Source organism: Neovison vison, chromosome 9, assembly GCF_020171115.1.
Source record: "Neovison vison isolate M4711 chromosome 9, ASM_NN_V1, whole genome shotgun sequence".
Lineage (NCBI taxonomy): Eukaryota > Metazoa > Chordata > Mammalia > Carnivora > Mustelidae > Neogale > Neogale vison.
In genome coordinates, this window is record NC_058099.1 from 31,843,420 (window position 1) to 31,986,889 (window position 143,470).

Genomic DNA, 143,470 nt, shown 5'->3' on the forward strand with positions numbered 1-143,470 from the left:
TTACCGCCCTCCTTACCTTGTCATAAAACCGTAAAGTAATGCCAGCTTCCTGGCTCTTGTGATTTCGGGCTGAGGGTTAGCAGGCGTGAGCCATCTTCTCTCTGACCCTGGAGAGCAGTCCCAAGACCACACACCATGGCTCTGTACCAGTCTTGCTCTCAGAGGCCTGGATGGTAAGCAGTCCCAGCCTCTCTCTTTGGGACCCGGCCTCCACTGGGAAGACACCTAGGCTTCTGCCTCGTTCCCGTGTCTAGGCTGAGCTGGGCAGACCCAGCACGCAGGCGTGGAAGCCAGGCTCTGAGAAGCATCTCCCCCAAGTCAAGAGCAATGGGCAGGACACATTTTTAGGAGAGACTTCAAAGAGCCTGAGCATTGGATGAGCTCCACTCAGGTAGGCCCAGACCATGCTAGCATCACCAACTCTGGCCCCCAGAGTACAGGTCTTGACTCCTCCTTCAGGCCCCAGAAGGTAACTCAAACTCTTTCCTCATTTCTGGTAAGACAGTGGAGACAATAGGTACTTTCCAAAGAATTCAACCATGAGACTTAAGGAAATGAAAGCAGAAAATGCTATACACCACCAAGCTTATAGAATCTCTGTGTTTCAGTTTCTGGAAGGTTCTGCTCCTCACCCTACTTGAGAGGTCCATTTACAGATGATTTCATGTTATTTGAGATGGGCTCCTTCCTTCCAATCCCAACAAAAAGCCAGCGTGAGGGGAAAGGGGTCAGGCTTTTTGGATGCACAGCTTTCTGTCTCCCAGCCCTCAGGAGCCGGGTTGTACAGGGAAGGGCAGGGGCCCTGGAAGGACAGGACTAAAGCAAGAGGTCTTTCCATGCAACTGTTCCTCTTTCCTCTCTCAAACACAGATAGGTCACCTCCTTCCAGCTCAGCCCTTGTTTTCCTTCTAGGAGCTCACACGTAAGTAAGGGAGAAGGCTGCATACAATTAACGTATTGTTAATTATAGTAATTAACTGAATACAATTAACTAACTTCAATATCTCCAGACCACCTCCCAGATCCTGCACTGTGTTTGAGCAAAGACACAACAGTCTGACTTTCCAAAGCACACACACAAAGTCATTTGCATTTTTATTGAAAGTGAAATTTGTCATGGTGCCAGAAAGATTACAGTTAAGCGACCAAATGTTGCCGATGCCACCCCATCCTCTTCCTCCCTCCGGACAGGCCCTGTGCCCATGCTGACATCTACCCAGTTAGCCTTCTCCCTCCGCTTCTTCCACTACCCAGATCTCTGTCGCGAAAGTCTGATGGGCAAATGGACACCAGGTCTTGGCAGGCTGCCAGAGCAGGCAGGTGGGACAACTGCCGCTGTTTGTGCCCCCGCGGTACAGCGGAACAGGTGCAGCGGTGGTGGCAGTCTTCCCTCTTACCACTTTCTTCTGTCTGTCCCCAAGCACTACTTACTGCTCCCTGGGGTCTGTCCTGGGTCTACTCATCTTGACTCAATTCATACCTCTTCCGGGACAACCTCACTTGCTCCCCAGCCTTCTTCTGGCACGGACATGCGGATGACTTCCCAAATCCCTGTTTCCCCAGGAATTCAGCTGCTGAGTGCCCAGGTTCTTTTAACAGATAAACACCTCCCAGGGGGAACCTGGAGCTTAAGAGGGACCCATGGTCAACTACCACGCTCTCTTTAGGACAGCAAAACCAGGACTTTAGGACTTTAATAAGTAGGTTATCAGTGGTGTAGCTTGGAACTCACCCCATGTCTTGTTTGCTTTTTTTGGTCTCTCCTCCCTCCCTGGCAAGTTCTGGCCCGCATGGGGGAGGGGTGGACAATGAATAGCCTTTTTGTGTTTCAGACCAGAACTGGGCATCTCCAAAGTATTTATATGTCGTTTCCAGGCCCATCAAAGGATTTGGTTGGATTTCCTAAGAGACAGAATCCCTGGATTAATTGGGTCATGTGTCCCCTCACTGTGGCCATAGACTAAGACATATCTTGGTCTAGGCCTAGGACTGCAGCCCACCCATGAACCAATCATGGTGGAAACTGATTGCAATTACAGTAGTTGGTTTGTATCAGTCAATGGATACTCTTAGAGCTCACCCAGACCACAAGGCTATCCCACCGAGAAAGAGAAAGAGAGGCTCAGTGGCACACGAGGAAGCAACCAGTGTCCTCTGCAAACTTCCTCCTGAGCAACAGTTAGCAAACGCTTTTTGTACACGATCCATAGTAAGAAATACACTTAACGCTGTGACCCAGTACCTACCCCCCACCAGACCCCACAGCGCTGTATCAGAACTTGCACAAACCAGTATATACCCTTTGCTTGCTGCTGGGAATGCCTGCTGATACCGTGTAGTCCCGGCTTCTTGACCAGGTACCACTCAACACTATCTCCTTAGTTTTTACAAACCCTGGTCCACATGGACTAGATGGGTTTCACAACTCCTTAGGGGGTCACAGCCCACAGTTTGAAAAATGCTGCCCTTACGATTTGCATGGACCACTTGCATTGTTTAAATGGTTGTTAAAATGGGTCACAAATTTTCCAGGAATGTAACAGGGAAGTGTGTAAGGAAGTGGAAGCTGAATTAATGGAGAGTACAAGGTCATGAAGCATAGAGGGTTGGCACTTGCCACTTGTGACTCAGAAAACTGGCCTTGAGAGCAGAGAGTTTTGAGCTCCAAAGTGGGACTCCTGATTCAAGCAGTAAGCAGCCTGCAGGATGGTCCCCTGGAACAGACCAGATCTGTGGCCACAGTGGGCTTCTCTGGAGGCAGTATGGGTATGCAATACAGCTGGGGGCACCAAGATATTTTGTTCCATGATTTTTGTCACCCGGAACCCAACTCCAACCTCTGACCAGCCTTCTTCAACCCCTTGGTGACTGGATTATAGCAAGTAGACAGGTGCTTTCTGATCACGCTAAGGCCAGGCTAGGCCAAGCCCCTGTGGTACATGGGAGGTGTCTGTGTACAATGCGGAGGCTGTGTGGGTGCAGTGAGGATAAATGGGCCACGTACCCATTTACATAACATTAAATGACATACACAAGTAAAGAAGACATTCTTAAGGTTTCATTAGTATGATAAAATAATTCAAAATAGTAGGTTAGTAGATTGAGAGACAGACAGAGAGAGAGAGAGAGATAGGGAAAGGACAAGAAGGGCCTTCAGCAGGGATGGTAAGACATTTATTTCCTAATCTGAGTGGTAGATACATGGCTGGTTGTTTTATTATTCATTAAATGTTAAAGATACAGTGCACGCACATGTACATACACAAACACACACCTATTGGCCTATATTACAAAAAATATAATAAGCCACAGGCCCTATGCTTGGTGAGCTCACAGACTCAAGCAGAAGACAGACATATCACAACTAATATATTACACAACGACATCACAAGAAATATAAAGAAGGAATTCATTCGAGCTGTTTATAAGACCTTGGGTAAATCATTTTATTTCTTGAAGCCTGGGATTCTTCTGATGCATTTGATACATACATGGATGGGTAGATACATAGACAGAAAGCTAGCTAGATCGATGGATACACACATATACAATAGGTTTATTGTGAGACTCAATTGGTATGTACTGCATGAGAAAATGTCTGACAAACTGTAAAACATGTGAGATAATATTATCACTCTGGGCATCTTTGCAACTGCTTATTTCTTCTGTGAATCTGCTATCCCACACAGTTTTGTGCTCAAGTGGCAGTCTGAAGGAAGCAGGTTGTAAGTGACTGTAAATTATTCTTGATCGCACATATTTTGTGTCTAGCACAATGAGGGACAGAAATAAAGGCGGCACGGGCTACTACTGAATAGCTCGTGATTGCCAAAACGGGGACTTGGAGTTTCAGGGACGCCAGGGGGGACTAGTCTAGGGGGACCAGGACTTTGAACTTGTGGGCTACAGGGGGTTAGTGCAGAGAGGAGAGTACTGTATTTCCCCTTCCCCAGGGGCTCTTTCAGTCCAGCTAGAAGACCCCCCACTGCCATAGTCACACCAAGGCCTTGCAGGTACTGCTCATCCTTCATTCTCAGGCCGAAACATGGACACAAATCCCTTCTCCTAGCTCCTCGAAGCCTGAGAAAGCGCAGGAGCACTCTGGTGCTTGCAGGGTAAGCTCTCTTTCTGGATTCCTGGTCCTGTCCTTGCCCCTCTGCCATAGGAGCCACAGAGCACTGGCCAGACAGCAGCACAACTCAATGGGCTCCTTGCTCAAGGTCCTGATTTCTGGCTCTTTGCCATCTCCATGTGAGGAGAACAAACCTCCTAGGTTTGGAGGTTTGTTCTCAGGAATAAAGTGAGAATTCATGATCAAGACTTAGGAGTCTAGGTTCAAGTCTACTCCAGGCAAGCAGACTCCTGAACTTAGACTTCAAACACTGTCTCTCTTGGGATAGAGTATGTTCCAGAGATGAGGGGAGACCGAAGTCCCAGGTTGGCTTTAGGTAGTTTTTCAGTCCAAGCCCCAGCCAAACAGGTGACACATGTAAACAGGGTAATTTAAGGAGCATTTAATAAAAGGACTGTTTTCAAAGGGATGGTAGGCTATGGGGAAAGTGCGATGGTGAACACAGAAGCCCATGGTGCTCCTTGAGGCACCGGTAACAGCAACTGCTGTCACTAGCCCAGCTTGAACAATGGGTGCAGGAAGGAGGAGCTCTGGGCACATGGAGAGAGAGGCCTGCCCAGGATGCCACTTGACAATGGTGTTCTTTTCTATGGAGGGGTGCAGCCAGACCTTGGAGAGCCCAAAGGCAGGAAACTTGGCAGAGAAATCCCCCGAAATCACACTCCTCCCTCCCTCCCCTCTCTAGCCAGTTGGCCTAACCTACCTGGGAGCCAAAGCACAAGAAAACCCAGTACTGTGTTCCAGATGGATCAGGGTGCAGGGCACAGAGCCAGGTGGGTCTGGATGAGCAAGAGACCCACACGGCCTCATTGTGAAAGGGGGGGTCAGGTTAAGGGGGGCCAATCTGAGCATCATGGCACAACAGTCAGGATGGGGGAACCCAGAAGGTACCAGAGATGACAAAAACACTGTCAAGGAGACGATTCAGGGACACCGCCTTCAGACCACAGGAATTCAGAGATCCAGAAGGCCCCTGGGAGGCCGGGGCATGTCCTTGATGGCTGAATTCAAGTGTCCTGTGTTTAAACAAGTACAGAGGCACATCTTTGCAGAGATATTTTTGGCATGCAAGAATCGAATTCATTTAGCAATTTCCCTTGCAGCAGCAGGTTGAAATTTCCCATCAACTGTCTTCAAGGACATTTAGAAGCAATGCTGTAGGAGACGCTCCATTATTTACTTTATGAAGCAAATAAATGACTTAGCGGCAAATGAGTGACTTAGCGGCAAGATTCAGGTGCAACAGTGCAGAAGACCTGGTGTGAGACTTCACTTTGCCTCAAACTCACAAGGGACCTTTAAATCACTCTCTTCCCCTCTCTGGGCCCCAATTTCCTCTTCTGCTGTGTGACAGGTTGGCTGTGATCTGTAAGATATTTCCTGGCTCTAGCATGTGACTTTCACAGAAACTATATGATCAAGAGCAAGTCCTGACACACTGGTTGTAGCAATGATTTTTTGAGATAGGAAACCAGAAGCTCAGGCAACAAAAGCAAAAACAAACAAGTGGACCTACATTAAACCAAAAAGCTTCTGCAGCAAAGGAAACCATCAACACAAGGAAGGGGCACCCTACAGAAGAGAAGATATTTGCAAACCATATATCTGATAAGGGGCTGCTATCCCAAATATATAAAGAATTCATACAGCTCAACAACAACAAACACACAAAAGAGAACGCTGATTTTGAAAATGAGCTAAGGACTGAAATGGACATTTCCCCCAAAGAAGACAACCACCATGGCCAAAGGTACATGAAAAAGATGCTTGATATCACTCATCATGGGGGAAATGTATCTCAAAACCACAGTGAGATATTACCTCACGCCTGTTAGGATGCCTATTACCAAAATGACAAGAAATTACTAATATTGGAGAGGATGTGGGGAAGAGGGAACTCCTATATGCTATTGGTTGGAATGTAAATTAGTATAGTCATTATGTAATGACTATATGGAGTTTCCTTGGAAAATTAAAACTAAAAAAAAAAAAAAAAAAAAGGAAAATTAAAACTAGAACTACCATATGATCCAGCAACCCCTCTGCTGGGTACGTATCCAAAGGGAATGAAATCAGTACCTTGAAGATCTATTTGTGCTCCCATGTTCCCATGTTCATTGCTGCATTATTCATAATAGCCAGAATATGGAAAAAACCTAAACACACACACACACACATGCTGGAATATTATTCAGCCTTAAAAAGGAGATATGCCATTTCTGACAACATGGATGAAGCCAGAGGATGTTATGTTATGTGGAATAAGCCAGACACAGAAAGAAAAATCCTACACAATCTCACTCGTGTAGAATCAAAAAAAAGTTTAGAAGCAGAGCGTAGAAAGGTGATTACCGGAGGTGGAGAGAGCAAGGAAATGGGGAGATGTTGGGCAGGCGGTACAAAGTTGCACTTATGTGGTATGAATAAGTTCTAGAGATCTAAAGTACAGGGTGGTAACTATAGTTAATAATATCGTATTGTAGGGACACCTGGGTGGGGCTCAGTCGGTTAAGCATCTGCCTTCTGCATGGGTCATCATCCCAGGCTCCTGGGATAGGGTCTCACATCCAGCACTTTGCTCAGTGGGAAGCCTGCTTCTCCCTCTGCCTGCTACTCCCCCTGCTTGTGCTCTCCCTCTCTCTGACAAATAAATAAATGAATAAAATCTTTTTTTAAAAGATTTTATTTTTATTTGACAGACAGAGATCACAAGTAGGCAGAGAGGCAGGCAGAGATGGGGGCGGGGGAAGCAGGCTTCCTGCTGAGCAGAGAGCCAGATGCAGGGCTCCGTCCCAGGACCCTGAGATCATGACTTGAGCCGAAGGCAGAGTCTTAACCCATTGAGCCACCATGAATATGCCCCATGAATAAAATCTTTAATATATATATATTGTATTGCATACTGGTAATTTGCTGAGTAGATCTCAGGTGCTCTCACCACACACTCGCACATAAATATACACAAATGGTAACAAATGGAGCGATGAATATGTTAATTAGCTTAACTGTAGTAATCCTTTTACTATGTATATGTATGTCAAAATGTTGTACACTTTAAATATACACAGTTTTTTTTTTTTTTTAAAGAACCAGTCCTGACATACCAGCACAGCCAACTTGGCAGTCCCTCTGTGATTCCATTTTGTAAGCTACAAAATTGTTTCTTTGAAATCTCTTTAAAATTGCTCCATTTCTCTGATGCAGCAAGACGGCAAAGAGAAAATAATTGCTTTCCAGTGGACTCATGCCCACGAAAACAAACCCAAGTGTACTGCTGCTAAAAAGAATCCAGTCTGCCACACTTCCTATTTATTTGGCTTTGGAGAATTGGACAGAGCAGAACCGAGGAAGGCACGGTATACACCGCACTGAGTCATCCCCTGAAGCGGATCCCACCCCCCTCCCCCGGCCTCCCGCGGGCTGCTGTGCGAGGGCAGGACCTCCTCTCACCGCTAACCCCTCGCTCCTACCGGTCCTTTCCTCTACGGAGGAAACCGCAGAGCTCACTTCCTCACTACCATTCCCGCCCGCAACCTGCACATTTCTGGTGGAAGTGAGCAACGAAAACCACACCAGCCTGAGCGCGCACTCTCTCTCCGGTCCCCGGACTGCATTCAGTCCGATCTCCTGCTGTGTCTGCCTGCCCGGCTCCTTTCCCCGACTTTCTTTGCAGAAAGTGCAGTCTCACCTCCCCTCCCTCAAAAATCTGCTGGGTTCTGGCTGGGCTGCCGGACGCAGGTTCCGGACACCTCCCACCCTCCCCCCACCCCCGCTCCCGTGTGATGACGCAACCGAAGCCTGACCAATCACAGAACCTCGTCCTGCAGCCTGGAGACTGGGGGCGGAGACTGGGGGGACGCTGGCCGGACTGGCCGCTGGGACTCACAGCAGGTTAAGCGCCCAGAGGAAAGAGCAGCGTCCTCACGGCCTCGGCCTCGCTGAGCTAAGGAACAGGTCGGGAGCTTCGGGTGGCCATGCTTCCTGTGCCCTATCCTCGTCAGGATGAAGCCATCCCACAGGGCCCGTGCACACAGAAAAGTCAAGATGAGTGGTGCAGAGAAAGGCGTGGAGAGTCCAGAGTGGAAAAACTTGACAATACAATTTGTTTACTTGGACGCAGTGATCCCAGTCCCAGGGCTCCCCGCCCTCGCCCTGGTACAAGCACCAGGAACTCTCCTTCTCTAGGTAAGTGAGGGCTAGCTGGATTTCTTTCCCACAACCAAAGAAGGGTGACTAATACAGCAACTGATCCGTGCACGAGGAGATTTGTAGGTAATGAGGAAAGAGACCCTAAATGGGGGGACTGGCTCTGGCAAGGTGGTGCAGAGCCTCGGGTATTCCTCTTTGCTGGGGGAGAAGTAGTCCTTCCAGGCCTTGAGCTGTCAGCAGCGGTTCCAAGAAGTCTCCATCAAAAGATGTCAGGATACTAGAATGGGCCGTCTATGCACTACCGAAAAGGATGCTTTCGTCAAATTTGGGCTGTTTAAACGTGGAAGGGATCAGCAGACAGATACAAGAGAAGGTCTTTCTCCTCACGGTGAGATGCCAAGGGTACAGAGAGTCGTGTGATCCTTTCCTTGAAGAATTGCAAAAGCAGAGGTCTGGGGCTGGGAAGGAGAGTATGGGAATAAAGACGAAGCATCTTGTCTTGGAGCAGTATTGAATGTGGCACAGCCCAGGGCCTGAATGGACCTTCCTCCTCTCTTGGCTCTTCAAGACAGCTCAGGCCAGGAAGCTGAGCCCCCAGGAAATGGACACTCCTCCAGGCCTGTGGCCAAGAGAAGACAGCCCTCTGCTAGGAGGTCTGGTTTGCTCAGTGGAATTCTTCCAAGTCCCGCAAGGGGCAGGACCAAGAGGAGGGTAGGGGAATTTGCTCCTCTGCCAGAGAAGTGAGTTTTTCCCACCTCTCTCCAGAAGGATAGGGTGTAGGTAGTTGGCTAATGACAACCAGAACTGCTTCCCCATTCCATTTTTTAAAAATACAATTTTGCAAACGTATAGAGAGAGGGTTCATGCATCATTTAGTCATAGATGGCAAGAGGATGAGTTGGTCTCTTCGGCTTCTTAATTATAATCTGGCCCAGTTGTTGCTTTTTCAGTTACTCAACAACATTTATTGAGCATCTACTAACTGCTGGATCTCTTAGATCCTGGGGATACAACAAGGAAGAAAACAACCAACCAACCATGATTTACGACTTGGGGGAGTCATTCCCGTACCAGGAAGTGGGGACACCATCCAGCCAACTGGCCAGGGCCAAATCCCAGGAATCCTTCTCCGACTATGGACCCCTTCCAGGAGGCTCCTCCCAAACCCAGCCCAAATCTGCCCACTTCTCACTATGTCCTCGGCTTAGCCGGGGCCCAGGACGACATGGTGTCTTGGCTAAATCGCTGTGACAGTTTTCCGAGCATGCCATTTGCCTCCAATGTTGCCTCCGCCATCACCAAGTCCATTCAGCACCCAGAAGTCACCGTGGTCTTTGCAAAACAAAAAATCAGTTCATACACTGTCAAACCTAACAGATCTGCTGAGAGCAAACATCTAGATAGTTGTATCTATGTCAGTAATAAAATGAATGCTACCAGCAGGAGGCGAGTACAAGTTTGTGAGACTCCCTTGGTGTATGTGAAGAGTCAATGCTGGTTTTGTGTTCTTTGACAGTGGGAAATATCATAATGATGCGTTCAGTTGTATAATTTGTTTCTGCCAAAAAATAAATAAAGCTAGTTTGTGTCCCTCTCCTGCTTAAAACCCTGCAGTCGCTTCTCAGAGCAACTACACATAAAATCCAAACACCTTACCTTAGTGGGCAGGAGCCTAGATGATCTGTGGCTTCCTCCCATCCTCCCTCTGCTGGCGCTGTCTTCCCCCTCACTGCCTCCTGCTTCAGCTCTACCAGTTTTTTTCTCCCCCTAATACATACCAACCGAGTTTGAATCTCAAGGCCTTTACTTTACTGTTCCTCTTTCTTGGGACACCCTTCCCCCAGATCTCTGCAAGCCTGTCCCCTTTCCAATGTTCAAAGGTAACAGTATACTCAGTGGGGTTTTTATTGTCCAGGAATTCCAGCTAAAGCCCAGAGGTGAAGACAAAAAGGTTCTAAGCATTCACCATCTCAAGAGAGCTGCCCCTTCCCCTCCATACCCCAGAGTACCAGTTTCCCCTGCTGGGGTTTACTGAAAGGTGTCAGAATGTGCCCATCAGCTGTCCTCCAGGCCTCCTTTCTAATCTTCATGAGATGACTGGGACTGAGAAAAAAAAAAAAGGTGGGCTAAAGCCAGAATCCTCTGCTTTGTGGGGAGAGCAATGTTTGTAACAACCCTCTCCCTAAGCCAAATACCGGGGAGGCACCAAGAAGTCAGCCATGGAGAGGGGGTCCCTGAAAGACCTGCTGTTCCCAAGCTGATTATCATTTTCTAAACTGCCCTTAGACTTTTGTGAAAGGTAGGATGGCTGGCCTTGTTTCCAGCTGGGAATGGGGCAGAAGGGAGGTACTTCTACTGCTGTCTGGCAAGAAAGGAAGAATTTGTGGTGGGGTGAAGTGGACACTAAGAAAGGTGGTTGGGCTTGGGTACCCCAGAGGAGGTCGCAGTTGGGTGTAGACAGTTTAAAAAAAAAAAAAATGGGCGCCTGGGTGGCTCAGTCATTAAGGGCCTTCGGCTCAGGTCCTGATCTCAGGGTCCTGCGATCAAGAGGCTGCCTGCTCAGTGGAAAGCCTGCTTCTCCCTCTCCCAATCCTCCTACTTGTTCTCCTCTCTTGCTGTATCTCCCTCTGTCAAATAAACAAGTAAAAATCCTAAAAAAAAAAAAAAAAAGTCTATCCATTCTTCTGATTCTAACACTGCTATTACATAAATATGGAATATTATATCTATCTTCCTCTCTATGTTTCATCTGATAAGTTTATCTTTTTGTCTGTGTTCTGAGGGGATCGTATTAATTCTTGTGAATTTATCTGACAACTCACTAAGTCAGTTTTCAATAGTGTATATGCCGTAGTTCTATTTGATTTGGGGGCGCATACAATTATTTTATTTCCAAGGATTGTTTCTCGGTGTCCCAGTATTCTACTCCGTGCTTCTTCTGCGCTCTGTCTTTTCACTGAAATAAACACTTGAATTGTTTTAGAAATTACCTCCTACTTTCTGTATAATTCTTCTTCTTTGGCTCTGATCGATCTTCTGGTTCCATGTTGAGACCACTTAATCTCCTCTGATGACTAACAGATGCTTGTCATTCTCCAGTATTTGTAAATAAGAAAGTCTGTATTGAAAAGGAGGGATGGTTCTTCCGAGTGCTGTGAGCAGTCGCACAGGTCAGTGGGAGCTTTCCTAGCTGCCCCCAGAGCACATTTGCCTCCAGCCCCTGCTGGCATGGTCCTGCGGAAATCAGTGGCCGGACAGAGTCCCAGGCAGATGCTACCTTTGTCGTGTTTGTCACATACCCGCTCATGCCACGTTTCTGTCTCCCAAAAAGTTCTCGAGGTTTCTGCCTGGTGGGCGCTGTTCTTGGAATAAAACCCGTGCAGCTTCCCATTAGGTGGAGCCTGATTTTGCAGGTTTTGCGGTGCCCGGCCCAGAGACCTCCAACCTGTCCTTGCAGAGTCTGCCCTAAGGGCTTGCTCTGGCAGCCTGAGCCCACTCTGCCTGGGCACAGCCGCTCAGAAGTACTGGAATTTAATGCACCCCTGCCTTCCAGTGATGGCTGGTGTATCACAAGCACAGCTCCCTTGTCCCTTAGATGGGAAACTCTGTGGGGGTCTATTCATTGAATACAGGCTCCCAGAGTTCCTGAGAGGAGACATGACCTGGTTATCCACCGTGGTGACCGGATGCCCCCTTTAGAGCCTACCTTGCCTTCTCTGTCTCACTTCCCCACTTCCCCGTCGGGTGTGTCCCGGGACCACCTCCCACATAAACTGCTTGCAAATGAATGCTCATCCAAGGGTGACAGAGTGTGGCAGGCTCTTTAGAAAGGTCTCTCTCCTGGTATGGAGGAGAAGCTGGAGGGGGAAGCCGGAGGCCAGGAGATCAGCCTGGAGGTGCGGGCAGCCGTCCCACAGAAGGTAAGAGAGGGGTCAAGACCTCACTGTGTCTCAAAGACCAACACCTACAGCAGAGCAGAGCTGCCCCGAGATACTGGTTAAATATTGTGACATTCAGAGGACTAGAAGTAGCCATTGTGGAAATATCTAGACTTTGTCGACCTTCCTAGCATTTACCTTTACGTTTTTTTTTCTTAAATTGTTGCTGTTGCTGCTGTTATTACTGCTACTTCTAAGGAAGCATTCCATCCACATTTGTTGAATGAATGAGAGGAGGACGAGATAAATGACTCCTTGGCTGCTGGCTGGGTCTGCAGTGCCATTCACTGAGAGAAGGCCCAGGGGAAAAAGAGCAAGTCTCGGGGATGGGGGAGGCAGACAATCTCCTCTACAGACATATCAGATAACAGGGCACTCTGGTACTTTCTGGAACTCAGGGTGCCGGGCAGGCGCAGGCCGGGGACTCATCAGACTATTTCATAGTCGCTGTAGCACGTGCTCCTGTCAATCAGGTGGAATCCAGTCCCAGGGCGGAGCGGAATCTGGGAGCCCCTGCATAGCCAGATGATAGCACTAGTTGTTGGATTACGAGGAGGAGCAGAGGGTGACGGTAGCCAGAAGCTTGGGCCTCTCACCCACTTAGGGGCTTGGGGCAGTGGATCTTCACCCCAGGTATAGTTGTACTAGGGTTTACAGGTAGAGCCCAAGCCCTGGGCCTGATGTCAGGCCAAGAAACCAGGCAGATCAGAAGACATCACCGAGCAAGGCCAGACCCCCAGCTCCTCCTTCCGAAGAAACATCAGGCCAAAGAGAGCGAGCACTTACGGATGCTTACTCAGTATGAGAAAACCCTTTCTAGAGCTTCCAGCAACTTAACAGAGAGTGGTTTTCCATTGCTATCTCTGTTCTATGGGTGAAGAAGCAGCTTCAGGGAAAGGTTGAGTGTTGGGGACGATTTTTCATTACTTGCCGATGATTCCAAGGCTCTTTGGGGGCAGAGCTCAAATTCAAACCCAAACTAAGGCCTGCCTATACTCGACTGCCCTGCAAGGCGAAGTATAAAGTGGGAGACAAAGGGGAAAGTCAGCCAGTGGGGACTATAGAGCTGTGAGGGGCTCAGTGGGGTCTCAGTGTCCTGGGTCACTGAGGACTCAAGGCATAAACAGAAAAGTACTTCTCCAGCTGCTAGGTTAGGCAGAGGTTATACCCATGTCCATGCCCCCACTGGGGAGGTCTCTGTGGACTTGAGGGAGAAGGAGATATACAGGAGGTGTGCAATAGTCGGTGGTATGAGAAGGCGTTTGGTGGGTTTAAAAAGTGGGGAGCATCATTTTGTACTTCCAAATCCAAACCTAGTCCTGGGTGCAAACTCATCATTCAAAGTATTTCCGAATGTTTGAAAGAATAAACAAAAGACCTACTAGATTTTTCTCCAACAAAGACCTTCCTGATCCCGTAACTCATCTTTTTAAAATCTTCCCAACATGCATCCCCAGTTGCAGGATCAAGTTCAAATGCCTCATCCTCGAATTCAAGGCCGGTGTGCTCTCACCCACCTCAACCCCCACCGCATCCCCCACGCTCGGCCCTTCCCTGTGTGTGCTGGAATTTTTATTTGCTAGTTTGTTGTTTTCTCAACTTCCCGAGTCCCCTTTCTCTGGTCATCGTAACCCTCACATTTTGGGTGAAGGAACTGTTCCTTCTGCACGGTTCATCCTGGGTGGAGCTGCTGATCCATTTCAGACACACAACACACGTGGGACGGATCAAGTCCTTTCTGGGAATTAACAGAATCCCAGGAGGGAGAAGAAGTCTCTATCCTCTGAGGCCAGCCTCTGGGGTGGGATGGGGGGCCATGGAAGGCTGGGGATGTCTGTGAACTACGCCTACCACATGAAAAACTCTTGTTCCTCCCTGGAGGGAAGGAAGACCAAATACAGAGAAAAGCAGAAGCAAGACACCAGACAGCCTCCCTCTCTCTCTCTCTCTCTTTCTGTCATTCTGTCTTTCTCTATCTCTCTCTCTCTCACACACACACACACACAGATGCACACACAGAAAAGAGAAAGTGATCACATCATTTGAGTCTATTGTACTCCCCGTCCTTCCTCCTGGTTTCCAGAACCAATACATTCCTTTATGTGTGTTTGCTGTTCTGTGTTTTTGGCTTATGAATTTGGCTTGTGTCTCCCTTACTGACTAGCGTTCATCTGTGCTGGATTGCTGACAGTTCCCTAAAGTCCATGCGGTCTCCTTCTGGCACTCTCCACAGGTTCAGACACTGTAGTACCCGCCATACAAAGTCCAGAGGTGCAGGACACGTGAGAGTGGCTCTTGGGATCCAGCCTCCTGTTTCCTCAGTTTCCCTTCCACACCAGCACGTGGTCATGCTCATGTTGGCAGAAAGTATCACCTGGACCTTCTCCTTCATGCTTTGTCTCCACCACCCCCCATACCTCATTAGTCTCTCGGCTCCTCTGGGCCCTCCAAAGTCTACCTCTTCATGGGGCCCAGCCCCTCGCATAGGTCGACAGCTGCTTCTGTCATTCTGGTTCTGCTTCTAGACGGGGGACCTTGGACGCGGTGGGCTTCAGACCTTGAGAGTCTATAACACAGACTCAGATCCAGTACCCAAAGGCCTCCAGCACTGTAAAGACGAGCTGTCCATGGCATACTTCCTTCCCTTAGTGTACCTCAGAGCATCAGTCCGCTTCTTGGCCTGAGGTCATCCAGGAGTAGAGTGAAGGCTTAGAGACCTTTCAGCCTCTGTGTTTCAACGGTGCGACGAGAACCCCAGGTGCTCAGAGGAGGAGGAATGGCAAGAGGTAGACAGGTTTAGGGGACCAGGGGATGTTGCAGAAGAAGCAGTCTACACTGGCTAACCGCAAATGGTGGTGACAGCTGTCCTGACATGTGGTGGGACACGAACAACAGCCTGGCAGAGGAGCCTATGTGACTCACTGAAGTGACCCATGAGGACACCAGGCTGGTGGCCTTTGGCAAGTGACGTGAAAGCTGCTGTTCAGGGAAGGGTCTTGGATGCCCAGGATTTTGACCTTCATTCTCAGAGACTGAAAGGGCTTGGGTTGCTTTGGGGCCTCTTCCAGGAGGACCAGCTGGTTATACTGAGTCCAGCGCCCAAGCAGGACTGAGAAGCCAGGGCAGGAAACTCACCTCCCTTCCTGGGGTTAGCCCTGAACGCCCATCTTGCCCTGCCCACTTTGTGACCCACGGCCGTGGTGGGCTCTGACTAAAATGGACGGCGTCTTCACGTCGTGACGTCAGGTGCCTCCTGCCCCGCTCCTCTCTCCGTTCCCGTCCATGCCAGGCAGTTCCCAGCCCCCCGTCACTCGGTAGGTGGGACAGTCCTCAACAACCCACTTCTGGGACTTTCCAACCTGCAACTGCCTTTTATTCTGTGACTCATTAGACATTCTTCATCACTCTTTCATTTAGGAAGCCCCTAAGTGGAGGTTCTGAGCTGTGTGCTTTTTTTTTGTCCTCAATTTCCTTCCTACCTCAAGGACTATTTGGGTGGATTTGGTGATTCCGTTTCTCTTGCAGGGTCAAGCCAAGAGCCAGAGCATCACAGACTCAGAGCTGGAGAGAGCAGACAGGCAGCCTCCTGCAGGGGTTCCTTGCAAAGAGCTGACACAGACCATGTCTGAAAGCAGCCCCACCATTCACCAGCTAGGCCACCTGGAACAAGGAACAAGGGACTTCCTGAGCCTCAACTTTTTTTTTTTTTTTTCCCATTTGTAAAGTGGAGCTAAAAATACCCACCCTGCAGGGTTATTAAGAAAGGCAAATGGGCCGGGCGCCTGGGTGGCTCAGTGGGTTAAGCCGCTGCCTTCGGCTCAGGTCATGATCTCAGAGTCCTGGAATCGAGTCCCGCATTGGGCTCTCTGCTCAGCAGGGAGCCTGCTTCCCTCTCTCTCTCTCTGCCTGCCTCTCCATCTACTTGTGATTTCTCTCTGTCAAATAAATAAATAAAATCTTTAAAAAAAAAAAAGAAAGGCAAATGGGCCATATAATAAGGTTGATGTTTAATAACTGGCAGCTGATATTAGGGCTCTTTCATGCCAACCTCCTTGAAAGAACCCAGCAGGCTTGCCCAAGGCCACGTGTTGCTGCAGTCACAGTTCACCGTGTTTCCCGGGCTGGGGTTCTTCTGCCCACCCCACGCTGCCCCCACCAAGGGGGAGACAACAGGCAGGCCCAGAGGAGCATGACGGGAAATCCTCCTGCTCTCTGATCATCTCCCGAGGGCTGTGTGGCAGCGGCAGGGTGACCCAACTCGCCCCAGGGCCTCTTCCAGATCAGTGGTGGAGAATAAAGGAACTGGGGGCAAAGAGTCAAACAGAAGAAAGTGCCTGGAAAAGATGTTTTTATGCTCACTTACATGGAAAAAAAATCGAAGTATACAGCATGAAGATATATGCATCTCAGAAAATTCATCTTCATGAACCTGTCGGTTCAATGGTAGCTGGAATTCTCGAGTGTGGCCCCAAGGAAGTCATACAATCAAGGGGCTGGGGGTGGGGAGGAGGGCCTCCAAGGGAAAGATAGCCATTAGGCGCAATTTCTTTTCTAGTTTCAGATCATTTGGTGCTTAAACTTTTCCAGCAAGTCAGAGTTATATAAACAGATGCCATACTAAAATACAATTGTGTAAAAATATAAAACTCCTAAAGCATGATGGCAATAATAGTTTAGGAAATAAACATTAAAGTCTGGTAATATCAGAAAATACAAATGGGATCCTTTGAGCAGTTCTGTCTCTGTACGAACAGCAAAGGACGGATACGTATTACAGATGCGTGAAGAATAAGACCTTCGGTCGGCACATAACTTAGAAAGGGTAACATGTCTAAACACTGACTTTGTGAGAAAACATGAAGGACATCTTACACTCAGCAACAATGGTTAAAGGAAGAAATTCCTTTCTGAAGAATGCAGGGGGCCTTTGTTTTCAACTCGCTCTTAACCGTGGTGGGACGTGTCCACACCGCACGGGACCTCCTGCAAAATCTAGCACCAATAGATGGATCAGATTTTATTTTTGATCTGAGTCCTTTATGTCTTCAGTTTTGAGTGTATTGAGGTATGTTTTCTTTGGTTGCTGTTGTGATGAATGTGTAATAAAAAATAAACTAATATTTACAACATTTAAACCTTTTAGATTTCAGTGTCAACTCTTCACATAAGAAAAACTGGAAAACCCTTATGCATCATTGGAAGGTCATTACTTCCTGGCATCTGTCATGAAACTGTTTTCGATACACAGAACTATGAGCCTATTAGCACAGCTGTATGTTTTCTGGTCCAGAATCTTCCCCGTGCTCAGTGGGGAGGCCAGTCCCGTGACGGCCATGTCAGCGGTTCGCCACGCTTCACAGTAGTTATCCACAAGACGCACTCCATGGGGGCTGGAGCCGTGCCAGATGACCTTCTGGGGCCTGCAAAGGAATTGTGCCGCATTACTTTTGAGATGTTGCTTCTTTGTGGCGTACCTCATCGAAGAACAAATAGGCCTAAGTCACAAATCAAGTCCAACTCTTGAGCTCTTCATGGTCTGACCCCACATCATAGTCTCTCCCCACCACGGGGAACGTCGCTCCTTCCAACTAGCTAAACACCCTGTATTCTATCCCCACCCAGCTTGGACCTGTCCTCAGACCGTACTCTCTGCTTTTGTGACTCTGAACCTTTGCTCACAAGGTCTCATAGTCTGGAGTGGCTTCTCTTTCATTTTCAGACCAGGGATTCCTTCTGGTCTTTCAAAGTCCCCTAAATGCCTCCTCTTACAGGCAGCCTTCTTGACTGTCAGCCCCATAGAAGGATAAATCTTTCCTCTGTGCTCCCATCATCATACCTGTTACTCCATTTTACAATTACAATGTTCCATCTAGAACTGTAGCTATGTGGTGATTGTCCTCCCCTGTAGACTGTGAGCCTTGTAAAGGTTTATTACTATGCCTTCTGGGTGGGCATCGGGCCTGGCATAGGGTAGACACTGAGGAAAGCTTTGCCAAGCTTGTTCTAATCCCTCTCTCTTTTTTTTAAGCAGGCTCCATGCCTTGTGTAGAGCCCAATGAGGGGCTTAAACTCATGACCCTGAGATCAAGACCTGAACCAAAATCAGGATTCAGATACTCAATCGACTGAGCCACCCTGGCACCCCAACCAAGTTGTCTTAATCTTAATAGCACACACCATTTCCAAAGAATTAGAGCACAGCTCACAGCACAGGGTTAAAGGATCATGAAGAACAGCATTCCTTACCATTTGCTGAGTGTCTACAGTATGCTAAACGTTCTCATACTTATCATTTTATGCTCACAGCAATCCCGTGGCATAGATATGATCATGTTGTCCATTTCACAGTGAGGCCACTGTGGCTCATAATGTGGAGGAAACTTGAAAGGTCCCTTATTAAGGGACTGGTCTCAGGTTTTCCGGCTGCAAGACCAGGGCCCTCTCTATGGCCTTCAGCTGCATGGCTGAGGCTCTGTGTTAGCAACAGCCCAGAGGGGTGGCTGGTAAAAGCATCTCATTGTTAGAATGTCTCCTAAAACTGTCTATCACTCCGTATACTTTGAGGGCTTACCCCCAACTTACCAGGAAGGATCTGTCATCACATCTCGGCCATCAAAGGAGTATATTGGAATATGTGTATTGAACTGACCTCCGTGGCCAGAAAAAATTGTGTCCCAATTGTTGAAAAGTACTTGGCCCTGTAGAGGTAGAAATACTTCATTGGAGTTACTGTGCTATGGGCCTGCTATTGGACTAGCTATTTATTCATTCATTTTTTAAAAAAGATTTTATTTATTCATTTGACAGAGAGAGAGACAGCAAGAGAGGGAACACAGCAGGGAGAGTGGGAGAGGGAGAAGCACACTTCCCACAGAGCAGGGAGTCCGATGCAGGGCTCGATCCCAGGACTCTAGGATCATGACCTGAGCCGAAGGCCGATGCTTCACAAGTGTGCCACCCAGGTGCCCTATTTATTCATTCTTTAAAGCCGAGAGGCCACCCCATGCCAAAGCCATCAGCCCCAGGCCCAGAGTCTGGACTGACTGGGAACTCAGGAAATGTCTGTGGTTTGATTTTACAATCCATCCTTGAACCCTTTTGCTTTTATTGTTTATTTCTTGAGGTAATCTCTCTTATTATAGGCATATAAATGTTCCCCCCCCCCATCAAAACTGTGTTTTAGGTCTTTACTAATTTTTTTTCAAAGATTTTATTTTATTTTATTTTATTTGACACAGAGAGAGAGAGATCACAAGTAGGCAGAGAGGCAGGCAGAGAGAGAGGAAGGGATGCAGGATCCCTGCCAAGCAGAGAGCCCGATGCGGGGCTCAATCCCAGGACACTGAGACCACGATCCGAGCCAAAGGCAGAGGCCCGATCCACTGAGCCACCCAGGTGCCGCACTAATTTTTATTTTTAAAAATTTTTCTACATATATACTGAGCTTCAGAGTTGTGCCAGGGCTTGTGCCAAACTCACTGTATGGAGATGACCCTCTCACTCCTTTTCCTGAAGGAGCCTAGTGCCCTTCAGTTATCTGTATTCCAAGAATACGGGTCATCTGAGTGGGTGTATGTGGCAGAACAGAACCTCAGGGAAAGAGAAGGAAAGGACCAGGTGTGGCGTCTGGAGGTACCAAATTGGAGCACGACGGGTCACAGGGCCTTGGAGGTCTCAGAGTAAGTGAAATACAGCGAGAGGTCAGGGTCCAGGCTGCGTGTGAGCGGTAACAGAGCTGTCCCTTCATGGAATTAAAGGAACCGGCCATTTCCGTGGTGGAACAGGGGTCCTACAAGGCCGTGCCTTGCCAGCAAAAAGGGGCAGAGAAATACCTGCCAGGTTCGGGCAGTTTGGATGTGCCAAGAGGACCAAAGTAGGGGCCAGGACAATTGGGCTCTGCTCTGGGACCAGTGCTCACCAGCTCCTCTCTGGAACTGGGAATCCCAAACTGGGCATCAAGGACCTGACTTCTGGTTTCTAGTGATTTTCAGCAAATTCCTCTCTCCCTTTGTGCCTCAGTTTCCACATATAATGATTTGAGGACAGAATAACTCCTTTTTATTGGAAGTGTCTATTAAGATGATGGGGAGAAAGCACTTTGTACTTGTCTGCTCCGAGAGTCATACGATCTAAGCAGGAAGGACCATGGTAAATGTCAGGAAGCTGAGGCACAGAGAGGTTCAACTGACCCACCCAGGCACACAGCCAGTCAGGGACAGGCAGGGTCTGGAACCAGCACGCCTCTGACGATGTCGGTCTCTGTGAGACCAGTGCCTCCAGCAGCCACTGGGAAGAATACTTATGCTTACCCTGAGGTTCACGATCGGAAGGCTGTATCTCTCTGCTTTCCTCACAACCGTGGAGAGGTCTTGCAGATGGGAGGATAGGAAGGCCCGGTAGGTGGACAACAGCCCCGCAGCCCTGGCCTGCTGGAAGCACTGAAAATCAGCTCGGAAGTCCCCAGAAAACGGCGTGTTCAGGGCAACCAAGTGCAACTGTGAAAAGTAAGTGAGAGCTAAAAGTTAGAAACCAAATCCAACCCGCATACCCATCTCAGGTTGCTGGTAAGACCCTGGATTCCCCAGGATAGAAGGTGCTACAGGTGGTGTCCCTCAGCCTCTGCCTGAGGGAGGCTTTCCAGCCCTGGCCTGACCGTCTTTGGGGCAGGGAGCTCGGAGCCCAAGCAGCAGGCTTCAGCTCTCTGACCCACTCTAGATGGTGACCATGTCCTCTGTGTAGCAGAAAACAAAACAAAAGCCTCCATCAGAAAGGACGAATATCCAACTTTTGTAGCAACATGGACGGGACTGGAAGAGATTATGCTGAGTGAAATCAGTCAAGCAGAGAGAGTCAATTATCATATGGTTTCACTCATTTGTGGAGCATAACCAATAGCATGGAGGACAAGGGGCGTTAGAGAGGAGTAGGGAATTTGGGTAAATTGGAAGGGGAGGTGAACCATGAGAGACTATGGACTCTGAAAAACAGTCTGAGGGGTTTGAAGTGGCGGGGGGGTGGGAGGTTGGGGGTACCAGGTGGTGGGTATTATAGAGGGCACAGCTTGCATGGAGCACTGGGTGTGGTGAAAAAATAATGAATACTGTTTTTCTGAAAATAAATAAATTGGGAAAAAAAATTCAGGAAACTAAAAAACAAAACAAAACAAAACAAAAGCAAGCACTTTAGAGATCTGAACCCAGGGTGCAGGCCATCTGCTGGAGACTCCTGGGTCTGCCCTAGTTCAGCTTCCAAAAGGGATTTAAGCCAGCTTTGGTACTGGATCCCAGAACTCCACCACGCTGGCTGGCCTTGCCCTTTCCTTTACTCCCCGAGTAGGTTGGGGCTGATCATGAGGGTCCAGAGGGAAAGGCACTGAAAGGAGAAAGTCATGACATTTCTGGCTAAGACTGCTGGGTAGACCCTTTTAGAAACTAGGGGTCACACAGTAACTCGAGCCTCACATTCCTGCCACCTTGGGCAGCGGCCAAAATAAAAGTCGTTCCATAGTCTGTTTTCTCCCACACTTCTTCTCCCCAAACCCATGCCTCTCTCCCAGCCTTTGTGCTGTGCCCTCTGGAATACATTCTGTGGCATGTGTCTAGAAGTGGTCCTCTCCCTCTTTGATGTCACCTCGGAGAGGGCTGGCCCACGTCCCCAGAGAAGAAAAATATTTCAAAAGGTCTTAAACCAAAAGACACGAAATGAGCCCTGTGGGGTGAGGCAGGAGGTGGTCAGAGCTTCTCTCCCCATTCCTGAGCTGCCTCTCTGGGCTGAACGTCCCCAGCACCAAGCTTCTACATGGCCCAACACCAAGGGTCGCCATGTTGGCATTCTCCCACTCAGCAAGGGTCTGGCCGCCATGAACCACAACATTCAGACCATTCCACGCAGTCTCCCCTATGCTTCTTGGGACATTCTTCTCTGTTTCGCCACCCCTTTCCTTCCCCATTTTGAAGAGAAGAGACCACGCATGCCACACCTCCCAGTTTCTTCCTGTTTTTCTATCCCTGGTTCTGCCTGCATTGTCAAGCTGGATAGAGGTCCAGGTCAAGCACACCCTTTGCCCCCTACCTGAGACAAGGCTTCCCCTGCAGCCCTCCCAGCACCAGCCTGAGGATGAGGAGGCAGCTGCAGCCCGCTGCTCACTCACCAAGACCACTTTCAGGCCACCAAACTTCCAGCCTCACACACAGGCTCTGTCTTCCTCCTTCCCACTGACCTGAGGACCAGCACCCGAGGGACAAGGCCCTAGGGTTCCACAACCTTCCAACCAGCATACTTCTCGTGGCTACACCCAAGTGCAGTCACCAGAGGATGGCGTCCCCACACCAGGGGACACCTGAAGAAGGGGCACAGGTGCATGCATCCCTCGAATCCCATCCATGTCCACCTTTTTTTTTTTTTTTTACAAAGATACATAAGGAACTATCTGGAATGATGGTTGTTTCCAAATGGCAAGACGGGGGGCTTTTGTGCTCTCATGTCTGTATTTCTCTAAGAGCCAGGACATTTTTAATAATGAACATGCTATCGTTTTTATGAAGACAACACAAGTCCAATAGTCAAATGTTAAAAGGGTGATCTGGGGAGTGGTTGTAGTTTTGGTAAAGTTATTGGGGATTTACTGTTTCCTTCTCCATTCTTTTCATTTATTGCCCAGATTTTCTACAAAACACACATGACTTTAGAATGGATAAAATACTACTTTAAAACATCCTTCAGCTGCTGCCCCAACTTCTCCCCTTCATGGCTGAACTTTTGGAAGGGTGACCTCCCCACGCATCTCTCTTTCCTCATCTCACCTCCTATGTCCTCTCAAGCATTCGGAATCTTGTTGGCATCCCCCCCACGACCCAGATATGCTCATCTCTGGCTTCTAAATTTGGGGGACACTATTTTGTTCTTCGGATAGACCTCTTGGCAGCTTCTGACGCTGCTGGCTTCTACCTTGCTTGGCATTCTTTCCTCCTCTCGGGCTATGGCTTCTATTTGTTCTCATGATTCTTCCATCAGCTCCTTTCTGCTTTTGCTCTATGCTCTCCAGCCCTGCTCAGTGCACACACTCTCTTTTGGGAATCCTACCACCCTCCTCACCCAGGTCACAGCTCGGCAGAAGACTCCCAGGTCCGTAGCACCTCCAGACCAGGCCCCCAATCCGACTCCCTCTGGGAGGCCTCCATTCACATATCCTATGGGTAGCTCAGACTCACTGTGCCCCCGAGGGGGTCCTGACTGGTGAGTGGCAAAACCCCCCAAAAACACGTTTCTGCCTGCGAATCCAGGTCTTGTTCTTTGAAAACGCCCCAGGACCCTCGTTAAAAAGGCATGGCCTTAGGCCATTCAATCTCATTCTCCTGGCTACGCTCGATTTGGCTAGGAGTGGGCAATGAGCCCAAGATGACCCCTGCAGATGACCTCTCCACACAGACCCTGGACCGAGTCAGGTGTACCGGGCTCTCCAGCTGCAAGACCCCCTGGAGCTGGGACCAAGATCAGTGCCACGACAACCCAAAGTGGCGTGCAAGCTTGTGGATGTGACCTATGTGTGCGTGTTGGGATGGGGGTGGAAAGGCGGCAGGAAGAGAGAACCTTGCAGAAGCCGCCCTGTCGCAGCGCAGACAAACAGCAGGGACAGGAGTCCCACAGGAGTCCCAGGAAGCTGTACTTCCTGCTGTTGAGTTTCAGGAGGTTCCTGCAGTGATCTAAACACCTTCACTTAAGCTCATGAAGGAAAAGGGTCAGCGCTGTCATTCTGGCAACACAACGGCCCTCCGGAAGAAAAGCAGCACCCTTGACGATCCAAGCAGAAACCTGGGCGTCGTTCCCGACCGCCCTCATCCCCGCTGCCCCGTATCTGTACCGGGGACCAAATCTGTCACTCCTGTCTTATTTTCTCCCCAATCGTATTTTTCTATGTGTTCACCGCTGTGATCCTGGTTCAAGGAATACAATAGCCACCTGACTGTCCTTGGGCTCCTGGGCCTGTCCCTTCCAAACCATGTGTACACCGTAACCAAGGTAATCTCTGAAATGCCCATCTTAGAGACTCTTTTCTTGTTTGCGACCCTTCAGTAGCTCTTCATTGCCCGCTGGAATAGGTCAAAGCCCTTAGCTTCACTGACAGGCCCTTGCCCTCTGCCAACTAAACTTCTCCCTTCTCTGCCTTAAAACCTGCCTCTTCAGCCAGACGAAATACCTGCTGTTCCACGAATGCCCAGTACCTCCCCCTGCCTCCCGCTGTTCCAAATCCCCTCTGCCACGAGTATGTCCACTCTCTCCCCCCCGCCTGCCTCTCTCCTGCTCTCAACTCTCCTTTAGGTCTTAGTTTAGGGGCTCCCTCTAATAAAGAAGGCAGAATTTTTTGAGGTTCCTTGTTCCTCCAGCACCCAGTGTGTGCCTCGCCTCGATGACTTACCAACTATCGTAACTCCCTGGTTTTTGGGTTGCCCCCCACCCTAGTCTCTATGCATCTTGAGGGGAAGGGGGAGGGCTCCAGGCACAGGGCGGGGGAGTACACATTGGTGGACACGCACCCAGCACCTGCAGGGGGGAAAAAGCATGAACCGTACTTACAACAGGTCTCTCGTAACTGACACTTGAGAGCGGCATCAGCGGAGGCGGATGTGGCTGTCACATAAAAGAGGAAATAAATGGTCCTGAATAAGCATCCAGTCTGATCCTCAGCACACACCAAGGGGCGACTGTGATGCTTTGCATCATCTGTCATTGTCTCCAGGACACTCTTAGGAGTTTCATGCCTCCCCCTCCCTGGGCCCCCCGCTCCCCAACCAGGAAGACAGGATCCTCAGGAAGGGAGGGGATATTCTCCAATCTTTTACAGGGAACACAGAACTGAGGAAGCAGAAGACCGCGTCTTAGAACCAACTTATCCACTTTAACTCAGAGCCTCTGTTTCCCCACAAGGCAGGGTGGGGATGGCAAGATGTGCCTCAGGGGGTTGCTGCAGGGCCAAAAATGGACAATGGAAGTTGCTGATGGTCTTATCAGGCAAAGAAGTCACAGAGTGCAAAAAGTAAAGGGGCTCTTCTAGACCACGTATGCCAACCACGATTTCACAGGGGAATAAACTGAGACCAAAAGGGGTTCGAAACCCCTCATTGCCCAAGAGAATTTAGCTACGACATGGAAATAGCAGGTCTCCACCCTCTGGGTACGGTTGCTGCTCTGCTCTCCTATGAGAGCATTCTGTTGGCATTTGGGAATTTCTGGGCTTCCGCCAGGGACTAAACCCTGCAGAGTTGGCTGGGCAGAGGTTGGAAAGCTTGGTTCTGGACACTGAGGGGGCCTTCGTGGATGCTGATGAGTGACGGCGGGAGAAGGAAGGCAGGGTAACTACTCACATTGCTGGAGAGCGCGGGGGGTGGCGGGCTGTCGGCAGGAATGGGGATCAGTTCTCCTAGCTGAAAGAAAACAATATGTTGAAAATGAAACATCAACCGGAGAGTGTCAGCCTAGTTTCAAAACAGAAAAATGGCATTTCCAGGGGGTAGATTATTATTTTTAGAGGGTATCTGCAGGCAGCTTGTTAAAAGGAAGCTTAAGAATTTACCTGTAATTTCTTCCAACCATCTCGGACCCGAATGAAGAACTCCGTGCTGTCCCTCAGGTAGATGAAGGTCCCTTCAATGACCAGATGTGCTTTCTGCAGCATGTCATCCATGGTGCTAAATGCTGTCACCTGTCAGAAAGTTTTCCATTCCCAACAGTGCTGTTATCGCTAGAGCGGTGGCCGGATTCCCCTCACAGCCAGTGAAAGGCTCTTTGTGCCTTTGAGACATATGTAACTTCATTAATAGCCAAAGGACATTTCTTTATGAGGAAACAAAAACACCAATTAGCTCAGAGCACAAATTGGAACTGTAATGAATAAAGGAAAATAGGAAGATGATATTCTAGGGGCATGAGGACAGTTAAACTATACAGAAGGTTGTCTTTCTTGGGTCTTGGCATCTGCAAAACCATGGGTACATTTTGCCACTTGGATCTGTATGATGGCTTCGTGGCCGTGACGTTAAATGAGTTCAACTCCTGCTAGTCCTTCTTTTTTTTTTTTTTTTTTTTAAGATTTTATTTATTTATTTGACAGACAGAGATCACAAGTAGGCAGAGAGGCAGGCAGAGAGAGAGGGGGAAGCAGGCTCCCTGCTGAGCAGAGAGCCCGATGCGGGGCTCAATCCCAGGACCCTGGGATCATGACCTGAGCTGAAGGCAGAGGCTTTAACCCACTGAGCCACCCAGGTGCCCCAACTCCTGCTAGTCCTTAAAGAGTTTCAAGTTTGCTTTCATTTGGAATAAGAAACGCAAGCCAGTGGGCCATTCCACTTAGGTTTGGAAACTTTTTTGCCCAACTGGGTACAATTAAATAGATTTCAATTACAATAAATTGTAAAATTGTAAAAATTAAATAAAATTAGATTTTATTTTCATAAAAATAAAAAATTAAACAAAAAAGTTGTAATATTAAATACATGAGAGGCAATGGGGGGTCTGTAATTTCTCTGTCTAGAATCGTCTAGGAAAAGATCAGCTGTCCATCTTGGCCACTCTAGGAGCAGCCACAAAAGTTACCAAAACCTGCTGAGAGGCATCATACCTCTGAGAAACATCGGCCAAGAGAGCCTATATTTTTTCATCTTAACTGAGAAAGAGCATAAAAAGTTAGTTTTCACCTACTCTTGAAAATCATGACTTTGGGCATCAAAATGGCTTAGACATGCCCCCAAAGTCACCCATTGTCAACATTCTGTCAGCTGCTGGATGATTTTTTTCCTTTGACAGCTACATTTTCCAGCTAAAATCCAGCCAAGATCTCAGAGCATTCCCAGGACTCTGGGCATCCTTGCGAGGTGTTTGTCCCTCTTCCTGGGCATGGTAATCATCTCTGAGCACTCGCTACACTTTGGGCCCACGGTGTGCAGGGGAACGAATGCACGAGAGATGTCCGGGGGAAGGAGCAAGAAGGTGCAAGGACCAGCAGGGGCCCTGTCGTGAGCCTGCTGATACTCTGATGCTTCTGGTGTTGGATGTAATCGACTTGGTTCTTGTGACTGTTTAGTCAATTAAGGATTAGAAGGGTGGAACCAGAGTCATAAATGATTTTGTATTCTCTTCTCTTTTTACCTGGTAAGTCACCTAAAGACACCAGAAAGAACCTCTTTACATGGAATTATACCAATTCTATGCGGAGACCTAATTCTTACCTAAAAAGTGTGCCAGCCCCTACACCCCATAGCTGAAATGCTAAGGAAACCCAGCCAGAGCAGAAGGAGAAATGTGCAGTGGTAATAATACTGACCAGGTTTCTGGATCCAGGAAGCCCTGGCTGTCCTGGAGGGCCGGGCGGGCCTGGAAGGGCCACAGCTAAGACAAAGCAGAAAAGAGAGGTTACAAAAAGGAACCCTCTCCTCAAAACACCTCAGGTGTCGGTGGGGGTGGTCACCAAGGGGAGCCCTCACAGCCCCATTCAGAGCACTGCGGAGCCCTGAGCCTTCCAAGTGCAGCTGAGGGGCTGTGGGCCCAGCCTGGGACTCCGCCATGCTGACAGGTTTCGGAGAGAGTCGGGATTCTTGATGGTAACCGCACATGAAGCCACACTAGGACTTTCTCAGTTTCGCAAGTGACTGCATCCCTGTTGTTTCTGTTGTTCATATAGGACAGTCTGAGTGGAGTTTCCAAAAATGTCTTGAGGAAACAACAAGCTCCCTGAACCCCTGCCTCCTCACCTGTGAAATGTAAACCAGCCTTTCCTCTTCCCTGGGCTGTAGTGAGAACGGAGAAAAGATCGAAACCAGGGATGTGCTTTACACAAATGACACAGGATCCCCGACAGAGGTTCGCAGTGTTTGAAGAGTCAGAGCCCTCTTCCCTAGAAAAATGCTCGAGCCTGTGCTCTCCTCCTACCTCTCCAAACCCCGCCCCCCACTCCCACCCCCAAATCTGCAAAGCTCTTGGCAGTTCAGGATGTTTTGGCAAGTTCCCAGTAAAATTATCCTATGAGATTGCTCCTGGGCAAGGAAGTCCGCAGTTCTGACACAGGACTTGAAAATCATTACATAGATGCTGAATGTCTGGCGAAGAGAGGGTTGGAGGACCTGGGTTTGGATCTCAGCCAAGTCCTTAGGACGATTTGTGACCTTGAACAAGTCTCCTAGCCTCTCTGAGCCTCAGTGTCTTCATCCATGAAATGAGTTTTATAATAATATCCATTCCCTCTCCCTCCGGGGTCGCTGCGAAGATTAAGTGGGCTAATTGACAGGACATTTTGTACCCGGGGACGGCGTGCCCTAGGTGCGACACAGTCCTTCGTCAGTGGAGCGAGGAGACCTGAGCGGCTGTGAACAACAGATTCCTGCATCCTGTAGTGTCCCTCCTCCTGCCACTGCTGCGCATCCCCCAAGGTTATGTTGGCTCCTCTGGTTTCATCTGCCCAGCAACTTCTTTCTTTGTTGGACGAGGATCCTCACTTCCTCTTTCTCTTGAGATCTTCCCTCCCCACGACCCCGCACCATTTGGATTCAGAAGGCACCGTCCTGTTCTCACGTGATCCCGCCTTCTGGCCACAGGTGACTGGCCCACAGCTGGGCATCGGGGCCAGGCCAGGTTAGTCAGAATTCTTCCCTAGGCCTTCTCCACCCCAGGACCTTTCAGACTAAAACCGAGAAAGAAGGCCAAGATTTCCAGCTGAGCGGTGGAAAGTCTGAGCTGTCAGTAACCATATTTCCCACCGTGCAGGGGATGTGGTCTGTGGTGAAGAAACGTGAAGCTAGCACACAGAGAGAAGCCGAGACAGGAGATGGCCAGAGAATCCCTGCAGGGGTTGAGTCCGCGGTTCTAGGCTATGCCTGAGGTGAAGCTGTAGGCCGGTCCCTCCCACAAAGAAAGATTCACCTCCTTCTTCACATCCAATAAATTTCCCTTCTGCTTAAGCTAGTTTGAGTTAAATTTCCATCACTTGCCGCCAAAACCCTCCAAAAGCCCAATCCCCAAACCACCTCCTGTGTAAGGTTCTCCCTGATGTCCCTGACCCTTCCCTTCCTGGGGGTCCTTTCGTCACACACGGCTCGTGCCGGTACAAACAACAAAAGTGACACACACATGCTCTGACTGCTGCTTTTCCACCATGGGCCCGGGAGGCGGAACACGGGCTTTGGAGCGATGCTGACCTAGGTCTGCTTCCCATCAGTGCCCCTAATTAGCTATGTGACCTTGGAAACATTTGTGGGTCTCACTTTCCTCATCTGTGAAATGGAGATGCTAGTACTTTCCTTGAAGGGCTCTGTGAGAATTCCACGAAATGACGTAGGCGAGGGACGGACGGAGTGCGGGCGCTTGGTGAACGTTCAGTAAAGGGAGATTTTCCTGTACTTCACCTGCTTGTTGTTTGAGGGAGTGAGACCTCTGGGTAGGGAGAGTTTTATAGAGAGTTCGAATCGACACTCGTCCTGGAGTCCCCTGAGGGCCAGGCATTGACAAAGCAGCCAAGAAGTTCCCACCCACCCATGAAAAGGTGTTCCATGTCTCTAGGCTGTAGGGAAAGGCGAACAAAAACCACCGCAAGCTTCCTGTTCATGGCGCTGGGCGCCGTCTGGAATAAAACGGGTAGAAGACTAACAGGGATGAGTGGCAGCGAGCAGACACCGGGGCCGGCCTGCGCTGCTGGAGGGGCTGCAGAAACAGGGTGGCCACTTTGGAAAGCAGGTCAGCAGGTTCTCAAAAGGCGAAACAGAGTGAACACGTGTCTCTGGCACCCGGCAAGGCCAGGCCGAGCAGCACACCCCCGAGAGACTTGAACACGTATGTCCACCCAAGAATGCGTATGCGAATGTTCCCAGCAGCATTATTCCCAACAGCCAAGAAGCAGAAACAACGCAGGTGTCCAGCAGCCGAGGAGTGCAGCAGCAGGAGGTAGCGGGTTCACGCAGCGGACTGGCACTCAGCCCGAGCGAGGAAGGAGGAGCTAGGGCATACTACAGCACGGTTGAGCCCGGAGGGCATCACACGGAGGGGAGGCAGCCAGACACAGAAGGCCATGTGGGGTGTGAGCCCTCAGATAGGACAGGCCCAGAGAGGCCAAGCCAGAGCAATAGCAAGTACACTTTTGCGTGCCCAGGTCTGGGGCAGGGGGTGGGGGGAGGAGGGCAAGAATGACTGCCCATTGGTGCAGGGTGTCTTTTCGGGATGATAAAAACGTTCTGGAATGAGAGGAGATGACAACATGACCTTGTGAATGTATTAAAGACCACTGAACTGTACGCTTTGAATGGGTAAATGTTATGGTGTGTAAATTACATACCAGTTTAAAAAAAGAGAGAAGAAAGAAAGTCCTGTCCAGGAAATAGCTCTCTGTCACTCAGTGTGGCCCGGACTTGCCACTCAGCTGGGGCAGCTGACTCTGAGCACAACAGCAGAGAAGCATGAAAGACCACGATGCACGGTACTAACCTGCTCCAAGGATGGCTGGGGGTCCTGGTGGCCCTGGGGGTCCTGGTGGCCCAGGGGATCCAGGTCTTCCAAAGCCAGGAGGCCCAGGCAGGCCAGGAGCCCCTGGGGGTCCCTGGGGCCCGACGACAGTCTCCCCTTTCTGGCCCTGTCAAGGCAAGAGCACAGTAACAGAAAAGAAAACGCAGCATCAATTCTCTAGAGGCCCCAGCTGTCTCTGTAGGTGGTTAAAAGTCAGTAATTAGCCTCCATGCCAGGCACAGCTCTGGCAGAAGAAGAGCTAGAGAACAGCAGTGCAGTCATCATGCTCCATGTCCATGTCCACGTCCATGTCTATGCACCGTGTTCAACTCCACAGAGCCCTGCAGTCAGAAGGGCCCCAACTTTGCATTTCACAGATCGGGAAACTCAGGCACAGAGAGAGGATGGGGCTTTTTCAGTGTCAAAGTCAATTCTCGAAGAAGAAGTGGACCCCCCGTCTCCTGGCTCTGCGGGGTCCACCCTTGTGGTGAGCTCTGGGACCAGAGTTTGCTTAGGGCTCCTGAGGGTCATGATCTGGTCATTATCTCACTGGAGGCATAACCTGAATTTCTCTCCTGTGAGCTGGAGAAACTTGGCATCCTAAGAAGACCAAGCCTATCTAGGGTTTCCTTCTTTGATGACATTTCAGAAGAATCAAAGAGCCCCTCCTAAAATATCTCCCTCCCCTTCCCTTCCACCTTCATTATCTCATACATTCACGATTCGTAACTCCTTGGGTTGAGTGAATTTTCCACCATTGACGTGAATAAGGAAATGTGGTGAATGACCTGGAAGTTGCCAGAATGCATCCGGCCACAGCCTGCTCCCTTTCCTCCATGGGTCTCGGCCAACCTCCCCATCAGTAAAGAAATACAAGGGAGGGAAGCCAATCCCCAAGTCCTGTCTCCAGCTTGTGGTGCTGTGACAGACCCTTGTCTCTCCAACTGCCTGGTCCTGCAGGGGGGCTTCAGGGAAGCTGGGCTCACTGAGGCAGATGGCGAGGAGAAGTCACTACTCACAACCAAGCCGGGACTTCCTGGCAGGCCTGGAGGCCCCGACACAGAGAAGTCACTGTGAGAGTCTCCTTTTTCTCCTTTGATCCCCTGGTCTCCATTCTCCCCCTGTAAGCCAAGAACATTCAGTAAGAGTAAGAAGAAGCAGTCTATGACCTAAGCCCAAGTACTTGGAAACACGAGCCAAATGTCTGGTAGAGAAAAACTCACCTTCAAGCTGTTTAGAAAGTGTCTCAGGTAAGCCGGATCTACAGGAGGGCCTGAAAAGGAAATGCTGTGTAAAATTCACAAGTATAACCTCAGCAATTCAAAACCAAAAGTTTCCAAGGGGCACCTGGATGGCTCAGTCAGTTGGGCATCTGGTTCTTGATTTTGGCTCAGGTTATGATCTCAGGGCTGTGAGATCGAGCTTCGCACTGGGCTCCATGCTTTCCTTCTCTCTCTATTCCTTCCCCTGCTAGCATGCCCCCCCAAAATAAATAATCTTTAAAATAAATAAATAAAAGTCTCCAAGTTGGCAACCATCATTATTCCCTAGTGGAGGTGACCTCACATTGGTTTAGCTCACAGAGTAGGCACTAGACTTGGGCCCCTAGGCTGGGCCCCACAACCCGGACACTGTGGGATCCTGGGCATGTCCCTGGCCCTCTGTGGGCCTTGTTTTGCACAGGAAGCATGAATGATTGGAACGGTCTCTCCTGCCAATGTTTCATCGCATGTATGTGTGGCCCATGACTGGGTCTCTCTAGAACTCCATGGAGCTTGCGGTCAGTGTGGTAGTAAAATGTGTCTTACTTTCTGGCTCAGTCAGTTGGATTTCCCATGAACAAAGATCCAAGGCAAGATCCAGAACAAGAGTTGGAATACCTGGTGGTCCCTGGGCCCCCTGGTCGCCTTTTTCTCCTTTTGAGCCGGGAAGACCCCAGGATCCTTTTTCTCCTTTAACACCTGTCATCAAACACATATAGGTTCTGTTTTGTTTTTAAAAAAAAACAACAATGGAAAATCACCTTCATTCTATATAAAATATTTCTGAGACAAGTTTTCACACTGAGCCCCTTTAGCAAAGTCCACTCAATAAACAAAGGCCTATTGAAGGTATGAAATCCTTTGCTAAATGATGGGGAGGGCAGAAGTAGATACATGAGACACAATTCCTCACCTTGCAAAGCTCTGTCTGCCTGGGGAGATGGACATATGAAGGATAATGCAAGACAGGACAGAGTGAGTGCTAAACTTAGGGGCTGTAGTGCATGGTGGGGGCCCAGCGGAGGCTGCCGGTAACCCTCTCCTGGACAGCTGCATGCACACACCCTCACAGGCTCAACACCCCGTCAAGCTTCCAGTGCCATCTCCTCTCTGCCTGTGCAATACGGTGGTGCAGGGGAGGAAAGGAATCTCTCAGGGGTGCCCTCAGAGGACACCAAGGGAGCTAAGTATTCCATGTACAAAGCTGGAAGGATCCCAGCTGTGTCCCCCACCACCATCTCTTAGGACTTATGAGAAGCAACCTGTCTCTCCAACTCTTTCTATGGAGAAGAGGCAGGGGAGGGAGCCTTCTGGAACTTCAGCACTGGGGAAGGGAAGCAATCCCCTGTGCCCACTTTGACAGGTCGGGGAGACACCAGATCTCTGCATTCCTAGTTCCCAAGAGGTGTGACAGATCAACAGAGCAGTACCCTTGAGCCTAGAGATGGGGCTGGGGGCTCAGACTTCTCAGCATGGGGGAAGGGGTGTGAGTACCAGAGGCATGATGCCGCCACCCTGGCCGGGGGTCAGCAGGGAGATGCAGTCTCAGGGTGAGGGTGGGAACGCCTCCACCCACCCACGGTGAGATCATACGCAGTGGTGAAGCCCCAGGAAGGGGCTACTGAGCTCCCCACCATGGATGAGGGTGCTCAACACAGGGAGCAGAAGTGACAGCCACAGTAAGTAGCAGGACCCAGGCTTACCAGGGTCCTGTCCAGAAATGTCTGTTCCCTGCCCCCTGCCTCCCAGAGTGGCTCTATGAGGACAGGGAACCCCCAGGGATCCGAAACAGCAAATCTAGGTGCACCCTGCCTCCCCAATGTCCACCTTGCACCAGGGGCAGGGGCAGAGCCTTGAACTGGACCTGAGCATGGAGGGTCAAAGCCGTCTGGCTTTGCAAAAGCAACAGAAAAACCACGGGGCCAGATATCAACAGTGGGACTGCTGCCTGGCAGGCTACGGACAAGAGAGGTCAGTCTTGGGGGAAAAAATGACCTTTACCCATTTAAACAGCAAGTGTTCAGAGATCCCAATCAGAAGGGGGACAAACAGGGATGTGGTGTGGGGACAGGGAAGCAGAGTGACTGCTCCCCTGCTGGCTCCTGTCTCCTGACCTATACCCTCTGTGGGTATCTACTAATGAGACACCCAGAGCCAGAGCCTCTCACGCTCTCCTGCGCACAGACCTCCAGGAGGAGCTTAAAGGGAGCCTCGGACGAGCAGGTCCGCAGTGCAGCTAGAGACGCTGCATTTCTAACGTGCTTTCCGGAAGTGCTGCTGCTGCTGGTCTGAGAACGTGCAGAAGCAAAGGGCTTCTGAGCTCCCATGGCCCTTCCCTGTATTTGTTCCTCGCACACTGCATTATCATGGTTCTTAAAATAGTTCCATCTCATGGAGACTAAGGGCCTGGGTGGCACGAACGACATAGGATTCACCTGCCGCAGCCCATTCCACCAAGATGTACAGAACATGCAGACGTGTGACAAAACCAAAAGAGGTGCCCAGCCCCCCAGCACTGTCCCCACGACCACTGCTTCCACCACACGCAGCTAGATCTTCCCAGCCATGAGTCGTAGGTCCAGCACTGGGAGTGGAGACCACCTTCTGCAGAGCTACAAGAGTCTGGAAAAGTCCCACAGAACCATAAGGCAAAGACGGGACACTGTACCATGAAAGGTGATGAGTTCTGAATTCCCAGGATGTGTGGTGTCAACCTGGAGAGGAAGAGAGTCAAGGTCATAAGACATCCTGTCATGGAGTCAGGCCCTTCTTGGGTTCTCCCAAATGCTCAGCTCCCCAGCAGCCCTCACTGCATAGGCCAAACCAGGCCTTCAACGTGGAGGGGGTGAGGGCAGTGGGCATCATAGGCCTGGGGGACACTCACTGGCCAGACAGCTCTGCAAAGGGAAGGCACAAATCTTCAAGATAACAAATCATGGCTAACTATGAGTGTCCTTAGCCTCCTTTCTTATGATTTAGGACTGATTCATGCCAGAGGTTAAGCATCTGAGTGAGTGATGTTCATGGTCACAAGGCTGGGCCAGCCATGAGCTCTGCTGCGGCATAGGATCAAGGAAGGACGTAACAAACAGGAGCTGATGATGGAAGCGGTAATTAATAAGGGGGGTTAGCATTTGGTTCATGTGCTATTCTAGACTCCACATTTCGAGTCAGGGGCCGGCACCCAAGTTATCCTAGATAATCACTCCTTTGCAGTTCATTCCCAGACTCTTGCATTTTTTATCTATAAAATAGAGCTACCTGCAGCCCTGCTTTTAATACCCAGCTTCACCCTTTGCCAGCTGATACGTAGAATCAAAGTGACCACTCTGGTACCGGGATCCTCCTGCTTTTGGATGGAGGGTCACGAGCTGCTCAGAGGTCACCAAGAGAAGAACAGGGGGTATGGATGGGAACCCCTACAAACAACACTTTGGAGCTAGGGAAGAAGGCTGCCATGCGAAGCTGATACCGTGCGGCTACACCGATAGGGTCCTCCACTCCCAATGTGGGCTGACACTGTGGTGTCAGAAAGGGGCTGAAAGCAGAAGGGGCTTATGGCATGATGGTTGTGGACAGAGAGCAGTTCTCTTCCAAGTGTCCGTTTTGAGAGCTGGTCCAGAAAGGTCCATGGTGTCCAGTGAGACAATGTGAAATCAAAAACTCATCAAAAATGCTCTGAGCTCATCACTGGTTTCTTTTCAGGGACCTCATGACCCCAGGGGCCATGGCTACGGCAAAAGGTTCTAGCATAGGCCGTGGTGACAGCAGTAGCATATTTACAAAGATCTCCAAGTTTGCCGAGTGCTGACCCATGGTTGTTCCATTGACCCCTGTGACCGTGTTAGCGGAGAGGGGCTTTGGGCACAAACTCACGGGGTCCCTAGAGCAAACAGGCTCTCCTTCTGTATGATAAGGAGGCAAGATACAGCCGTCTCTTGGAGGTGTCCCTTCAGGCCATCACCATAACATGACCTGGCTTCCTGTGGTCCTCATGGAGATCTGGGAGCCGGCAGGCCCCTTGGTCATCTTAGTGGGTCTTGTCATCAGCCTTCCAGGCCAGAGTTCCCAGGCCCTGGGCTGACTTGTGTGCCTCAAAGTTTTGACGCAGACAGATGTCCAGGCAAACACACAGCCAGACTGCGTCATTTTAAAGCTTCTGACCCAAGCCTCACCACCACACCCAATAAGCATCAATTATGAACCCACTGCAAGGAATCTTTGTAAACTGACATCTGCAAGCTCCCGAGAAGGGAGGCCACGCCTGTCTAGTTCACCCCTGTGTCTCCAGGGCCCAGCAGAGTACTCGGCTCTGGGCAAGTCCTCAATAAATACTTGTTGAATGAATGAGAAAGTGATCAAACATGGTTCTGTGACTAATGCCTGTGTGTGGGGACAGGCCCTCTCTCCCTGGCCCTCCCCATGGAAACAGGACCCTCCCAAAACAGGGAAGTCCTCAGCGACAGTGCCACTGTCTGAGTCACAGTTTGCTCACTCGCTACAAAGTGGACGGGAGTGCTCGCCTCTCTGGGTTGGGAAGGGACACCCCAACTCAGTTGTAGGTCTTAGCCCACAGCTCCTAATGCAAAGAACAGTGATTGGAATTGCTGTATTTTCCCATCGATACTTTTAAAGGGTTTGTTTTCCTTCTTACTGGGTGGTTCCATGCAGGAAGCTGATGTGGTTAAAGTAACGAGACACTGCTTTCCTGATCGCAATACAAGGAACACTCTGACAATACATGCACCTTTAGAAGACCCAGTATGTTTCATTGCCACCGTCTGTTTTCTAGAAGCTTCCAGCTAGTTACTTCAGGGTGATGGGAGATATCGAAGAGGATGTCCTTGGACTGCAAGGGCTCAAGACAAAGACTGGTCACCTTCTCTAGGTTGCTTTCTATACCCCAGTCTGGCCTGTAAGGCAGTGACTCCACACTACTTACCGGCGTTTTGCAGTGTGGCCGGACTGGTATGGGGAAGACAGCCTGTGCAAAATGAGAACAACAGAAGTGAGGCCATCAGGACCCTTGACTCCAGCTTAGGCCAGTCCGGGGTCATTCCCGCTGAAGGTCTCCCTCCACCACCCGGCTCAACTTACTCCTTTGATGTTAACCACAGCTCCAGGGGGCCCCGGGGGGCCTGGAGGACCAGGTAAGCCAGGCGGGCCCTGAAGGGAGAAGAAAGGTCTTTTCTGAGTTCCGGTTATTGTGTGCAGAGGTGATGTGGGTTATTTCCTCCAGGATTTGGGGACACAACTCGAAAAGAAGAGTCCTCTTTGGTTTTTTTTGTTTTTTTTGTTTTTTTTAAGAAAGGAAGAGTCCTCTTAAAGTTCACTTCTCCCACAGGTAGGCCTGACACTTCTACAGAGCACGACTGCCTCTGGGACTCTCAGGGCATCTTTCTAGCAGCCCATGGCGGGGCGGGGGGGGGGGCAGCGGAACAGACAGTCTCCCTGGTTTACAAATGGAGATAGAGGCCCAGAGAGGGGAAGTGACCTGCTCAAGGCCACACCGTCGGAACTCAGATTCTAACTCCCAGAGCGGGGCTCAGCCAACAACAGAACCCACCACCTCTCCACCAGCACATCCCTGGTATGGAGAGGGGGGGCAGGAGGGGTGGGGAGGGTCCTTCACCAGACTCGGTACCGGGGAGAATGTATGTAAAACTCTTCCTCAATAGCAGAGCTATTTTCAAAGTCAGGTCAGCCCAGCCTTAACACCACACAAAGATTTCTTGAGCGTGGATCGGAAGCAGGACTGCTCAGCAGGAGGGGCGAGGTTCTGACCACAGGCATGAGGAGTCTGGCCTGCTCGGAAGCCACACTCATTATCCTAAGTGAAGGCATGAGTGCCTGCTTTCCCTAGCAGCTGCAGCGGCTTGACGAGCTTGAGCCAGTCCCCACAAGCTTTAGTAAAACTACATTCCTGATTTCCACACATTCAAAGGAGAGACAGTGTGGCGCCAACAAAAGGAGACTTAGCAGAGAGTGTGGGACACAGTAGGTGCTCAATAAACATTGACTTCTTTACTGTAGACCCTGGAGCCTGCTGCCATCCCCAGTGGCTGCCCTCTTAGGAGCTTCCGCCTAAGAAGCTGACCTAGCTTCGATACCAGCTCACGAACACATCCTGAGCCCCTAGAGATGTGTGAAATCCCAAGACTGGGTATGGAGGGAAGACAGATTACTACCCCAGGGTCAGAAGACTGGGGTTGGAGACCAGATTTCCTGGCCACATCTGGATTGCTTTCTCCCATCTCTGTCTTGGGTCTGAACAAGGAAGCTTCTGTTCCACTAAGGTGTTCTCAGGGACAGGGAGCCTCCCGAGGGTGAGCTGGAGGATGGGGAGGGGTTGAAGGATCTTTGAAAGGCAATGGAGGAAGGAGAAAAACACTCCTAAAGATTCTGTCTGCAAGCCCCACTTGCCGGACCTGGCACACTCTCGTCCTCCTTTGGGTACTGGACTCAGGGCTCTATCCCATGGGGGTTGGGGGGGAAGGGCTGGGACAGTGGTCACGTCACTCACCGGCATCATGATCCCTCGGTCCCCTTTGGCGCCCTTGAGGCCATTCAGTCCCGGGCGACCCTGAAACCCACAGGTCATGCCTTAGTTAACCCACTCCCCGGCAGCTAGCCCAGCCCACGCGTCTGCCCCTCATGTCCAGTCGGAGGAACACCGACACCTACAGGTCGTCCGGGAAGGCCAAACTCTCCTTTGTGTCCAGGCGGTCCTTTGGGCCCCTAGAGGCAAAACAATTACCAGATTAGAAAGAACGGAAAGTCAAGAGCCAAGGCGATGGGGGCCACTGGCCTGCCTTCATGAGCAGGGGTGAGGATGAATCACGGAGGGGAGGAAGGAGGACAAGAGCCTTATGAAGTAGCCACCTGCCTGTCCCCTTTCTCCCAGCCTCTCTGCTCTATTCTGGGACCATCTGTTCCACCCCTTACCTCCCCTGGAGCTCCTGTAGGCTCTGCCACGCCCCAGACTCCCAACCCCACCCTTTCAGTTAGAGTTTAGGAAGGAACAAGGGATCAGGAGCACCCAGGGAGCGGGGTGCAGGGGTAGCTTAGAAGCTGGATCTTTACTCTAGGTCTTAGGTCCCAGGACATGTCTCCAACTGGAGTAATGTAATCCTGCCTCATTTCTCATGTCCGTCCAGCCCGAGAACCTGCCCCAGGATTGGGCTTCTGCCTTGCTCCTACTCTCAGGACCAGAGTCTTGGGCTAGCGCCCCGATTCTCCAGAAGGGTCCTTGACCTGTGGACCCTTATTCATTCCAGCGCTGGCTTTCTATGTCTTCATGCTTCTAGAGACACAGCCCTGTTCCAATCTCCTGCAGGAACCCTCATGCCTTCTGGCATCTGGGAGTTCCACAATGCACACGACCTCTTTCCAGAACAGGCTCTACCTCCAGTCTGCCCCTTCCTACTTCTGTAGGTCGGGCTGCCCAGTCTGCCAAGGGAATGCCTAGTTTAAGCTAAGCCCCTTCTTCCTGCTGCCATTAACATACACGTTCACGCCCTGGAAACTGGCAAATAAAGCTGAGCGGAAACACGCTCTGACTATAACGGACCCAGCCCACATTACTCCTCATGAAAGAAAAGCAAGAACAGAAGGAATCACAGGGCGCAGGCCACTTGGTGGTATGTTCTAGTGCAGAGCTTCTCAAATGTCAGTGTGCCCGGCATCACCTCGGATCTTGTCAAAATGCAGACCCAGGAGGTCTGGGGTGAGACCCAAGTCTTCACATCTCTAACAAGCTCCCAGGGGATGCTGATATGCTGATCCATGAGCCACAAGCAACATGGCTTGAGGGAAATTGTACAGGAAGTGTAAGCTGTACAGGTCATGAGGGCCACGGCTGCTCTATAAGGCACCTTTATGCAAATTAGGAGGTGCTTCCTTCCAGTCTGTACTTGGCAAGCTGTGCTCACACCAGACTTCAGTAGGAAGCATCAAAGCAGCCATCCCCAGCAGCCTGCTGGCCACCATTGTTAACTACCACTATTTCCCATGGGACCAGATGATAGTAAGTGGTTAACCAGTGGTGAACACAATACTCCCCCAGTCTGCCTTAACCCACAGTTTCTCCTCTGCAGGGCAATCCATTCTGCCTGATTTAAAGGACCAAAGGGCTCAGAAGGGCCTTTGAAGGATGCACCTTGGAGGTTATGGCCCATTCATTCACTGAAGACATGTGTCTTTGAGTCCCTTCTCCCCAGACCTGAGGTCCAGCTTCAACTGAAGAAATTCTGGGGGCAAATCTCCAGGCCAAAATGCTTCTGAAGAAATGCTTCCTGGAGGCAGTGGGAAAACCCTGAACATGGAGTCTGACAGGCTTGGTCGAGATCCCCAGTGTACCATTTACAAACTGTGTGACAGATGGCAGGCTCCTGACTCTCTTTGACTTCAGTGTCCTGGTCTCTAAAATGAGGATTCTGAGAGTCACCCTTCCGAGTGCTGAGGATGAAATGAGATGGCGTGAAGTGTCGGTGTCTGAGCCACAGTGGGGGGTCCTACACCTGATTTTTCTTGTTCTTTAGTGGAGGGGGTGGAGACTATGACAAGAGAGGCTTGTCGTTCCTTCTGGAGAGAACTGGCAGTTTCCAAAACCATTCAGCAGCCCAACTGGGTTACTGATTCCCAGAGCAAGTAAGGCAGGAAGGGCCCTATCATATCACCTCGTACTAATCCAATACCTTTCCCTTACCGATGGGAAAACAGAAACCCAGAGAGAAGTGGACTTGCTCCAGACCTCATGACAAAGGAGCCATGGATCCACAACTAGAATCCGAAAAGAGAGAGGCTCTCTGGGATTCCTTGGAGGGGCTCCCGGGGCAATGCTGGTGAGCACGGGGTACCTGTGCAGCAACATCCCGGCCTCCCCACCTTCCTGGACATGCAGCTCAACCACACTTCTGAGTGCGCCCTCCGCCCATCCCACCCTAAGCATCTGAGCTCTTTCTGGCCAGTAGAATGTGCTAGAGGTGATGTTCATCACTTTCCATGGCCTCTTTCCTCTCCCTAGTCCCAGCCTGCCAGCTGGAAGATGCCAGTGTGGTCTCGAAGCCACCAGATGGTGGAGTCACAGGATGGAAGCATCCTGGGTCCCCTAGTCACAGCTTGGAGGGAAGGGGAGAGGCCCGCCGAGGAACCACCACCATAGGCTTGGTGGGAGTGAGGAACACGCCTCTGCCGTGTTAAACCGGGGAGACTTCTACTGCCTTACAATTAGCTTACCCTAATCCACATGCATCGGGCAACATCCTTTCTATTTTCACAATGGGGACAACTCAGTCTAACGGGACCCACGTATGATAAACCCTTCAGCCCCCAGACCAGACCCGGCTGAGGGGCGCACCAGCTTACCATTGGTCCTGGGGCTCCGTGCTCTCCAGGTTCACCCTAAAGCAGGAAGACATGAACTTGTCATTCAGAGGGCCACAGTCCATGGCGGGAACCAACCTGGGATGCTGACATAGATGGCTGCCTTCAGGGTCGGGTGACACAATTACCTTTTTCCCCCGCAGCCGTTCCAGCGGAATGTCCCCTGTCAGGATGGCACCTGGCTCTCCCTTCTCACCCTGCAATTCAGAGAACTTTTGATGACATGGGGCTCCTCCTCACTGCCTGAGCCCCACATTCCTGTCACCCTGCCCCACCCCTCCAGCCCCACCGCTTCAACATAACCTGTGTCTGGAGAAAGAACCGCCAGCAGCCTCCTCAGGGTTATTGCCTCCAAACACCACAGGACCAGGCAGGGGTCCTGCAAGCTCCCCCCGCCCAGGGCTCCCTAGTGTTGACAGATCTGCATTGTCATCCCCTACCCTCCTGGGACCAGCCTGACAAGGTCCCTCCCACCTCTTGCTACACAGCACCCCTCTGAGCACCTCTGACTCCCAATTATTTTGTGGCTTTCTTTCCTAACAATCCTTATTCTTGTTAAAACATCTGTAACTGGAAAAGAGACAGGTGAGAACACCAGGAGCCTCTCTCAACAGAGAGAGGCCTCTCAACAGAGGCCTTGGGTGTCCATGTGGAACTTTGTCCCCAATGCCAGGCTCCCGGGCAAACCTGATCGGGCAAAGTTATCTCAGCTGCCGGGAGCTCAGGGGATAGGGAGACTGGTGGCAAATCCCACCCACAAATCCTGTCCTCAGCAGAGCCGTCTCCTTATCCCAGGAGGCTGGTGGGTGCACAGAGAAGGCTGGTGGAGGAACCCTCGATGCCACCCTGAGGCTTTGGCTCCAAGCTTCAGCACTGGCCCCTGGGGGGGGGGCTGGGCTGGACCCCACTAAAGTCTCCCTCCCACGGGGCCACAAGCAGCCAGGACAGTGATGCCAAAGCAAGCAGAGCAGCCTCTTCCCTCTGTCCCCCTAAGCGCCCACCTCATGTTCAGCTCTTACCCCTCCGCCGGTGAGGGAAGGCAGTCCTGAGCACGGCAGCCGCAAGAAGGACAAGCACAAGAGCGTTAGAGGCGGAGCGAGAGAAAGCCTGTTTGCTGTGAGGCCTGGCAGCTGGCTGGGCGCCCTCCCAGTTTTCAAGATGGCAGGAGATTAGGGGCGGCCATGGCATGTAGATCCCTCTAGAAACTGTGTAAGGCAAGAGCCACTCTTGCTTAACCAGGCTTCCTCCCAAGCCAGAGCAGCTGCTTGCCAAAGGCCCAAGGCAGTGAAAAGCATCCCAGACATTGCCCCATGTGGTGCCAAACGTAGACCCCCTTCGTCCAGCACACTGGTCCCCCTCCCCCCAAGACTGTGGTTCAACAGACATCAGAGACTCTGTTGGGGGACCTGGGTCGGGTGTTGGGGGGGGGAAAGAAAGAGAGAAGCTTAATGCTCCCTCCTTTTGGAGAAATAACCACCCTCTGTGACTCTCAAGGCAGGCTCCAGGGCTGCTCCTACTGGCTTTGCACAGACCTTCCTTGCAGCAGTGGACATACTTTCTGTCGGCTAGTTGCACGTCCGTTCCTCCTATCTTACTTCTGTGTCCCTAGTGCCTACTACGGGAAACTGGCTGGCACACCCCAGGGAACAGAAATGCAGCGGATGAGCACACAAATGGATAAATGAATTAATGACCCAGTCCCCAGTCATTTGCAATCTGTGCAGGGATGTCATTCTCCACCTTATCTATAAAAACCAACTGGGGAGTTAATTCTAAGAGGCAAAGGTGGAAAGGTATAAAGGTACACTCTTTGTCCTGGGAGCTCCAAGGACATGCTTTTTATTTCAAAGCTTTTGGACCAAGACTGCCATCCAAATGCAGAATGCCCAGCTTATAATTTCTAAATGTCAGCATTCATTGTACTCATTAATTATATATTTTTTATTCAATAAATGTCTTGACTGCCATCTGTGTACCAGGACCCATGCTAAGCACAGGAACTATAGAGAAGAAACTGGCATGTGGCCTGCCCTTGGGGAGTATACACTCTAATGGGGGGGTGTCCAACAGGGAGTTAGACAAAGCACAGCACCTGTAACAACAACACTCAAGGGCGTGTTGAGTTTTTTCCCAAACCGAGATGAGAATCCATTTCTCCTCCCATGGCCCACCTATACCTTGGAGGACCATGGAGATTAGAAAAGTTAAGAGCTGGGGACTGATGGCTAATAAACAGTTTCTTCCTGGCATGAAAATGTCCAAGAATTGGGTGCACCTGGATGGCTCAGTCTGTTAAGCATCTGCCTTTGGCTCAGGTCATGATCCCAGGGTCATGGGTTTGAGCCCCGAATCAGGCTCCCTGCTCAGCGGAGAGCCTGCTTCTCCCTCTCCCTCTGTGTGCTGCTCTGTCTACTTGTGCTCTCTCTCTCTACCAAATAAATAAATAATATCTTAAAAAGAAAGAAAAAAGAAAAGAAAGAAAATGTCCAAGAATTGGATAGTGGTGACAATCGTTTAAGGGATAGCTTCTGTGGTACATGAATGATATCTCAGGAATTTTACGGAAGTTAACAGTGACTTTCAGCCAGTTGGAAATACTTGGCCAATTCTGGATCGTGATGTCACTAAACACCCGGCTCCCTCTTACCTGTTCTCCTTTCAGTCCTGGAAATCCAGGCACACCGGTGTCCCCTTTTGGTCCTCGAGGGCCCTGGAAGGAATCATCAGAGGCTATTTTATGGTTTGTTAAGATTAAAATGCTTTAGCCAAGTGGAATTATTTTTTTTCAAAAAGTAGAATATGAAGGGTCATTCTTCTGATGGGAAGAAATCACCATGAGCCAGGAAGCCGTGATCTGGCAGGGTCTGGCAGAAAGAAGAGAACACTGAGCGAAGGCTTCCTCTGACAGCCGCCACTGGAACAGCCTCGTCCTGCTGCCTCGGGTGGCCCTGTGGGTTCTTCCAGGCCATCCCGTAGCCAGCCTCCACCCACCATTCACCTTCCGTGACTCCTACTTCTTCTCGGGCTCCCTACCACTTATGGGGCGAGATCCAGGCAGCCCAGTCTAACACCCAAACCCAGCCCAGACAGCCTTGGACCTCACCCCCTTCTCCCTGTCACCCCACCAGGGTGAGCCTTTCCCCTTCTCCTCTGGGCCTCCACCCATGCCTGTCCCCCTGTAGGAAGGCCCGTTCACCCCCTTGAGGAGCCAAGTTCTGCACACCCAGCCAGAGCTGACCTCTTCTCAACTCCAACAGACGCTCAATACCTGTGACGATGACTCACAGCCAGATGTCTGCCCCAAAAAGGCTCACATGCTTTACTGCCATGAAACTTTCCACTAGTCCCTGTCCTCTCCGCTGTTAATGGAGTGAGTTATGCATGAGAACAGTGGCTTTCAAATATTTGTGATTTTTTAGCGATGAAACTCTCTGCCATCCCTTTTCAAACAAGACTTAAATGAAAACCCAATATATAAAATATGTCAAACAGAGCTTCTTTATTGGAGGTCCCCCAGAACCTGCCTTTACTCCCTAAAGTAGCCCTGTAGGCTCCCTCAGGAACGCAGAACTACTCATCTAGAGGAAAACGTATTCTGGAACATGCCACCAGTTTGAAGCCCCCATGCTGGGGCTCAGAGGTGTGGCCTCTTTTCCTAACAAAGAGGTGTCCTCCTCGGCTGCCACTCTCTCCTGTGTCTAAGGGTTACTTCATACGTATTTCCAGTGTCATTTTCGGATATCCTCCTTTTACAAAACGTAAAAAGTTCAGAAAAGTAAAAAAAAGAAACAGAAAAAGAAATTGCTTATCATCCCACCATCAAGAATCAATTTATGTCACAGTTTTGATAAATTCCCTTCATTTTCCCAGAGACAGTGTATAGGCCTGCTGGCAATGGGACGTTCCAAAGCTGTAATGTCTTGGAGAAATCATGTAGTATTCACTCTGGAGCCTTGAGCTTCAGCACAGGTTCCAAGTTCTAGACAGAACTGATCAGTTTCTACACAGAAACGCATATTCACCTTCCACAATGGAAACCCCAATGGGGTTTCCTATGAACTATTGGACTTCCGGTCTATGATTCCACTTCCCCCATCCCCCATCGCTACTACCTTCTCACTTTAGGAAACTGATCTGCTGGAACTGTTTCGACCATATCTATCTATCTACCAACTGAAATGTTTGACTCATCCACTTGCATTCATAGAAAGCCAACCACGGGGTCTGGTTTCCGCTGGTACTGTGGAAGAGAGAGGTAAGACCCAACCTCCACAAGCTGTTCACAGTAAAATTGAGGGAAAAAAAAGACAAGGACACAAATACCTGTTATTCAGGGCAGAAAAGAATCATGGCAGAGCTGAAAATAAAGCCTAAGGGTCTCAGAGGAGGAAAGGATCCCTCCATGTGGGGGCCAACGAGGACAGGTTACATAACAAGGTGGCACCAGAGCTTGGTCATGCAGAACGAGAGTGGCATTCCACGGGGAAGGAACAGAATGAACACAGCCCCAGAGCACAGAGGGAGGAGGGCCACTGTGGTACTTACTGGAAATCCTGGCAGCCCGGGTATGCCCTCCGGACCCTGTGACATAAGAAAAACCAAGTGGATGGGTGAGGAGTAGCATTTCCAGCAGGAGGCCAGCAGGAATGCGGGGCCTCAGGGCCCACCCCTCCCTCTGCTCCCTCCCAGCACCTCCCAAAGGCCCAAGCATGTTCCGTGTGGAGGACCCCATGATCCGTTCCTAGACGAGGATGCCGAGGCCCAGGAGGGGAAGGAACCGTGCAGAGTCACATGGCTAGTTAGTGACAGAGCCAGAGGGAGCCCTACTCCCTCTCCACCGCCAGAGAGGACCCTATATTTGAAGTCGCTGACTCCCGCTCTGGGAGATCACTCAGCATCAACCTCAACATCTGTTCTTGAGAATAAGCCCCTCATTTCTGAGGAGTGGGCCCGGAGAGCATACTGAGGTATTTGCGGGTGGAAGTGGGGGCGTTTGGGTGGCGTTCTTCTCCCTCAGAGAGTCTGGTTCACTACACATTGGTCAGGGCTCTGTCTCCTGACCCGGGCACCCACATACCCATTAAAGTCTGTGAGTGTGACACAATACATAAAGAGAGAGACAACTGGAATGCAACACATTTCTCAATGCCCTGTGCGTACAGGGGGGGTGGGGAAGCATGAGGGTGCTGGCCGGGACTTGAGTCCCATCAGGGAGGGAAGGTCCTCTGAAGAGGACAATCTTGGCCCTTCGTTAGGACTGAAAAGGACCCCTGAGGACCTGGATTTGCTAAGGCGGGGGCGGGGGGGGCACAGGGATTGGCAGGGAAGGTAGATTCTAGAGGTGGGCAGAGGGAGAAGGGGCGGGGTCAGACAAGGCCCAGGGACTCTCAGAACAGAGAGGCCAAATATTTCATCTGAGCCTGTACATTGCTTTAGTAATAACCCACCTAATACTCTAAACCTCTAATAGTTTGGAAAATACCAAGAGCCTCTGTGAGACGACTTTGGCTTGATAGCATGTTTGCTTTAGGGATTGATCACCGGGGTGTTTTGAGTGATTTTCCAGAAATCAAGGGAAGGGAGCCCCAGGGGATGTAGTGCAGAAGAGACAGGAGAAGGCCCTACCAACAGAGGTGACCCGGCAGGAGAGACTGGCTCTAGAAGAAGCCTTGGGGAGAGCAACAAGGGCCCCTGGACATGGATGGTGGGGGTTCCAGGCCAACCTCAGTGGGGACTGCTGGGGGGGGACCCCCAAAGCCAACTGTGTAGGTATGAGCTTCAGTCTCCATGTGGGCTTCCACAGAGGGCAAAGCAGGTCCATGCCCCAGCCTCTCACGAGCTGCCCCAGAGGCTGGTGAGGTCTTATCAGAGAACAGGCTCAGGGGTTCAGCTGACCTCTCTCCCTGGCTGTTGCCAGCAGATGCTGGGAGGGGTGATGGGAATGTATGGCACAGACTGCAGGAAGGAGTTTCCTTCCTCTTAGGTCCTGCTGTGCCTTAGACCAACTCTGTGAACTAGCTTCCCTGAGTGTTCCTGGTCTCTAACAGGGGCTAGAAGAACTGAAGCAAGTCACATTCTCTCCTTGTGTACCACTTTTCCCATGAGCACAAGGTTAGGTCTCTCTAGGCTCTTCCCATTCTGCGAAATGAGATCGTGTTAAGAAAAGCAGGCCAAAGCCATCACACGGATGTCACTGGGTTTGTTACTTCTGATTCTCTGATTTCCATGACACATACCTCCGGTACATGAGATTGGAAGCTTCTACTGCATTGGACAAAACTCCCAGGACAATCAAATTAATGTGATCGCAACTTCTCAGAAATGCAAAGTTCCTTTTCCCTTCTATCCTGATACACTCTAGCTCCACGCTTCAGGAGCTAAAAGGGTTCCAAACCAACCCAACTTCATTTCCGCAGGGGCCTCTGGGTAGGACCCTCACTCTGGTGGCAGCTGTGGATACGCACCGGAGGCCCAGCCAGCTCAGGGACGTCTGAGAGATTCATGAATCCGTGGGTGATGTTGATTAAGGACTGAAAAGAAAAAAAGCAGACAATGAGACAGAGGGTAGCACACATCCCACTGGTGGCAGGCTTTAATGGAGGTCACCCCAGGGTGACAGAACACAGGTAGACACCATAACATCCAAAACTGACTGCCAACACACCCATCCCCTCCCCCACTTCTTATACAACAGCACTGAGCTGCCCTAGCACTTTCTTCTTTCAGTTAACCTTAAACTTGCATAATACGTACATGCCTGCTCTCTTTTAAAATTTTAAACATGTGTCTATATTTTTAAGCTATATATATATACATATGTATATATATATATATATATATCCACAGTAAGCTTGCAGTGTTGGTGGTGTGTGTGTGTGTGTGTGTGTCCATGGGTCTGTTTTACATAAATGGTATCAGGCTACCTGTATGATTTTTCAACTTGCTTTCTCTAACTACTCAGCATGGCCATCTTTCCATGTGGAACTGGCCGTATGGGGTATTTCTAGTTTTAAGATATTGCTAAAAGCTGTCTTAAAGGGCCATACAATTCACACTGTTGCTAGAGCATATGAGATTAACTATTTCACCACGCCCTTACCCATGCTGGATATTTTTAATACCCCTCTCTTCCCCTTTTTAAACTCTAGTCATCCTTTTTTCCAGTTATTTGGGATTTTTCATCTACTGGTATGACGTCATGTGTCTCTAAAGGGCCACAGTTTCTCACCAATGTGAGGCCCTAACATGAAGGGGACCTTGCTCTGGTCCCAACCACATCCCAGCCTTCTCTACAAATTTCCATCTCTCTCCACCCCGTCCACAGCCATCAGCTCCCTGGGCCTTGGATACACATTTATACTCTGAACTGTGGGCCTGCCACCGGAATTCCAGAGGTCCTGTCCTTCACACTTACCTGAAGATCCTCTCAGCTCTTAAGTCTCTCAAAGACACTTCCTCCAGAAAGTCTTCCTGAATTTCTCAAAACCCAAAACATCTTCCGTACTTGTTCCCTCACTTATGTTCCTCTGCCTCTCTGTTACAGCTCTATTACAGCCGTTCTCTTGACTGCAAATGCTGCCAACCAGAGGAGTGTTCTGGAAGCCCCATGTGAGAGAACGAAGGTACTGGGGTAAGAACAGACACAGGGGTATGCTGGCGGCTGGGAACTCTAATGCCAGAAGCCAGCTATGTGCCCTCTGTGTAACCACCAGCACTGAAGGCCCCAAAAGCTGTGGACAACCTTATCTCCCTTCAGCAAAGGCACAAAACAGTCATTCTCCAACCTGGATGATACGTACACTGGACAAGACTTCGATGCGACCTGGTGGCCCCCTGGGTCCAGGGGGTCCCACAATGCTGGCTCCATCCATGCCTCTGTCACCCTGGATACAGCAGTGATAGTGGGGAAAAAAGTCATTGTACACAGATAACGCTCCTAGAACCTGGCTGGGAACCCCCACCCCCATCTCAGATCTGTGACCTCACCTTGGGTCCCTGGTCTCCTTTTTCTCCTTTGGGACCCTGGCGAAACAAACAGACATTCTTTGGTTTTCTTCTCTTCACTTTGCTTCCTCTCCATCTCTCCTCCTGCCTTGCCGTCTCTCCCTAAGCACCCACATGAATTTTGCCCCCAGATAATGGGGGTAAAAGATGATGGGCAAATTCCCCTTCCGGAGTCAGAAAGAATGAACACCCATAGAAGGTCTCCGCCAGCACGGAGCAAGTGTCCTCTTAACCCTGAATCCCAGAGCCTTCTGCATCTGCAGGAGAGGGAAGGGTCTTATTTAATCGCGGAGGGGGCTATGCCACCTGCCCCTGTGAGGCTTCTCTCCTGGACTGGTATGCTCAGCTCTGGGTCCCATCCGACAAGGATCATGAGGTCTTTAACTCATTATCTTTGTCGGATGGGACAAAGATGGGGAGGGGTGGTTCTCTTGAGAGCAGGAATCATTGCAGAGGATGGATAATACCTCCCTGGGGCTAGGGGCAGCCGGAAGGAGCCCCTGTCAGGAGCGCAGGGTTCTGAGATAAGGAAAGTGTGAGTACTGAAGGGAGCAGCAGGTAGGATAAGGAAAGTGTGAGTACTGAAGGGAGCAGCAGGTAGGAGGCAAGAAAGCCGAGATGCTTGATGGTAAGGGACAAAGAGAAGACTTTCAAGTTTTCCCCTATGATGTTTTATACAAAACGCCTGTGCCGCTCCTCAAAGAAACGAGCTATAAAGAGCACTTGGTGTCCCCATTGCATGGCTGGCAAAGGCACAGAGAGGGTGAATTACTGAAAACAGCAGAGCCCGGATGGCAGCCCCCCTAGATGAAGGCTTCCGAACTCAACCTACACTGGGAGCCACTGGTCCGGAGAGTCCAGGTTCATGTAACAGCCTGATGCTTCCAGACCCTTCAGGATCCTGGGAAAGAAAGAGAATGAGTATTTCTTACCCAGTTCCTGAGCACCAACTTGTGTCTGGTGGGGAGCTGGGCCCCGGGGCTGGGCTCAGTGGAGGGTCACCACCGTCTCTGTCATTGGACCAACATCTGTTAGCTGGTTTGCTTCACAGTCCCTAGTGCACATTGTACTTTAGCCACAAAAAGGGGGCAAAGTACCTCAAGCCCAAGTCCCGTTGTACAACCAGGACCTGGGGGTCCTGGTGGTCCAGGAGGCCCTGGGGGTCCCATGACCCCGGGAGAGCCAACTTGTCCATTTTTCCCTGGAGGTCCCGGTAAGCCTCTGTTGCCAGGGTCACCCTGTAAGGAAGACGACAGGTTTATTGTGCAGCCCTGGGTTCACCAGCGAAAGGAGCAACAGACAAGCCTGAGTCCGAAAATCATTCTTTGTACTTAATGAGGCTGATGGGTTCTCTGACAGGCACTGTTTCAAGGTACAGAAACCTCCGTCCTGCTAACTGACATTTCATGTGGTCACACGCTGATGCGCTCTGTGCATCCGGCCCTTTGGGTGGAGGGCGTGAGAGGGGAGCAGACATGGTATCCATTCTGCTTTCCCCAAGCACTTCCTGAGATCCGTTTTCTCTGCTCCCAGACACGCAGACCGTCAGCACTCCAGCCCAATGGAGCAAACCCAGAGAAAGGCCACGAATGAGAAGAAAGTATTTTCCTTTTCTTTTTCTTTTACCTTTTCACCGACTGAGCCGTTAGGTCCCCTTGCGCCCTGGGGGAAAAAACAAAACAAAAGAAGACACACACACACACACACAAAACAAAAAACAAGAGAAAGGGCCAATTAATATACATCTCATTTGGTATAATCAGAAGAAAAAATGCAGAATTAATGACTCTTAAGTAACAGGATATTAAAAGGGGCTGATGTCTCCGAGCCAAGGGCATATTACAGTTGTCAGTTTGCGAGGCAAATTACACTGAAAGCTGGAGAAATCCATTTTTCAACTGTTAGCTCATTACCTACCTCAAGAGTGAAAAGGAGAAGTTAAAGATGAACCGGGGAGAGACTGGAGAGGAATAATTCCCTTGGAGAATTATCTGTATACTGGCTGGTCCCTTTTCCCACCTTCCCACAATGCAAGTAGAGGTATATGTCTCCTACCTGAAGCCAAGAAAGGGGCTTCAAGAACTTGATACGTAGGGGCGCCTGGGTGGCTCAGTGGGTTAAGCCGCTGCCTTCGGCTTAGGTCATGATCTCGGGGTCCTGGGATTGAGTCCCGCATCGGGCTCTCTGCTCGGCAGGGAGCCTGCTTCCCCCTCTCTCTCTGCCTGCCTCTCTGCCTACTTGTGATTTCTGTCTGTCAAATAAATAAATAAAATCTTTAAAAAAAAAAAAAAGAACTTGATATGTATTGCCTAGACTTTTGGAGATTTGTGGAATGATGACGGACTTTCTTCTGGATATATCTAAAGACTAAAAGCTGGCTGGGGTGGCCCCGGAATGGGATTGGCGGGGAGGGTATCACTCTAAAGTGTGTTGCATGTCCATTCCCAATGGGAACCACAGTACAGGTTGAGAGAGGGGGCTTAGATGTGGATTCCATAGATGAGAACCAGCGATGAGCTCTGAGTAGAGGGGAGGACCAATGGGGGGCTGGTGGCCAGGAGCGGTCAACCACAAGAGACACGGCCCTACATCACGGGACTGTGGACAGGGCCCCCCAGTGGGAGAACCTCTCAGGATTCACAAAGGAAGGAGCCAGGAAAAGGTCCTGACATTTGATTGTGATGTACCCGCCTTCTGCGGCTCTGCCATTCTCCCCAGTCCCTCTCTCCCTGGGCTGGATGGCCGTTCATATCAAATCCATAGAAAGGACAGAACAGAGAGTTCCAAAATAATATGCTCAAAAGTCAGATGGCAAATGACACCGAAACTGAAAATAGCAAGGAACGCTAAGGCAAAAACACAGGAAGCTGCAGCCAGAGACTTCAATGGTAGAGAGAAAACACAGGGGAGAAAGGCTCCTGCAGAGCGGAGGCAGTGGAAGCCAGGAGCTGGATGTGGCTCTGATGGGCAGATAAGTTCAAATTCTGGAGCAGGAAGGCTGGCAAGTGGTGCCCGTTCCCCCTCACCTCCTGGTCTCACGCCTACCTGAACAATGAACGTTGTTTACTAGAGTCAGGACATAGGGCCGAGCCTCGAGTGGCTAAGGGAACCCAGGGAGGTCCAGGGGTACCCCAAAACTCATAAGACCAGCTGCAGAGGGGCCCTGCCTGATGGTACACCCCACTGCCCCCATCCTCTCCCCGAAACCTGCAAGTCTCTGAAGTAGATGCTGCCCAGCTCTCCAAAAGAGGCCGAAAACAGACCCAAGAGAGGTTCCAATTTCTGAAAGCAAACAGACAAGCAAGAAACACCACACATCCGGAGGGAAGACAACATAACACTGTGTAAGGGAGGCAGCAGTGCGGACTGAATGCATGCCCGGGGAAGGAGCGGGAAGAACACAAGCCAATCAGGACTCTAAGTGTATACAATCCGTATTCTCAGGGAGAAAAGGGAGGGCTTCCTAGCCACAAGACGTGGGCAAGCTATCATGGCATAAGCACAGATCACTTCGAGATCTTAGAAATAAAAATACATAACCATCGAAAGGAAGTGCTCTATAGGGACTGAATCACAAGAGAGGCAACGGAGGAGAGAACTACAGAATCTGGCTGTAGAAGTTCCCCTGCCTTCCAGCGGGGACATTAGTAGGTGGCGGGACGGGAAGGGGGTGCCGGGAGAAGGAAGCGGTGGTGGCCGGGCTCAGAGGCTTCTCTGCCTACCAACCTGACCACTGAGAAACTACATGGGACTTTTCACCATGGGCAGAAACAGAGAAGAATTATATTCCAGTTCCTCCTCCTAATCTGGAGGCTGCAGTTTCTGTGCCGGCTTTTCTCGGGTGTGACCAGCCAAGCCGTCCTCTGCGGCCTGTCGCCATCTGTCCATGAAGGAAGTGCCGACCTTGTGCACCTTTCCAGTCACAAGTCACATCGCAGTCAATCAGGGAGATTGTGAAAGAGAAATTAAACGAGGCTCCTCTCTCGACTCCTGGACTCTATCCTCCAAAAACCTTATTGTGTTCCCAGCTGAGCGTGTTAAAGAAAATGATGTTTGGAAAGTGAAAAACGGTATTTTTCACGTTACCTTCCCAGCTCTTCAAATTGAGAGTCCATCTTGTAGCAGTTTCAAAGGAAGTTCTGGAAGGTATTTTGGACCTTGATTAACTGGTCTCAGAAACAGATGATTTTATCCAGCTTGTACATGCAAAAAGGTAGTACTTGGACCCATTCCACTGGCTCACAGATTTGGTGGCCACCATTTTGGAACCTGAGCGGATTAGCTTGGGGCACAGAAGAGCTCATCTTGGAATTTACGTGAACACATACAGTGGGAACTGGGAACCCCAATGACAAGAGTCAGCAAAGACTCCCTGCTCCCCAAATGACAGGGTAGAGCTGTCCTTCACTGTTCAGTGGGTTCTGGAGGATCCTGGTATTCCAACCAGCCCAGCTGCGGGGTTGGCTGTGGCAGTGAGGTATGGAGAGACCAGTTCCACAACGGAAATACTGCCAAAGACCGAGGTGCAGGAATGCTACAAAATCACGCTGCAGAATTCACTAGAAACTTCCGCTCATTACCGTAACTAAATTTGCTAAGGACTTTATTTGACTTCAACGTACAAGAACATCAAAGAACCTAATAAATACATTGATTTTTTTTTTCCTGTTGTGGTATCTGAGATGTTACAACTTATTGCCTCATATGTGTCTGTCAGCTGAGCTCTTGGTGTTTGTTACACTGATAACTTCAACTTGTTACAATTAGAACTGACCATGGTCCATTTGGTTCGATGGGGGTCTATGATCCTGATTTTGTACCAAACACGTCTGACGGTCAAAGAAGATATGAAACAGGAAATCGGGCCAGTACTGAAATGTTCAAGTGACCTAAGCTGTTACCAGCCCCAAAACCCATTACTGGACCTTTATTAAGCGTGGTTCACCGTGTAGGTTCTTGAGAGCACCCTGCTCTGCCGTGTGTAAGATTTAGAGAACTGCTCAAATCCCAGGTGGGGTTCAGTAGAGAAAGGGCAGCTGATAATGATTTACTTGCATTTCCCCTCATCTCATGGGCAAGACAGACTCTCCTACATATATGAGGCCCAGCGATGACATTTTGGCAGGTCAGTGGGATCACTCGAAGCCCATTACTGGGAGCTCAACGCCCCTCCGCAGTTCTGGGCACTGATTCAAAACACAAACTCCTTCCTGCCTGGCTGTCCCAGCACCTTTTGACATCGAAGAACACAGTGAATGACTCAGACTGTAAAAGGAGGACAAGAGTGGGGATTGTGAATGCTACACGTGTGCCGAAGATCTGGGTGGTACAGTGTGCCGCGCACAAAGCAGGAAGGAATGTTCCAGAGATCCATCTCTAGCACGTTGCAGAAGCGTCCTTTCCAGAAGCATTCTGTAGCTGGGAAAGCAGGCTACTCTTGTCCTGTTCCTTCATGAGCTAAAGATCTCAGGGTAGCAGCTCCTCTTAATTCGGGGAAAAGAAACTGAGAACGCCTGTCATCGAACTCAACGTAATGTAATCTATTGCGTAAATTCTTTTTTTTTTTCTATTGTATAAATTCTTAATGACCATACACATTTTGATGACAATCCCAATTTGAAAATAATGAATATATAGGATAATATTCTTTTGCCAGCCAAATAATTCCTTGGGGGAAATTTCTTTATTCTTTGGGGGAAACCTGCCCTTTGGACAACTGCCCAGACTGGTCTCCACACATGGCGAGACAGAAGAGAGGCTGTTTTCTGGGCAGCGTGAGGAATGATCCCCTTATATGTGGCCATGTACCACCTGGCAGGAAATGAGGTCCTTGTCACGGGAGGTATGCAAGCTGAGGAACAGATACCGTGGAGGGGAGTCAAGGATCAAGTGATGTGTCACTGGATCCTACACTGAGTGACAACCCAGAGACTGCTCATGTTCTCAGGCACCTTTCTGTTATTTGACATCCCTACTATGCTCCTCGGGTTACTTTTGTCCTTTAAGAGATTTTTTTTTAGGTAAATGTCATCTGCAAAGTTTCTTCCGAGCTTTCTAGATCTAAGTTTCCAAGTCCTTCTCAAGTCTGCTTTCACTTGACCAGAAAGTGTCTTCTACACGTGGTGCGACAAATTCGGATTCATGCAAATTTGGGGGAGAAAACTGTAATTTATCTCCAACAGTGATCCTGGGCGAGCCTGCTCCCTCGAGCAGTTGCAGACGGTACCCGCCCCGTGTCCGTGTGCGGATGTGGCTATGGGTATTTTTAAATACCAGACGAGCATGGGAGGGGTGTGTACGGGTGGGTAGGGGAGAGCTGGAAAGAAGGACAGGGAGGAACGGTGTAGGTCTGTGATGTTTCCTGCAAAATCTAATTTCTTATGAAATAGTTGGTACATGTAAAAACGAGTCCTATAAAGCTTGACAACTAGTTTCTTTCTTCTTTTTCTGAGAAATGAGCTTTCCATGGAAATCGAGTTACTGTTTCAATTAAAATAAACACACTTGAGAGCTGATGGAAACTGGAAACTCATTTCAGCAAAGGTGGCGGTGTCTAGGGAGTTAGCTTTTTCCACAGCTTCATACAGTGGGGTCCGCAGAAGGCCTTGCTCCCCATCCCAGTTGGGAGGGATCCTCCCTCCTCTGATCCCCAGAGAAACTCACGACTGCATCACTGCAAGGAGGTTTACTTTTTTTTTTTAGTGTTCCATCATTCATTATTTGCATATATGCCTCATTTTGATTGTTCTCCTTTGCAGGATATGGCTTATCTCCTCAAAGAGGCTGGAGACCGATAGAAGGGCAGGACCTCCACCCCTGCAGCATCATGTGGGGTTTGCAGACTGAGGACAATACAAGCTTACAGAGAATGAAGAGACTGAAGGGAATGGCCCATTCGCTGGTCAGACACTCACAGAGGCCTGAGCCAGATTCTAAGGACACATAGACAGCGCTAGAGCTGTTTGTTGCAGATAAGCTAACACGGGCTCGGAGGGGTCCCGGGCAGAATCAATGCTGTGCTAAGGGGAAGTGCAAGAGGGACAGCTGCTTTCTGCTCATCAGGAGTTTGAAAGGGTTTCTCAGAGGATGTATCTGAACCGGCCCTTGGAGAACGAGGAAAGGAAAAGTCACCTGAGATGGAGAGAAAGCATGTGCAAAGGGCAGGGGGCCATCCAGGAAGGGCAGGCCCAGAGCACCACAGTAGGGCTGCTGGCTGACCCAGAATCCATGTGCGGGAGCGGCAGGGGATGGAGCTGGGAAGGCAGGTCTGGGCACTGTCAGCCTTTGGTCCTTCAGGCAGCAGCAAGGCTTGATACCTTCTCAGCAGAGAACAGAGGGAGCCTGCCGCTGCAGGAGGAAGGACAGGTGGGGCAGGTGGGTGGAAGCTGGATTGCGGGTGGGAAGAATGTGACACTGGTGAGAAGCCTGAAGCTGCTGTGCGGACGAGGGGAAATGAACCTCAGATCAGGGTGGAGAGAGGCAAGGCAGGTGGATGAAAGATGGGCCAGTCCCCGAAATGGGTGGGGCAGGGCAGGAAAGGGAGATGAAGGAGGACTTAGAGAAGATTCTGCGTTTGCGTCCTCGGGACTGGGGAGAAGGCAGCATCACTCACTGAAGCTGGAAGATGCTGAGCTCAGGTTTGGGCATCAAGAGCCCTGGGATGGAGACATCCAGCAGAGAGAGGATTCAGAGGGGATTAGAAAGGGTCATTCACCTAAGAGGCAAGGACAGGCCTAGAGGTAAGTGAGAGGTAGTGTGGCCTGGTGGCCCCCATACGTTGGGCCCCTCCCACCCTGTCCTTACCTTCTCTCCCTTCATCCCAGGAAGGCCGGAGGCTCCATCAGCTCCAGGCTGTCCCTCGGGGCCCTGGGAACAACAATGACAATCAGGCCACAGCATCTCCGATAAGAATCAAGAATGAACCTTTCCTAGAGAAGGAGGCCATAGCTCGGAGGACTGAGCTGGTGAGGTCAGTGGGTCCAGGAACCTTGTGTCGGTTTAGGGCAGAATACAGGCCTCTGGCCCCAGCATGGTCACTGCTGACCTTGCCCCGAGGACGAGTGTCCTTCATTCTCTGGATGGCACCTTCCTCTCTGGAGGGGATCTGGGGGCAGGGAGGCAGACCAGATGGCCTCTGGTGGCCTTATGCTCCAGGCCCAGCACTCCGATGTCCTAGGATTCCAAGATTCCACCTGAGTTTGCCTCTCCTATAATGACTAAGATAAAGCAGCAAAGGAGGGGGTAGGATGGTGTATTTCTTGGCTTCTGCCTCTTATGAGTCTTAGCAATGACTCAGCTGAGTCCTTTTTTGCTTACAAACATTAGCAAGCTGCTCACTCTCTGTTATGAGCCTTCATGCTGGGGTCTGGGGGCTCTACATGCCTCCCTGGCTAGAGAAAGCCTCATGGCCACTGAGAGGGGGAGAAGACCCAGCAGCTCACCGGGGGTCCAGGTTCACCAGCAGCTCCATCCTCTCCAGGCGATCCAGGGGGTCCCATGAAAACATCAGTTCCTGGTTTTCCTGGAATCCCAGGTGAGCCAGGTGGGCCTGGAGGGCCTGGGGGACCCTAAAAAATCAGAAAGTCTGTTAAGAAACAGCAGGGGAGGGGATAAACATATACCAAGCATTTATGTTCCATCCATTCTTTCCGTTCCTCACACTAACACTACAAGTAGAGAGCGGTGTTTGCACTTAGCTGATGGGGGAAACTGAGGCTCAGTGAGATAATGACTTGGTCTGGGCTCACACACTCACAGCTAATTATTAAAAGAGCTGGGATTTGAACCAGGGTCTTTCTGAGCCCCTCATATCATGTGTTCTCCCCAGTTATACGTGTACAATAAAAGTCCAATCAGTTAGACTTTTCAGAGGTGTTCTAATTTAGTTTTCTGATTACCTGACAGAGCAGTCAAAAACTTCCTGTTGCTAACCCTTATTAAAACTCTTTAGCCTCTTGCTGGGTTGGCTGATCCCACCAGCCTGGAAGAGCAATGTGGCTCCCACTCCATTTACCCAGTGAGTCCAGAACCTTCCTGCTCTACCCTGAGGTGTGGGCAGGGGGTGGGGGAGGCAACTGAGTGGTGGGGAATCAGCACAGGGGGGTCTGAGTGAGGTTGGGGGCCTCAAGACAAAGCCACCAGTTGCAGCTGGGGCAGGGAGGTGCTGCCCAGGAACCAGGAACCAGTGGGGACTCTGCCTTGGGCGGGAGGCTGAGCGGGTAAGACCAAAGAGGAAGGAGTGGCTGAAGAGGTAGGAGGGGCTGCCTCAGGGTAGGGAGGATTTCCAGAAGAGTCTGGAAACCAAAGTGTGAAATACTACCTAGAGAAGAGGCCAGTGGTTCTCTATAGTGGGTACAGGGAATAGGGGCAAAGCCAAGTAAGAGGTGAAGGTCACAGGCATATGCTGTGGGACAGCCCTGGATGCCAGGGAAAGGGGGCAGGGGTGAAGTAGGGGTCCTGAAGAGAAACTAAGGCTCATATTCACTTGAAACAAAACTGATCAGAGTGGAAAATGTCAAACATAGACACATGTGGGGGAGAAATATAATCCTCCCGATGACTGGGAAGGCAACCCCAGACACCAGGCGGTTCCGTCTTCACACTCACCCTCAGCAGCTCCTCACTGCGCACCAGATCGCCAGAGCCGGAGCCAACGTCTGAGCCCCAGCCCAGGCCAGAGCCCTCGGTCTCAGCTCCTACCTGGAGAGAGAAGAAATTCCCACCACTTGGCTTCACCTACCACTCCCTAAGGACAGCCTTGTCGCCAGAAGTCTTTCCTTACTCTGTAGCCCTGTAACTGCAGCTGCCAACCTTCCTTTTGGCCTTTTCTCCTGGTTCCCTTCTACCCCTCCCCTCCTCCCCCACCACATCCTGCTGCACAGCCAACGGGCAGCCCATCCTTGAACATACTGTGCTCGTTCACATCTTCTCAGCCTCCCTTCCTGCCTTCCAAACCCCTACTCATCCTTCAAGGCCTAGTTCTACTGTCACCACTTCCAGGAAGCCCTCCCACCCCAATTCCTCCCCATGGAGGTGGAATTCATCTCTCCCTACTCTGTGTTCCTCACCAACCTCTGCTGAGGTCTCAATTTGGTGGTAGGACCACCCGACTTGAAGCTCAGTTGTGTGAATGTCTGTCAGCCCCTCCAGACTAGGACCCCTACAGGGTTGGCCCATCCTGAGATACCGCTGGATGTCCAGTATCTTGGCACAAGATCTGGTACCAGGAAGGTACTCCGTGCTTACTTGTTGAATGCCATCAAATTCCTCCAAAGAACAAAAGGGAATTTCTAAAAATCCCTTTCTGGAACTTAATTCCTGAGCCCAAGAACCAGGTGAGGCTGAACTCAATCACAGAATGTGCACGGAGCACACGCTCCAAGGCCCCGAGGAGAAGCTGGGCTGGAGGTCCCGGCTGGGTTGAGAAGGGAGCAGTGGTGTGGGAGAAGGAAGGTGGGGACTGCGGGGGCCCGCTGACACCGTCTGAGGGACTGGCTAGACTCGGGGCTTGGAGACTGACTGGATGGGGGTGGGAGGCAGAGGGCCCCTGGAGGAGGCTTCCTGATTTCTGTCTTGGTATCCAGGAAGGTGGGGCACCAATCCCAGAAACAAGGCATCCTGAAGGAGGAACAGGTCTGGGGCATTGTGACAAGTCATTCAGGATGTGGTTGAGAGACGTACAGGCCATTCAGAGCACCGGATATAAACGGGATGTAAAGAGACTCCGCTCCTGAGCTCACTGAGGGTTCTGACAGAGGTCAGGGCCCCACGTGTCACTGGAAGACACCCTGAACCTTAGGCTGGGCCTATTTCTTGGCTTCCCAGCCCCTGCATGTTGTGTGTGCGCTGAGCCTGGGTGGGGGTCTCACCGTGGGTCCGGTCGGCCTGGCAGGTTCGGGATGGCCGGGAAGCCCCTCCCCAGCTTCAGCCTAAAGAGAACAAGATGGTCAGTGGAGTGCTGGCCGCCCCCCACCCCCTCCACACACACACTGTCCCCTCTGCTCCCTGTAGAAACCGCTCATCTTTAAGGGGAGGCTTACACAGGGAGGGAGAAGGCTTTGTTCTTCATAAGCCAGCCCAAGGGACACTCAACCACCCTGGGCCAGGAGCCCTTCATCTCTGCATCACACGCATAGCGTGCATGGGAATGATGGAAGGAAGGAGGCAGTAGGGACCCTCCCCATCCCATCACCTAGGGTCCCCCCGCCCCACACCCCGGTCCAGGTGCTGCCAAAACAAGGTAGCCAGGCCCATGTGTCTCCCTCTGAAGTCCTGGCCACCCTGCTCCCCCCACCAGCCCTGCACCCTGTCCACAGGGTTATAGGCCTGTCTCCCTGGGACGGGGGACTTCTGGAGGGCAGGTGTGGCACCTGAATCTCCTCCAGGCCCCAGTGCCTGGCACATGGCCCTTGGTGGGTACTCAGGAAATGCTTTCAGAGTGACAGGAATACCCACTTGGAAAGGAAAAGGAAACAGAAAATAAGAAAATGCAGCATCCCAGGGGGCATTCAGCTGTCACAAAGGGTGCAGAGAAATGGCTGGTCTGACAAAAAAAAGGGACACAATGGCCTGAGCCACCAGAAGGAATGGAAACACGAACAGTACATTTGCACAGAGCCTGTGTGGTATGACCTGCTCCTGGGAACTCTGCTAGCATCCGAAGTCCACCGAGGAGGCCAGCCTAAAAGGAGGACACCACCCTCCCCAGACCCCAAGCCCTCCCGCCCCTCCATCCCCACCGGCAGCCCCTCCGACCCCAACAGGGCTGGAACACCCTCCATCCGGGGGAGGGTGGAAGGGAGGCAAGAGGACCGGGACCAGCAGGCAGACCAAAAAGATCCCCAGAGGCAGCCAGGTTGCTGCCTCTGGCTAGAGCAGGCTCTGTGGGTGGGACCTCAGCAGGCTGGGGGGCTCCCAGGGGCCCTGGCCCTGGTTACCATGGGCACAGCCCCTCGGTGACAGTTCAACCTCACTGCTGCTTCAGGAACATTCTGTTATCTGTCTGTGGGGACAGACACCAGACAAGGCACTCCCACCAACAGAACCTGATTTCATTCTGACAACATCCTCGAGGGGTAGTCTTCGCCACCCCCATTTTACAGATGGAGAAACTGGAGCACAGAAGTGGCAAAGACCTCTCTGGAAATCCCACAACTCAAGTGGCTGAAGCCCCCAAGCTCCTGGGCTTTCCCAGGAAGACAATCAGGGGCAGAGACGGGAGCCGAGCTGGAGAACACCATAACTGGAAGGACCCTCCCATTACAGATGGTGAAACTGAGTCCTGCAGAGGTTAAGGACACCGATCAATGAGGAGAGGTGGCCAGACCTGAGCCCAACACCTTTTTTTTTGGTTCTCCCAGACTCCCAATTCAGTCTCTTTGGGACTCAGTCCTCTTACTGCTTCTGCTATTTCCTTGATCAGAACTGACTCTATTTACCCCAAATAACATGCTCCAGGCACCTGACCAGAGCCAATGTATTCCCCAGAATGGTCACAGTGCCAGCCTTTTCTGCTTGGGGCCCAACCTGCCCTTTCCTTCCCACATGTCTTCTCTGAGTCAAGATAAGAAGATGTTATTGAGCCCTGGTCCGTGTCCCAAAGACATGATAGAGCAGCTCAGCTCCGATATGGGAGCCCTTTCATCAGCTCATTGTGGCCTGGGGGCTCGGCTCTGCTGTGCCCCTCACACCCAGCAGACACTAGGGTCTTGATAAGTATTCCCCAAATGACTAGTGGAGTGACCTCATTTGGGCCACCTGGACCCTGAGGACAGGCTTCCGGCTCATGTCTGAAGATGGGCGGCTGGGGACAGTGCAAAATACACAGAGACAAAGTCCAGACAGTAAGGCTTTCACCCCTACTCATCTCCTGGGAGCTGTGTGACCCTGAGCAAACTGCCAGCCCTCTCTGGGCCTGTATACATAATTGACTGGATAGAGCCATGCATTAGGTAAGCTCTACCATGTACTGACTCATGTGATTCTCACCACCACCCATGAAATAGGTGCTGAGACCCCGTGTTACATAAACAGAGAGAGAGAGGTGAGAAATGCGTCACAGAGCTATGGCAGAGCCAGCCTTGGATGTCCCTTTCCCCCACTGCCTTGGGTGACTTTGAGACTCACAAGGACCCTAAAGTCGGCGTGGGTGCACTCTTCGCTGCCCCTACTGTGCCTTTAAAGCATTTGCTCATGGACCGAGGTTTCCATTTCCCTTCCCTGCCAATTCCTGGCATGGTGACCTGTCTTAGGGGTGACGTCTCTTCATCAGTCACATGCCAGAGCGAACTACAATCGGTGTGGCTCCCCCTTTCCCCATTGTCCCCCTGCCTGGACTCTCCTTAGAGCTTTTGCAAATTCCCACTGTAAAAGTCATAAACACCCCTGGTGAAAACACCAGAATGTATTAGGAACCTGCCAGGCCTCCCCAGTCCTGCCACTTTGAGGACACAACTGCTAACACTCAGGGAGGGTGTTTCCTTCCCGAATTCGTGCATGAGTTTATTTTTAAATAGTGAAGACCACAGAATGTACTCGCGCTTATAATCAGATTTCATTGTTCATTGTTATGTTGTATTTCTCCCACCATTAAATACTCCTAATAAGTGTAATTTTAATAGCTGCATAATGTTTCGTTATTTGAATATACTTTATTCCATCAACCCCCCTAAGACTGTCTTGTTAAACTGTGCCTGACTTTTTTCTATTATAGGTAATATGGAGATTAGCAAATGTGTCTACAACCAAGCCTTTTTACACAGCAGACTATCTCCTTTAGCATTGATCCCCAAGACAGGAGCCTCTGGGTCAACACTACGTAGCTTCATGTGTTCGCCAAGAGGTTCTCATGAGTAAGTGAGCCCAGGGGCATTGCCAGCAACGGGGCTGGTTTAACTAGACCACCGCAGGGGGGTTAGTCCTGGAGGGCTGTGATGGGTCCCACAGGTCACACGCCGGTAACATGGGTCAAGGCTTTGAAAGTGCAGGTGACCAGGTGTGACTCTGGTCACCAGACTGTCCCTTAAAAATATTCACACCTGAAGAGCAGCTTCCTTCAGATTCACAGCTGCCCATGCTGGGAATCAGCTCTGGGGCTCTAGTTTCAAAGCACGAAGTTACAGCCCTTAGGTGAGGGCAATGCTGGGCATGCGTACAGAGCTTTCCAAACATTCCCAGACCCGCATCCTCTGACTCGGCCTCACAGCTGTCCTCCCGTGAAGAGGAGGGAATGAGGCCTAGGAAAAGAACAGGTTTGCTTGAGGTCACGCAGGTACGGCCCAGAATTACAGACACTCGTGGGAGAAGGGACGTGGAGGTCACCCCCACACACCTCTGAGTCCCTGCTGAGTCTGAGAAGCTTCCCTGAGTCTGGGATGGGACTCACCTGACATCAGGGTCTTGGTGTCTTCAGCCCGCTCTGCCTGTTACAAAGTTCTCATCTGAACTTGGGGATAACTGGGGACATGAACCCAGGTACCCTACCTTTTTACCTCTTGCTTTTTCCTCTGCATTCTGTGGCTTCCTTGTGTGTTCCCCGGTCGCAGGCCCCTCAAATGCCCAAATGTGGAACTTCATGAACCAAAATGAAACCCGCCTCTAAGCAAGCCAGGGGCAGATCCCTCCCAGGATGCCGGCCTTTCTTTTTCCCTCAGTAAGACAGGGCACGCCAAACCTTTGTGCCTCTACACCACTCACCAGAGTGACCCCTCTCTCTGAAGCCACCGTGGGTATGGACAGTGGGGGCCCCTCGGGGGGGCTGCCATCCAGCTCTTCTGCCACAGTCCCGGGCAGGGGTTCCCCTGTTGCGGCTGCTGCTAGGTCCTCCTCTTCACCAGAACCCTGAAAAGCAAAACCAACAAGAGGCATCACCTCACCTGGCCTGTGACGCAGCGTGCGGCAGGCTGCCCGTGAGTCTGGGTGACTGTCATTCCTACAGTGCCTGTCTAACCTCACAACACTTGCTTACCTTCAACTGTCGGTACACGCAACATTCACAGAAGCCTAGACTCAAAATTCCCCTCCCACACGTGCATCTCCTCTTCCCATACCTCCTCTGCCCACCCCACCCCCATCCCTAGCGACCCCTTCCGACTTGGCAGCACTCTGAGAAAATTCTTGGACAAAGCTAGGAAGTAGCAGGGTTGGGAACCTGATTCCCTGACCTGTTCTCGCACGCTCCTTCCAAGCACCCTGCCTCCCTCCAGGGGCGCCGACCCTGATCTGGGCTCTCCCAAAGCTGGGAAGGCCAGTGACTGCTCCTGTCCCAGGATGCTGACCCCTCTCCCTGCCGCGAGCCAGACGGAAAATATCAGGAGACACTTACAGAAGCGACTGCCTGCTCAGGGGCCGCTGTGGGTGTGGGAGGGGCCAGGCCACCAGTGGGGACCCCGTGATTCTCCTCTTCCTCAGAAGTGCTGGGGGTCACTTCCGCCGCAGCTGCTGGTGTTGTGAACATTGCCTCCCTGGTTGCACCCTGAAACAAAGATGGCATGAATAGGCCCCTTCTTCTACCCGCCCTGCTTCAGCAGGTGTATGGCTGCAGGACAGGAAGCCGCCAGGCCACCAGATAGATAACCCACGTGGCCGTAGCTTTGCTCGAGCAAGACCCACCTTGGCCCACAGAGCCCCGGAACTCCAGGCTGGAGTGCACCTCTCAGGTCAGGGCACTCGTCCCCCAGACACCCCCACGGCACCCCGCTGCCCAGTGCTTTGGCTGGTTAAAAGTCCGACGAGCTACCCGGGTGCTCCTGGGATGGTATTTCCTTGACAAAGTGGTATTTGAGCTGAACTTTGAAGGCTAAGCCAGGATTAAGGGCTGGGCAGAGGGAAGAAGAGGTCGAGGCAGAGAGGAGAAGGTCTGGGCATGTTCAAGAAACTGAAGGAAGGTCAATCAGGTGGGAGCCCTGACAGCCGGGGAGACAGTGAACCAAGATGTAGTCACCAAGGCTGGCCGGGCCAGATCCTGAAAAGCCTTGTGGTCAGGGGCGGGGGAGCAGGGTCTGCAGCAACGGTGATGGGAAGCTCCAACCAGAGGGCTATCCCCACAGGAGGAGTTGGGGGAGAGGACAGAGGACATGAGCCCAGGGCCTCAGCTGTTGTCTGGACTGGGGACATGCTGTCTTAGTCCATAGGCTGGCACCAGGGAAGGGAGAAGGAGGCAGGTGCCCAGGAGATTTAGATAGAAAACCAACAAGACTTGATGCTTGACAGGATGTGGGGAGTAAAGAAGACGGAAGAGAATTCTGGATCAGCCATCTAGGAGGCAATGGTCCCAATCATTTGAGGTGGGGACACAACAGTGGACATAGGGAGTCCAGGTTTGAGTCTGAGTCTGAAGAACTGGCAGGACTGCCACTGTAATGACATTTTAGGGACAGACCTGCCACATGTCCTGAGATATTTGCATCCCACCTTCACGAGCTGGGAACACTATCTCCATGCTGCCTAAGAAGAAGGTTGAGGAGACTTGGCCCTGCCCTTGACCCTGATCCCCTCTGCCCTCTGCCAGCCTGTGCTTGTGTCCAGAAATCGGCCATGGCTGTGCCTACCATTACCTGTCCCGCCCACAACTAGGCTCCCCCACCCTGGCACCTGCCCCACCACTGGTGGAGGTGGTGGGTCCCTGAGACTGCCCCCACTCGCTGGCTCTCCATATCCCCCCAACCGGGCTCCCCACCGGCCTGCTGGGGCTTCAGCACATGAAGTCCCCAAGTCAGCTGGACTCTAGCACACGCATACCCAGGCCTTGGCCAGCTCCCCTTCAGAGAAGTGCCCCATTCAGGCTCCTTTAGGTGAGCTGAGCAGAATGAAGATGGGTCCTCAGAGAAGGTCAGGACCCGTCCAGCTGCGAACTCAGCGCTGGGGCACTTCGCACCCCTTACCCATGTAATCCCTTCCCTGGCGTCCTGGATGGGCATGGACAGGGTCACTCCGCCTGCAGGTACGCTGCTGGCCTCCACTTCCCCGGTGGTGCTGCCGGCCTCCCCAGATGCAGTGGCTGCCGAGCCTTCTTCAGCGTCTACACCCTGAGCAGGAAGACATCATGAGGGAGCCAGAGGCAGCAAACCGCCCGGGGCCCGTGAGTGCCTGCCTGCTGGCACTTCCTGGCCCTCAAGGCACCTGCAGCTCCCAGACCTCACCTCATACTAACGCCCTGAACATGGCACCCACACAGAAACCCACACCTTGCACACCACTCGAGGCTTGAGCCCTGGGTCAGCAGGCCACCTACGTGGTTCACTCCATCCCTCGCCGTTACCCTTGGTGCCGCGCACCACCATCCTTGCCTTCTCCCTTCTGCTCCTCCCAGAAGGAGGGCTCTCACCAATGCCCCAGTCGTGGTGCTGGGACAAAACCCAGGGACTCGCAACGCCCAGCCTTCTTCTTGTTAGAGGACTTGGCTGCCCTCACTGACAGCTTGCTCGTCTCCCTCTCCTTCGACACCTCCCGCGTGCCTTACCCTGCCCTCCCCGCAGTCACTAGCCGTCACGCTTGCCTTACAAGCCTTTACTCACCGAGACTCGTGGCGGGATATGACATCACTGACCAAACCCAAAGCAACCCAATACCACCTGCTGCCCGGACCGTGACAGCCTCCGATCCCAGGCCCCAGCCTCCAGGCTTGCTTCTCCTACCCTTTCTCCACTTTCTAAGCCCTACTTTGATGAGGCCACTAGCCCTTCAGTGACTTGCCACTTCTGAACACACTCTAGCTCCAACTTGTGGCTCCCCGGGTCTCAGGGGCCTCTCTGGCCACATTCCCTGCCCCTCTTGCTCACACATGCCCCTTGCATGTTCCTGTTGATGCCTCCAGGCCTCTGCTCCTGCTGGCCTGCCAGCTGCTGGGCTCCTTCCAGGCATCCCCGTGGTCTTGCCTTTGGCATCCTTTCCCTAAGAAGGTTTCCAGGACCCCCAAGTCTGGGTTCTGGGCCCCTTTCAGTGCTTCTCCTATTGTACCTCTTAGAGCTCTGTCCCCAGGAACTGGTCTATGCTATTTGCCTGTGCCCAGCATAACACATCTGTCCACAAACAGCTGCTGACTGACTCAGCAGAGCCCTCAGCCTCCAAATTGGTGTCCACTCACACTGGATCCCACAAGGCCCCCCACTCTAAATTCTGCAGACTGAGAAGGAAGACCAGTGACCGCCCCCACCTGAGATAGCCGCCCTCCCCCAGAAATGGCATAACTCTGAGCTACTCACCAGAGTGACCCCTTCCCCTGTGTCTTCAGTGGACAAGGACAGGGCCGGCCCCTCGGTGGGCACACTGCTGGCCTCTGCTTCCCCAGTGGGGCTGGGGGGCAGCTCGGCCTCCCCGACCGCTGCTGTGGCCGCCAAACCTTCCTCAGTACGCACACTCTGAAACAAAAGCATCGTGAGGGACCATGTCACTGAGCCTGTGGCTCTGACCAGTGTGCCTGTGGAGGGACGGATCAGACGGCTCACACCCCTCTCCATCAGCTTGTATTTCTGTAGCTTCCTTCTCTCACAGCGCTTTTTTATCTGTGACATCACCCCCACACCACGGACAGTCCCAGAATCCCAGAATCCTGGGGACAGGAGAGACTGCAAGGCAAACGTTTCTCCTGTTTGATTCCAAGCATCTGTTTGCACATGCCCAGTGACCGGGAGATCCCTGTCTCCTGAGTCAGCCTGTTCCAACTCCAGACACTTCCGTCTAAACACATCTGTGTCCCTGTGACCTCCCCCAGGTGCCCATCCAGGAGCCATAAAAACAAGTTGAAAGCCTTAGCCCCTGACAGAGATTCAGAGAGATGCAGGCAACAACTCTGACCTCCCCAGGCTTCTCCAGACTGATCCCCCCAAGATTCGTCTCTCCCTGTGACTTAGTTTCCTTGGGAAATGCTACACAGCTGATGCATGAAAGGGATATAGCAGTTTGGCTGTGAGTGGCTTCAAACTATGTTATATCTCGGTTTCCAAAGGTTATTTTTTTTTTCTTTTAAATTTGGAGGGTGCGGGAGTCATTTTATTTTGTTTTGTTTCACAAAAAGTAGCTCTTTTGGATACTAAAACCAAGAAGCTGATCAAAGGTAGATTTCCTTACTGAGGATTTATAAGGGGACAATCATAAGGAGAATATAAAGTGCAGTATTTCCCAAATGTATTTGACCACAGAAACTTTTTCCCTACAACATTAATCCTTGCAGAATTATTGTCTCCCCCTGGCCCTGCAAAAAAAGAGAAGGTGGTATCACAGATTTTAAAATGAGACTCTGCTTCAAATTGAGCTGAAGTCCCAAAGGCCTTAAAGTATAATTAAGAATGATTAATTCATTGTACAATTAAGTACACTTCATATGCCAGAAGGAGGGACCAGACCACTTGGGCAGGATGTACTAAGAGACAAGAAAGGAAATCAGTTCTATCACGGTTAGCTGCCACCTGCCTTCAGGCTATAGAGGAAAAGGTAAAGAATTCCTTTGGAGACAATCATCTGTGTGCGGGGACCTTCTCCTCCCTTCTCCCCACTACAAACCATTTGTGAGCTGGATATGTGGTCCTTGGAAACTGAGAGACAAAGGGGCTGAATTTTGATATTATGGTAGACTAGACTTTGGAAAAAGCTGTGAAAATAGGTTATTATCAGGTGACATCTGGGAGAGCATGAGAAGTATCTGAGTTCCATCCCACAATAACAGAAAGAATGAGCTGAATCTGTGGGATTTTAGCAGAGGTTGTTGTGAAAAGAAGACATTTGCTTTAATTTTGTACTTTACTGTGTCTAACATTTACAAAAAATGTCTTTGCGGGTATAAAAGCCAATTACCCAACAATGGAGTGGACACGCACGTGTGCAATCAATCTGGTTCTGTCTAAAAGGGGCTCCAAAGGAAAAGGCTGTGTGTCTTCACAGATGAGCAGGAGGGAGGTGGTTACCATGGGGAAGACCCAGCACCCATCCTCCAGGGAAGGTATGAGGACCAGCTTGTGCTGCATCTCCTCCCCCTGACCTGGTGTGTGGTCTACTCTCCTCCATACAAGGATGTTCAGCAAAAACCCCCTTGATTCTTTACCATGCCCCGTACAAGTTCCCATCAAGTCTGCAATGAGCAAACAAATTGACTACCGACTTGGCAAATGAAATTTACCACTCACTCACCTCTTCAGTGACATGAATGAAGGCTCCACCCCCTGAACCAACATCTGTAACAGGGGCACCATCCGTAATGGGGGCACCGTCCGTAATGGGGGCACCGTCCATAGTATGAACTCCCTCCAGTGTGTCATTCAGGACCTCACCAGACCCTACAGAAACAGGCATTCTATAATTGATGACTGTATTTTGTAACCTTGGAAAAGAATGAAGCATCGCTTTACCTATTAACTTGAAAAGATGTCTATAATACAGGATTAAGAGGGGAAAAAAACCCAAGTTGCAGAAAAACCGACGTTGAAGGGCAGTATCACATGGTGCTTCCATCAGCTCCAGCACCACCTGCAGGTGAAAACCCGGGGGCCTCAGGTTCCTCATCCATACATTGGGAAGGATAATTCCTATTTTACAAGGGTGCTTAGAAGGTTATGTGCTATAAGGATTCAATAAGTGAACACACACACAAAAAAAGCACTGAGGACTGTCCCTCAATAAAGTTAGCAATTTCGTTAGCTATTCATAAATGTTCACCGTCAGCGTGGTTCTGTGTGTAAAGGGAAAAAAACTATGTGAGTGTATGTGTTTTTTTTTAAAGATTTTATTTTTTATTATTTATGAGAGAGAGAGATAGCGAGGGAGAGCATGAGCAGGGAGTTGGGAGAGGGAAAAGTGGGCTCCCCGCTGTGTAAGGAGCCCGATGGGGGTCTCAATCCCAGGACCCTGGGATCATGACCTGAGCTGAAGGCAGACGCTTAACTGACTGAGCCACCCAGGCGTCCTGTGAGTATCCAGGTTTTATCATCATCATATATATATATATAATTATCATTATATAATTAATATGATTATTAAATAATACATGTGATATATGGAAACATATGGTTGTGCAGATAATCCACACAACGTTGGCTAACCCAAAAGGCTAAACACTGGTTTCCTCCAGAGAACAGGTAACACAACTACTATTTTGAAGGGTTCATACAACTCTGCATTGCTTGAACTGTTACCAGTAGCATGTATTTCTTTGCAATTTAAAAAACAAGTGGAGGGGCTCCTGGGTGGCTCAGTTGGTTAAGTGTCTGCCTTTGGCTCAGGTTATGATCCCAGGGTGCTGGGATCGAGCCCTGCATTGGGCTCCCTGCTCAGCAGGGGGCCTGCTTCTCCCTCTCCCACTCCCCCGATTGTGTTCCCTCTCTCTGTGTGTCTCTGTCACATAAATAAAATCTTTTAAAATTTTTATTGAAAATTTTTAAAAAATTTAAAACAAGTGGGATCCTAAAGCAAAGAAAAATAAATTATACTAATATGAATGTACACCTATCATGGGCTGGGTCCCCTGCTAAGCATATCCCATGCAGTACCCCATTTAATCCTCCCGCTTGCCCACCTGTCCTACCCACAAGGACCTTCCCACCACCTGACATCTGGAGGAGCAAAGCCAGGACAGGGATCCCACGTTTCCAGGCTCCTTCCTATCACCCCAGGGCATGTGTGTGCTGCCCTGATGCACACATGAACACCTTATTATGATTAACCCCATTTTGCTGAGGAGGAACAGGGCCCCACAGAAAGTAAGTGACTAGAAGGGGCCCTGAAGCCAGGTCAGCCTGTCCTCATGTCAAGCCAGGTCCATGCATGCTGTGCGCACACATGTCCCACGGTGAGAACAGTGTGGGCAGAGGAAGGTGCTGAAGGATCCCCCACCACGCCAATCCCGGCAGGCATCACCGCTCTCCCTTGTCCTCCCAGATCTGGCCACCAGGGGGTGCTGTGCAAACAGCCGGCCAGACCCCAAACCTCTTGAGTCTCCACTCCTTGGAGGATGTTAACAGGAGCATGGGGGGAGGGATGCCCTGGGCCAAGATGGTGTCTGGAAAGCTTGGAATGAAACTACTAGGTAGCTTTCCCCAGACGGAGACAGGGCTCAGGGTTCAGGCCCCTTCCTCCTCACCATCTGGGCTGTCAATCCGACAGGAAGAACAGGAACACTTCAGCAAGCTCGTCTGACAGTTAACAGAGTCTGGCTGATCCCAGGGAACGGAAGAGCCAGTGCCTGGATCCCTGTCTCTGTCTGCATTGGCTCCCCCTTCCTCGGCACTCACCCCCGAGTCTAGGAGAGCCTCCAGCCTGGCCCTGTAGCCTCTGCCGGCTCCATGCCCCTCCTCAGAGATCCTAATTCCACCCAGGACAACAGCATTCACAATCCATAAACCACCTGGACATCCCTGGCTGCGCTCAATCCTCTAAACTACCTGGGAGGCAGGGATCGTAAACACTCCCAGGGGGCAGGTAAAGACTCTGAAGCTTGGGGCGCCTGGGTGGCTCAGTCCAATAAGCGTCTGCCTTCCGCTGTCATGATCCCAGGGTCCTGGGATCCAGCCCACACTGGGCTCTCTGTTCAGCGGGGAGCCTGCCTCTCCCTCTCCTCTGCCCCTGAGCTCTCTCACGCTCACTCTCCAAATAAATAAATAAAATCTAAAAAAAAAAAAAAAAAAAATCTGAATTTTGGAAATATTAAGCAATGTGCTCCAGGCCCGAGAGCAAATAGGTGGCTGAGCAGGGCTTCTGTCCAAGCTGTCTGCTGTTCCCAGTCTTCCCCGGCAACACCCTGACTCCGTGACGGTATTAAACGATGATACAAACTTTTTCCTCTTCAGTCCTGGATACCTTCTCTCTCTCAGAGACTTCCCAATTTAGTTGTTAAAATAATGTGCATTTACTGATGGCAGAAGTGAGAAGAAGAATGATACACAGGATTACAGAAGGCTTGTTAAATCAGAAGTAAGGACAGAAAAGCCCGCCAAAATCCTACCACCCAGATAACGACTTGGAACATTTTGTTGTCTATTACTCTCTCTCTCTCTCTCTCTCACACACACACACACGGCTATATATAAATAGATAGAAATAATATACTCAAAGTTAGGGTTGTAGCACACAGAGTTCTGAAATCTGCTTTCCTTATGGCGTATCGCACGAGTCCGTCCCCGGGTCCTTACATTTCCTGCATCATCAATATCAAGGCTGTACACATGCATGAAAGGCAGCTTGCCCACCAATCTTTTCCACGGGCAGAGTGGGTTTCTGTCTGTGTTTTCTGCCCTGCACGGTGGTGCTCTGGTGCAGGCAGTAATCTCAGTCCGAAGCCAATATGCCCCTGATAAAGGGCAGGAAGTGCAGACCCCTTTCAGCCTTGGACACATGTCACGCTGCTGCCTGGGGGTCACAGCAGATCTTGGGTTTTGACCAGTGTCCTCTGCACACATTGGGGGACAAGAGTTAGGGGTGAGAGCCCTGGATGGGGACACAGGGCCTGCCGCTGACCTGTGAGTGCCTGCCTGTCTCTCTCCAGCCACCAGTTTCCACTGTGGACCTCACAGGAATTCAGCGGACCTGATCCTATCCTCTGAGAGTCAGGAGTTTGTGGCCAAAGCTGGGAAGGGTGGGGATTCTGGAGTCAGGCCTGGGCATGAGGTCCGTCCCACCACTCAGTAGCTGTGTGACTGTGGGCTTATCACTTACATTTTCAAGCATCCATTTTTCCACCCATAAAATACTGGCCAGGGCGCCTGGGTGGCTCAGTGGTTAAGCTGTTGCCTTCAGCTCAGGTCATGATCTCAGGGTCCTGAGATCGAGTCCCGCATCGGGCTCTCTGCTCAGCAGGGAGCCTGCTTCCCTCTCTCTCTCTGCCTGCCTCTCCATCTACTTGTGATTTCTCTCTGTCAAATAAATACATAAAATCTTAAAAAATAATAATAATAATAATAATTTGAAAAAAAAAAATACTGGCCAATAATCCCAACCAGGACATGGACCGCCAGGACTGGAGATGAAGTATGTGAGCACTTGGTACAAAGCAGGTATTTAATTAACAGCAAATTACTTCAACCTTTTCTGTTGGAACTCAAGCCCTTCCAGAGTCTGGGGGTTAAAAGCTCAAGTGTCAGGGGCGCTTGGGTGGCTCAGTCAGTTAAGCGTCTGCCTTTGGCTGAGGTCATGATCTCAGGGTCCTGGGATTGAGTCCCGCATCGGGCTCTCTGCTCAGCAGGGAGTCTGCTTCTCCCTCCGCCTCTGTCCCTCCCCTACACTAGCACACAGACACATACACCGTCTCTCTCTCAAATAAATAAATAAACTCTTAAAAGAAAAAAAAGCTCAAGTATCCAAGTTCAAATGCAGGTCTGCCCTTTACAAGCCAAAGAGCCCCAGCTAGGTCACCTAACTTTTCTGAGTTGATTTCCTCATCTTGTCTATAAAATGAGAATGGTTCTAATTCCCTCCTCGAAGGACGGAGGGGAAGGTTCTATGAGAGGCTCTATGGGGCATACGTTGCGCAGGCTGGGCACACAGGCGTCACCTCATGAAAGTGCCGTGGGTGAAGGCGCAGTGGGGACTTGCCTTGCTCCAGGCTGCTGTGCTCAGTGATGCTCAAGTTGGCGGTTTCTGGAGTCCCCTCAGGTACAGGCTCACCAGAAAGTTCAGCATCGTCAGAAGGAGGCGATGGAGTTGGAGGTGTGTTTATGGGTTCAACTTCTGCTTCTTTAGACTGAAGAGAGGAAAAACGAGACCCAAAAGGATTCACTTGGGAGGAAAGCAGGATAAATAGTAGGGATTTTCACTGGAGGAAATAAAACGTCCACAACACGCTGAACAAACCCAGAAAAAATGCCTGGACCTGTCTGTTACATACGTAGGCTATCGCTGAACCTCCCGGGATCTGAGCAAGGTGCATGCTAGGGGTCATGAAATTCTGTTCTGTTTACAGTAAGACTCGGCTCATCTTGGCTGACGTTCAAGCACAAGGACCCTGCATCCCAGGCCAGTGCAGAGGACATGATCAATAGAGATCTCTTAGATGAGGGAATGAACGAGTAAACAGAGGAACCCAGGTGTCCTCAGTAAAAACCATATAAATCCAATGCCAGATGTGTACTGCGCACCTGCGAAATAGAAGAGGGGGGTAAGTTCCTTCCAAGGAAACTTCAGGATCTGGGCAGCTTTTCCAAAAGCAGTCAATGTCTTAATGAATTTTACCAAGTAATTTACCCCACCCCCAAGAGTTGGAACCACAGCATGGCTTCAAGATCTCGGCAGAAATCCTGATAGGGGGTGGGGCACAAAGATCCTTGACCCAGGATCAGGAAGCAGCTCCTAAGCCCAGGGCTTGGGGATGTTCACAGTCTCATCTCTTCCTGAGCTCAAGGAGCTGCGGGTGGTGAATGGAAGGGACCAGCGTTGGCCCTGTGGTCTGAACAGGAAACCACCCAGCCACTGAGATTTTTAGAGCTGATTTGTTATGGCAGCATGACTTGACTATCCTGACTAATAACAAGATTATTTCCTTTATGTCAGAATTTAGTATACAAAAAGTAAGTCTCTGGTCCATTAGAACAAAGGGGATTCTTACGAGCACCATAACCTGGGATTCAATGGTTCAGTTCTTATGATCAAATTTAGGTCCAATCTCTGCACTCTGCTTACTGGCTACGTTTTGTTGGGCAAGTCGTGTAAACTTCCTCTTTGTAAAATGAGACAATGGTGCCTGCTCACAGGGTAGAAAGTATGTGGAGGTGCTCAGGACAGAGCCAGGCCCATAGTATGAACCCACATATGGTAGCTATTATTCACGTCACTGGAATTTCAAATTTTTGAGAAAGAATAACCCCTCACTAATGCTTTTCTTTGGGTGTCGGTATATCCAGCCTGTCTGCCAAAACCTTCTTTCGTCAAACTTGTAAGGCATTTGTTACAGACCCCTGTTCAAGGCACAGCATGAATCTGGCCCCTGGTTCAGACCAGGGGTCCTGTGTCCAACAGGTGTCCGCTGGTTTTCAGGGGTTTGTGTGGACGTGGAACCAGTGTGGCTGATGACCAAATGGGACCGTCGAGTCTCAAGACTGTGTTAAAAGCATAGAGGTTGGCTGAGCCTCTCTCGCATTCGCAAACACAGTTCTTCATTCCATGTGTATTTCCGGAGGCCCTACTGTGTGCCAGGTCCTCCGCCGACCCCCAAGGATACAGAAATGGAGAAAAAAGACAGAGTGTGTACCCTCTCATTGTTGGACTGTGGGGAGACCCAGACTCAGACATGGTGTGGCTGAATGTGGCGTGTGAGGGCAGAGGGGAGAGTTGAGGACAGGAGGGAGGCTCCGACAAGAGGCTGGGGACTGGATCCTGAAGGGGAAGTTAGGAATTGTCCAGGTAGGGTGGTGGGTGTGGGCAGGGCCCTCCAAGCAGAAGGATGGCCGGGACCAAGGCCTGGATGAAGGGGTTACAAAAATTACAGAGCCTGGGAAAACTGGGCATTTAGGTGTGGCTAGAGCAGAGGTCCTGGCTGTGGATCAGAATCACCGGCAGAGCTTTCATAAGTACAGTCCCTTGAACCTCACTCCAGACCCCCTGAATCTGAATGTCCAGGTATGCAGCCAGGAAGCAAGTGTCCCCCTACCACTGCCCCACCATCACCCGCCCAGACACACACGCAATTCTGATGCACAGCCAGGACTCAGAACCATAAGGGCATTAATTCTTACTCAGCACGATAGAACTTTCCAGAAATGGAAAGGGGTGTCAAGAGAAACTGACTTAGGGGGAAGCATGGGGTAGCAGGGACTCCTGCCCTAAATGGGGAAAGAGGTGAGGAAGGCTGGCTTTTTAAGTCCCTCACTGCTCAGACAGCCCATGATTCAGTTTGCTGCTCATGGTTTGTGTCTTGCAGGGTGGCAGGCTGGAAGGGGTGAGGACAGGGAAGTGAGATTCATTCCAAGAGAGAAGCCAGACAGAGATGGGAGGGGAAGGTCTGAGAGAAGAGGGAAACTCCCTGTCCTGGAGGGGTGGCCACAGAGTGGAGCCATGGAGCCTTCCAGGAGATGGTGACGCAGCTGACAGAGCCCTAGTCCCGAGCTAGAGACCTAGCTCTCCACCTCTGGGCTGGGCAGCCCTGGGGACAAAGGTTTCCCCTCCTCTGTGCCTTAGAGCCTTCTCTAAGGAGCCTTAGAAGCCTTCCTTCTAAGGAATGAATGGAAAAGCACTCCCCAGCAAACAGCAAAGGGAGCGAATGGACACTCTGCAGGACCCTTGCCAGGAGGAACGGGACTCCAATCCCAGGAACACACCAGTTGGCTCCTGGACCCACCATCCAGAGAGAATTCTGTTAAGGACTAAGGGCAACCACAGCGGTTTGGCATGCCCAGCACCCCCCAGTCACCAGCCAACCTAGAAGCAGGGGGCAGGAGGGAGCCCCAAGAGGACAGGGCACTCTAGCACAATAAACTTACCAGTCAAGGGCGACACCCACCCCCACATGCCGAGGGCTGCGTGTGCTGCCATGTGCTGGGCGCTGGGGCAGCAGCTGCTGGGGAGGTCTGCTACATCTCAGCGGAGGTGGGGGAAGTGATAGACTCCTGGTCAAGGACCAGAAGGGGGCGGAGCTGAACCACACCTACAGGGACTTTCATCCGCCCCAGTTATCTCAGCACCACTGAGGACAGTGGGGCTAGGAAGTCTAGGAAGGAAAGTGTTGCCTGGGGAGAGGTGGGCAGGGGCCATGGAGTCCCTCAGCCGACTTTTCTCTTCTTCGGATCCTGGAGGGATGTTTCTTACCTCCTCTCAGCAGCAGCATGCTTGTGCACCTGCCCTGCCCTGGTGGCCTGAGGTCCTGACATCACCGCTACCTGACTCTGCTCCCTCTCCACCTCCCCCTCCACCAACCCCCTCCCCGCCGCCCCCCCCCACCCCGTGCAAGGTGGTTGGAAGAATTAAATCAAATCACATATACACAAGCACCAGGCCCACAGCAGGCAGAGAAATGCTGGTCCTCTTCCATCCCCTCCCTTCTCCCACCCCTGTCCAGAGTGTCCAGCGTCAATGCCTCCTCCACCAGAAAGTCCTCCCTGACCCATTCCTGCCACCATGATCATCTTATGCTCTCAAACCTCACTCCCCTTTCCTGCCCCTCTCGCAAGGCCACCATGTGTTACTGGCATCCCTGCCCGAGCTGAACTCAAGCCTTGCTGTGACCTGGTGCACTGGGGGACAGCATCAGGTTAGAAGGACCAAGGGACCACCGCTCTGTGCCCTGCTGCAGATGCCCTGGACACACCAGTGGTGGGGTGGAGGGCAGAGCTGGGGCACACAGGATTACAACCTTTCCCAGAGCAGCCACTATCACCGCGCAGACCACCTCGGACCCTTGCCTCCTCTGCCCTTGTTGCCCTAGAGCTGGCTGTAGTCCTAGGGATGAAACTTGACAACACCGCCCGGGGCCAGAAGCACAGGGCTGTGGCCTGAGAACTGAATGGGGCATCAGGGGGCCCATGCTCTAGCCTCAGCTCTGCCCAGACACCCAAGGGGCAGGCTCATCCCCTGTCTGGGCCTCAGTCTGCCCATCTGTACAAAGGGCAGTCTCCCATATACCTCTGGACAGAAAGAGAAGAACTTTACGCGCCACCCCCTGCACTAAGGGACGACAGTTCCATTCTGCCCCACCCAAACCTCTGTCACCAAAAGTCTATAATCTATAGCCTCTGCCTTATTCCCTTGCTTTCTTTTATCAGAGATGAGTCTGTAGAATGTGCCAGCCTGGTCAAGGAGATTTCTGGGCTTCTCTGTTCAATGACTCAGACCCTGCTGGCTGTTTTCATTAAAATAGGCTCCTGCTGCCCCCACCGTCTGACTCAGTACTTTCAAAACCACTTCCTCGTCTGGGCCACAGAGTACATTCCCGGGAGGGAGGAGGCCCCAGTCACTGCAAGGACGGTGCCTTTCCCATGGGAGCAGAAGGGAGCTCCTGGGAAGGCTCTGCATGTCCCAGGAGAGGGGGCCCTGCCTTCTTTCTCAGAGCCCAGAGCCCGGAACAAATGTGATGCCAGCCACCATTTAGGGCCACTTCCCTCGTGCCTGACGCCAGGCCTGACCCTGCACTGCTTCCTCTGACCCTCCTAACACATCCTCGAGATGGGACTCTTAATAGCAATTTATGGAAGAGGTGTAGAGGCCCAGAGAAGCTGAGTATGCTACCTCAGCTCACAGAGCCAGGAGGCACAAGAGCACAACGTTTGCCTTTGGACAGTACTCTTGTGGCCATGGCACATGGTGGCCAGGAGATACGGACATTCCAGGGCACTGGGGATGTGGCCAAATACCCTGGGCCAGGACTTTCCTGGCCTCCCCAGGTAAGCCCGCAATTGAAGCCACAGATCTGAGAACAGAGATGTCCGGCCCGGGCACGCTCCATTGACTCTGGGCCCCTAAGAGCTGGCGGAGAAGGTACGGCACAGCTTGAGTACTCACTGGGGCTTGAGTGTAGGTGACCGCTTCCAAGATCTCAGCGATTCCCTCTGTCTCCTGAAGCCCGCTAGCCTCTCCTGACGCCTGTGTGGAGACAAACGATACCAGCAGAGGGCAAGTCACAGACGGTCACTCCTTTGGAGAAACTGTGTGCATGCAGTGTTTGTGTGTGTGTGTGTGTGAGAAAGAGAGAAGGAATGGACAGAGAGAGGAATTGAGAGCAAGCACATATATAATTGCTATTCTTTTTGCTGTTCCTTCCATATTTTATTGCTCACATGGACAAAAACCTAGTCAATATACAGTCTAATATACCTCCTTCCGTTGTGTCCATTCAACCTCTGCCAAAGGGACTCCCATTTGCACGGCTGTCACACAAATGTTACGCTGGAGAACCATGACATTTGGAGAATGTCTTCCCATTGCTACCTTGACTTCATAATGAGCCGCCTGATGTCAGCCGATGAGCCTGAGGCCATCACTTTGTAACGAATACCCTATTCTTGGACTCTGGGGCAGCTTCTACTTTTCCAGTACTAACCGCAATGCAGAGAGAAGGGAATGCATATATGTAAGGGCTCCCTTCTCCCAGCCTCACAGGAATGTCAGGCCAGGATCATGGCCTCGGGGAGAGCCAACATTCTTACAAAGCCAAATTCCACCTCTGAAGGGTTTCCCCACTAAATGGGCAGCCACCATTTAGGGCCACTTCCCTCGTGCCTAACACCAGGCCCTGACCCTGCACTGCTTCCTCTGACCCTCATTTTTTTTAAATGAATGAAATCAACTTCTGCTTTGCTTTGGGGTTGACACCCCCCAAAGAGAAACAGAGGTTCTAGAAATATGGCACACTGTGCTCGCTTCTGACTTTTTGCATCAATCTGAGGCTTCTGCCTAAAACGCCTTTTCTTTCTCATTCGGCAGATACTTGCTTGTCATTGGTCAAGTATCAGCTCCTCCCTTGCCTACTCTGGTCCCTCTTCTTTCACCTTTGTGCCCCCACCCAACCTAGAGAGCTTGGGTTTGAGGACCACGTAGGTCACCCCACGGTTCTGTCACTGCCTCTGGGCACGGAAGTGTGCGTGAGCAGCTTGAGGACAGAGACAGCTGCCAGCGTATCTCGGTATTTCCAGCATCCCCCAGGACTGTCACCTAGCAGGGACTCAGTAGATCCTGGGGGAAGGGAGGGGGGCAGAAGGGAAGGGGGGCATGGAAGGACCCGTCTTTTTCCCTGCCTACCACTCCATCCCCAACTTAAAAAGGGATTCATTTGCCAAGCATAAAAGCTAAATTTAGGCTCATTTTTATAGGAATTTACACTCATGTCTTAGAGTTTTAACTTCGATTTTAGAATCCTGACACCCTTTCTTGGCAGGAAGTCTGGAAACCAGGCCACAGACTGCCACAGCCACTGGAGAACCTAACACCTTAGAAGAAAGGCAACCCACCCCCAACCCCCCACCCCCCGCAAAAGAGATGGCTGAAGCTTTTTAAAAAAATAAAGCCAAAAAGCCCAAAATAGGACTTGAGGCAGAGCTTGACAAGTTGAGGGATTTTAGAGACTCGGTGACGTTGGGGAAGAGGAATTGCCTGGGCGTCCAGCCCTCCCTGGCCGACCGGAGGCTGGGGGTGGGGGGTAGGGGATGGGGGCTCACCGAGGACTCTTCAGACTCACACAGCTCCTCAGGGATCCTGGGGTCAGGGTGGATGGTGAGCTGCTGTATGGAGCCCTAGGGGAAGAGCACAGGGTCAGAAGCCACCATCTGCTTGTCCACGGCACGACCACGAGTGGCAAGCATGATTGTTCTTGCAACGGAGCCCAGGCCACCAAGTGTGAAGACAGGCGTGAGAATGCACGGCCTGGGGCCATGACAACGGAACAAGCCACCTCTTGGCCCACTCTCCTTTGGGGGCGGGGGTCCTGGTTGGGCCAATGTAAGATGAGCTCTGCTAGCTGGAGAAGCCCCTGAAGGCTACTGTGTTCAAGGTACAGACTCCCAGCAGCCTCCTACCTGGTCCCAGGTCCCCAGCCTGCCTGTGGCAGGCCCTGGGATGCCCGACTCCCCTCTTCCAGAAAGTGTCGAAGCTCCTTGGTGGGCAGGCCTCATGGGAAGAAGAGCGGCCAGCCAGCCTCCCGGCCTCCCCCCCCACCTCCTCTCTCCACCCCTGACAGTCCGTTGTCCATGATGACCCCAAAGTGAGTGTGGAAAAACTGTAACTGGATTTTCACTTCTTCAGACTCCCTGACGGTCTCCTGCTGTCCTACTGTCCCGCTGTCCCGCTGTCCTACAAGTAAACCCAAACTCTGACCCCTGGTACCACCCCGTATCACCCAGCCAAGGAATCAGTAAGCGGGTGTGCTGACTAGATGCGTAACTACTTAGAGATTTTCTTAGAATGGCTTATTCATAAACGCCTGTTTTGACAGGAAAGTTAATTTTCTGCTTTTTTTTCCCCCAGAACCCATTGTCCAAATGGAGAGAGAAAAGCTACCTCTCCTGCTGGCATTCTAGCTTTCTCCACCTTCACAGAAATTACTTAAATGTACATGACACTCCTCTCCAAAAGTAAAAACAACAAAAAAAAATTGCTGAATAAATAATAAACCTTCCTCTTTTTATCGTGTCTTAAAATGCACAAAAAGCTTTTACTCAGACCATCCCACCTGAGTCTACCATTCCATGGAGTAGGTTTGCTTATCATTGTGCCCAGATAAGAAGACCCGGAGAGAACTGGAGGATCCACGCTCTAACATCACCAGGCTAAACTGAAAACGGGACCAGAATCTAGGTTTGGGGTCCCAGGACTAGCGTTCTTGCCACCGCACACACGTGCCTCTCTGAGGCTTTAAGAACAAAACAGTAAGAACGTTTGCTTGGGTTCCCTGCTGGCGTCTGGGGCCTCCCTGATCTGTGCAGGGCTTGGACTCACGGTGAATCTCTCCAGCCCTGTGGCTCCTGCGTTGCCCACGAAGATTCCCGCACTGGGCTCAAACGCCAACGGCCGGGAAGACCGCTGGAAGGGGATGTGGCCTTGTTCCTCGCAGTCCATGAGGAGGGCCACTTCCTCACCCTGAACGATCACGGAAAAGCGGTTCCACCTGTGGGTCATCACGGGCACCGGGAAGGCAGCAGCCTCGTGGGACACGTGGGAGCCTGGCTCCGTGTAGTAGAGGATGACCTGCTGGCGGCCATCCTCCATGCCCGAGAGCCGCAGGCCCAGGTAGATGATCTTCTGGAAGGCATCAGTGATGGCAAAGAGCACGCCGCCATTCTCGCTGCTGGGCTTCACCGTGACACTGATGGCAAAGTCCCTGAAGAAGGTGGGTGGGATGAGGGTCCTGGCCGGGCGGCCGACGTTGGCATCAGGCCCGAAGCTGTAGGCTGGGAAGCCACCGTAGCCAGTGACGAAGGACACAGATGAGGGCAGCGGGACACCGATGAGCTCCGTGAGGTCCAGGTGGCCCTGGGAAGCCAACTCTGTAGGGGGGCGAAACAGAGGCCATGGCTCACACATATATTCTACTAAACTTGGAAATGGGGAAGAAAGGGAAAGTCCCAAGTGAAATGGGATCCCTCAGAAACCTCACTGTAGTTCCGTAATTGCTGGTTTTCAAGCATTTTCAACAATGACCCACCACAAGAAATGCATTTATATTGCAACCCAACAAGCAAGTTATGATAAACATGCACCTGTAACACCGAAACAATGTTTCCTAAAACGTTATTACTTTCAATACCCCTCAGGCACTCTGATATTTTCCTTTTGGGAATTCTTCGCCTCTTCTATTTTATTAAAAGCATGCTGGATGGGTCCCTGGTTCACTCAGTCGGTCAAGTGTCAGACTCTTGGTTTGGGCTCAGGTCATGATCTCAACATTATGAGATCGAGTCCCAAGTTGGAGTCCATGCTCCCTGGGGAGTCTGCTTGAGATTTCTTCCCTCTCCCTCTGTCCACTCCCCTCAAATAAATGAACAGAATCTTTAAAAGCATGCTGGCAACAATCCACTAAATTGATTTCATCACCCACTAAGAAGTTCTGACCTGCAGTTTGGGAAACATTTTTAAGTATGTCCTGGATTATTCGCAGACTATGTAACGTTCTCCCGTCAATTTACAGATAGTTCCTCATTTCTTTCTGTAAAACTGGGTAGGTTTGTTTTGAATGAGGTCTACTCTTGAAGTGCCCCAGGGAATGGGGAAAAACTGGGACAAGGTGAAGTGTTTCTAGATCTAAGACAGTTGAAATTCACATCATCGTCATGATGGACATTCCCTGAGTTCTTCTGTGCAGATCCCAGCTCTAAACTCTTCACATACTTGAGTTCATCTAATCCTCACAACAACTCTGTACCCTTAGCCTCATTCTACTTCAGGGAAAAGTTAAGAAATTTGCCCTGGTTCAAAGCCAGAGTGTCTGACCCCCAGAGTCAGAGCTCTTATCTGGCTGAAATCCTAGGGCTCCACTGTGGTGGTCTGGAAAGGCCCTCAGGCTTGGAAGCCTTAATCTGTCCAACACTGATGCCCTGGGAGCAGGCTTTGAACTGACTTGCAGTGATGGGCACCCATTCCGAAGGAGATGCCAGGGTCCCAGCAGTGAGAGAGGAAGGCAGGTCTCAGGGACAGGTAGCCAGGACCCCTGCAGACAGGACACCTCCCGCCCCCGGAAAGGACAATGAACACACAGGACACCTTGCCCTCAGAAGTGAAGCCAGATCCTGAGGACACAGCCCAAGGAGGAGGCCTAGAGTGAGTGAGGGTCGGAATCAAACAGGGTACTTCCTCAGAGACCAAGGAGCAGAGCAGACATCTGGTGACTGCCTGGGCTACGGCCAAAGGCTAGAGGCCCCTGAGAGCCTGAGTGACGGCAGGGTTTGTGTCCAGAGAAGACCCACGCCATTCAAGGACTGTGAGTAAAGCCCCATCTGACAAACTGAGCCTGCCTTTCAGTCTACCAACTTGCCCGTCTGTGTGGACAACTAATTAGCTGGTGACTCATTTCACTGCCCCACGGCTGTGTGTCCTTCTGTGATATGGGCCCCACGAAACTGATTAAAGGAGGCCATCCATGTAACCCTGGTAAATACGGTGGTGACACAATAACCATCCACTACTCTTTCCTTCAATGACATCTACTCAACAAGCCCAAGAGGTTTGCCAGCCAGGGGTCATCAACTGCACTGTGCTGACACGGAGAGGGAGGCCAAGATGGGGGCCTGGACACCCTGCCTCAGTGTTCCCTGAGCGCCCTATACAGAATAAAGTTAACCAGGTTTTTCATACGTGATTTTCCTTCGTCCTCACTGCAGGCCCGGGGTCGTCTGCCATTTTCCCATCCTACAGATGAAGAACCAGGGCTTGGGAAGATGGAGTCACTCCCTGAGGTGACACGGTAAATGGCACAAGTTTTCAAGCCATGACTGGTCTGACCTCAGGTTGGTTCCCTGCCTCAGTCTCTTCAGACAGGGGTTCCCTCCCAGGGGCTTGGGGGGGAGCTGCACCTTGTCGGCTTGCCATGCCAATGACCCTTGAGCAGCACGAGGATGCCAACTGAATTCTGGGTGACCCAGGAACTCAAACTTCCCTGGAGGAAGAGGGAGAGAGAGATGGTGACTCCAGTGGGCCGCCCCAACTGACCTGGGTTGCAAGAGTAACATGTGAACGGGATTTCGAAGACTTTGTTTGGACAAAGGAATGTAAGATATCTCATCAATCACGTGTATATGGATTATAAAAGGAAATGATAATTTGGGGAAATACTGGGTTAAATAGACTATATTATTTAAATAATTTCTAAAGAAACTGATGAAGAACAGATCTGGGTCCACCCCTCTGCTGGAGACAGTACTGCCCTGGGAGAAGCCCTCAGACACTCTCCAGTCCTCTTCCCCTGGCCATGCCCCCGAAGGCAGCCTCTCTGAAGCCCATGGCATGCCTATTCCCATGCACGTCCTTTGTCTGTTTGCTACCTGAGCACAGACATGCTGGGGACAGATTGTGCCACCACTGCGCATGTCTCTAACCCAGGGTCTAGTGTCTCTAGCCCAAGCAGCACTGTTTGGTATGCCGTGTGGACTCCTCTGACCCTTTTATAGCCCCCACCCAACACTGTATTTTGAAGGTTGATCTTTGTTGATGCATTTGGCTCTGGATCTTACACTTTCCCAACAGTCCCCTACAGCATCCATAAGCCGTACAGACTGGCTCACTTTCCTGTTGATGGGAAGGGAGGTTTTCACCGCTATTCAAAACACGACCACTGCGGACTTCTTACCCACATCTCCTGGTGCTTACCTGGTGGGGGTGGGGGAGGGGGATGATTGGATGCTGTGGGACTAGACATCTGCAAATTCACTGAATGTAGCTACAGTGGCCTTCAAAGCACCTGTGCTGATTTTTTTTTTTTTGCATTGGGACATAAGTGATATATAGCATTGTATACGTTTAAGATATACAGCCTGTTGATCTGATATACTGCTGTATTGCAATCTGATTACCCCCAGCTTTAGCTAACGCCTCCATCAACACCACGGTAACTATCACCTCTTTTTTGGTGGTAAGAACATTTCAGATGCTGCTGTGCCCACCAGCAGCATACTCTTACCAGCACTCAGGGGGAGGTAGGGAGATGGCCCAAGGGAGCAGTCTGTGCGGCTTTTCAACTCTAGCAATAATGTTTATTTCTGAGACTAAGCAATATGTAAAAATATTCATTGTAGTATTGTTTATAAACCATGTCATGGAAAATATTTCACAACATTTTAGCAAAAACAATTACCCATCTTCAACAACAGAGCAAACCTGATCATGTTGGTGCTCTGCTGAGTAGTCTCCGGCCGCCTAGCCCAGGCCTCCGGGTCTGCAGTCTGGGGGTTGGAGGATGCCTGCCACCTCCTGGCTTGAGAAGACTTGGTGGTCCAGACCCAGCTGTGCTCCCTGCTCCCCAGCAAGCCCTGACGCAGGCCTGGGAGAGCCCCACGCTGTGGCAGGTCCTCCCCACCAAACAGTAAGTGTGCTTCCCTCTGTCGCCCACCCCATCTCATTCCAACCAGTTACTTTGCCAGAAGATCTCCTTTAAGACCCAACCCTGGCCTCGCTTCCCTTGAAATCACTTGTTTCCCCTCCTGCACCCACACCCTCCTCCCCTCTGGAGGCTGCAGTAGATGCCCTCTCAGGCCACACTGGGATCATCCGTCATTGCCCTCGGCTCACTGCATGTCACTGCTGGGCCACTTGTCTCTCTCTCCATTAAACCAGGACAGGGACTAATCCACTCATCTCTGGGTTCCCAGTATCCAGCCTAGTCCTGACGAATGAATGAACAAACGAACAAATAAATGAACGCAGGACTCAAGTCAACCCCCTCATTTTACAAAGGGGTGAAAGTGAGATTAAAAGAGGGAGGAGACTGCTGGCTAGGAACTCAGAGCCGATTCTCCACCAATGCTTTTCCTCTCCAGTTTGCAACTTGCATTAAAACAGGAATTAATTTTAAGTATGAGAAACCCCAGAAGGCATACATGAAAAGATTGATAAATCTGGTTAAATTTAACTGCACCGAAATTCTTCAAGTTCTGCATAGCAACAAAAATTCCCAAACTAGTGTCAAATAGAATCCCAAACTGGACAAAATTATTTGCTACATTTAGTACAGACAAACTAGTCACCTTATGTACAAAAACAGAAAAGCAACAGCCCCATGGAAAAATGGAAGAAGAACAGGGAAATTCTTTCCACTGTTAAAAAAAAAAATTAAAATGGCTCTTAAATATATGAAAAGATACTCCACCTCCCTCAGGAGAGACATACAAGTTAAGGCAATGAAAAGACACCCATTTCCCTCAGATTGGCACACATCAGAACATCAAATAGTACGCTGTGTCATGGGTTGCTGGTGGGACCACACGCACTGGTCTGTGGGAGGCTCTTTGACAATATAAATCAAAATTACAAGTGTACACGGGCTCTTTGATCCAGGAATTACACTTGCACGGATTCTCTAACAGATAAAGTCACGTATGTGAAATCTAAAGCATGTATGAGAATATTCACTGCAGCATTGTTGAAAATGTTTCTAACTGTCCATCTTTGGGAATGGTTAAATAAATAAATAAATAGATAGATAAAAGGCTTTAAATAAATAATAATTTTAAAAAGAGTTGATTCCTTAGGTACTGATACGTAACCATTAACAAGATGTATTAAGTAAAAACAGTCCAAAACAGAAGTGCAGAACAGAATCACTATGAGCTAGAAATACATATATTAATATGTATTTCATATATAAGTGATATAAATATATATGATATAATTTAAAATATATATTAGAATATCTCTAGAAGGATACGTAAGAAACCGGGACTAGAGATTGTCTCCAAGGAAGGGAGCTGGTGGCGGTGGTGTTGGGGGGGGTGGGGGGGAGACAAGAGACTTTCTTTTCTCTAGATACTCTTTTGTACTTTTAGAAATTTTATACCATATACATGGTGTGAAAGAGACATTTACATATTTTAAAGACATTAACTCCTTCCATCCCCTTTTAGAAATTATAAAACCCTCTCTCTTTGCTTGTCCTCACTCAGATATGGCCTGTCTCTGTATGGAAAGAAAGGGGAGAGAAAGAGTGAAAAGAAATGGACACCCCACTGGGATTTCTTTTCTCCCCTCCAGGTTTAAAGATAAAGCAAAACAGAACCAACAGCACCCTGCTGACAGCCCTGCTTTCTTCTTCCCGGATCCAGCGTGAAGCTCGGCCTCCCGTTCCAATCTCCCCCCTCCTGAGAAGAAGAAGGAAGCCCCTTTCCGGTGGGCCGCCCCAGCTTTGGAAAAAAACGTGCCCTTCCACGGGAGTAAATGGGCCAAGCTCTCATTCAGCCAGTGGCTTGTTTCCAAGTGGTGTCCCCACGGTTTCAGGGACAAGTGGGGGTTCAGAGGACCTGGGGCTAGAGGCAGAGAGGCCAGGAATCCTGCTTAAACCAGCCCAGCGCTGCCATGGCCAGTGCAGCCCAGGCTTCCACGTGGCAATTCTGGGAATCCTGTAGTCCCCAAAGAATCTTGCTTTAAAAAAAAAAAAAAAAAAGAAAGAAAATCACAAATCTCTCCAACCTCCTGGTTTTATAGATAGGAAAATGAGTGGCCAGGGATAAAGCTCTGTGACTATAAAGCCACAGCCAGGAAGTAGCAGCTGAGCAGCAGGCAAAGAGGGACAGAGGGGAGGTGTGACTCTGCCTCACTGTCCCAGCCCCTCTGGGCACTGGTGATGGGTTGGCCATCTGGAGAGTGGGCAGAGGAAGCCACCTGCGGAGGAGAATTCTTGGCATTGGGCAGAGCTGGGTTGGGATCCAGACTTCACCATTTACCAAGTGGGCAGCCTTTGGGTGGATGACTTAGCGGGGACGTGGGGACATTCGGTTCATCTCATGTGTGGGGAGCCAATGAAACGAAGGGTGGGACGTGCCCGTGCTCAGCAAATGGTAGTAACTTGTGTTCTACTTGACTGAAAGGTATAAACTTAGCAAAAAGCAAAGTCTGCAAAGAGGACCCTCCCTAGCCGCCCCCTGCCCTCCTGCCGCCCAGGCCCCAGCTGTGCGAGGGAAGACAAGTGCGCAGGAGTCTGGCCATAAGCCTTGTTTCACTGGGTTGGCCACAGAGCGAGCCAAGCTGCAATCTGCAGGAAGCCCAGGTCAGCCCAGCTCTGCTCTCAGCAACCCCAACCTCCCTCCAAATGCAGTATCCCGTGGCGGCATGGCGTGGTGGAGAGTGACCCCTGGCCTGGAGTGACCCGTGCTCAGGGCTGCGCCTGGGCCTGCTGGCTCATTTCCCCTTGGCTTCTGCAGGAGGGCCACCTGCTCAGGCGGCCACCAGGGAGGGCAGAGAAGCCAGGGAGCCAAGACAAATAGGCCCGGCAACTTGGTCCATAGGCTTGTCCTGGGATGGCTCTGCGCTGGGGGGAAAGTGGGAGGGTGGGGATCACAGCTGGTGGGAAGACATCCCACCATCCTGGGATGGGGGGCGGGCTAGATCGGAGGGGGCGGTCTGACAGGGGCTGATCCTGGAACTCTGGATCTCTCTGGCCTCAAGAACCTTGGGGGCCCTTCATGGGAAGGGGCCACACTTCTCCACAGATAATAACATCTATTCTCAGAGGAAGCTGTCTAACTTGAGTGAAATTATTTATCTAAAATGCTTAGCGCACAGGAAGTGCCAGGCTCAGAATCTGAGGCCCCCGGGAAGGTATGTGAGATCAGGCTCAGGCTCCACATCTAACAAGGACCTCACTGCATGCTCGTCCATCATCTGGAGATCCAAGCTCCCTCCCATTCCCACAATGCTAGGTCCACAGGCCCAGGGAGCCCTCCAGGCATGGACATAGCCATGGGGCCATGAGAGAGGCCAGGGATCAGGGGGGTATGGTGAGGGAGGGAATGCAGGACTCCTCAGTTGAGCCCAGCTCTGCCACTGACTCCATCTGTGCCCTTGGGCAAGCTTTCTCCATCCCTGACCTCAGTTTCTCCATATGTACATCAAGGAGTTAGACGAGATGGACTCATGGAGCCATAGTCATATAAACATAGTCTAGGTATCTTCATTGCCTTCCAAATACCTCCTGGGGCTGACTCTGACTTCAGTCTTCATCTCTCGCTTCCTTAATGCATAACAATAGTTTCATCTCCAATGGAGATTTCTCAACCCACTTTTTCAATCCAAGAATTGATAACATTTATAAAGTCCCCACATTCTGCCACTGTGCCACTAGGGATATGATGCTGAATCTAGAATGCAGGCACTCAAGAAACTCATGATGTAGGTGTCTTGGTTAGCAGTTATCCATTCATGCTACTTACAAGCTCTAAAGCATTCCATGGCTCCCTAGTGCCTGTAGGATCAAGTCAAAATTCTAGGGAAGACACCCTCTGCTTCATCTCTTCATCTGCCCCCTCACCCCCATCTCTGTCTCTGCTCAAGCTGTTCCTTCTATTCCCATCTTCTCAGAGCCGAACGGTCTAAGAAGAGCCCCACCCTTCCACTTCCTGTCCTTGCTCAGAGGCACTCCAAGACACCTGAGCTCTCCTCCCACCCTAAACACAGAGCCACGGCTTCAATCCCCCCTCTAAACACTCAAATCAGGTCTGGGCACAGAGCAGGCACTTAGTGCCGTGGCCTGATGAAAGGGGACAGGTCTTTGGCTCAGGCTCCTGAGCACAGCTCTGGGCGGCCCCTCCTGAGGGCACAGAGAGGAGGCATCAGATGGTTCTAGAGATGGACCAGGCAGAGGAAAATCTGAACAGTCACAGCAGGGTACAACTTTCCTCCCAGGGGTCCAAAGCCAGTTTCCATGGAAACCAGGGCAGATTCCTAGTGATGAAGAAACAAACAGGGCAGGGTTCAGGTTTTCATTCCGCAGAGACGACAGCAACCTGGCCAGAGGAAATGAAACATAGGAAACTTTCCCTCTCCTCTCCGCAGCCACAGACTCCAGGACATCTGGCATCTCTGTTCCCCAGTCAAACCTTGGTTTCTCCTTCTATGTAATGGGCTGGTTCAGCCCTTCCATCTGTGGGGTGAGGAGGCAGTGCCTAGGGCTAGTCTGGGCTTTGGAGCTTTGCCTCCCTAGGGAACTGTATTTGGCTTCGCTAAGCTCCATCTCACAGATGATCATCTGGGACCGGCGCCCAGTGCTCGCGCTTGTTAGCATTTAAGGCCGGAAGGAGCTAAGGAGCGTTCCTCTGGCTCTAGGTCAACTAGGGCTGCAGAGAAGCCAGACAGGGAGGGAGGCTGAGGACACCCCAGGATGGTGCATGGCAGCGGCCCCTGGTGGCCGCAGGCAGAACTGCGCCTCCGTGAAACCCAAGGAAGGTTTCCCCAGGCTACAATTGGGAGGGACATATCCTGTGCCTGGAGAAACTGGGAGGACAGAGATGGCAAAAACACAACCAAAGGTCTGGAGGGTCAAAGGTCTGGGAGGGTCTCCAAAAGGCAGACTTGAGGTCATGCTGGTTTCCGCAGCCAAGTCAGGCTCAAAACACAGATGCCTACCTCCTATTCTTTTCACTTTTCTTGTTCTGGCTGCCTGGGAAAGCAAAAGGTGGCACCCACATCTCTCATTCCCACCGGTGGCTGTGAAGACCCATGGGACACTTTCATCAGCTTAAATGAAACCCAGGATTCCTTCAAGCTGGCTGGTGTATTCCACTGGAGACAGGGCTCAAGGGGTCCAGAAGACCCTATGTTCCTGGAGCTAGAGCCAACAGGCTGAGGGAGTACAGGTAAAGTGGGGGTATCTACCCTGGGAGCCCCAGCAGGGCCCCTCTGCACTCGGGCTCTGGGGAGAGAGGAGTTCCCCAATACCTCTTTTGCTCCAGCAGCATAAACTGCGGAGCCTCAGAGAACCAAGTATCCCCCTCTTGCTCCTTCTCAGGCCACCCTGCCTAGGAAGGAGACATTCTTCATCTTCTCATGACTGCTCTTTCCCTTCCCTTTGGATACCCCTATAGGGACATGGCCCCTGAGGACTCTGGGTTATCAAATCAGACCTCCTGGCCTATGGCTTCCCTTCCTCTCACTTCCCCCCAGAGACAGGAAACAGGGAGGGCAGCAAGACACAGACTCTAAGCGGGAAGAGCACAGCTCACCATCTGGAGAAGGAATTTCCTCTACCACATAATGACCAAAAGGCCATGTGCAAGGCTTGTGTGTGCCTATGTCCACTGTTGGGGAGTTAGGTCCCTCTCCTGAGAACCCTGACCCCTGCTGGACAGTTTTCAGTCTTCAGGCCTCTTTCTTCTGATAGACAGAGGCGGTCTCCCTTAGCTTGCGCCCCGCGGGGCTGAGCCCTTCTCCGCACTCTGGGACCACACACAAGTCGGCCTTGACTTTTCGCATCATGGCCTGTCAGAAGCAGGGGGTGGGGGCAGGGGCCAGCCTGGGAGGCAGACTCTCACTAGCTCAATGTATGATCTTGAGCAATCCCTTGTCTTCTCTGAGCCTCAGGATGCTGGATTCCAGAGGCCCCTGCCAGGCCTGCAAGTCTCCAATCCTGCGTCCTTCTCATCCGCCGTCTATTTTTCCAGTTTCTCTAACCACTCTTCACTGTCCGTTCCTCCAGCCCACAGCATTCAGGCCTGGAAGGAATGACTCCAACAGGGAGCAGGACAAACCCAGCCCTCCCCAACAGACTTCCTCATCTTTGGGCAGCACAGCCTGGCCAGAGGCATGGAGCGCTGTGCCCAGGAAAATGTCACAATTCGGCCTATAAGGAAGCATCGCCCCACCCAGTCTGGAGCCTGCAGAGGCTCCCAGCTCCACCTGAGTCCCTTCCCAAGGAAAAGGAACACAACAGAATTCATACTGCATGGCATCCATCTGCACCCAGCAAAAAGATGCAAAAGGTTCTTAGAAAAACCTGTCACCCCATGCATTTCTTAGAAAAAGAACCATTTTCCTGCCAGGAGGAAAAAAATCCTGGATCAACTTAGAAAGGAGACCTGGGCTTGGCAACAATCAAAGACCTCATTTTTCTGAATTACAGAAGAGCATTTTCTACATGTAAACTTAGAACGCCTCCTTCCCTTTTCCGGTTTTCATATATAGCATAGGAATTTTCATGCTCAATGAAGTTACTGTGTGAGCCCTCCTCCCTCTCTTTCTCTCTCTCGCTCTCTCAGGCCTTTGGCGTAAACCAAGAGAAGGACGGCTTTGAAGGTGCCTGGCTGTGGGCGGTACCTGGGCACGTGGGCCGTGGAGATGGACCAGGTGTGGGCACTGTGGCCTGTCTGCCCCGCCCACCCAGCAGGAAGGTGAAGTTGTCCCCCACCCAGCACCCTCTTGGCTACCAGAGCATCCCCTCACCTGAGCAACCCCAGGAGGGGAGGCAAGGCATGATCATTCTCTCCTTTCAAAGAGGAGGAAATTGAGCCTCAGCCTACTGGAAGCCCCAGTGCAGGAACCAGCACTGAAGACTTGACGCTGGGCCTCTGCCCATGACAAGCCACGCCCTCCCAGGCCGCCTGTGGGACTCCTCCGGGTTCAGCCGCACACCTCTATTCTATGTCCCCATGGTCCCCACCCATCTCTCCACCCAAACACCCTCATTTCTCTGCCTTCTGCTGGTGCATCCCCTTCCCCCTCTGATATGACGACACATAAGCTTCTGGGCATAGACTGTGGGGACCCCTCTCAGTCCCCAGTGCCAGCAGAGCCTGGCAAGAATGACCTATGAATGAAGACAAGCAAGAAGAACGTCGGCAGCTAAGATTCACCTGTCACTTGCTGCATGACAGGCACAGTTCAATGAGCTCCCCATGAATCATTTCATCTTCTACAGACTCTCTGTGAGGCAGATAAAGTTATCATCCCCATTTTACAGGTTAGAAAACTAAGGCTTGGAGAAGTTCATCGCCACTCTAAGGCCATGAGAACAATCAATAAACGATCAAAGTCAGGATTCGAATCAGAATGGGTGGTACAGCCTGGTATGACGTTTCCAGTCCTAGCCACACATCACGGTCACCCAGGGAGCTTTCTAAAAGACAGAGGTCTGCCCCTCCTGCCTCACCCTAGGAACCCCAGTGTCTTGCAGGGTCTAGCCTGAGTAAGTGTGATACCCTCCCCCATGGGGCGGGCCCAGGTAAGAGTTACGCTCCTCCCCCAACCCCAGGCTTGTCTATCAGGCAGACCTGGGCTTGAGTCCTGAGTCGGCCACTAACCCATGTATGGCCTTGGGAAAGCCACTTCCCTCCTCTGAGCTGTATGGAGGGACAGCAACAGAGCTGGCTCACAGGGTCATGGTGAGAATGGATGACACGATGAGGGGCCGTGCCTAGCGGAGGGCTGGCACGTCTGAAAACTCAGGACCAACTGTGGGTCCTAGCTAACTGGACTGGGCCAACTCTGGGCCCAGCCCTCCCACATCCTCGCCAGCCAGCCTCCAACTCTTAGCCATTGAAGAATTAATATCATTAGATAAGTAGGCCCAACAAGTAAGGAAAGTGAAGAGTTTAGCCTGGACTCCCTCCTTCTGTGACCCGGGTCTGCTCCCTACCGCCTCCTGCAGACTGTCACACACATACACACACATGCACACACACACGCACTCTAACCCCTTGGCCCAGGCAGAAGTCAGCTCCCGAGCAAGAGCCCTACGCAGGCCTCAGGAAGCAGCGGTGGGCCCTGCTGTCTTGTTGCAGCGAGGCTATTCCCCAGATTTGTTCTAGAAACCTGGGTACCCAGCCGGCGCAGTGGCCACGTGCACCAGGTGGCGCGTGAGAGCCGGCAGGTGTGGGCCGGCAGGAGCCTCTGGGCAGAGTTTTCTAGTCAACTCTTCTTGATGCATGGCCCTTCCTTTTCCATTTGGGGAACAAAGACTCATTGAGTGTGAGGAGGGCCTTGGGTCCCAAGGATGACATCAGCTGCAGTGAGTCATCGGTCCCAGCAGGCAGCTCCGGAGGGCTCAGCTCAGGGCACCGTGAGGGAAACTCACAGAAAACAAGCATGGAGGGGACCAGGCCTGTTGGGGGCACCTGAGGGGCACAGAGGGGAGCACGCAGCAGCCTGCTAGGAGCAAGCACCTGGCAACACGCAGATCCTGAACACTGCCAGGCTTGGCGCCAGATGGAGACAAGAAACCAAGAGCCGGAGGCCAGGCGGGGTCAGTGTAGACATCTGGACCAGAGGGCTTCAAATGGCATTCCCAGGGGCCGGGGTGGAGCTCCGGGGAGGGGGTGCACAGAGGAGGCTGCCAGTGGTGGGGTGGGGGTGCGGGGGAGGGGATGAAGGGAGGGAAGGCCTGCCTGTAGGGCTGCTAACACACACGCACACAACCACACGGATGCTCACGTGCACACACAAGCACCCTCACACACACAGACGCCTCTAGTCCTACACACACGTTCACACACACTCCCACTCTGGCACCTTTGCCCACACTCGTCCCCTGTACACACTCACGGAGCCACATGCACACTTGTCTACTCACACACTCACACATTCACACACACTCGCCTACCGTCATATGCACGCTCGCCCCAAAGCAACTCTGACTCCATTCCTGCTTCATGGATTCAGTTCCAGTCACAGTCTCATGGGAAGATGGGGTTCAGTAGCTAAAAACCCACCCACCAACAAAAAAGCCCACCATCAAAAGCCTTCAACATCACTGATATTCACAAGGGAGCACGGCAAGGGAAGCTGCTGGCCAAGGGGCCCACGGAGAGTCGGCAGCCCACTCTTTCTTCTCCAGCTACCTCTTGAAGAGTTCGGAGATCTTTGCCTACATCCTACACAGAGGGTTTCGGTTTCTCTCATGTGGGTATATTTTCTGCCTTTTTCCCCTTGTCAGCAAAACCTTCTCAGAATGTCAGGTTTGGGGCATGTCAGCATCGAACCCAACTGACTCATTTTCCTAGAAGCGGCGCTAGAAAAGGTTGATCGATGAATATGAACAGCCGACCCATCCAGGTGATGCTCGGCACAGAGCCTGGCACAGGTAGGTGCCCCGCAAAGGCAAGTTTCTGGAACTTATGAGTGCATTTGTGTGTAACGATGGCTCACGTGTGTTCGCCCTCACTGTGTCCTGGGTGCAGGGGCTTTACCCACGCTCACTATACAGCAGAGTCACAGGGGAGATTTCCAAAAATACTATGGCCCGTGCCTCACTCCCACAGATTCTGATTCAGATGACCCAAGTGTGGCCTGGGCTGCTGAAGTCGCATGAGGTGATACTCACAGCCCCTGAGTTCCTTTTGTTTTTTGTTGTTGTTGTCGTTTTTAAGATTTTATTTCTTTATTTGAGAGAGAGAGAGAGAGAGAGAGAGTGAGTGTGTGCAGGGGGAGCAAAGAGAGAGGGAGAGAGAGAATCTCAAGTAGACCCCACACTGGGCATGGAAGCCGACATAGGGCTCGATCCCAGGACCCTGAAATCATGATCTGAGCCAAAATCAAGACTCAGACACTTCACCGAGTCACCCCAGTACCCCAACATAGCCCCTGAGTTCTTCACAAAACCCCCACTCTTATGGTTCCCAATACAGAGATGTGGGAACAGAGGCACAGAGCAGTTAAATCACTTGCCCAAGGGCACACAGCTATCAGGTCCCAGAACTGGCAACTTTAATCCTTCATCTGTCAGATGTGAGGAGCTGACTCTCGTCTACCCCCTCCTTTCCAGGAATGTCACTTTAATCCAAGGCTGCCCCTCTCCAGGGAGCACCCCTTATTTAGCCCTCAGGGATCTTGGGCCCATCTGCCTCTTATCCCCATTGCCCTGACAGCCCCTCTTAGGATCACTAAGAGCCATGATCACAGCCTCTCCCTACCAGCTACGAGGAAGAGGGCTTTGCTGCCAGCCAGTGACCGTCTCTCCTGGGCTTCATTTTCTGAGCAGATCCCGGAGCGTGGAGACTCCAGTCCTGCTGGCCACTGGGTAGCCCATCTCTTATCTTGGCTGACCAGACATATTTTCAGAGCTGCGAGAAGGAGCTCCAAGCAGAGCAGTGTGGGGGAGAAAGATAGCTCTGGCTTCAAATCTCGGCTTTGCATTTAAGAGCTGTGCAACTTTGGACAAAACACTTCCACTCTCTGAGTCTTGGGCTCTGAATCCATAATATAGGAATAATGTCACCTACTGCAGGAAAGAATTTTGAGAACGACCTGAGGTAGATAATAGATATAGAATGCTGAGCTGAGGCCCTAGCAAATGCAGACATTTAGACGAGCACGTTGGCTGGGGCGATTGCTATTATCATCAATGACATAAGCTTTCCTTCCTCTGGGTCTCAGTCTTCTCACCTGCAGGTAGGACGATACTGCTTCCTTCCTTAGGTTGCAGAGAGGGCCACGGTGGCTCGGAATGGGAAAATGTTTTGTCAAGCACAGCCTACTCTGGTGCAGGGAACAATTTATAAGGACAGATGGCTCTAAACAGGTACTGGTTGCTGAGAGTGCTCAGCTCTGAATCTATCCGATGGACGCGGCCAGCATCAATTCAGAAGCAGAATCCCTGCCCCGGGCTGAGAATGACTCGAGTACCATGGGCCAGCACAGAGGAGCTGGAACCTGGAAACTGGCTTAGCACCCCACTCAATACCCACCCCACACACCCCAGGGCAAGAAGCTGGGGTCAGGCCTAACTGCAGGTGTTGGAAGAAACAACAACTAAATAATAATAATAATAATAATGACCACGTTCACTGCAGTGGGTGGAATGATGGCTCTCCGAAGACATGTCTGCACGCGCTCATCCACGTCCTAGTCCCCAGAACCTGTGAATGGGACCTTATTTGGAAGAAAGGTCTTTTGCAGATATATTTAAAAATTTATTGGTAGATGTATTTAAGGATCTTGAGATTAAGAGATCATTCTAGATTATCCAGGTGTGCCTTAAATCCAATGACAAGTGTCCTTAAAAGAGACACACGGGGGAAGGTCGGACAGACGAAAGGGAGACACTGTGACCATGGAGGCAGAACCTGGAGGGAGGCTGCTGCAAGTCAAGGAATGCCAACAGCCAGCAGAAGCTGGAGGAGGCCAGGAAGGACCCTCCCCTTGGGCCTCCAGACGGGGAGTGGCCCTACCAACACTTTGATTTTGGACTTCTTGCCTCCAGAACTTTACAAGAATAAATTTCTGTTGTTTGAAGCAACCCAACTGTAGTATATGGGCCAGGGAAATGAACACATTCACTGAATGCTTACTGTGGGCCAGGTGGCACCTGGACTGGGCCATTCGGTGCTCACGGTAGCCTGGATTATACATGTGACTGAAGTGTAGAGGCATGGGTTCACACAGATGGTAAGTGACAGAGACAAGATCTGAACCCAGAGAGCCTGAGTTCAAGCCCCACAGCCCATCTGCTCACCCATGGCCCTAAAGGTTCTCAAAGTGTGGTTCCTGGGCCAGCAGCAGCAGCATCACCTGGGAACCCAAAGCTACAAATCCTCAGGCTCTCCTCCAGACCTAATGAATCAGAAACTCTGCAGCAAAGGCCAGAGTGTGTGTTTGGACTAGTCCTCCCGGGGACCATCCCCCTCAGGTTGGTGATACCTGTCATACACAGTGCTGGTGGAGGCTGAAGTCATGGCCCAAGTCCAGAACAGAGGCCAGGGGTGGAGAACCAGGCAGGAGATGTGAGCAAACACCCAACAATGGAGAAGTCTGTTGCAGGGCTGGGACCCAGGAATAGGATTGGGCAGGAATCCAGCCGGCAGTGATGAGCTACAAATTAGTGACTTCCTAGACAGGACAATGGAATGTTGAGTCCCCTGAGTGACTAGATCCTAATGATTGACAAAAGGAGGGCCTCAGGGCCTATAGTGAGGTGGCCAAGGGGCCCCAGGCTGGAGATAAGCAGATATAGGGAAGCTTGGGAGCCCCAGCCCAAGGGCCTGAGCTTGTCGGCTGAGGGTTCTGCAGCCAGGAGTAAGCTGATGGCCTCCGAAGGAGCCTGTCTTGAGCAGAAGGAGCCCAAGCCTTCCAGAGAGGATGGCCATAGCTACTTCCCTTGCCTCCCCCAGCTTGCCCTTGCCCTACACTTGGCTTAGGGGTCCTGAAGACATCCAGGGAAGTCCACTTCAGCCACACTGGGAAGCTGGGCCTTAGGGCCCACTTGTTCTAGATGACTACAAATGAGTCACTCCATCTTGCCAAGAAATCCTCCCTGGGTGAGTTTCCCAGGAAGCTCCAATTTCTCACTACTCTGTTATTATCTGTTTACTTGCCTGTGTCTCCCACTGGTTTATGAGCCTTTCAGGGTCCAGACATCATGTTCTGGCTTCATTTCTGTATCTTCCAATTTCACCCACCCCTCTAGCGTGGGACCTCGCCTGAGGTAAGTGAAAACTGAGCATGGGTGGATGGACAGATGGATGGACGGACAAATAACGCACATGTGAGTGAATGAACGAGCTCGGTAGATTCTGGACAAGAGTGACTGCAGACCTGCCCTAATAGTTCCTATTTATTGTCATCAGTCAAAAGAATTCTAATGAATGTCAACTGTTGTCACTGTAATCCCACCAGCACCATTAGCTCAAGACACACCTAATAGCCCAGCTCTCATCGGATCCCCGCTATCGAGATATAATAGAATATTATTATTACAATATTACAAAGGCTTGATGTTAACTTTTGTGAGGGCTGCAGTCTTCCATCCTTTTGGCTGACCCTTAAGCAAGACGGCTTTGAATGACCAATCTTCTGCAAAATTCCAGCCCTTGGCTCTCACCCACTGACTGAGTTGGGAGTGCCTCCCTTAAACACATTGGCCTCTCAGACTTCAGACCAGATTCCAGCCGCCCCCATATCCCCCCTCCCTGAAACGAGGAAGATGTGAGCAACTGCCTTTCTCCCTGACATAGGGTTAGAGTCCTGAAGTTTGGCTGGAGGCCTCGGGGAAGTTGTTCTTAGCCTGTCTGGGTATCAGACATGAGCTGGGGCCACTGGACAAGTGGGATGGGATGGGACAGGCCAGCCCTCCAGCTCCTAGGGAGAGAAGGGAAAGATTCCTGCTCCTAGCTGCATCCCCCACCCTCACCTAAGAAACAAGGGTGGGAGAGGCATCAAGTGGTGGGAGGAGCTTGGAAGCCTTCACAATTCTGGAGCTGTCTAAGTCTCTCTCTAAGTGAGGCATATCCTTGGGTGTTTCTTGAACTTTTTGGCACGGGTGACACTACCTGGTCAGTAAAATCTCTCCAAGAGTTGCTATCACCTGCCTCGATTCAGCCATCACTTACATTACCCCAGCTCCAATGCAGCCACAGGGGAGAACAGATCCTAGAGGGATCTTTACCCCAGCTCCAATGCAGCCACAGGGGAGAACAGATCCTGGAGGGATCTTTCCTTTACTCTAACCTGGTCCCCGTCAAGGGTTCTGGCCTTGCCTATAACCAACGTCCCATGGCTGACCTGGCCCAAACCTAGCTCTGGGGTAGACTCTGGGAGATGGAGAGGATGCAGTGTCTGGTCCCCAAGTAGCTCTCATCTTAGTAGAGGGGACAAGACACCAACGCAGAGCCCCGGTCCTGGTGGCCTGAACTGGAAGCCTTTGCACAGGTGAACGTGGTAGAGTGAGCAGAGCACAGGTGACCCCACTGTAAGGAAAATGAGGACTATGTGCATGGTTCTGGGGAACGGCACCCAGGCCCCTAAGATAACCTCCTGCATTAGAGCAGCAAGGAGAGAATTACAAATCCGGGGAAATACAGACGTAGAAGTGTTAAAGTGAGTATGCAGTAGCTCATTAATCCCAGGACAATTTGGCCAGGTGGGGACTGCCGCTATCTCATTTTGCAGACAAAAGCCCCAGGGCTGGTAAGCAGGTGGCTGGGACTCACAGAGGGTCACCTGAGGCCCTCCCCAGCTCTTTCTAGTCGCACCACTTTTGCTCATAGGAGACAGGAACCAGATTGCAGAAAGTCTTGAGAGCCAAGGAGACCAAAGTGTATCCAACAGGCCACGGGGAGCCTCAGCAGGCTTCTGAGGAAAGCCACTGCTGACCATTTTAGGAGGCATCCCCACCTCACCCCGAGTGGCTGCCCCTGGCAGCCGGGTCCCCTTCCTTCCCCTGCCAAGGAGAGGGTGGAACTGGGGAACTGGAATGCGGAGCGAAGGCGGTAGGCTGGCAACAGCCGGAGACATACTTTCCTGCAGCCTCTCAGGGCACTTGGCATGTAGCTCTGCCTCGGGCAAACCAAGCTGCCGTGGGAGCAGCCCGGGGCGTCCCAGCAGACGAGCTGGTGTGAACTGAGCCAGGGCGGAGAAGCCACCGGGCAGAGAAGCCGCCGGGCAGAGTGAGATCACGGCTTCGGCAGGCCCGTGAAATCTCACCCACGTAGAGCAAGCCCAATGGAGGCCTTCAGAGCTGGGGAGGACCTTGGGGAAACACCAGTCCCATGTCCCCAGGAAGGGAAAACCAGGGCCCAGACTGATGATGTGAGTCACCCAAGATGGCATGTTCCCATGGCCATCTAGTCTCCAGACCACTCTCCCCCAAAACCCTAGAGAAGGCGCAGCGTGGGAAAGCGCCTCAGCCAGGGCTCGGCACACAGTAGGGGCCCAATGTGGGCATGAATGCCCTCGTACCTGTGGTGGGGGCCTGTGGTCCACACATGCAATGACTTGAGTGCTGATGGGCAGGTGGGGAAAAAACCCCTAAGCCACCTGCTGACAGCGGTCACCAAACACACTGCTTCTTCCTACAGACTGGCCTGCTCAATGGCGCAGAGACTGGCTCCCTGATGGACTCTGGAGCCTGTTGGGCTCTGCAGTGGGATTTGAGTCTCAGTAAACAGCTGGAACAGATGGTGACCCTAAAGTCATATTTTGCAACAGGCTGACTCTTGTTTAATCTAGATGAAAGTACAGCTCAACAGTCCCCACATGTTCGCCGGAGGGAGAGCGGGGTGGTGACCAGAGCGGGGGTGGGGGCAGAACTACCCTGGAAATGCCCCTACCTGGAGCCCTGAAACTGAGGGTGACGTCGAGGGAATCCCAGGAGGGCCAGCGTCACCCCACGGGCGCAGGGGAAAGGATGGGGGATTCAGCGCCAGACAGACCCGCGTGCAAGTCTTTGCTCCACCACTTACCAACCGGCGACCTTGGGCCAGCCCTCTGACATTTCTGAGCATGAGTTTCCTTATGTGGGCATACACATGGCCAGAGCCAGCTCTCTGGGGGGGTGGCGTAGGGCAACGTCAGGTGCCAACCACACCCTCCCTCCATTCGTTCACTCATTCATCCATCCACCCATTCACTCACTCACAAATAGTATCAAGCACCAACCACCACGTGCCTGGCACTGCTAGTCTTGGAGAGACGCCGGTCTTCATGGTCGGTGTGGTCTAGGACTGAGCATCCCTGGCAGTATCACCACTGCGGGCTTTTGAACACTGATGCCCGGCAGCCACCCTGGTCAGAATCTGCAAGGATGAGGCCAGCGATGCCGCTGGTGCAGCAGCGTGAGGTTTCTGGTTTAGGGAAACCTCCCGTCCATCCACCGAAGGCCTGTTGCTTCTGGCTCTCTCCAAGCACTCCCCTAGCATCACTTGCTGAATGCCTCACAGAGCCGCAGAGGTAGGACCTCTGCCCACCCGAGTCCCACATCCAGGAGAGGAAACCATCCCTCCTTCTGAGTGATCTGCCTGAGACACATCACTCCGAAAAGAAAGAACTGGGATTTGAAGTCCATCTGATGTTTCCAAAGCTCATTTCTAACCACAGGCTGCCATACACAAAAGGGACCTCAGCATCTGTGAATGCCTGCCCTTGGCTCTCCTCCCACGTCTCCAGGGGTGGGACAGACCAAGCAATCATTTATAGTCACGCGGCGCTGGGGGAGTTCTGGGTGGGGCAATGCCCCCACCTGGACATCAGAAGACCCAGATCCAGGCTTCTTGTAGGTCAGCTATGTGGCTCCCATCTTTTTGTCTATAATTTAGAACTAGAACAGATGATCCTGAAAGCCCCACATGTTCGGGGTCCCCAAGGTTCCCAGGGCGGTTTGATGGAGGCAAAGTATCTGGGGGACCTCCAGGCCCTTTGCGAGGGGTGCCCTAGGAACGCAGCTCTCCAAGGTGCACAAACAGTGGTTCTGTGCCTTCTCCCACAGGAGCCACCGTGGCACGGACCATATGGGGAGGAGGCTGCCTCCAAAGGGCAGTTCTTAGAAACCCTGAACTTGAGTGGGACTGGCCAGTCCTCCGCCTGCACACACATGGGCAGCATTTCTCACATTCCACTCAACCTCGCCATGCTAATGCGGCCCCACACGCTCATTCCTGGAAAGGTAAATGCAGATTGAGAGGGGAAAGCGTCTCGTAGCCATGAACACACACACACAGAGCTACTCACTCAACCAGCCTTCGCAGAGCACCTGCTGTCTGCCTGGTAGAGGTGCTGGGGATCCAGCAGTGACAGACAAGTTCCTCCCCTTAGGGCATGGACAGTTCAAGTACAAGAGCTATAGAAAGCAATGATCTCCATCTTGTCAACAACAACAAAGAGTGAATCCCTTTCACACACAAGCGCATTAGGTATCAGCATCTGCAATGTTTATACAAGAGTGGGTTCTGGCATCCATTGCCATGATTCTGAACCTCTCCTACAAGTTGGGGACCTCAAATCTATATATAACATCATCTCCACGTATGCATCCTACCATCAGGGAGACGGACCCTGTGCCTGAGGATCTGGGTCTAGATGAAGAGCCCCAAGAGCTCAGAGACTTAACGAAAGCCTCCTGCTTTAACTCTCAAAGCACTCAACTTTTGCATCCTGCTCCGTAATATATGTGTGCTGTTCCTTTTAGTATAAACTGTTCTTAATTGTTCCCCAGTCATCCCTGGACTCCCCACCCCCAGCCAAGTTGCCAGCTTCTGAGGAACATGGATGCGGGAAATAAACCACGTGACTCTGTGTGCCACAGTCACCCAGCCAGGAGCCGGGAGCACAGCCAAGGTGAGGTCTCCAAAGGGGCGGCCCGGACAGGAGGAGGTAAAGCATCATCCCTACCCCACCAATTCTAAAGAAGTTGTTTTCCTGTGTAAACCCATCTAAAAGCTTCCCGCCAGAGTTATGAGCCCCAGGATCTTGCTTCTGTTCCCTGGAAAGAGATTTCTGCCTTGTGTTTATGGACACACCTTCTGAATACTGAGATCCAGAGAGAGAGACAAAAGTCAAAATAAGAGTATCAGATCTGGATGGGCCTGAGAACTGGTCTAACCCCTTCGTTTCATAGACAGGAAGAAGCTTTTCAAAGCCAAGATCAACTACAGTCTCACTGCAGAGGGCGAGTCTTAGAATGCTTTCCCCCGTGACATTCATGGCCTCTTGGTGATGCAGGGGTCACAGGGTGGCCTGTGGCCTGGGTGGCTCTCACTGAGCCCTGCTCCCCACCATTTTTGGTACTACCAAATTTGTACCAAAATTTTGCTGCTACCTCTCCAATGCACTTCTCCTGAGCAACACAGAGGCAGAGACCGTGTTCTTCCTCGCTGAAGCAACTCACTCTTCACAAGTAGAGGCACAAGCAGGGCGGGAGGAAGGACCTGGAGGCCCCCAGCCCATGGATTCTGGGCTATGGGCACTGCAAGGGACCCATGGGACAGAAAGAAACCAGGATACTTACCCAGGGCCAGACTTGGGAAAGCAGCTCCTGGATGGAGGTTCTGTTTTTGACCTGAGACTCCCCGCAGCCTCCCCTCCCACACCTACACGCTGTTGTTTCCACCCTCTCTTTATTCTACTCCCTTGATCTGGAACATTCCATTTCTCTTCCAACCCCCCAGACCCATCCCCTTTCCTGGCTAAATCGATTCACCCCTCACATCTCACCTTCAATGTCACTCCTCTTGGAGACTTTTCTGACCCCCCCCTCAGTGCTGATCAAAATGGACAGGGCTGTGCTTTCAGAACTCCCTGTACCTCTTCCTAACATTTGCTCACCACGTACAATTATTTAGGGTTGTTTTTTCTTTTTTTTACAATTATTTATTTAGTGTCAATGTCCCCCATAGATTGTAGGCTCCCTCAAGGGCGGGAACCATGTCTCTCTTGTTCATCATTTGCTGCCCAGACATACCACATTGCCTTGTACCAAGCAGGCAGTTAATGAATATTTATTCAGTAATCATGAGTGAACAAACGAATGAACGAAAAGCCTGAGGCACCTGTGTGGCTTCGTCAGTTAAGTGTTCAACTCTTGTCTTGGGCTCAGGTCATGATCTCAAGGTTATGGGATGGAGCCCCGAGCTGGGCTCTGTGCTGGGCTTGGAACCTGCTTGGGATTCTTTCTCTCTCTCTGCCCCTCTCCCTCTCTTTCTTTATCTAAAGAAAGACAGACCTACCAGGTATGACGGACAGGATGGCAAAGTCTACTGAGGTCAGAAACTTCGGGATTAATTCTATCCCACCCACCTACCTGCCCCTGCAAAGTCCTCCTTTATCTGTATTGCACTTTTCCCACAACAGAGTATGGCTTTTTACGTTCCCCCCACTAGAAGATCAATGATTCCAAAGCTGAATGACCTTGTTCCAGTCCTCCTCATCCTTGGCGAGATGGACCTGCAGAGGAATTCTGAGCCCTGATAGACTGAAGCAGGTACAATCATTGTGCTAAGAGCTATAGGGACATGAGCCCATAGGGGCCTCATCACAAGAACTCTGAGATGAGCACAATTATTATCTCCCATTCTACAAATGAGGAAACTGAGATAGAAAAGGATTAGTAAGCCATCCAAAATCACCAGCCAGTACGTGGAGAGCCTGGAACTGAACCAGTTCTGTGAGCCCCCACAGCTCAGACCCTTAACCACCCATGCTACAAAGTTCATGCACGAACGTCTGCATCCCCAAGGGGCATGGGTGATGCCGACCTGGGACTCTGCATTTCTAGCAAGCTCCCAGCTGATGCCCATGGGCTGGTACAGGGACCAGTTTGAATAGCAAGTCTATAGAGGAGGAAAGGCAAACGAAGATTTCAGTAGGGCAGGGAGAGTATCCCAGTCTGCGGGGAGGCATGCATGAGCGAAGGCCGGGTGAAGGGAACAGTGTCAGAGCCCAGCAAGCAGTTTGGCATGGCTAGAGCCAGGGCATGAAGGAGGGATGGGAGGGGACAAGCAGCCTTGAGCTCTGGCCCAAATAGAGTGGAATTTAAGGTGTAATGGAAAGCATAGAAGTGTTCTAAGAGAAGGCGTGACGTGATGGGACCTGTGTTTCCACGAGCCGCGGGGTGTGTTTGGGAACAGAGACACGGAGGTCCCGCCATCAAGGGAACTGCTACTACAGTCCATTAGAAGGACACGACACAGCATTGACTCTGGGGTGGTGGGTGGGCAGAGGGATGGAAGCGGGACATTGGATGCAACAGACATTGCAAGGGTAAGACCCATTTCTTTCCAACAAAGCAGCAGTGCTCTTTCCACGTACTAACAATTTCTCAGCCCCTCCAAGCACGGGGGCCACAATGCAGAGCCAGAGCCGGCAGCGGACATAAAGTCAGGCGCACACCGTTCCGAAGGAGTCTCAAACAGAACGCCTCTTAGAAACCGGGCGCACCAACCACTCCTTCCAGTCTAGCCACACTGTCTCCACGGGGAGCTGTCTCCAAAGGGCTGCCTTGTCTTGCCTTGCTCCAGCACCAGCATCTGAGTCCCAGAGTGGCAGTGACTCGGTCAAGCTCCCACAGCCAGGCCCAGCATCGAGGAACTGGACGGCTAGGCTAGTGCTGGGCATTTCAGAGAATTTCCCCAGCGGAGAAAATGAAGACATTCAGCTATAATTTGGTATCAGCCCGCACTTGCAAATATGAAACAAGCAAAAACATTCCATTTCTTCAACTGGAAGTTTACATTCTAAAAGAAGCGGGGGGAGACCCTGAAACGGAGCCATCTACTCTAGACAGTTAAACCTGAAGTAAAATTAGAAAATGTGTCACATGGAAAAACTCCGCAATGAGAAAGAGTTTCTACCCACCCCCTGCTTTTTTTCTTCTTTCCGTGGGAGACTGAGTAATTTGGCATTTTAACTAGACGGGGGAGAGGGCAGCTGTGGTCTCTGTTTTGTGCCAAATGCACGGTTGTCGAGGACAGTTTTGTATCCTGCCTTGTGGACAGGGGTGCAGTGAGGCATCTGCCTGGCCACTGGATGAACAGGGCTAAGAGCTGCTGAGTTCAGTCACTGCCCACCGAGTGCCACAGTGTCTGGGCAGACTGAACTTGGGCATGCTAGAATGTTCCTGCTAACAGTGCTTTTAGGGTTCACCTGGCCCAATCCCTTCACTTCTCAGATGGGAAACTGAGGCCCCCAAAGAAGCAGAAATCCATACAACCTTACTTCTCCTACACCATGCGACCAAACATATTCACTGGCTCTGGAGATTAAGATGTGGACAAAGGAAGAACAGGGGAACATCAAAGCTGAGCCTCTGGGCAGGTGTCTACCACACCTCCCCCCATCATTGCCATCTGTGCCTCCTGAAGATAGGGGAGCCCTTCCATGGCTGATGGTCATCTGAATGTACCAGGTTTCTACCGGGTTGTTCATTTCAGAAGCATTGCCTGAGTACCTACCAGGGGCCAGGCATGGTGCTCGGGGCTGGGGTATAGAAAATGTCCCCAGTTTAGATGCTCGAGGTGGCCCTCCCCCAGATTTCAATGTGCAGTTGGAGCTCAGGCTTTGAGGAGGGATATTCTGGGCCACAAGGCCAGAGCAGCACTTTGGTGGGATGTCAGGGGTCTCAAATGCCATGCTAGGTAGTGTTGTCATTGTTGTCTAGAGCTGCTGTAACCAGTCACCACAAATTTAGTGACTTACATCAAAAAAGAAAAACAAAATTTTATAATCTTACAGTTCTTTAGGTCAGAAGCCCAACCCAGGTCTTACCTGGATAAAAAGTAAGGTCTCAGGACAACTGGGTGGCTCAGTTGGTTAAGCATCTACCTTCAGCTCAGGCCATGATCCCAGGGTCCTGGGATTGAGTCCCACACCGGGCTCTCTGCTCAGCGGGGAGCCTGCTTCTCCCTCCCCCTCTGTCTCCCACTCCCCCTGCTTGTGTGTGCACACACTCTCTCTCTGACACATGAATAAAAATCTTAAAAAAAAAAAAAAAGTAAGATATCAACAGACTGGGCTCTCTTCCAGAAGCTTGAGGGGAAAATCCATTTCTGCCTTTTCAGCTTCTAGAGGCCACCTGTGTTCCTTGGCTCATGGTCCCTTCCGGCGTCATCAGCATCAGCACAGAAGGCCGGTCAAGTTCTTCCCATGTTGCATCTTACTGACCTCCTCTCCTGACCCTGCTTCTACACTTAAGGACCCCTGTGATTATGCTGGGCCCACAAGCAACTTCCAGGACCCTCTTTTTTCCAGGAACATCTTTTAAGGTCAGCTGATCAACAACCCAAATTCCATCTACAACCTTACTTCTCCTACACCATGCGACCAAACATATTCACTGGCTCTGGAGGTTAAGAGCCAGTTAAGCTCAAGCTCTAACGTGCACACACATCACCAGGGAGCCTGTTACAAGGCACATTCTGATTTACTGGGTCTGTGGCTGGGGCCGGAGATGCTGCTGCTGCGGCTGGTCCTGGGACCACATCTGAGCCGCCAGAAGCTAGAAGATTCCTGTGGGCCACAGCTGGAGGATACACCGAAGGGTGGCGGGAGACAGACCTATGTGCTGAAAATAAAGATGGAAGAAGCCTATTGCTAAGATGCAGGGCTGAGAGGGGAGAAGCACTTGGAGGGCCCAACGGAGTTTTGGGTGGGATGCTGTAGAAATGGCATGAATTGAAGTTCAGTGTGTCCGCCAGCATTTAGGCTCTTTGGACTTCTAGTCTAGAATCGTTGTAACTTCCCAGCACCCGAAAAGCCTACCTTCATTTTCTTCTGGTGACACGTACTCTATCCTGACCTATCTGTTATATCCGGGTCCCTGCCACACCCCCTACGCTGGTTCCCGCACCCTCTGTCACAGCAGATGGCTGTGGGTGGTCTCCCAGCAGGGCAGCGGACACACACAGATTTTGCTAAGGTCAAGGGTTCATAATGCTGGGTTTTCACTCAGATCTCCACAGTCTCAGGCTTTGAATGATTCATTCATTAATGGAGTCAAGTGCTCATTGTGTCCGTTTGGTGCCATGTCAGATGCTGAGGAAACATGGATAAATAAAATAGGTTTCCTGCCTTCGGGGAACCCGCAGTGATGTGGGAACAGGGAAGGAAGGAGGTACTGCACGGATCAACAATTACAGGCCCGATGCTTACCTCCTTACTCTTCTGAGTAGGAATTCTTGGCCCAATGTATAGCTAAGGAAGGTAAGGCAGAGAGAGGTCACTCAGTGCGAAGCGGCAGAGCTGAGATCTGAACCCAAGACCCAGGCTCCCAGAGCTCATCTGCCTGAACTATGCCCCCTGAAGCTCCCTCTGGGATCCAGTGCCAGCCATGCCCCTCCTCTGTGTTGCAACCACGGGCTGGTACTTTCTTCTCTGGGACTCGGGATCGCCACGTCGGAAAGGAGGCCTTTGGGCTGCACCAGCTGTTCTCAATCCTGGATGCACCCCAGAATCACACCAGGAGCTTTTAAAACCTGCCAGTGGCTCAAACGCACCCTGGATGGGTCCAGCATCCTGGAAGGGGGTAAGGCTGGGCATCGTGTTCGTTCTGAATCTCCACGTGATTCTAAGGTACAGCCAAGGTTGAGAACCACCAAGGCCCTTACGACCTGACTCCTGGAATTCCAATTTCCAGAAAGACCCTCTTCTGTCCAGCCCTTACAGGACATGTGCAAAATGAATGAACAAAGCAGGAAGGGAGGAAGGAGGAAGGATTGCCGACTCTCTTCAACTAAGGGAAATATGGGGCAGTCATGTAGCACTGTCCCTCCCCCTGCTGTCACTTTTCTCCTTTGTTTTGTTTAAGATTTTATTTACTTACGAATATCCAACTTTTGTAGCAACATGGACGGGACTGGAAGAGATTATGCTGAGTGAAATCAGTCAAGCAGAGAGAGTCAATTATCATATGGTTTCACTCATTTGTGGAGCATAACCAATAGCATGGAGGACAAGGGGCGTTAGAGAGTAGTAGGGAATTTGGGTAAATTGGAAGGGGAGGTGAACCATGAGAGACTATGGACTCTGAAAAACAGTCTGAGGGGTTTGAAGTGGCGGGGGGGGTGGGAGGTTGGGGTACCAGGTGGTGGGTATTATAGAGGGCACAGCTTGCATGGAGCACTGGGTGTGGTGAAAAAATAATGAATACTGTTTTTCTGAAAATAAATAAATTGGGGGAAAAAAAAAAAGATTTTATTTACTTATTTAAGACAGAGAGAGAGCGCGAGAGAGAGAGCACAGGGTGGGGGTAGGGGAAGACAGAGGAAGAGGGCAGAGAAGAAGGAGAGGCAGACTCCCTGCTGAGCAAGGAGCCTAACACACAGGGCTCGATCCTAGGACCCTGAGATTGAGACCTAAGCGGAAGGCAGAGGCTTAATGGACTGAGCCACCCAGACGCCCCATCTCCCTTTGAATTAGAGAAGTAGCAGTAGCGGATAAAGACCAGCTGAGCCCCTCTTGTGTACTGCTGTGGGGAGGAGGAGAAATCACTACTGCCTTTCCAAAGAATGCAACAGAAGCTTTAAAAATGGGCATGCACTAGAGCCAACAATTTGCTTCAGGAATTTGTGCTAGGGAATAACTGTGGAAAGGGTCAAATACAGAACTACAAGAATGGGGTCATCACGATAGTTTTTACAGTAGCGAACAACCAGAAACCGTCAAAAGGCATAAAAGGGGACTAGTGTAATTATGGGACATACGTACAATGAAATACTATTTCAATTACAAAGGATGTTAGGGACAATATTTAATGTTCCAGAGGAAGGGCTTAGATGACTATTAAGGGGAAAAAATGCCAAGCAATGAAACACAATGTACAGAATGGGCTATTCTCTTTATAACCTATACGCACATTAAGGCAAATAACTTTGAAAAATTGTCCACTAAATGTTGGCAGTATTTATCTCTGAGTCATGAGACAATATGTGGCTTTTGTAAACTCCTCCATCCTCCAGATCTTTACACGGACTATTACTTTGACTATCAATTTCTTAGTGTAATTGAAAAAATAAAGCTTTCAAAACCCGTTTCCCTCTCCCTGCCACCCCATCTGCTGGTGAAAATGGACATCCCTACTCTGGTAAGGCAGAGGCTCGCCTGCACCTGCATTAGGACACACAGGATAGGCTCCCTAGCAGTTAAGTCAGCTACTGCCCACTGGTCTCTACTACTGAGCTCTGAGGCGCTCTAGGATATGAACACTCGGACCAGTGCATCTTTTTTGACACCAATCACACATCCCAGAGGTCCTCTGTGAAATCAGGCAGTTAGGAAATATGGGGAGAAGACAGAAATCTATATATCTATAAATATATATCTGTATATATATCTATAAATATAATTACATATAAATGTTATACATATAAATATTATATAGATATAGATATAGATACAAATATATCTATATAGTAGCCAGAACACAGAACATGGCAGTTTTTCAAAGACTTCAACAGATGTTCACTTTGTAGAAAGACTCATTGAAAAAGCCCTCCTGGTGGTAGAGGGGATTTAAAGCTGGGCCTCATGCAAGTCCTCAGTGATGGAAGGGTGACTCCTGGAGACGTTTAGGGCAAGGTTGCCCCCTGCAAATCAGACTCTAGCCAAGCTCCCTCAAGCCCAGGAAGAGGCTCTCCTAATATCTGAAGTCAGGTGTTCTGCTCATTTGAGGGAGATACCAAGATCCCTAGAAGAGTTTTCTTCCCTGTCTAATCCTTCAAGTCATCCATGTCATGCAACAAGTGCAAAGTGAATTGGATTGGATAAAATTGGTTTGGTTTGGGTTGGGTAGGGTTGGGTTGGGTTGGGTTGGGTTGGGTTGGGTTGGGTTGGGTTGGGTTGGGTTGGGTCGTGCTGGGTTGGGTCAGGCTGGGTTGGGTTGGGTTGGGTTGTATTAGATTAGTTTGGGCTGAGTTGAGTTCTGATGGGGATAACAGGTGGGATGCACTCATTAGATAACCCCAGTCTCATATCTCCCTCATTAAAGCTTTCCCAATAATAGGTCTGGATCTTCTTCCAGGTTCTGCTCTAACCCTAGACTTTCTCTCTCTTGAATTGGGGTGGGGCAGAGGAAGGTGGTCAGTCAGCAAACCCGCTCCTCCCAATACCTCTGATGCATCTCTGCTCCCCTGGGCTCTGTGCCAACAGTAGTATCTCAGGCCCCATGATCTGCAGCTCTGGCTTTGAAACCTTATTTGCTCATCCATTTTCCTTATTGCACATTAGTGTCTTCGGCTGAATCTTATTATAAGATTTCCTCCCTTTTGATAACCCTCACCCACCCATCACCACTTCAATACTCCCACTACTAAATCATATCATGAGAAAATTCTGTGATACACCAGTCTGCACTAAAAAAGTGTATGGCTTAATAAATGAGACAGGGGTGACTTCCCTAACCAGATTCTAAAACATATTATAATGCACTAATTATCAAGACCAAGTGAGATTTTAAAAACACACATATGCACAAGAAGGGATCAACAGTAGAGATTTGAAAAAAATTTCTATCATTTAAGAAAAAAAAATCACATGGCAACCAGAAGCAACACAATGATGGGTAAATCGCTCACATTTTAATTAGTATTTTGGGGAATCCTGGGTACCACTTTGGAAAAAAACTGACTTCAGATTACACACTACATAATCTATGTAATTAACCCAATTTACTGTCCATTTTAAGCAGAACAAGCTGTAGACATTCAAAGAAACCTTGAAAATAAACTCAATATTTAGCAAGCAAAGAAAAGATAAATGTACAACTTCTGACAAAATGGAGGCCATTAGGAATAAGATGAATGGGGATAAACTAGACAACAAATTGTTATGCAATTACATATAATGAAAAAAAGATAAAGAGCAAAATGACATTAGCATAAATTTATAACTGGTTATTAAAGTTACCGAAGGAAAAAATACTAAAAGTCCCAATAATATACCCTCATTCCAGGCCCTGGGCTAGGTTCTAGGATTCAGAGTTGGAAAGGCCCAGTCCCTGCCTCTTGGAGATTCCTGTGTAGTAGGGAAGGCAGACTTCATCAGTGATTTCATCAGTGGTCACCATCCATCTGAGAAGCACTGTGACTGAGGAATGGGTTAATAGCGCCAGCCCAGAGGAACAACACCCAACCTGCTTGGTGGAGGAGGGCTTCCCAAAGAGAATGGGTAAAGGATGAACGGTGGGCCGTCAGGGGCACGAGGTGAAAGGTAGTCTCAAAGAGCAACCAGCCTGGGCAGAGACACAAAGATGAATCATTGCATATCTTATTCCACCAGCTAGAAGTGGTTTGGTGTGAGCCCAACTCAGTAGGGGGGCTCTGTGTGACTGGAGAGACTGGGAGGCCACAAAGGGTCCTCTGCAGCAAGGAACATGACCCCCTCTGAGGTACAGTAAGAACCCAGCGCGAGCAATTAAAGTAAGAAGGAGAATGACTAAATTTGTATCTAAAACAGATCCATCTAAATACAGAAGAACTGGACGCCTGGGTGGCTCAGTGGGTTAAGCCACTGCCTTCTGCTCAGGTCATGATCCCGGGGTCCTGGGATCGAGTCCCGCATCGGGCTCTCTGCTCAGCAGGGAGCCTGCTTCCCTCTCTCTCTCTCTGCCTGCCTCTCTGTCTACTTGTAATCTCTGTCAAATAAACAAATAAAATCTTTAAAATAAATAAATAAATAAATAAATAAATACAGAAGAACTATCCAACCACTTCTGTTCATTGATGGGCACTTCTGTTTAGGATAATCTAGTCAAAAAAAAAGGAAAACAAAGGCCATTCATCAGAAGATGGTCCCAGCAACACTGTTCATAATAATGACAAAACAGCTGAAGTCCAAGTGGTCAACTCTGGACAAACGAGGCATGACCCACACCATCAAAGGGCTCCCACGGAAAAGGGAGACAAACATACTGACACTGGCGGGGGCAGGGGGAACAGTGGGTGGCGCCAGGAGAGACAGATGAAGGTCGTGGGGAATTCCATGATGAGAAAGCTTATCTGGCAAGATGCCTCTACCAGAGTGCCATGTGAACTGGTAGGTAGCATTAGGCCTTCGAGAGAAACGGAGGGCAAGGCAGTCTCTAGATGGAGAGAGGAAGTCACATCTTGTGCTAAGTCAAAGAGACTATAAAACCCTAAGATGACATGGGAAGCTATGAGTGGCTCCGTGGCCAGTTCTCAACCTGAGCTCTGTCATAAAAACACACAGGAGGCACAGGAGGCCCCCAGGGGCATTCCCCACTTTCTATAAATCCGAAAAGTTTACCCAGTAATGAAAACACTACCATCATTTATCTTCATCGCAACTTCCAATGGTGTGTAAGCAACAGCAGCTCACTACAGACCATGACCCCGGGGAGGCAGGAGGCCAGGGACAGGACATCTCAGGTGTGATCCTTCCCCACTCCTCTCTCCTTCAAGAAAGCATATCAGATGGCCATGAGTGAGAGTGAGATGGTTACAGAAAAATCCCAAACTGGCTCTGATTAGCATTCAGATTTTCCTCCAAGAAGATCTGCAGATGGCCAACAAGCCTGTGAGAAGATGCTCAACGTCACTAATCATTACAGAAACGCAAATCAAAACAACAAGAAGGGACCACTTCACACCCACTAAGATAACCGTAATTAAAAAATGGAAAAAAAATAAGTGCTGGCAAGGATGTGGAAAAATCAGAGTCTCGCATGCTACAGGGAGAACTGTGGAATGGTGCAGCCACTGTGGAAAGATCTGGGAATCTTTACAAAACCCGAGCATGGAATGACCACATCACCCAGCAGTTCTACTAGGTATATACCCAAAATAATTAAAACAAGTACTCAAATTCTTGTACACAAATGTTTCTAACAGCACTATCCATGACAGCTAAAAGGAGGAGAAAACACAAATGTCCCCACTGAAGGAAGAATGGATAAACGAAAGTGGTATATCCATTCAGTGGAATATTACGCAGCCATAAAAAGCAATGAAGTCCCGACACACACTACACACGGATGTCTCTCAATGATATCATGCTACGTGAAAGAAGCCAGACACAAAAGACCCAAGTTATTTGATGCCATTTATATGAAATAGAACGGGCATATCCATAGAGACACAAAGCAAATCAGTGGTTGCTTAGCACTGGTGGGGTGAGCCTAGGGAAAATGGCCAGGGACCACTTAATAGAAATTAGACTTTTCACTCTTTGGAGTGATGAAAACATTTTGCAACTAGACAGGAAACAGCTGTACCACAATATGAATGTACAGACTGCCACCAAACTGTACGCACAAAAGTGGCTAGTTCACCTTAGTAAAAAAAAGTCAGAGAAGATAACCAGAGATCCAAAAAAATACATGGAAAGGCAATCAACTTGATAATCAGGAAAACATAAATTAAGACTACAGTAAGATTCTAGGGGCCCCTGGGCGGCTCAGTCATTAAGCACCTGCCTTTGGCTCAGGTCATGATCCCAGGGTCCTAGGACTGAGCCCTGCATTGGCCTCCCTGCTCAGTGGGAAGCCCGTTTCTCCCTCTCCCACTCCCCCTGCTTGTGTTCCCTCTCTCACTGTCTCTCTCTCTCTGTGTCAAATAAATATATAAAATCTTGAGGAAGAAAAAAAGACCACAGTAAGATTCTACAATGTACTCATTAGAAGGGCCAAAATTCAGCCCAGCAACAAGACCAAGTGCTGTTAGGGATTTGAAAAAGTGGGCGCTCTTATACCAGGCTGGCGACCATGTACCTCGGGGCTGGCATTGTCTGTTCGGCCTCAGCGGCACACCCCATTACCCAGCACTTGGCCCCTAGACACGGAACCAACAGGTATATGTGCCCCTGTGCACTGAGACACATGTACGAGAATGTTTAGAAACACATAGCTCTATCTGCCAACATGGAAATGCCCCAAAGTCTGTTGGAGAAAAATGGACAGATAATGTACAGCATATTAATCCAGTAGGAAATGATACAGCGACAAAGATGAATTCACTACAGCCACATACAACAGCGTAAATGAATCTCAAAACTTAATATTCAGTGATAGATACCATGTGTAAAGTTCAAACTCAAGTCAAATGGAACTGCAGACTTTGGGGATACATGCTTAGGTACTACAGTTATTTCTAAAAAGTAAGGAAGCAATCACCATAAAAGTCAAGGTGATGGTGACCTCGAGGGCAGGGAGGGAATAATCACATCCAAGGGGTCCAAGAGAACTTCTGGGGCTATCTTGTTTCTTTCCCTTTTTTTTTTTTTTTAAGAATTTATTTATTTATTTGACAGAGATCATAAGTAGGCAGAGAGGTGGGCAGGGGTGGTGGGGAAGAAGGCTCCCTGCTGAGCAGAGAGCCCAATGTGGGGCTCAGGGCTTGATCCCAGGACCCTGGGATCATGACCTGAGCTGAAGGCAGAGGCTTTAACCCACTGAGCCACCCAGGCGCCCCCTATCCTATTTCTTGACCTGGGTTATATGGATGTGTGATCTATGATAAATCATTGGGCTATACTTTCTGTGTGCACTTTCTTGCATGGGTGTTAAATCTCATAGTAAAACAGTTTAAAGAAAACTAAGTAAGTTGCATCTATCAGGATTTTATTAGCAGGAACAAATTACCTGTGGAACCACTGCCCCTGTCCCCCAAACCACTTCCCTATCTGCTAAAAGAGAGGTATCCCAATGGCACTGTAACTTTATTGGCTCGGCTATGATGTGTTAGGGGCACAAGGATTGGTGTGGGGGACAGGGTCCCATTGACAAGGGTCTCTTTAAACAGGGCAGGCCAGGAAACCCTCAGGAGCTAGGAAGCCTTGAGACTTTGGGCCTTGGTTTCCTTATTAAAGCACAAAGATAATAACTGTCCTGGCCCCTGCCTCCTGCAGTGATTCTGAAGACTGGATGAAGGTAACTCAGACCTGCTCACACCTCTGCCTGAAAGTATAAAGCGGTTTGTTTTAAGTGTTGGCCTGATTAAAGTGCATGCAAAATCTGGTTTGCAGGAGGATATTTCATGTGTCTGGGAAGAGTCTCTGCAGAGGCTCCGAGGGACGCCTAGTACCCATCAGTTGCAAATGGCCCTTTCGTTGCCCTTTTTGGCTCCTGAGGGTTTCCTGGCACTTCCTTTTTACGTTATGGATGGGAACAGGACTTCCTCTGTGTTGTTTCTAACAACAGACTTGGCATCAAGGAGTCCAGCCTCCAAACACAGGAGAAGAAATAAAAACACCGAAGTCTCTTTTCCCTGAATCTTCTTCCTTTTTGGAAGTGGGGGTTATAGCAAAATTCACAAAGACCACGAAACACGAAGCTGCCCTCTGCCGCTGAGCCAGCAGTATCCTCTAGCACGTGAAAATTGCTATGTTTCGACATGGGCCATGGTGCTGAGAAGCCAAAGCTGTGCTCCAGCTGCCCTTTGATCTGCAAGAAATGCCAGGCTGGAGTCTCGGGCAGGAAAAAGTGGTCTTTGAATTTAGGTCTTGCTCCCAAGGAGACAATGGTCTAGGCTGTCTGAGGCTTCCTCTGGCACACAAAGAGTTAACCCAGGCCGCCCTCCACAGTCCATTTCCTGCAAAGGGAAGGAGGTTGATTCCCCTTCTCACACATATCTTCTATTGAGGCTACGTACTGATTTTCTAAATTCAAAAGGGGTGGGAGGCTACCCCTGGGCCAACATAGTTCCGCAACAACACAGCAAGGAGAAAGAGCTGAGGGAGCAAGGACGGGAGCCCAGGGAGCTGGGCTCAAATCCCGCCTTTGGGACAGGCCACTCCTAAGCCTCTCTCAGACTTCATTGCTTGTTCACACATCTGTTTCAAGGATCAGAAAAGTTCTATCACTTACTTTGTGCCTAGTATGGGTCACAGTGTGGAAAGCATATTATTTCTAATACCTCTTTTAATCTTTGCAGCATCCCTAGGAGGACAGGTGGTCTAATTATTGCCCTTTACTGTAAACGGAGGCACAGAGACATGAAATTCATTGTCCTGAACTGGGTCACCTAACTCAGCCACAATTCAAGCCCAGACAGCCTGAAAACACACTTTAACCAAACCAATTTTATTTATTTATTTATTTATTTTAATCCTCCGTTTGTTGTATTACATTTTTTAAAAAAGATTTTATTTGTCTCACACACACACACACACACATCACAAGTAGGCAGAGAGGAGGGGGTGGGGGGAACAGGCTCCCTGCTGAGCAGAGAGCCGGATGTGGGGCTCGATCCCAGAACCCTGAGATCATGACCTGAGCCAAAGGCATAGGCTTAATCCACTAAGCCACCCAGGCACCTCCCCCCCAAATCTTTTAACTCAGACCCTACCAGTCATCCACCCGCCTCTGGGTTCTGGTGGGGAAACTGAGGTTCGGGGAACTGAAGAGACCAGATCCCTGGCTCTCCTCCACCCCCAGCTCTTCTCATCACCCATGGCACCACTGCCCACGACGGATGGGGGACTCCCTTAGGTAATTCAAGACTAAGTTAAACATCGAGGTAATTCGGTCCCGTTATTTCTTGCGCGGCAAAGGTGCCAGGTGTCCCTGCTGGTGGTCACGCTCCCGCACCTGTGTCCAGAGAGGGCACCAGCCCTGCCCTTACAATGAACCAGCCAGCACGCACGACCTGCACGCGGGCGCTGGGTGAGCTGGAGCTAACTGTCCCCGCGGAGCCGCTGGCGCTGTCACTGTGCTTCCAATGTCCCTCTGTGCCCACGATCCGGGGGGCCGCGATTAGCTTCACAGTGGCCGGACCGCTAGCCACCCGCCCTGCGAGTGAGGGACTCCCGCTCGCCCCTCGCATCCTCTGCACCGCCGGGGGAAGCTGCGGGGCCGCCAGTGCGCACCGCGCGGCGAGGACTCCCTTTTATGTCCAGGAATGAGGAGCGCACCGCAGGCACGCCCGCCGCCAAAACCAACTTCCCCGGAGGGCGCGGAGGCAGACGGTGCCACCCTTGGGCCGGGTCGCTTACCTGTCGCGGAGCGGGTCCGGGAGACAGCGGGGAGAAGCGCGGAGATCGAAAGCAGCAAGAGCAGGCGCCAGCAGCGCGCGTTCCTCCTGCAAGAGGTGGCGGGGGGCGAGAAGGTGAGGCGGGCGGGAGGGCCGAGGGGCCGAGGGACCGGGGCGCGGGGAAGCGAGTCTTACCTTGGCGCCATCTCGCAGGCCTGCCGAGCCCCCGAAGGCACCGTGCGCCCGGCTGCGCGCTGGCCGCCGCTCGCCCTTCCTGCGGCGAACAAAGGCGGCGCTGGGCAGCGGCGGCGGCGGGCAGCCTCGTTGCTCCCCTGAGTCACCAGCGCTCTGAAACCCGACTCCGCCGCGCCCTGCGCTCCCCCGCGCGCCGTGCCGCGCCCACCTCGGCCAGCGGCGCCGCACTCACGCCCCGGGGGTCCCAGCCGCCGCCGCCGTCCCCACGCCCCTCTCCCCACTTCGACGGACGTGCGCTCCCGGCCGTGGCCGCCACGGGGACGGCCTTATGTAACCTTCGAGAAAAGCCCCACAGCCGCGCTCCTCTGGGTACGCGGGGCTCTGCCTCCCTTCCGCCCTAACGTCTGTCCCAGTGGGGGCTGCCCCGCAGGCGACGCGCTCTCCTTTCATGGGCCAATGGAATTCTCTCCACCGCCCAGGGAGGCTGGAGTCATTGTGATTTTCTTCAATGACGGATGAAGAAACTGAGGCTCAGAGAGATGGAGCGAACGTCCAACCAAGATCACACAGCGGGACCGAGTTCTGACAGCTGTGCCGGCCCTGAACGCCTGACCCATAAACCCCACAGAAGTGGCCCCGTTTCTAGGGGTTCGGTGCTACATACAAACTCATGCAGCAAAGATGATCCTAATAAAAAATTTAAATGTTGACAATTTGCAAGGTTTTCCTCTCTACAGCTTGCCTGTTCCCTCCACCCCCCTGCCAGGGAATGTTAAGTTTCAGGACAGCGAGAATTTCTATTTGTTATCTGGTTAAAGCAGTACCTGGTGGTAGGAAATACCAATAAACATTGGGTGAATGAAGGAGCGTGGTCTCAGGTGAGACCACTCCAGGCACCGTGATGATATGGGACAGGGGAACCAGGCTCAGCCTCCAAAATCTATCCCTGGTGTGTGTGACTGCCCCACGTGAACAGAGCTTAGCACAGGGCCTGGCACTGGCTAAACCCTCAAATGGTGGCTTTTTATTATGATTACCAGCGAGCACAGTAGAGCAAGATTTGGGGGTACAAGGAGGCATCATGGAGGTCCGTGGAGACCTGCATAGTTCTCAAGCCTTGCAAGCCCCAGGGGCCTCTCTTCTTGAAGCACAAAGCAGCCACAGCTGGCTAAGGCACTGTGGTCAGTTCCCAGTTTTCACTTACAGTAATTTGCGTTAGTTCCCAGAGATGGGATGGGGGATAGACATGGTAGCTAACATTTATGGAGTGCTGATTATTTCCCAGACCCTTGCTAAATAAATTCTTTACAGGTTCCCCCACCATCGGAACATAGAGTGAGCCTATGAAATCTTTGCTGAGCCAAAATGATGTAAGGTGAAGAAGCAATTACCACTAATTTATCTAGAAAAATGTTTGAGAGTTCCCAGACCCCAGAAATAACCCCTCTTAGGCTTTTGTGACACTTTAGGACACATCATGCTAACGATGCCCAAAATAAATTGAGATAAAGTACAGATGCTCACAGATACGGTCCAAAGCGGCGGCAGCTTGATGCCTGTTGGGCTGGGGGGGACATCCCACTGCTTGGGGTCCCTGCTGCATCTGTAATGTTTGCCTGCGAAACGCAGAGCACTATTTTCATTTTGCCCCTTTTCTCCCCAAAAGTGAAAATCCGCTTCGGATTTCTTTTAGTTACAGAAAACAAGTACTCCTGTAGGTCTTTCATAAAAGCAAAGTGGCAAAGTGTGAACGTTTGTAAAGCAGGGGATGCCTATATCTGGGTTATCTCACTTAATCCAGCCCTGGAAAGGCAGGATTGCAATGATCCTCATTTCATACATGAGGAAGCCAAGGCTTAAAACCTGCCCAGCGTATGAAGGACAGGGACAGGCTCCCATGCTCTTCACCACTCAATCACACTATGGACCCAATGACAATAGGGTTAGACCCATTGGAGACATGCAGCACCCCAGCATGAAAGGGTTAATGCCTGCACAGCCAGTGAGGGCTCTGAAGCGAGGCCATCAGGAGCTGGGTTTCCAGTCCAGTTCTGGCCTGGGCTACAGAATAAAGTTGGGCAAATCCTACCATTTTCTGGTTTTTTAATTTCTTTATCTGTATAGTGGACACAATGGTCCTGATGTGGACAAGTGGCTGTGGGTCAATTGATAAAAAAAACGTGGAAAGATGCTCTTTCCCCCATAAAGGGCTGCATATCTGGGATCTGTACACAGCTAGGATTCGTGTGAATGGCCCAGAACGGGAAGAGAGCAACATGGCCTGGAGAAGGCAGGGGAAGTTTCAAGATGAAAGTGAAGTTCAACCAGCCTCTGGGTCCAAGGAGGAGGCGGGCAGCAAATGGCTAAAGACATCCTGGATTGGAGAGCAGAATGGTAGGCAAGGCAATGCTACAGAGCCAAGACCTTCTATGACATGCCAACTGATATGTTTGAAGGTGGCCTTGAAATTATTGGCATTCCCTACACATTTGGAATCCTGGAACATTACATAGAGCCCTGAGAAATCTGATCCAGCCACCTCCCTCCTGTCCCTATTTTATTGATGGAAAAACCAAGGCTCAGAAAGGCCAAGTAATTTACAAGTTAACTCTCCAGTAAGTGACAGATTGACAAGTCCCAGAACTGAGGAGGAAGATTCGTAAAAGGAGAGCAGGGGTAAGGTCCTCAAGTGTTGCAGAAGATCCTTAAAGGTGGTGAATTCCCAGCCACAAGAGAGACACACCCCTTAACAAACAAGAGGTCCCAGAGAAGGCAGGAATTATGAACTGGGGTTCTGGGATCATGCCTCCCGGTGAATCCTGGCTCTGTTACTAAGGAACTATATGAAATGTGGGCAAATTGGTAAAACAAAGATGACAAAGCATTCTTCCTATCAGTTGTTGGGAGGATGGAGATGTTTCTGACATACACAGCATTTATCGGAGTGTCTGGCACAAGATAATGCTCATTTGGATGTTAGCTTCTGTGATTGATGGTGGTGAGATTCTGGGAGAGGGTGTGGCTGGAAGAGAGACGACACCCCCCCAACCCCAGACCAGCCTTCAAGAGGCTAAGGCTCCAGCTGCCAAAGCAGCTGTAGAGCTAGGATGGCCCCATGCAGAACTAACACACAAGGCAGAGTACATTCTAACATAATCATCTGCTTCAGGCTTCTTTCTTCATCTGTTCGTACTCTCTGTGAATATGAATTCTCTCCCGCTTGCAGCCATTCTGTGTGGGAATACCTTACTTTAGTATGAATTACCAACCATAGGGAATTTGCTTTCTTAGTTCTCTATTTCTCTATTGCTTACAAGGTATCACATCAACTGGACATAGAATTGACCTCCTTAGAACTCAAACTTAGAATACATTTCTACATTGCTTAGAAATAGCCCTATCAGCCACAATTTTCTGCTAGGTCAGTGGTTCTATTTGACTTAAAACCAGATGTTGTGAACTGGTGGCCATTGGCTCAATTTGGCCTACAGGTATGTTTCGTTTGACTTATCTGGTGACAAAACCAAAATTAAGTTAACAATATTGGGTAATTATGTGATTTTATATTAAAGTCTAGATTTCTGGCTTCTTCTTAAATTTTTGGAAAACCTGGCAATGTGGGGCCTGCATTCCCTGTGCCAACAGTTGACTACATTGAAAAGGGGCTGTTGTCTTCAGGTAAGGCTGTGCTCTCCACTTTTCCATAGTCCCCACCATTCCCTATTGTTCCTCAACACCAAAGCTATGAATCATTTGCCATTACATCCACCTTGCCTTTCTCATAAAAAAGAGAGAAGTGGGGAGTGCCTGGGTGGCTCAGTTGGTTAAGCACTCAACTCTTGATTTCAGCTCAGGTCATGACCTCAGCATTGTGAGATGGAGTCCCACATCAGGCTACATGTTGGGCGTGGAGTCTGCTTAAGATTCTCTCTCTCCTTCTCCCACTGCCCATCTGTACCCCTCCTCTTCTAAAAAAAAAAAGAAAGAAAGAAAGAAAGAAAGAAAGAAAGAAAGAAAAGAAAAAAGTAGAATGGACTGAGTGCTTATGTCTCTGTAAAAAATGGGTAAAATATAAAAAGATGTATAAGTATACAGTCAGATTTCAAGAAAGATGTGGAAGAACATATTTCTGCATGTTTAATATCTACCTTGGGGGAAAAAAAAAAGAAAACTAAGATGCTGTTTTGAAACAAGCCTTGTCCCCCTGTTATGTTGCTACTGGAAGGATGAAGGCACGGCTGCATTTTGCCTGGTGGACTTTAATGGTGGTCCCATTCATAATTCAAGGTACATACAGATGGCCTCAGACGTACAATGGTTTGACTTCCAGTTGTTTGACTCTACAGTGGTATGAAAGCAATATGCAGTCAGTACAATAGAAACCACACTTCAAAGCATTTTGATCTTTTCCGGGCTGGATGTATGGGGGTTGATACTCTCTTGTGATGCTGGGCAATGGCAGCAAACTGTGGCTCCTCATCAGCCACCCAATGCGGGGGTAAACCCATACACTTATAATCATTCAGACCCATGCAACTATCCTCTTTTTCACTTTCAGTAAGTATTTGGTAAGTTACATGCAATATTCAATGCCTTATTATAAAACGTGCTCTGTGTTAGAAGATTCCGCCCAACTATAGGCTAATGTAAGTCTTCTGAGCACATTTAAGGGAGACTAAGCTAAGCTACAGTGTTCTGTAGGTTAGATGCGTCAAATGCATTTTCAACTCAGGATATTTTCAACCGACCTTGGGCTTATCAGGACTTAACCACATTGGAAGTACAGAAAGATCTTCAGGCGTAAGGTGGCAGATTCCTTTACTACTCTGGCAGGGGCGTCTTGTGTGCACAGTTCACATTTTTCAACTTCTGCTTACATATTGGATAATATCCAGTTCACTGGAACCTGAAGATGAACATCTCCAAAGCACATTTCTTCTGCACAAATGCCTGGAACTGAATGCATGTGAATATTGTTAATTTTGTACCTACGTCACCCGAGAAGCCAGGTCCTAGAAGGCTGTGGTAGGGTACCACATTTTGGAGTTAGGCCTAGAAGTGGGAACTGTGAGCTCAGGGGAGGGTGCAGGGCATCCAAATGGCCCCAGCTGCAGGTGTGGGAGGGATGGGGGTAGGACGCCAAGCCAGGCCATTCGCCTCCTGCCAGACTGTGTTTTGAGGGTTTCAGCCATTGCCTTCCATTCAGGATGAAGTGGTAGAAATAGCCAAGGGGAAGCTTCATGTCAAACCCAAGCGGGTCTTAAATTGTTTACCACGGCTTCAGTACAATCTGAGAGATTAAGACATGTGGAGACGTGGGGATCTTATGTCCCTGGCTCTTCCAGGACTCAGCCAAATTAATGTGCTGTTCCATTTTCCCATGATCTACCCAAGTGTCCCAGAAAACACAGTCTCCAAAAACATTCTCCAGACTGTCTCCAGAAGCTGGAAGGGGTACAAAAATCAGTGAGAAGCATCCCAAGTTTTGGTTTGGGAAGAAGTTACCAAGCTCATAGCACACGTCTTCCTGTGCCTGCTTCTTCAGGACGCAGGGATAATACGTCCCTTGTGGAGTGGTGGTGACAGAGTTCCTGCCGGCACCCAAAGCTTGCATCCTCATCTGATTCCACGGGCGGAAAGGGGAATAAACTTACCTAGCTGACTAGAAAAGAATTTGCTAGAATGACCAAAGAGGGCAGCCTTTTGGGTGATCAAGAGAAAGCAATGACCCTTATTTAAGGCCCCAGTTGCTTTCCAGCGAGGAGCCTTGCTCTGATGACCCCTCTGATGTGTTCTGTTGTGCAAAAGGGGAACAGGGGGCTCCATAAACAACAACAACAACAACAACAAAAAACCAACAATGGTGAATTTGAAAATCTGACAATCCTGAAGGGAAGTGGACCAGGAGGGAGAGTGTGTCGGATGTTCTTCAGAGCCACTGTCAGTGTCTGGTCCTTGAACCCTCTGCCTTTGACATCTGTGTGTATTATAGGCAAAGGCTTCCAACTACCGAGCCTGCTTCCCTTTCCCTGAGCGATCTCTCTGGCTGCTGGAGCCTGCTCTGGCCGCCTGGACCGGAGGTGCTGGGAGCTGCCGCGGACCGAGCACCTCTCAGCCAATGACTGGCAGCCAGCTCCCTTTCCCACTTGGTGGGAATGCATAGAGACCCCAAGAGTCCCCTGTGCCCCATACCGCTTGCTCCCACAGAACACCTCTAGCTCCTTGCCCCAGGGCTCCCTGTGGAAGCTGCCACACGTGTGAGCCACTCAGCATGGGCCACCTGGAAAGGATGTGCAAATAACTCCCTGGGAAGCGAACTTTCTGCTAGTGGAAGCCAACAGATATGTGTCTCTCCCTACTTCTCCCAGATGCCCTGTCCCAAGAGAGCCGTGTGTAAGGTGTCTCAGAAGGTGGTCTTCCAAAACAGACATCTCTCATCTAATGCGTCTTATGGGCCCCTCCTCCTTCCGCGCCTGATTCCCCTTTCCTTCATCCCTGCTTCCTGCAAATGTATTCCCAAATGCCAGACTGACACCCAAAACTTCCGCCTGAGAGCCTAGGGTAAGGCAGGGCCAGAGCTTACCTCTCACTCTCTCACCCTCGTGTGTCGAAACAGAGTCTCTAGATGGTTGTCATTTCCCTCTCACCAGGTCCAATCGGCATAATGCCATCGACAGAGGGGACTAGCATCACGACCTGTTGCATGTCCAGAGGACAGAGTCCCTGTGGGCTATATTATAATAGAGACCAGGAGAGTTAACACTGCCCTGGGGCAAAAAAAAAAAAGTAGACACCTGGTACTCTCCTTGCCATATGGAAGAAAACTGCTTTCAGTTTTCCCTACTGATGGGGATCGTGCCTACCCCTGTCAGACCATGGTGCGCCCCAAGTGCCAAAGGCTGTGTTGATATATTCCAGTAAAGACACTGCATCTGGCATGACAGCTCAAGTGGGGCTGCCACCTGGGCAAGTTTATGGCAATCCACTATTACCCATCACAACCTATTTGGCTTTTGCAAGAACCAGGGAGATGAATTAGTGGAAGTATAATGGGACTGACCACGTCTGCACTACTGAAATCTTAATCGAGGGTCTAATCTCTGCCGTGCTTCCTGGGAGGTGGTATTGCTTCTTATTTACTCTTGGAGATGGAGAAAGGGCGGAAGTTTTAAGGACTTCCACTTGGTCCTTCCCACCAGGCTCCGTAAGTGTGACAGCAGCTACCTTATGAGGGTAGGGAGGAACTCAAGTGATTTCATGGGGATTTCTTGGCCCCTCCATATTCCATACTGATGACAAATGAAACAATCAAGGCTGAGATCTTGAAAGAAACTCTCTGACTGGCTGGACTTGCACTTGAAAAGAACATCTTGTTCTCACAACATCGGTGCCCCAAATCCTAGCATGGGAGCCGGATCTGTTGAGAGGGCACGTGCAAACCTAAGAAGCACAGGCATGGACCAGATTAGGCAACCCTAGCCCACCACGTCAAATCCTCCCGTGTCCCCTGTCTCCAGGTGGCCGTGTGCTCCAGTCACAGCCTTCACTGCAGCCATCACCTCCGCAAGGATTCCAGCCAACCGTGCGTGCAGCCTGGCAGCCTTTCACCCAGACTGGGTACCACCCTTCTCCTGCTTTGGGACCTCTCCTTCCATGCAGAAGCCGGAGATGCCGCAGGATTCACTTAGTGCCCAAGCAACTTGGAAATGCAAGGGAAATACTGTGTGGCTGATTTTTGAACAATGGGAGATAGAAACTAGTGAATAGATATTTTTCCCTCCCTCTTCCAGATGAACCACCCTACAGATCAGCTTCTTAAAAGAATGTCCCTCAAGAGAAAGAAATCGATTCCACTTGGTACCTCTTTAGTATCTTTGTTGTTCCTTGATTCTTTCCCACTTCCCTCCTTCCAGGGATTGTACTCTGTAATGAATTAGCGCAGAAGTCTTTGCCTTGAACTTGAGTTCCGAAACCCAGGTTAAGAACTGAGAATAAGAGCTTTTAACCAGTACCCACACAGAGGCCAGAAAGTCTGTAGATGACGCAGCCGGTGAAACATTTGTAGCCGGCTTGGCCGCAGACCCGTGGAGAAACTCTGAAGCTAAGGTACAGCTTGTAGCTGTTTGCATTCCAGCAATGGAAACTCCTCCTGACTGTCCCCTTCCTGAAGCCACAAGAACAGAAGCCTTCCATCAAGTTTGCCAAGTACATAAATGCCTCGTGAAAATGGGATTTTAAGGACATTGACTGAGAGATGAATACCATATCTTGGTCAACAGAACAGAACAAAGGCTGCCCACATGGGATGTCTTGATAAGCCATCACTGGAACTTAGCAGGAACAGGAGTTCGGCATCAGAGGTAAGCCTAAGAACTTCAGCTTTCTGAGAACTTGTTTAGATACTGAGGGTGACTCTGAGCTTCCAAAATAAGCTCTGCCACAGAATGGCAGAGGCAAAGGTCACTTTCAAGGGACAGAAGGACTCCATCCAACATCTGACATGAGAGTAGCAGAGATTATCTAGAATCAGACTGTATAGCTTTAAATTCGTGGATTGTCTCTTACTGAGTGTGTGGCCTTAGGAAAGTCACTTAATGTCTCTATGCCTCAAGTGTCATGAATTGAAAAATAATTACAGTGGGGTGCCTGGGTGGCTCAGTTGGTTAAGCATCTGCCTTTGGCTCAGGTCGTGATCTCAGGGTCCTGGGATCGAGTCCCAGATCGAGCTTCCCATTTAACAGGGAGTCTGTTTCTTCCTCTCCCTCTTCCCTTCCCCACCACTTGTGCTCTATTTCTCTCTCTCTCTCTAATAAATAAATAAAATCTTTAAAAAAGAAAAAATTTTTATAGTAATATAGAGTGGGCACATGGCAGTCACTAAGCAATTTTCTGTTTTTTATTATTTAGTGCCTTTGTCTTTTCAATATAAATAAAAGCCCATACTTACTGTCATAGAATATCGGATCTAGAAGGGGCACCTGGGTGGCTCAGTGGGTTCAGCCTCTGCCTTCAGCTCAGGTGATGATCCCAGGTCCTGGGATCGAGCCCCGCGTCAGTCTCTCTGCTCCGCAGGAGCCTGCTTCTCCTTCTCCTTGCTGCTCCCTGTTCTTGTACTCTTTCTGTCAAATAAATAAATAAAATCTTTTAAAAAATAGAATACCAGATCTAGAAGAGTTCTCAGAGACTGTCAAGCCAGTCTCTCCTCCTGCCCTGACAGAGAAAGGGACTTGCCCAGGGCCAAAATTAACCCAGGGCTAAGCCAGGGCCAAGTGCCCTAACCCTTGTCCAGTGATCTCTCTGCCTTGTGGGGCTCCTACCAAGTTCCCCCATATACCCAGACTCAAGACCATTACAAATCAGAAAGATAATAAGAAATGAATGTTTCAGTCTCATAAGATGCCCACTTTTCTAAGGGCCACCCTAGAGCATTTCGCTCTGCTATTCTGCATTAGTCAGCCTTGGTCCAGACCAGAGTTTTTTAACCTGTGGCCTACACACATCAGAATTATTTTGTGGGAGAATGCTAGAAATGCAGCTTCTGAGTCTCTAGCTGAAACCTTCCAAATCAGAATGTCTGTAGGCAGACCTTGGGAACTGGAATTTTAAGAAGTTTCTCTGACCCACCTTCTGCACACTAAAGTTTCATTGCCATTGGCCTGAAGTTTCAATACCTCTGTTTCTCCTAACATGTGCTTCCTGAACTTTACCTTGGCACTATGTGCATTAGGACACTTTCCAGTTGAAATATAACCCCATACAATGATGCATTTGCCATATCTAGCTCTGACAGAGTGGGGAGCTGCAGCCAGAGGGAGAAGCAGGGAGACCGACGTGGGGACTCGATCCCAGGCCTGGAGCATGACCTGAGCCAATCGAATCACCCAGGCACCCCCATTTCCAAATTCTTCATCAGCACCAGTGAGTGGAAATATGAAACATGGAGGGAACCCTTCTGTAAGCATGAGTCATCTGCTCTCACCCCCACTACTTGACTTACAAACTCTCAGGACTAAAGTGAAAGCCCCAGGGACTTCTGATGAGCCAAATGAGTCTTGCTCTGTCTCCCAAAGCCAGATGCAAACAACTGTCCATTACCAAGGCCTGCGGTTTTCACAGGGCCCTGCTCTGAGGTTTTCAGAAGGCCCCGCTCTGAGGCTCATGGCCCATGTGTTTTGCATCTCTCCCTGGGGTGGGGGAATGGAGGGATCCTAGCCATTCAAAGGTTATACCTCCCAGTGGACCACAGAACCGGCCGGGGGGGGCAGTGGAGTGGGGGTGAGCGCTGTGATTCAAGCCAAAGGGGGCTTAACGGACTGTTTCTCACTTTCCTGAACCAGAGCCTGTTGCCCGCATCAGATGAGCAGCCTGGTTCTCCGAATCAACTCCTCACTTCCCTGCCCTGCAAGCAGGCCAGGTTCTAACATGCGGGAAGAAGGGCAAGAATAGACGCCAATCATAAGGCCAAGGGCAGGGCCAGGCTCCCGGAGTGGGGCCTGTGACACTGGTAGGCAGGGCCACCAACCACCCTTTAACCACCCGCTGACAACAGACAACCCTCACAAACTAAATAATCAGACCCTTCCCTCCCGCTGTGCCCTCTAATATTCTTAACACACTCTTACCTATCATCATATCGACATATTACTTTAAAGTGGTTGAAAAGACGCCATCTTCAGAAAAAGTGGCCTCCCCCTGCCTCTTGTGGACAGTCCCTTCTTATCTTGGTTTATGTTTTCCCCGCTTCCTGGATTTAGTGACTCAGTGTTCTCGCACGTACAGTCACTGCGTAAAGACCACACACTCGCCTCGCAGGCCCCTGGTGCTGACCAGGTCTGGACGCCCCGTGGCTCCCCTGGCTTCCTGCACCGCTCCAGGCCCTGGGGGGTCACGACCCTTCCAGGCCTCCCATTCCGAAGGACCTGCGAGATTCCAGGTTTCACTACCAAAAAGTAGACAACACAAAATTCTGGCTGGCACCGGCCCGAGCTGGTCTGTGTTCTCACAATCTAAACAAGACTATGACGACCCACCGAAGTATGGGCCTTCATGGCCCCCTCGCCGCTTCTCTCACACAAGCCTCACGGGAACCTTGGAGGTGGCAAAGCACCTCTTCTTCGCCCCACCTCAGAGAGGAGAAGACTGAAATTTAGCACGGTAAGCAACTCACTCTCTCAAGGTCAGGGGGTCAAGAAAGAGCAGAGTTGACATTAGAGCCTGGGTCTCCTGGCCTCACTTGTCTCTTCACTCCATCCCCTCAGCAAGGCAGCCGGGCTTTCCTCCGAAGCCCGGACACCAGCCCCTCCACCTCTCCAGCAAGACAGCTGAGAGATTCTCACCTTCCCAGGAGACGCTGCAGGAGCCTCACGGAACATCCACGGGCAATGGGAGCTTCTCATCACCACATGCGTCCAAGGAAATCCCGACAGGCCTTGTTCACCACGTCAACATGGCAGTTCACAAGTAACATGTGCCAAGAGGGACTATGGCTGATGTAGGTACCTCGCTGTTTGCTTGGGGTGGGCCCATGGGACCCCCGATTCCAAGAGCTGCCTGTGGTCTGAGGGTTCGGAGGAGGAATCTGAGGTGGCATTGGTGTCTTCAGCCCAAGGAGATGGCAGCATGCTAGAGGTAGCCCGCAACGGGGAGGCCAGACCCTGAACCCAGAAAACAAGAGCCCCTCATCTGGGTCCATTTCGTGAAGAAGCAAGTAGCTTCTCCACTGCAGAAATTCCTGGAAGACTCAGGTAATCCACCCAGAGAAAATAGCTGATGGGTATGCTGATCGCATGAGCCTTCGAGAAAAACGTCGGACAGTGCTGTGTGGGCTCTTTGTAGAAAGGCTCAGCAGTGTAAAACATCTCAGAAGAGACTCTCATCACAAACAAATAAAATAAGAAACAACTTTTAAATTGTTTTCATTTAAAAGGGCAAGCTTTTAATGACTTAAAAAATGATCAGAACCGCCCTTTGCCCAAAGTTTTACATACATGTGTTACAAGGGATTTTCTTGAAGCCAAATTTCCTTTTTTTGGTTTGTGAACCTCATGAAATGGAACACCTACCTTCTTCAAAAGATACTTTGAAGCCATAAAAATGTTCATACACTTCGACTCAATAATCCCCTTCTGGGAAGCTAGCCTAAGAAAATACCCTGAAATATGGAAAAAGCCATATGCAGAAAAATATTCATCAAAGAGTTGTTTAGTGAAAAACTGGAAGCAGCCCAAATATTCAAAAAAGGAAAGAGAGGATGGTAAAGTAAATTATGGTATAACCCTTGAAGAAATGTTCTATAATCATTAAAAATGATGGGTATAGAGTTTATGAAGGATCACAGAAAATATGATAAAGTACTGGGTATGGAAAGTCTTGAACAATATTTGCATACATGTGACTTGCAAAAACAGGAAAGGAACATAAAAATATAGTTGTCACTGTGTCAGAGTGGTAGGCATATAGATTTTCCCTTGTTTTCGAATAGTTCTGATATTATTATATCTCTACTTTTTCAAAAATTCAATCCTTAAAAAAAAAGTGTGATGGGCTGTGGGGACAGTAAATGCTGTTCATGCTTTAAGTAGGAAGAAACATTAGTAGACGTCAGGGGTAATTAAGATGCGGAAACTACCCATCTCAGTGCCCAAATTATTGTTTTTAGGATGCTTTCATGTTTTAGAAAATAAATATATAATACATGCAAAAGGCAGTTTTGTTCAAGGATCAAACCACCCAAATTATATTACTGCAGAAAGCATTCAGGGTTCACGGAGTCTCTTATTTCTGTGTTTTTAGGTTGCTAGGAACCACTTACAAGGGGCTTCTTGTCAAGGAGCCTGGAAATGATGCTTCATATCTCTCTACATTTTTATTTCTTTTGTAGGACTCAGTATGCCATGGATGTGAGTGTTGGACTCAGAAAACAAAACTCATTTTCTCCCTCCACCATCCAGGACACTTAGAATAATACAAGAATTGAAAGGAATTCAAGTTCATCTGTGTATAAATCTCCTGGGTAGAAGCCCATGTCATAGCCATGTGGGTGGGGCGTTGGACATTCAGCAACCTGGGAGTGCCATGGAAGTGTGAACCCGGAGTCAAAGTCCTACCTGGGGACAAGACAAGGCCCGTGTGCAAAGGTGAAAACAAACTGCAAATCCAAATCCAAATCCCTAGGAAAATACAAACTGGAAATGCAAAGCAAAGGAACACAGTTCTTAACATAATTTTTTTAAAAAAGGAAACATAAAGACACCTGCTCCAGTTATCCATTGTTGCACAAAAGACGATCCTAAAATCTAGCAGCTTGAAACAAGCACCAATTTATAGTATTTCATGATTTTATGGGTCAAGAATTTAGGCAGGGCTCAGCTGGGAAACGCTTTTGCTCTTCATGGCCTCTGAGGGCACCCACTGGTACTTGGCTGGAAAATGAATCCAGAGGCTCCAAGCGTCCCCTCATGTGCCTGATGCCTGGGGTGTCTGGCAGAATGGGCTCGGCTGCAGGTGTCAGCCACAGCTCCTACACTGAGCCTCTCTGGTATGGCAGTCTCTTGGGCAAGGTTGGGGCTCTTACGTGGTGGGTGGCATCTCCTGGAACAAGCATTCAAAGATACCTAGCCAAAAGCTGCAAGGCTTTTTGCAACTTGGCTCAGAAGTTCCAGAACATCACTTCTGTCCCAAACTGAAGTTCGTCAACACATCATTAATGTCAGCCCAGGTTCAAAGGCAGGGAATTGGACCCCATCTCTCAATGGGAGAGATAGCGAAGAATCTGTGTTCATCCCTGGTCTACTGCAGCATCATTCCATGTGACTGAGACCAGGAGGGAAACTGCAGGGAGCAAGTGGACCAAGGCAAAGCGATGGAGTTCATGCGCATATGCATGGTGAAGGTGCATATGGGTACCACACTTAGAGAAGACACCTTGTCAATATGTACAGAATGTATAAAATCAGAGGAAGGCCATGGGGATTCACCAAGAATTCATTTGCCCTAGAGCTGGGCTTTCCCAGTGCTGGCTGCCACTGGCTTCACCTGGGGGCTTTCAAAAACACTCCTGCCTGATCCCACTCCCAGACATTCTGATGTGCATGGTCTGAGGCATGGCCAGAGGCAAAGGGATTCCTAGAAGCTTCCCCAAGTGACTCTAGCGTGTGGCCAAGACTATGAAATCCTGCCACGGGGGCTTGTGATACTCCTCATAAAAATCAAGTGAATGAATAAAACCAGCTTTTTTCTTATTGCACTTTAAGGTCAGATGCCACTGGATAGGGTCTTCAAGTCCAAAGATTTGGGAGCTTAAAGAAAAATTTAACTCCTCGGACACTAGGGTCAACCCTGGAATGTTGTCACATGTTCAGAGCTTAGAGATTTTGCCAAGACAGATTTAAGTTTGCTTTTTTTTTTTTTTTAAAAATCACATGGTGAATAGCTCTGTGTTGATTCCCCCTTCCCCTTATTATTTTGCAATGGCCCATGCTCAAAGACTTGAAAAACTGAATGCACCATGTCCCCTTGATATAGATGTCTAAGAATAAGTTAGAAAACATTTGAAATATATTTAGAAAAAAAATACCATTTTGTACTACAAGGATTGAGGGTCTATAGAAAGACGCCTTTCAGAATAAATGTCAGGCATTCTTTTAGGATGAATAAGTCCCTACAGAGGTCCCATGGCGACCAGTCTGTTCATCCTCCAGTTCGACTCATAACTGCTCATTGATTCTGTGCGAGGCCTTCTGGAATGGGGTTGGCGCTCCAACACACCCCTGGATGATGTGGAAACTCGTGATCCAGTCCTGGGAAACTGATGCTTTCTTTCCTTTCACAAACCCAATGGTGTTTGCTCAGATTTCTCTTTTTCACTCTCTGAATCTTCACACCCCCTGGGTCTGATGAGCAAGGGTTGCAAAGGAAGAGGCTTGACAAATAGTGCAATGGTTCTCTGAGTAAGGTCCCTGGACCAGCAGCAGGGAGCTCATTAGAAATGCAAACTCCCCTATGCACACAGCAGACCTACTAAATCAGTAATCCTGGGGTGGGGCCCAGCCATCAGTGTGTTAACCAACCTTCCAGGAGATTCTGGCCCACTAGAGCCAGGAACCACTGATTAAGCACACAGACAGAACATAAACAGACTGGGCTTCAAATGCCAGCTCTCGCTTACTTCTTGGGTAAGTCACTCTACCTTCCTCATCCTAGTTCCTCATCTGTAAACTCAGAATACTGGCACATCCCGCTGTAGGGTTATTTGAGGATTTAAGGAGCGCATGCAAGCAGATGATAGAACACTGCTCTTTGCAGGGCCAGGATAAGGATGAGACAGGTGAGGCACCTGCCGTGCTCGGGGTACCTCTGTAAATTCTGCCCCCATGTGGGGTTCACTTAACTCACCCTAGTACCAGCCCTGGTTCTTTTTTTTTTTTTTCTTTTTTTAAAGATTTTATTTATTTATTTGACAGAGAGAGATCACAAGTAGGCATAGAGGCAGGCAGAGAGAGAGAGAGGAGGAAGCAGGCTCCCTGCTGAGCAGAGAGCCCGATGCAGGACTCGATCCCAGGACCCTGAGATCATGACCTGAGCCGAAGGCAGCGGCTTAACCCACTGAGCCACCCAGGTGCCCCAGCCCTGGTTCTTGATATTCCAAAAGTGCTCAGTAAGTGGCCGCTAGTATTATATTACTGAGGAATCTGAGGTTTCTCCATTTTCGGGATCTTGGTCAGGCAGAGTTCCAGAGTCAAGTCTTTGAACAGTTTGGTGTAGAGGAAAGAGCCCTGGCTTTGGAGTTCACAGGTCCAAACTCTAGGAACATCAACCCAGCAGTGAGGTGCAGACCAGCAGCAGAAGAGGAGCAAGCTTAGTGGCCCACGACGGGCTCCTCCTATTGGGCGGGGCTCTTTCTTCCCCTCTCCTTCCTGAGAGAAGACAGAGCCCACTCTTGAGTTTGGACTCTCCCATCCATAATCGCTGGATTTTCTCTATCCATAGACACTGACAACATCCAAGATCCATTCCTGATTGAAAGTCTCAGCAAGGGGCGCCTGGGTGGCTCAGTGGATTAAGCCGCTGCCTTCAGCTCAGGTCATGATCTCAGGGTCCTGGGATTGAGTCCCGCATCGGGCTCTCTGCTCAGCAGGGAGCCTGCTTCCTCCTCCTCTCTCTCTCTGCCTGCCTCTCTGCCTATTTGTGATCTCTCTCTGTCAAATAAATAATAAAATCTTAAAAAAAAAAAAGTCTCAGCAAATTAGGGATAGAAGGATAATAGGAGGTCTCCTTTATCTGTTCAAGGGCACCCACAGAAGAACCCACTGGTAACATCTTCTTTAATGCTCAAAACTGGCCCCTCCCCACCTTGGATCAGGAACGAGGTGAGCAAGTCTCACTGCTGCTGAGGTACCAGAGGTTCTAGTTAGTGCCTTAAAGCAAGAAAAAGAAATGAAAGGCATCCATATTGGAAAAGAAGAAGTAAAATTGCCCAAATTTATGCACTGATGCCATGATTGTCTGTAGAGAATCTTATGGAATCTTCTGCGAAGCTACTGGAATTAAGGAGTGTGCTCAGCAAGGTTGCAGGATACCAGATCACTGCAATTGTATTTCTACGTACTAGTGACAAAAAATTGGATTTTGAAATTAAAAAACAACATTACTTACAATAGCATAAACTGTACAAAATGCATAGGTACAAATCTAGCAGAAGATGTGAAAGGCCTGCAAACTATAGAACACTGCTGATGAAATGAAGACCCACATCAGTGGAGAGAGAGCCTGTGACCTCATCCAAGGTCACCAAGACTTACACCTCTGTATTCTTCTTAGTCTTCTAGTTTCAGCTTTTACATTTGAGTCTTTGATTCATTGAGTTAGTTTTTTTTTGTTTTGTTTTGTTTTTTGTTTTTTGAGATTTATTTGAGAGAAAGCTCAAGCAAGCAGGGGATGTGCAGAGAGTGAGAATATCGAAGAAGACTCCTGCTGAGCCTGGAGCTCAATCTCACCACCCTTAGATCATGACCTGAGCTGAAACCAAGAGTCAGATACTTGACTAACTGAGCCACCCAGCTGCCCCTTGAGTTAGTTTTTACATATAGCATGAGGGAGAGGACCAACTTCATTCTTTTGTGTATGGATATCCACTTGTCCCACTACCATTTGTTGAAGACCCTATTCCTCCCAACCCCATTTCAATGGTCTTGGCACCAGTGCAGAAAATCAATTGATCATGAAAGTGAGGGTTTCTTTCTGGACTCTCAAATTCTGTTCCACTACATGGATGTCTACCTTTAGGATAGTACTACACCATCTTGATGGCTGTAGATTTATAGTAAGTTTTGAAATTGTGATGTTACTCTTTTTCAAGATTATTTCAGCTTTTCTGCATTTGGACAACTGATCTTTGACAAAGATATCAAAGTAGTTCAGTGGAGAAAGCACAGTCTTTCCAACAGATAGCGTTCCGGAACAATAAGACACCCATATGCCCTTGGTTTTTACTCTCTCCTTCCTGCTACCCTTGCTTTTGGCTCAACCCCCATTTTCTGAAATGCTTCTATTCTTCCAGAAGTCGTTTGCTTACGTCTTTTCAAAAACATAAAATTTAATTAAGTTTAATTCAGTTAAAGTCTTCTTAGTCTGTGCTTTCTCTTTTTGCAGGCTGTGACTGATCTCCCCATTCATAGATTATTTTGGAAATCTGGGAGCATGAGCAGCTTAAAGAGAAAGACTGCTGGGAGTGGGGGATGGGCAGCCTGTGAATCTGTCCTCGGTGCCTTCCCTAGACAAATGGCCCTCCCTCCCCGGGCTGGTCCAGGGAAAGGCCTGGGCAACCACAGTTACGAGGACTCAGGCACCTGCAGGACCAGCGGGCATGGGGCAACTGCTCTCACTTGGTTTCTGAAGGAGTAAAGACCTCCTCAGCCACTTTGTCCATTAGCATATTGTGTGTCTGTGTGACATAGATTGAGAATTTGGTGCACATGATGTCCAGCTAAGCTGTGCAAACAGGCCTCAAAAGGCCCAGATCTGGCCATCGGTGGAGCAGGAGGTACCAGAAGAGTTCTGTGTAGCACAGAGTTCTCACGGTGTACCCCCTGACCTGCCACCATCCACCAGCAGCATCTGTCTCACCTGAGAAACAAATTGAAGAATCACCTTCTTAGAAATCAAATTCTCAGACCCCATCTGAGAATGGGGTCTATTGAGTCAGAAATTCTGGGGTGAAGTGTGTTTGTTTGTTTGTTTTGTTTTGTTTTATGTGCCCCTGTTCTTTTTTAAAAAATTTATTTTAATTCAATTGGCCAACAATTGAATAGTACATCATTAGTGTACTATTAGTGTACATCATTATAGTAATAGATAGTACATCATTAGTGTTTGATATAGTGTTCAATGATTTCATTAGTTGCATGTAACACCCAGTGCTCATCACAACACATGCCCTCCTTAATATATCCATCATCCCACTCCCCCATCCCCTGACCCACCTCCCCTCCAGCAACCTTCAGTTTGTTTCCCGGAGTCAAGAGCCCATCATGGTTTGTCTCCCTCTCTGGTTTCTTCCCATTCAGTTTTCCCTCCCTTCCCCTACCATCCTCCGTGCTATTTCTTATATTCCACATAGGAGTGAAACCATATGATAATTGCCTTTCTTGGATTGACTTATTTCACTTAACATACTCCCCCTTCCAGTTCCATCCATCCCGATGCAAATGGTTAGGTATTCATCCTTTCTGATGGCTGAGTAATATTCCAGTGTATATATGAGCCACATCGTTATCCATTCATCTGCTGAAGGGCATCTCAGCTCCTCCTGCAGCTTGGCTCTCAGCGTTCCATGTTTTATCCAGCCCTTCAGGTGGATGGGATGCCCCTGGGAGTTAAAGTGCTTATCCGCTAGGCACTGAATTACCAGATTTCAAATGCTGCTTCTGCCATTTGCAACCCGTTACTTAAAATCTCTGGGGCCCAGTACCCCCATCTGTGCAGGGAGGATGATAATATCATACCAGGTTCCTGGAGGCTCCTGTTCACGTTAATGGAACAATCTGTGTAAACTACTCAGGAAGCAGTTAATCATCACTAGCTTATAAATTGAATCTCTCTTGCCTTCGCTGTTTCTGGAAATTCATTGTCACATATAATCATCGCATAACACTTCTTAAGATCTCTCAAAGAAATTCGTATGATGGCCTCATGTTTCTAAGAAGCAAAGTGGGTACTGTCATCACCCTCGTTGCATGTAGAATGGAGGCCCAGATGCTGAACTGTCTTTCTAGGGTCACAGTAACGAAGTCATGGATCTGAGAGGTAAGCCACTTCCAGCTGGAACATCTGTGTCTTTTGTCACATCACAAGTTCTCAGAGAGAAGGCCTGAAATCATAGGTGACACAGGTTTAACTGTTTTAATTAGCTGCCTCTATTTATCCCTTGTAGGAAGAAAGATGTGGTTAAGGTGATGCAGTTTGTCATATATACACTTCTTTGCAGGGGTGCCTGAGTGGCTCAGTGGGCTGAAGCCTCGCCTTCGGCTCAGGTCATGATCCCAGAGTCCTGGGATCAAGTCCCACATCGGGCTCTCTGTTCAGTGGGGAGCCTGCTTCTCCGTCTCCCTCTGCTGTTCCCCCCTGCTTGTGCGCTCTCTCTCTCTCTCTGTCAAATAAAACAATAAAATCTTTAAAAAAAAAAAAAAAAGTTCTTTGCAGGACCCAGCCTAGCACCTCACTCACTGCTCCCCAAGAGTCTTCACTCCTGAAAGGGGAGATGCTGTCCCATGTGGTGGAACGGGCCTACTCCACCCCACCTTCTGCCTCAACCATCTCCTAGCTGAGCATGTGACCCTGAACAAGGCAGCTTGCTTCTTAGAACTTCCTTCTCCTCTTCTGCAAAAGGGGGTATTATCACCCCCCTGCCCAGCTCCCAGAACAGCCTTAGGTGTCAGGTGAAATGGTAGATGTGGAAGGACTTTGCAAACTATACAGTGCATGGACAAGCATGGAATCAGAAGCTGCAGAGGTAATAAAGGAAGTTTGCTGAAGACAGATACGGCCACCCCACCCACCCAGCACTCAACAGCCCTGTGGTCTGGCAAAGCCAAAGCCCTGTGCAGCTGGTGGGAGGTAGGTGGGGACTGGGGGAGAATTCTCAGGGTGTGTGGTCTGACCCTTGCTGGGGAGCGGCCTGCGGGGCAGAGGGAGCTCAGAGATCCTGCCAGGCAGAGCCGCGGGCATATGTGCCCACAGGCGGGAGCCATCAGCTCAGGGAACCCCTCTGCTGCCCTGCTTGCTGACTGGCTCAAGGTGCTTTGGGATCCCCAGAAGTGAAACAAGCTCTTGTCCCAGCTGCCAGTTCACAAGAAAACCCTGGGCAAGACCCTCATTTCTTCAGCCTGAGTTCTACAACACAACCATCTGGTTCTCAGCCATCCTGCCTCCCCTCTGATTATGCCTCCTGCATCTAGTACATGAAAGTTTTCTCGATCAATAGCCTTCCCTAAGTAAGGCCGAATGTGTTTGCCCCTTTGCAATTCTCACAAGCACATCATGGAGCTCCAGAAGATTGTCTCTGAGCGGCTGAGGATTGGAGCTAGGGAATCGGGCTGCCTGAATTGGAATCCTGGCTGATTATGTGTGTGTGGCTACAGGAAACTGGGACCCTTAGTTTCTCCATCTGTAAAAGAGAGATCATAAAGCACTCCCACCTTACTGAGTTGGGGATCAGTGAGATGATGTGCATCAAGGGCTCTGCCCAGCTCCTGGCAGAAGATCATCCAGCAGCACCAGCATAGAGAGGACCACCCTGAGCTGATGCCAGGAAAACACAGGGACACCTAATATTGTTGGAAGCCTGTGAGCACACACACACACACACACACACACAGGGGTGGTCTACTGCATCTTTTGGGCTCATGGAAAAGCTGGAAATAGTCTGAGGCCCCGAGCAAGCACACCAGGCCTCTAGTCTGGGAACTACTGACCTAAAAGAGTATGAACGCTTCTTCCAGCTCCGACAGCATCTCAGTTGTGCTGAAAGTCAGCCAAACCTCTTAAAAGCAGCTGGGCAGCGGTGAGTCCAGGGCGGACCCCAAGAGGAGCCGCCACACCCCAGAGAATGGTCTCCAGGCCCGGGTCCCCTGGAGAAGTGTCACACATCAGAGGGAAGCTTGCAGCCTCCTGTCCAGCTCATCCAGGAACTGAATCTCCACACCCCCCCCACCTCTCTGATCTGAAAAGGCCAGGAGAGAGGAAGTGGTTATTTCAAAGGCTGGCTGAGCCCCCTTCACAAAAGGATCAGAAAGCCTGAGACTCGAGTCCCCCCAAGGAACTGCTGAAAGAGAAAACTTTGCCTGTTTCCTTCTCTTCGTCCCTTTTCCTCTCCCTGCAGGCTTGTTCTAAATATATATATCTTAGAGGTCAAGATAAAGGATGGCAAGGAACAGGAACTAGCCACCGAAGGTAGAGAGAAAACACGGGAGCTGGGCTGGGGCCGGGTGGGGGGGGGTTGTTGAAGGGGGTTGGGGGGGGGTCAGGCATGCCAGTGAGATCGTCCAGGGCAAAGGCCACAGCTGATAAGAATGCTGCACAACCCTCCCATCTGTGATGCCTTCACATTCTTGTCTCTCTGGGTGCTCCCACCACTCCCAGGAGAGCCAAATTGGGACCTCTTATTTCCGTTGCAAGGAAGGAGAAACCGAGAGCTGGAAAGGAGGCAAAAACACTAAAATCAGAGCTCACTTTCATTGAACACTTACTCATTTGCCAGTAGGTTCTAAGAACCTTGCACATATTAGATAACGCATGAGGATGTATTCGATCCCCACAAGAATCCTATGAGGGAGGTACTATTATTACTAAATCCAATTACAAATAAAGAAAGTAAGACACAGAGATGCCAAGTAACTTCTGTTCTGTCCAACAGCAGAGCCCACACTTGTGTGATCACTGGCTATGTCAGCCCTGCCCAAGGACCATGGGAGTCAGTGGAAGGGCCAAGAGCCAAGCCAAGTTCAGGGCTATATCCCTGCCCCTCCTCTGTGGTCAACACCAGGAGGGGCTATTCTAGCCATCGGATCTATACCAAAATCAAGGACCGACTGTGTGGGAGGGAAGGAGCTCTCCATCACTGAGGGGCATCCTAGCCCAAACTACATGACCATTTGGGGTGGAGTGGGGGGATGTTATGGAGGTAATGGGTTAATGGGGTGGGACCTAAGGTTCTTCCCAGACACGAGCATCTACATTCCAGGCTGGAAGGAGACAATCACTGAAGTTGCTAAGCAAACCTCCAAAACCAACTTTCAGGTCCCATTTTTCCTCTCCATCTCATGTCATTCATTCACTCTCCTGTGCTACGATTTCCTTAGAGCCTCATATGTGCCAGACACTGGGTCACAGAAGACAGACCAGACAGACACAACCCCTGCCCTCCTGGAGCTTCTGCCCAGGGACCCACACAACCCAGTGGCCTTTCTGGAACTTCCTCTATGAAACCAAGATTTGGGGCGCCTGGGTGGCTCAGTGAGTTAAGCCGCTGCCTTTGGCTCAGGTCGTGATCTCAGGGTCCTGGGATCGAGTCCCGCATCGGGCTCTCTGCTCAGCAGGGAGCCTGCTTCCTCCTCTCTCTCTCTCTGCCTGCCTCTCTGCCTACTTGTGATTTCTCTCTGACAAATAAATAAAAATCTTAAAAAAAAAAAGAAACCAAGATTTCCCACTCTGGACCTTGGCTCATTCTACTTCCCTGTCACCCACACCTCATGCTGAAATGAAACTCAACTCAGACGCCTGTCCTAGTCTTCCCTACAGGGGTGCCATTCCTACCAGGCTCCCAGACCACTGCAAGGCTCTTGTGGCCCTCATTGGTAGCCATGCTGACCTACTCTGAATTTCCAGTAGATGCTGTGGGGATGGTGAGTTCCTGCCCAAGACCACAAGCCCATGGACAGCAGGGATCCAAGGCCAGGAATCCGACGCAGAGAAGACACTCTTCCGCTCACTCATCCAACAAGCACTCACTGAACACCAAGGATGTGGCAGGAACTGTTCTGCCTGTGGGTTTATACCAGCAAACAAAACAGGCCCGGAGCCTGCCCTCACTGATGTTCTAGGGCCCTCACTGATGTTCTAGGAGCAGTTCTAGTCCATTGATGGACAAATCAATGACTAAAACAATAGGCACTGAGTCATGAAAACTCCTTTTGAGATCCTACACCTAGAAAAAGATACATTTTAGGACTGTTCATATAGCCACGGGCCACATATTTATCTAAACTAAGTAAGCTTGTGAAGGAAGCCTACATTCCTTTTCAATGTGAGTGTTTAAAAATCACCGGAAAGAGATTGTGTTGGAATTAGTCTTTGCAAGAGGACCCAGCCTGTGGGGCCCAAAGCCTGGAGGTATTAGTTGGAGGCTCGGGGGAAAAAAAAAATAAACTAAGCTTTAGAGTCACAGAAATAATTCAATTTGAGGAAACAGCAGGCTGAGGGACAGTAATAACAAAAATAATCACCACGAACACTTACACAACACAGACTGTGTGTCAGGCCCGGGAGAAGCCCCTGGTTCCCGACAGATGACGAGGCTGTGTTGGAAGGAAGGGGAGGCCATGGGGGGGGGGGTCCCCCTGACTGGAGCCGTCCCTCTAGATTGGACCATTGTTCACTGGGGCTCCTACTGTCCCATGATCCGCAGCAAGCTTGCCAGCCAGGGCCTTTGAAATTCCCAGGACTTCAATAGCAGAAAAGACAGGTCTTTGCAAGTGAAAGGAAATTTGATTTCCTAAAATAGAAAAACTGTGCTCAGGGAAGGAAACTCCCTGGAACTACGGAGGCATCTTTACTCCCTGAAAAGAAGATGAAAAAAATTACATGTATTGAGCACCTATTAGAGGCTAGGCATGGTGCTAGCCTGATGGAAACCGTCGTTTCCTCGCTGCTGGGTGATATTCTAATGTGAGGCCAGAGCCAGGAATGAATGAAATCGATACTGCCCGTCTCCAGGGCTGAGAGGCAGCCAGGATGTCCCTATGTAACTGTCCCACTTATTAAAGTATTTACATGTTCTAGCCGGTACAGAGCAGCTGCCCCAGCCCCTGGGTGCCCCAATCCCTGCCCCAGCTGCCCCAGGCCCTCTTCCCATCCTGCTCCTGCCTTCCCTGTGACGCAGCTACTCAGGAGTTCTCTCTAGCACAACTGGGAGCCTGGAAGTCCTGGCTTCCCTCGGTAGCCCAGCCTGATCTGATTGTCCAGTGTCTGTTAAAGGTTCAGCTTATCACCCCTTGCCTGGCTCTCGTGGATCTCCTCAAGCCAGTGGGTATCTCACTTAACCCCTAGCAGCCCTGTGAGGGGGAACTTTGGCCCTCTCAGACTCCTTCCAGCTCCTCAAATGTCACTGCCCCCAAGCTTCCTTCCACTTCCACTGCCTTCTTATTCCTCGACGTGTCCTCTAGTGATCTGGCTCCAGTGATCCGGTCTCCTGCCTACTCACAACCCCAGAATTTGATTCTCCAGCCCGAACCTCTCTCCTAAGCTGGCCCTATGGCCAACTGCCTCCTGGCTATCTCCCCGGGAAGTCCCACTGCCCCCTCGAGCCCAAGGTCTCCCCTAATAACTGAGGTCAGCTTCTCTCCCAGACCTCTCCTCCCCCGAATCCTGCAGCATTCTCCATTTCTCTCATTCACACAGGCACGTATTCATGTCAAAAACTTCCACAGAGCCTCACAACCTGCCAGACATGGTGCCTGACAGTGCATACAAGGAAGGAACCAAGATAAACCTTCAAGGAGCCTGCAGTCCCTCTGGTGCCCCAGCTAGAAACCTGCGCATCACCTCTAATTCCTCCTTCCCTCACCCCTGTGGGAATGTGAAACAAGTCCCATAGTTTGCCTCTTTTCCTCCATCTCCACTGCCAAAGTCCAAGCCCGGATCGTCACCTCTCTCGTCCAGGTGCCCCCCAGCGCCCCCATCCACCCTCCTGCAAGGCACTCTCCAGTTCTCTGCAAACAGCCAGAG

General features: G+C 50.4%; 1 protein-coding gene across 1 annotated transcript; it reads right to left on the reverse strand.

The window, feature by feature from the left end:
- Positions 1-16,550: 16,550 nt before the first annotated feature.
- On the reverse strand, positions 16,551-118,538 carry COL15A1 (collagen type XV alpha 1 chain). Its single transcript, XM_044265271.1, has 41 exons — positions 118,472-118,538; positions 118,299-118,384; positions 81,684-82,231; positions 80,408-80,482; positions 78,756-78,836; positions 73,863-74,010; positions 69,471-69,616; positions 67,550-67,705; positions 66,230-66,373; positions 64,672-64,821; positions 64,044-64,187; positions 60,218-60,277; positions 58,956-59,048; positions 57,791-57,916; positions 57,153-57,215; positions 50,976-51,011; positions 50,447-50,587; positions 50,182-50,250; positions 49,332-49,367; positions 49,145-49,228; positions 47,810-47,875; positions 45,891-45,926; positions 43,993-44,055; positions 41,474-41,542; positions 41,328-41,363; positions 38,646-38,699; positions 38,485-38,544; positions 37,059-37,127; positions 36,904-36,945; positions 34,630-34,675; positions 32,580-32,660; positions 31,923-31,972; positions 31,719-31,820; positions 30,682-30,826; positions 27,536-27,600; positions 25,790-25,918; positions 25,581-25,640; positions 24,793-24,846; positions 20,529-20,714; positions 18,802-18,917; positions 16,551-17,639 (listed from the first exon to the last, which is right to left on the reverse strand). Exons 1-41 carry the CDS (start codon positions 118,480-118,482, stop codon positions 17,426-17,428), a joined length of 4,140 nt encoding a protein of 1,379 aa, XP_044121206.1. The 5' UTR covers positions 118,483-118,538; the 3' UTR covers positions 16,551-17,425.
- Between the last annotated feature and the right edge of the window lie 24,932 nt (positions 118,539-143,470).

Coding starts and splice junctions, on each gene's coding strand:
- COL15A1 (XM_044265271.1), bottom strand. Junction 47,876..49,144: donor GCATCGAAGTCTTGTCCAGT/GTACGTATCATC, acceptor TTTTCTTTTCAG/TCCTTAATCAACATCACCCA. Junction 18,918..20,528: donor TTCCGATCGTGAACCTCAGG/GTAAGCATAAGT, acceptor CTACCTCTACAG/GGCCAAGTACTTTTCAACAA.